Here is a 116,912-nt window from a genome sequence, read left to right on the forward strand (position 1 = left end):
ATCTCACGCAAGTGTTTGGTGTCTTGTCCATGCTGTTGACCAAGAACAAGTCGTCTTAACAGAGCTGAACTATTAGAGAATGGAGAGCCAGAGAGACCAAAATGGATGATGTTCTGAATAAATTATGAGAACATCTTGTCCTGTCAGATGCATGGGATGTATGTGGTCCGTTTTATAAGAAGATGACCTATGGTGATTGAGTAGGAGCCCACTTTCTCAATGTATAAAACAAACAAATGCTGAGATAGCCTTCAGTTGCTATCTGTAGACTAACTCTAGTGTTTTTTCCTAAAGATTGTATTGCACCATCTTGGTCTCCATGAAAATACCTTGATTTGTAAAATTGGCACCCAAGAAGCCTACAGCAGTTAGTTAGTTAGTTAGTTAGTTAGCAGTTAGCACTGCGAGTGGTCACTACTGTATGTCACCTACCTTTTAGAATTCAATATTTTGTGTAGATGTGCGGTTTAATTGATAGGGTGGGACTAGGTCGTAGGCTTTTTGTTCCTCCTTGTCCTAAGTGTGGCCATTCAAAACAAGCTATAAACACCTTTGCTTTTAGATATGGTCAAATAGTTATTCATAAAACGACCAACTTCTTTACACGGCATTATAATGTGTTAAAATGATGTGCCAGCATCAAGGAAACCCTTAAGGTTCAGGTAACAAATCTAATGTTAGGAAAAGATTATTGTTTAGGTTAAAATAAGTACGTAACCCAAGTATAGAATATTTCTTTATTTTAATAATATTTCTTCATGTAATGCATAAACTAATTTAATATATATGTCGACAACTGGTGGTCCTGGGGTCCATGCAGCCAAGTTATTCTGAGAAATAGTGAAAACAACAGTTTTTGACATATATATCAAAATAGTGATTAATACAATAGCTGACAAGTAATTGATTAATCGGTTCATTTTTGCAACTCTAGCTGTGTTGAACCATCCATGTGTCCACCACAACAAAGGATCCTAATTAACCTATCATTGGCATTGTTTCTGTGGTGCTGGCACATGTGGTGGTTTTATTTGTTTGTTTTAGATAATTATTCTTTTGGCACATGCTGTGCAGGTCCTGGTCATTTCACATATTCCAGTGAGATCAGACTGGATCCTCTCCAATCAACTTAAGTTCCATATTTTTAGGTTGTGAAAACAAAGTAAGACCATGTAGTCCCCACACGGGAGAATACACATGTGTGAACTGTATGAAAGTTATCCACATAGTCCTAACGTCATCTTTCTTGTTGGAATGAAAACAGAACACAGTATTAAAACAATCTGTATTTTAAGAGAGGAACATCAAATTCAACTTCTTTGAACTCCAATTGCAAATGAAGCTTAAACAAAAGCAACTTGATGTCACGTTACAGCCTGAACCCAATGCAGAGATTTAATAATGTTGTTGTTCTATTTACTACTACTACGCCTGGCTCTGGGATGAGACAATTTAAAGCATTGTGTAACAAACCGTGGCAAATCAACACCACAATGTAGACCTAATCACGGCTCAATGAGGCGGATATGAACCAAAGGAAAACGGCTACACAAGTGAAGTCAACGTACTATTTGTCCAACGCTTAATTATGTGACAAAGGTTTGTTCATTTTTCATTTCCTATGAACACACAGCTTCTAAAGCAATATATTATGCTAAACTATTTTTTTCTCTATTTTTATTCATTTATTCTGAGGATCAAAAGGACAACTACTGTAAGCATAACTGACTATATGGTGAGTCATTAAAATCCAAATTGAAAGTCATTAAATTCATGCAATAAAGGATGAGGAGTTTGAATTTGTCTTTGTAATTCGTGTACGGCAACTAAAGAGAATATCTGAAAGCGAGAACTAAAAGCACAAGAAGAAATGGAGAAACTTCACAGGAAAATGAAAATGATTTCCCCACGGATGTCCTTAATTGCAATATCAGAGTGAAATGAGAAGAGAAAGATAGAAATATAACAACATATAACATGGTACATACATTTGTTTCATTTATGGATGACATCTTTCTTTTCCTGTGTGGAAAGAAGCCCATGTAATGTGTTGTTTTGGTGATTTTAAGTTGCGTTTCCATGCTGCTCCAGAGCTCTGCATTAAACAGAAGATAAAATTAATAAATATCAAAATCACTAAGTTTAATTTGCAGTTACGCCGCAAGCTAATACTATGACAACTCAAGGTTGCCAATTGTCATAGTAACACAAAACACTTTCTTTTGAGGAGCTTAGCAGTCCAAAAAATAGACGTCTGGATCGAGGGAAGTGCATTCCCAGGATAAAGCCTGATGTCAAGCTTTGCCCCTCCACTTCCAGGCCTTCTCGGTTCTTTTGGAGAATGATTGTAAAGATTTACAAAGAATCCGTATACGCCATTACCTCTCTAACTGGGCTGTTTTGGGACCAATTGGTGGGGATTGCTGTGGATGAAGTGCACACGGCGATAGACTGCTAACGTGGTTCTGTTTCACCATGTATCCGATTCAAATAGCTCACGTTGCTGGTACTCTTTCACCCAAACAAGTTCCTTCCCGAGACTATTTTATTCACTTTTTTTGGTTTGTTTGTCCTAGTACATCTTGAATATGAGCTAATCAAAACGTTGAAGGAAGTTAAAGAAATAAATATTGGCATATTTAATTGTATTCTTTAAATACGTGATTGTATATATGCTACCGGTTAGCTTTTGTTCTAAATGATCAAGAATGGGCCTATATTAATAACTTATAGAATAAAATAGAATAGAATAGAAAGCCTTTATTGTCATTGTACACAGGTGCAGTACCTGAAGCAACCCCTTTCCAGTTTCAACACAAAATATAAAAATATTAAAAATATAAAATGTAAGTAGTGCAGAAGAAGAAGAAAAAAAAAGAGAGGGGGGAACATGGTGCACAGTTCCTTAGAGCAACTATATACATATATAAAATAATAAGAAAGATAAAGGTTTGTATACACATTATGCAAAAATATAGTTTTGTGTATCAAATGTCCTGAGTATTAAATATTGCACAGTAATGAGATTAAGTGATTAAGTCATAAATATTGCACTGTGATGAAATTTAATGATTAAGTATTCATGAGAAATAAATATTGCACTGTAATAATGAAATGAAATGGTTAAATATTAAATATTGCACTGTAATAAAATTTGCACAGAATTCCAGTGTTTTTTTTAAGTATTATATATTATATTATATTTATTTTGTATTGTACATAAGTATAAACATAACATAGTATCCTATATTAAATATGATACAGTATAGTTGAAAACATATTTTGTATTAGTGGTTGGGGGCTCGGTTGGATGTTGGATAGAAGCAAAAAAGGTTTTTGACTCGGTTAGGACGTTGATGGTCGACCGCCTGCTGTTTTTTGCTGAATCAGACCAGTGTCCCCCCTACCTGATCAAAAAGTAACACGCCCGTGGCCAATGACTCTTTTCACATCTTCTGGAAAAAAAGAAGCTTTTAAGATTCAATTACACGTTTCTAAAGCCATGCTGTCTTAACAAGCTGAGGCACTTCTTGTTTTATTTAACACGGGCATCTGGATCCACAATCCAGATAACACAGGCTGTTAGTCTAGCAACAGGCCAGCGATGCTTTACTCACTGCGTGAAGACTGTATGGACCTGAGGCGATGGAGCTGATGTAGGGAAGCTGGGCACATCATCCCAACAAATTAAGATCGGCACCCCCTAGCCATCCTTTGAGATTGCTCATCTATTGTGAGGCCAATCATTTTGAAACAGGAGAGGGGGGGGGGGGTCAGGGAGCTGCACCTCTATAGCTGACAGGAGCAGTTTATTGAGCATGACACTGCACCCCGGGGTGGCTTCAACGAGCACTGAGAGAATGTATTTCAGAGAATGTAAGTTATAAAGAGTTCATTTTGCTGCAATGTGTGCCTTTTCCGCATCATTATGGTGCAAATGGCTTTATTTATGTAAAATAAAAATGTTTTTTGGAGGGTTGCACTTGTGATTATCGGGGGGGGGGGGGGTTGTAAGTTAACCCTCCATCCCCCCTTTAAATTACACCAAAGGTAACAAAATCCATCCACCAGCATTTCATATTTTGTATATCAGTTGTTTAAATGATAAGTTGCAGATTTATGGAGAGGGGTGCACATCATGGAAAACAAACAACAAAGCAGCATGTCTTTGTACTCCTTTCCTAATGTTGTAAGCCCTAACATCTGTACGTGTCTCCAATATTATGACAGTAAATCACTGGAAAACAAATACAAGCAAGGCTCTGACACAAAAGCAATTTTTCTAATTTAATAACCCAGGCCACTAATGCAACACTTAACCTATTAGGTGTGATTTTCAATGAAAGATTGCTTTAATTTCCAAGAGTTTACATCCCTGTCATCCTCATTAGGCAGGGTGAGTGCAGCACACAAAGTCATGTCCTTGCCTTTCATCGTCAACACAAAAGGCTTCTGCCTGAGACCTATGACCCCCACCGCCCAAGTGCTTGAGTTTATCATGCTGAATCCGGCTCTCCGACCAAACAGTCAATTATACAGTCAATAGATGTAGCTGCGTCTTTTAAGAAATACTTCCAAGGTGATTCTTCAGAAATAGTACGTGAAAAAATGTGTACTTTTGAACTTTATTCTTTCACCACCAGTTGCTCATGCAAATTTAATCAACATGCCTCTTTGCATACCTTCAACCCATGCATCACCAAAACATCTGCCCTTTGTAAAAAAGGGCCTGAAGCGGAAGTCTATTTTGGGACACAGAGATCTTGAATGACACTGAGCTATCACCTGACCTGCTCCTAGATCAGCCTGAGTGGTCTCCCACAGCGCGCCTTTTTGTCAGTGACAGTCTGTGCTCAAAAATATAAGGACAATTAAGTTTCTCGCCTGCAGACGCGGCGCAGCAATCAGCAGAGAGAAAAGGACTTCACAATCTAGAATGACATAAAACATCTCTCTCCAACTGCAATAATCACGGAAGGAGGACCTTTCACAACGTAATCACATCCGTAAAGTGTCGGAGGGGCAGAGACGGAGAGCACCTTTTAGATTCTGAGTCACAGGAAATGATGATGTTGTGGACCAGATGGGATTTGTCTCATGAAAGAGATGCGTTTTTATTGATTCCTTTCACAATGTCCACAATGAAAAATGGCTAAAACATCATGGCCTGGTTTCTACAGTATGAATTACAAATGGGCTAAATGGGTTGATCCAAGCAAACAAGCCTTTCTTTAACCCAAAAGCCCCTTTATCTACTTATCGTAAAAGCATTAAAAGCTTAACAAATGGACTTGGACTATTCACTCGTTGAGTTTGCACCTGTATAATTACAGGTTATACTTAAATACAGAGTTATTGGGTGATGTACTTTTGCAGAACACACTGGACACCAGGTGCAAATCCCATTTTTTGGGGATCAATAAATATCTATCTATCTATTCCAGTAAGGGGCCTAGCGCTATTCTGGCGAGTCCACACAGCATTACCGAGATGGGAGAAAGACCTGCTCTGGTTTATTGGCATTTCTTTAAACCAATCACAATCATTTTGGGAGGTGCTAAGCGCAGAGCGCAAAATAGCCCCAGGAAGGAACTTGTTTTTGTGGAAAATGCGTACGTTCAAAGGTTGTCTTAGTCGTGCAACAGGAAACTCAGATTGGACAGATAGTCTAGCTAGCTGTCTGGATTTACCCTGCAGAGATCTGAGGACCAGGTAACCATAGTCCTTAGATTGGACAGATAGTCTAGCTAGCTGTCTGGATTTACCCTGCAGAGATCTGAGGACCAGGTAACCATTGTCCTCAGATTGGACAGATAGTCTAGCTAGCTGTCTGGATTTACCCTGCAGAGATCTGAGGACCAGGTAACCATAGTCCTCAGATTGGACAGATAGTCTAGCTAGCTGTCTGGATTTACCCTGCAGAGATCTGAGGACCAGGTAACCATAGTCCTCAGATTGGACAGATAGTCTAGCTAGCTGTCTGGATTTACCCTGCAGAGATCTGAGGACCAGGTAACCATAGTCCACAGATTGGACAGATAGTCTAGCTAGCTGTCTGGATTTACCCTGCAGAGATCTGAGGACCAGGTAACCATAGTCCTCAGATTGGACAGATAGTCTAGCTAGCTGTCTGGATTTACCCTGCAGTGATCTGAGGACCAGGTAACCGTAGTCCTCAGAAATCCACCGGAGGTTAGAAAGCCAACACAGAGACAGAGGAAGGTAACGGACATCCGGCCAAAAACAGTAACATCCGGTGTAATTTCATGCAAATGGAGCAATCCCGGAGGTGGAACGTCATGGATCTAGACTAGTGTGGCACTGACCCACCGCTGGACCACCCAGCCAAGTTTGATCTTATTACACATGGTAACTAGAAGGGCGCTCAGTGAGTGCAGAGCTCCGCCAAGGCATGCCCTATTTCACAAAGTTAATGCAGTCAATTCTCCAGTCGGGAATACATTTCTCCAATTATTCTGACACCACAGAAAGGCAGCACAAACATCTCGCAATGTTAACAAAAGTGAAAAATAGTTTGTGTATCCGCCCCCCGAATCAGATCCGCTCCAAAATGTAATGGGTTATTCCTTGGCTCCATGCTAAAAGAAAATTGGGCCAGTTGTTCTTCGTCCTGCTGACAGGCAAACAAAGTAACAAACACTACAACAAACAGAGAACTGAGCTGAAAGCAAAACTTTCTTGGCAGAGGTAATTATAAAACCAAACACTACACAGGTAAATATTAAAAGAAAAAACTAGGACAACACTCCAATTTGACTTTTTGCCACACAAACTTTTCAGAGACCACGCCCTCCTTCAGGACGTCTCTCCTGAACGTCCGTGTGGTAATATTACAAAGTCAAATTGGAGTTCTGTCCCAGTCTCTCTTTTATTTATTATCTACAGTAAAGATCTCAGTGGTCAAGGTCTAATCGTGAGGTAAGCGCAAGGACAAACATATAAACTTGATTTATTGCTGACTTCTCAGGTTGTGAGAAACGTCCTGGAATGTATTCCATTGATTAAATAATAATACTTGCCTCCAGAACGACGGTGACACTCTCCAATAGAAAATGAAGCGTGCGCTTAGAGACTGAAAGTCACTGTCAATCAGTTGAAAGGGCTGGATTTAAATCAAAGTGTGAGACGGGGAAGGGAGATAATGGGCTGAAGAATTGCCGAAAGGGAAAGGATCTATGTGATGGTAAGCCAAAAAGCGGAGCGTCTGAATGTTTGTGTGGAAAAGCACAGTTATTAGGACAAAGAGTTTAGAGATCACAGCCGAACACGAAACAAAAGAACAACCGACGCATGCAAACACATGGAGGATGTGGCAGTGGCACATCTTTTTTCTTTTTTCTCTTCTTTTCTCTATTTTACACTCTCATTATGTCACAAAAACATGAGAATTGCAGCAGTGGCTTTCGATGTTGTGCAGCAGCATTGTTCTGTGCTTTGTTGTGTTCCCCATTAGCTCACTTTTAGCTACAGAGCAGGAGCACTAATGATGGGAATGTAGTGTTTGCTTGCGTGGCAAACCTGATGCACATTATGTTGAAAACAACCTAGATTCAGAACAGACTGCCCAGAATGTAAGGGCACACCGGCGTGGGCTTTGGTATGACAATTTATATATATATAGAGAGCGATATACAGTATACTGTATATCTCTATATATCTGGAAGCAACAGGTGATACTCTAGGTGAATCACATCAAGGTGGGGACAACAATCACAGAGGCTGGAAACACAAAGAAGGTAGTACAACTAGAGACAAGACAGCACAGGAAACCAGACTATCAAAATAAAACATACAGACACACACAAGAGAACACTAGACAGAAACACAAGACTGGGGAGGAAGCTAAGACACAAACACGAGGAAACAAGACAGAGCCAAAGGAAAACAGAGGAGAAGGAACAGAAAAAGCAATATACCAAAATCATATATATGTATATAGGAGATGTCTATGAGAAGCATGTTAGCCATTTCAAAAGCCTCTCACTGCTGAATCCAATTATCCATGTATTCATCTGTCTCTGCCTGTGTTTGGCAAGTTACTTGGGAAGTGCAATATGTTAACTTATTACTCCTTAAAAAAAGGTGATAGTACCTTAACTTATTACTTAGTATCCAAAGTAATTAGTTATGACACTTGCTACAGAGGGACTCTGCTCTGCTCACCTCACATTAATGTGTTGCATGTTATCGATGTTCCCACTCGGATCAAAGCCACAATCACAATACTTCCAGCTGTTAAAAGTATTCTTTTCATCATCCTACATCCTTTTTGGCTAGTAGCCGTGAAAATCTACCTGGGATTAAAAAAATTAAAATGAATCCTATTTAGAAATTGTAATTCCTTACACTACTTGTTACTGGGGAATGTAATATTACTGTAATACATTACTTATAAACTAGTACATCAACAGGTCAATAGCTTTTTTTCCCAGCCACATGTTTTTTATCCAAATTAAGTGATATCAAATGAAAAATGCCTTATGGAAACAGTAAAATTCAATGGAATTACATGAATGTCGACTCAAAGGAAATACGTTCGGTCTCATCAGATTTTATCTTAATTGATATTTGGCTTATGTGATAAACGCTGATGGAAACGTTATTTGCCGAATGAATAATGAATTGCGATTAAGTTTTAGGTCATTTTATGGTTGCATCCCGCCACAAAACGAAGAAGTTGTAGTTCATTTCCGCCCAGTGTTTCCTGTCTGCACACATGGCGGGTGTCAACAAAGACAGATGGAAATGGACGGACGAGAAGACAAGAGACTTTTTGAATTTAACTTATTAGGAAATCGCGAAGAAAATGGACGACCAAGGTTAGGACAAGCCGTGGGACGTCCTGCGGAGTCAATGGAAGACGCTCAGACAGCGAGACATGGCTCAAAAAAGAGTCTCGCAACGGTGCCGGGGGGACAATAACAGACAAGTTGCATCTGCACTGTCATGGCGATGTGTTGATAGCGTCGTTGTTTTCTTATTATAGCTCGATATGTTGCTATCAGCTGGCACATAAACACTATTACAATTTGTCCAATATTGATCGTTTGCTAGAAAAACTTTGTTCGTAACTGTTAGTTGAATGTAGTGCGATTCAGTGGGAAAATGAATGGAAACACCTTAAAATGTCTCAAATCAATTTGATGGTTTTTATTTTATAGGTTTTTATTGGCTTTAAAGCCGTTGAATGGAAACACGCTTTCACCAGCTTTATTCACATGAGTTTTTTTTTTTACCAAACTTCAGATAATTTGACTGACAAGTGGATGGAATCTTAGCTATTGGTCACGGCACAGGAGGGGGTAGACACATACATATACTGTGTATATATGTACAATCCATTCAAGAAAGGAAGGAGGTGTCTCTGAGAAGCATGATAGCTCTTATGAAAAGCCTATCAATTTTAAGGTGCAGCTCCTTTACTCAAACACTGAATCCTGTGTATCCACTGACAATGCTCCAGGAAGGTGTGTTTTGACTGAGTGCCACAGCTATCCCACAGATTTGATCAAATTTAAAAGTAGAGCGCCTTGGGAATCACAAGCCTACATGTGAGGATCACAGGAGCTCATCCATTATGCCAGGAGCCGTCCCTGAATGAAAGGGAGCAGCCTTTAGTCCTCCCGTAGGAACAGTGTAATAATATAACAGATGGAGATACATTGAGTACCACAAGGCACTTCTGGAAGTCCCTTCAGGAACATGAAAGCATTATTATATTAATGAAAACAAATATGAGGACATTATGAAAGCATTCAATGAGAATCATTAGCCCCTTTACTACCCTCTAATGGGACACAAGTCGGACATTACAAAGACATGGAAGAAGTTTGTTACGTGTATTAAAATAGCCTGCTTCCATTATATACTGCATCTATAAAAGACTTGATTGGTCTAAATGTTTTATGGCGCTTAAACGCATATGACGATTGAGAACTATATGCGTCCATTTTATTAAAACAGCAATGTGATAGAATCCTTGTTGCCAGACTTACCCAGTGTGTTGTTGGACTCGTGTCCACCTGTTTCAGCTGGCTCGCGCGTTCGCAATTCTCGATGTGCGGCATGCCTTTAAGTTTTCCACGCAGATGGTCCGGGACATGGTAGTCAAGTTAACGTTGGGCTCAATTTGCGGAGTTCTTTTTTCTTAAAGTCGTCGTTTAAACGTTCAAAAAATGTAAAGCGCACGGCTCCATAAGAAGGATTTGGTCCTTAGGAGACGCCGAACCCGTTACTCCACATCCACCAAGACTCCGTCAGCCTGTTCCGCTCTCCATCAGAGACGACGTGGCAGACGTTGCAGAGCGCGACATGTGCGTGTGCGTGTGCGTGTGTGTATGTGTGTCTGTGTGTGTGTGTGTGTCGCGCTCAGACAGCACGTGAAAGACTTGTTTCCAGCTCCCTGATGGTCACAGCGCGCTGACCGTTCAGGTGCGTCCGGAGCTGCGCGCCGCGCTCCGCCAAAGCCGCGTCTCCGGCAAACCACGACTGCTCCTGTCCAATTCCACAGCGTCAGGGGGGAGTGTTTGTCATGCAATGCTTCTGTTTACTGTCATGACATAGCCATGGACTCTTAATTTTTTTTTTTTTTCTCTTTCCTTGTGAATAAATGAGACCGCGTTATCCTCATTATATTACAAATATGGCAAAGAAATCTGCTGATTAAAAGGATTTCCGGTTTGTAAAGTTCATCAGTAACATGTGATAGTTCATTTTAGCTCAGCTGCATGCTCATGTAGAGTATTATTGTGGGGTCTTTTTATTAGATATTGACTACACATTCATTTCTGGAATACTTTGCTCATCATCTTTGCTCTTTAACCCCCGTCTTAAATTTGTACAAGAACAACAATGGAAAATCAACGGCTTTAACTTATTTTCTGTGAGAAACATGTATTCCTGACTCAATTCAGAAAATTATTCCGGATATGACCACTTATCTTTTTTCCATAGTGGATTTTTAACATGGATAATAACCTTATGACAAAAAACGAATCAAACTTCCATTTCTAATTGTGTTCTAGTAGAGACTGATTGCATTCCCCAAACATATATGTTATCTCAATTGTTTGAAACTGAGATAAAGACAACATTTGTTAATAGATTATGAAGTAAAATTTTATTTCAGATTTGTTTTTAAAACCCCAAATAAGTCACGGGTCAATTTGACCCCAGGGGTACAAGAGGATCCCGAAAGTGAAGACAATACAAGGGTTAAGATGTATTCCTAAAGAGAAAAAGACAACTAAAAGTACTGTCTAATAGATTGGGACAGTTAGTGTTAAAATGGACATAAAGTCAGGGGGCTGATACAGTAGGTGTGGCTTTGCCTGACCATGCTGAAAGCCTGTCTGCACTGGCTGGAGCTTCTCTATCATTTCAGGCCGGTCTGTAAACACGACGTAAGCTCCACAGAGAGTATTCAAAATGAGAAACAGCAGAGAGCCAATAATTGCAGGAGTCAGATTGATGCCAGAGCAAACAGTGGTGATGGCACTAATAGCATCCATTTGCAGGATCTCTGCTTTGCTAAATGCCTGCTAACAGCTCATGGTGAAAGCTGCAAATGTGCTGACATAAAAAAAAAAGACTATATAGGAACAGTTTTCACAGACTAAAAATAGAATCGAGGACAGGTGGTTGTTTTTAGGGACTGCTGCGCGTCAACAACATGACATGCCGTTAAATTCCCATTCATCGTGCTCTGATGTCCTTTTAGCAAAAACTTGCTGCTCTGTGTCTTTGACTTTCACCTCTGACCCAAGTGTGAAAAGGTAAAAAAGAAAGGATTTCCCATGTGGAGTAAAAAAAAAAGGGATAAAACTAACTTACTAACTTTTGACTTAACAGCTATAGGACAAGTGCATCTTATAAAATTCATGATAAAGTAGTACTCTCAGTGATTGTGAACTGACGTGTATGTGTTAATTTGGTGGAATTCCCCTTTGAATCCACAAAACTCCCAACCTGGCCTCCATCTGAGCACATTTACCAAAATCCAGGGGTGTAGCAACAAATTCTAGGCCCCTGTAGAAGGGCCCTTCCCAGCACCCACAGCTATTCATTCTGGCATCTTTTTGGGCCCTCCTCACATAAGGGCCCTGGGTACTCAGTCCCAGTTACCACCAAAATGACAGGTGGCAGTGGCGGGAAACATGCTGGGTTGAGAGAAGAAGAGGATAAAAGGTAGAGAACATTGAGGTCCATTTCCCTCAGGAGTCGGAGCTGGGAATGACGTCACACCCGAGTTGACCGCGTTCCATTAAAACCAGTTGCTCCCTCTGGGTTAGCCACTGTTAGCATGACCAGTTGATAACGCAGTACGCTGTTTTATGTGCATACATACAGGTAAGCCACATGTTCACAGATAAAAGTTGGACAGGACTGTGTTTTAGACAAATTTAATGAGACGTAAATAAGACAGAAGTGATAATAAACTGTACATTATTATAGCTTTCATTACTGTTGAAGCATGGAGCAGCCATGTTGGATTTCAAAGTCGGCTTGCTCGGGGTGCTGTGAGTTTCTCCGACCTCCCAACGGGGGACAAGTCCAGTATGTGGAGACGGCATTATCTGGTGCTGGAGTGAACACATGATGGAAAAGGTGATTGTGGATGATTGGCTCCAGTTGTGCCTGGTTGCAGCTGGTAACTCATGAGGGTAAGCCAGCCACGCCTCCTCTCTTTCTCACTCACTCACACACACACACACACACACACACACACACACACACACACACACAAACACACACACACACACACGGGAAAACCCAGAAGGGAGGGCGAGAAGAGAGAGAAAGAGAAAAACACACAGGAAAAACCAGAACATATAGACACAATGTTGTGGTCACTTAAGTCAGCATCTTCAGCAACCTATGTAGGGTGTAACTCGGGTAGTAACTACTTATCATATTAGTTTCCCTTCATCATCCTTGAGAAGCATTTACTTTAAAGTAGGCCTAACGGGTACAGGGTTACGGTATCATATATACATATCGTGCTACACTGTGCTACTATATCAAGATTTAGTGGAAATCTTGCAGCCAATGAAAGCCAACCAAAGTGAAATAAAGAATAAGCTGCATTCCAAACAGATTATTTTGTACATAAATAGTCCGATTGATTGGACTGTTTTAGTGTTTTGTTGTCTGAAAGCCAGGAGGAAGAAGCTGTTGTTGAACCTTGCGGTCCTTGCTCTCAGACTGCAGTACCTCCTGCCAGGGGGGGGCGGGGGGTGGGCAAACAGTCTGTGACCAGGGTGGGTGGGGTCCTTGATGATGCTCTTTGCGATTGACAGGCATCTTTTCTGGGCCAGCTCCTGAATGGTGGACAGAGCAGTCCCCAATAGTCCCCTTAGAATAAAGTATTCACTCAGACTGTAGTATAACAGCTATGAATTCTAACTTTCATTTGTTATATTAAGAATGTGTTATGTCTAATTTTAAAGTCACATATTCTTGCCTTAAATGTACAGTAAATGGGAGAGAACAAGAATCCCCAGTCCCACTGTCAATGTGCTGTTGAGAAATTGATCCCCTTCTAACGCAGAAGGCAGCTCAGGTTCTGTCATCTCACATCTAGACTTCTGCAACCCCCTCCGGGCTGGCCTGCCAGCATGGGCCATCAGGCCCCTGCAGCTCATTCAGAACCCCCCCCACACACCACACCGCACCTCTGCTCGCTTCGCTGGTCACCAGTTGCTGCCCGCATCCGCTTCGAGACACTAGTCCTTGCATACAGTGCCGCGAACGGATCAGGCCCAGCTTACATTTGGGCCTAGGTCAAACCCAACACCCAAGCCCACCCACTCCACTTGGCATCAGCCAACCTGCTACCCCCTCACAGCGAGGGACAATTAATCACTCAATCCCGACTGGTGGTCCTGTTCTGGCTCCTAAATGATGAAATGAGCTCCCCATTGACATCAGGACAGCTGAAAGCCAACACATCTTTCACTGCAGGCTCAAAACACATCTCCTCCAACTGCACCTTGGATAAAACAAATACAGTTTATACTATATATAGTAGATCTACAGTGGCTTAAGAAAGTTTACCCCCCCAGGCTAAAGTTGATTAAAAAGAGGAATACAAACCATCTTTAGGAAATTGATCTTAATACCTTAATTTAAAAAAATTAGGAAATTCCAACCTTTAAGGACACCAATTTTATTTGTAAATGAATAATGTGTTGTACAAAAATAATATTCTTCCTTAAAATAGAGGGGGCACCCCCCTATGTTAAACCCCTATAGACGCAGGCAGATTTTTATTTTTAAAGGCCAGTTATTTCATGGATTCAGGAGACTATGCATCCTGATAAAGTTCCCTTGGCCTTTGGGATTACCCCCCCCCCCCCCCCCCCCCCACACACACCAATCATCACATATCTTTCACCATACATAGAGATTGGCATAGGGAACTTTCCAGAAGATCATCTCTCATGCAAATCAAACCAGCTATTAATCTAACTGAAATGACACCATGCCAATATATTGCATATTTTATATGTATATTTTATATAAATTGTAGATGGAGTATATAAATATAACAGCTACACTTTCTATGGCTCTTTGTATTTTGGCTTATTTCAAGCCAATGTACGGAGTTTGTACCTTCAAGGTTGAAAGCACTCAATTGGAAGTCATTGGAAGTCACTTTGAATAAAAGCGTCAGCTAAATTACACAAAACATGTAAATGTATTTTGTTCATCTACTTTTCTTTGACATGCCACTCGTGCCCGGGCTTTGGAGAGGAGCTGCAGAAAATATCAATTCTAGGCCTTAAAGGCATGCAGAAAGAAGGATGTTGAATCCTGCACAAGGTAATCCTGAGTGGAAAATGTCCTTACTCAGCATAAAAATAACCCAATGACATGACTTCAGGGAGAATAAAAGACTATAACAATTTAATAGGAAGGGACTCTTTAAATTTGGGGAAAGTTAATTGGACTTTTTAACGGAGTTGGGAAACTCACTTAGTCAGCCAAAAAATGAATCCTTTAGACGTCCCCCCTAGGAGTTGTGAAGTCTGCAAATCCATTCCCCTCAATGTTTGTGTCTCTGACTTTAGTGGCTTTGTTTCCACAGTTAATTCTAGCTCACATCAAGGTAAGAGATCCTCCCGGGCCCCCTTTTGTCTGCTGGCAGACATTAACTACCTGGCATCCGTTCTCTTTCACTCATCTCTCTCTTACCGCCAGACTCCAGACTTTCCCAGTCCCAGCGTGTGTGTTATTCCATGCGTTTTTTAGTTCATCACTTGAAATAAAAATGGACTTCTGTTGTGTAAAATCATTTCTAATTAAACCATTCTGAGTCAGGAAGCTATTTTAGGTTTTTCATCCATTACATTACCAAAAAATCCTCAGCCCAATGAGTTTACATGTACAGTGTGATAGATAATAACTATAAGTTACACTGATACACCTATAAGCTGCTCTCCTCAAGCGCCTGACATTGATGAATTACCATGGGCCGGATATGCTGCATCAGCCATGTGGGTACACAATAAACTTTGACTTCATCATCTCGGCTCCCCCCCCTCCCTCTGCTGTGCGATGAAGTGACTGGGCCGTGAGTAACGAGCTGCTAAACCTGCAATTATGGTCAAAACATGTTTCCAGCGTGGTGTCCTCTCAAGCCTGAAACTGTACTGGAGCCAGAAAAAAAAAGAAAAATAAGGGCTTGTTTTCTGTGGACAAAGCAGGACTAAGGACCGTTTGCTGTCAGATGCTTACACCCACAAATGTGCACAAACACAGACCACTTTCCTTGGTCTTTAAGGATAATAAGCCATGTTTTTATTTTCAGTTTCAGAATGCCATTTTCACACAGACTTGTCAGTGTTTGGATTGGTTTGGTCAATTTTGCATTTGTACTACATTTGCATTTGTAGTACTTTGTATTATCACTTGGACTGGCAGAAGCTGGACTTCCAATCATGTTTCTATTATTTTCAGCTAACTATTTTCATCCATTTATCTGTTACTTTTAGCTGTTTGCGGTCTATTTTTTTAAGCCTTTACCGATTATGTTAGCTAACTTCATCAACCACTTAGACTATCTGTTACTGTTAGTCATCAATTTTAACAATGTATACATTATTCTTTGCCAAATATATAAACTGTTGGCTTTCTATTTCAATGACATACTGTTATAATTAGGCTTTCAACAGTATCTAAGCTAGCAACTTCAATTTGTCTGTCTCTTTCAGCCGTCTATTTCAAATGTGTATTCATTATTATTATTAACCTATTTTAACCATTTTTTTTGGTTTGGTCTACAACCCCGGTCCCCTAATAATAATAATAGTACTACTGGGACATGAACACCAGTTTTCTGAGTGAAAGCCTCGTTTCTGGGTGCTGAAGCAAGAGGTTTTGAGCATCAATGACTTCATTTCCTGTATTCGGATACACTTTAATGCACCGATTTACAGTGAAAATACCTTTATTTAACCTATTTGAAGAAGAAAAACACAGATGATAATTCAAAATAACAAGAAAATTATGGAAAGTATGTTGTTGTGTGTCATTGGGCATTTTCAGTGGGTATACTGTATAAAAACCCTAGAGCTTTCTCAGTGGGCATACTGCGCATTCCTGTGTATCCCGTAGACTACACCGCTATTCTCCCGTGATACGAAAGCCCCATGTGTTTCAGAACCCGCCTATCCACCCGACCTCCTCCCTGGCCAGACCTTCACAGTCTTATACAGCAACAGTCAATCTGGTGCATAGAGTGATAAATATATGAATATATCCAAATTAAAGTGCTTCATGAGAACAGCCTGCTCTGCCACACAGCACCCTAAATGCCACTAATTAAAACCCATGACCTTTGTGGTTTCTGGGTTTTATCTGACTTGTGGAAAGCAGGTTAAAGGTTATTGAAATGTTCAGCATTAATGCTTTCCCTGCAGGCTTGACTATCTCTTTCTTTGTAAAGGTTTTTATTTACACCTGCTGGGGATATTGATCCATTTCCTCTACACAGTAGGTTGATTTTACAAGGACATTGGAGCTTTACCCGACGGAACACGTGCAGCCTCCTTGCACGCTGTAATTATGGATCATCTAATACCAGGTTTGGCTTCGTGATTGTGACCTGCTGTTGTAATGATGCTCGCCGTGTGGAAGATCTCGTCGTGATCCGAGGCCAACAGAGAGGGCTTCAATATTCATGACACAAGCTGTCGATGGCTTTTTGTGAATCCGCCAGGGCTTTGCTCACAGCTTGTTGATATCAGGCAGAGCAAAGACCTTCTGCTGAAAGAATGAGCTCAAAGTGTGAAGAAGGACATGTCCTTGTGTATTGTCAGTAAAGTTAATGTTGTCGAAGTAGATCTGATTGAAAGTGCCCAACCGGCCAGTTTGGTTTTCTTTCAAACAGGGTCTTTCATTTCGATCCTTTCCATCTTGTCTAGATGACAGATTATTTAAATTCTGTCCAATTATGAAGGTTCTTACTGATACATCTTTGCTTGCATTATTGTTATACTCCGAATGTTCAATTACATTCCTGAACACACTTCTTCTAATGTCTTTGTTGCTGTCTCCAAAGACGTTTCTTCAAATAGAGATATTTGATGCTACATTTACAGATGTTGTAAAAGAAAAGGATTTGAGATGCACCAGGTTCCAACAGCTAGGATTCATTTAAAATCTCGAAATGTAGTTTTCTTTATGATTCGGTTGCACCAGTGTTACAAAGCAATACATTTAAACTCTTCAGGTTAAATTACCATTTCATTACTCTACAGAGTAATGACAATCAGAGCAATGAACACATTTGGACATTAGTAGACAGCACAGCGGAGGCACAACATGCCCATATAGTTTGTCAACTTAATGGAATAGAGCTGTTCCATTATTTTTCATGGCGTGAAAAGTGGTCATTCGGGAAACTAATAGGGATGGAGCTGAAATAAAGTTGTAAAATAAATGCTTATACAGAGAGGAAACGGAGCCAAATATCACCTCTGAATGGCATTTATTTCCACATCAGCCTAGCAGCTCTTTACCTTTATATATATATATATAAAGGTAATAATATATATACAGATATACATATATTCCTCCTTCTGCAGAAGATGGAAAGGTCTAGCTCTCCAACATCATTATTAGAGAATGAGTCATTATGGTCAAATCAATTTAGAAAAAAGGCACTTTAAAATTGAATAAATTACATAAATGCATTTCAGTGTGAGACCTTTCCACCAATTTATAGAAATTTCCTTAAATGTCATATAACTTTGAACAGGAGGTGGGTTCAGGAAGTATTAATCACGGCCAGAACTCATAGCTGTAAGGCAGCGCAGAGAGCAAGGTGCTTAATCCTGCTCTGTAGTCAACGTTGTGCATGGTGATCAATATGCTCTTATTTATCCTTTTGTAGTCTCGTATTGTCAGACTAGTCCACACAGCATTCTGGGATGGGAGAAAGACATGATTTGGGGCGCCCAGATAGCTCCGATGGTAGAGCGGCGCCCGTATAGGTTTACTCCCGCGGCCTTTTCCTGCATGTCATTCCCTTTGCTTTATTGTCATGTCATTAAAACAATCACATTTGTCATGGGTGGTGCTAAGCGCCGGACAGAGCAACGGTGCCTCTGCAAAATAACCTGTTGTGTAAGTTCAAAACAGGTTGACAAGTGCTCTGCTGCATTTGAGGAGGAAGAGAGGTAAGAAATTCCCACACAAAACGCCATCCTACAATACTTAGAATTTTTTTTTATATCACCATCATGTCTTCCTCATTTACAAAGCCTGGAACTGAAGTGAAAGATGGTTAAGCAATGAATGTGCAATGGCCCACATGTTGTAAACACGCATTAGCATGTGTGTAATTTGAATTACATTTGAGCATGATTTCACTTCATTTTGAGAGAGACTACAGGAAAGGAAAATGACAATGTTAACCAGGAAACACAGCAACTCAGGCATCTAAAAAAAAAGGAAACACGGCACTTACGGCACAGTTTACATCAGCTGTTCACCCTCACAGTTCTTAAGCTTGCAACAGTCCCACAAGTCAGAGATGAATAAGGAACTGCTTTCAGAATCCGACATTCCTTGTCAAACAGTGGAGACAAAGAAGAGAGCAGCTGGATCCCTGCATGGACCTCTGACAACCTGCACTGCTTTGCTTCACACACATGCTGGCACACAGCCTGAAGACTTTAATAAGAAAAGATGTATACACTGCTTAACAATTCTTTTTCAAGCTTTTAAGATTTATTTTTCATGAAACCAAGATGGGTTCCCAGTGGGATTATACCTCTTGCTGCCGTTCAGTTGTACAAGGAATTATGTAGGAATTATTAGGTAGTTGGAGGTATCAAAATACCATCGGGTGTGAGGCTTCCACCCCTGAGGAGCTACATGGACGACGTGACAAGCATCCTTCAAACGGCTCCTTGCACCACCAGGCTCCTCAGGCTTTCAAAAGAACTTCTCACATGTGCACGGATAAAGGTCAGGGTGAAAAAATCCAGAAGCCTGTTGATGTGGAGAGGCATAGCCCAAGTCAGGACATCTTTGTCGCGGGAGGGGCGTCCATTCCACTGCTGGATGAGAAACCATTGCATAGCCTGGGGAGGCAGTACACGTCAGACTTCTCAGACAGGCAGATGGGAAAGCTGACTAAACATCCACTTGCCGATGTTCTGGCAAAAATTGAGCAGAGTCAACTGCTCGGGAAGCGCAAGGTGTGGTGCTACCAGCACATCCTGTACAAATGTATATGTGGCCCCTAAAGGTCTGCAAAATTATTTAATCAGAAGTCAGCAGAATGGATAGCCTTGCCAACAACTACATCCGTAAGTGGTAGGCTTGCCCCGATGCTTTACAGACGCAGGTCTCTTCGGCCGAAGCATGCTGGAGCTCCCCATCAAATCCATCTGCCTAAGGCAGGGGTGGGCAATCAATTTTTACCGAGGGCCGCATGAGCAACCCGAGCACTGCTGGAGGGCCACATCGACAATATTTCAATTAAATTTTGCTCAGTATTATTTTTGATATACCGTAAGATAAATGGTAATAATTTCATTTAACCTAACTTAACTTTTTACAAAAGCAGATTGCTTTTGATGGTTTTATTTAAACTCTTAATCCTTAAATAATTATTAGGCTAAATTAAAATAGGAAAAAAAACAATCATTGAATTGCTGATTGAAACTGCATCTCTGGGGGTGTGAAGTTTGGTAAAAAGTCCTGGTTGGGTGTGCAGTTTTACCATCAACCATCAGCCTCCCTGGAGCGTCATCAGACAGATTCCCGTATTTATCCTCGCGCTTCGTCGTGTAGCGGCGATTCAAATTATAATCTTTAAACACAGCAACCTGTGCACCACAGATTAAGCACACGGCTTTACCTTTAACTTCTGTAAAGGAATACTTGGCAGTCCATGTTTTGTTGAAAACACGCATTCGTCATCAACTTTTCTTTTTTTAGCGTGAGCGGACATCTCGGGGGGGGTAACCGGGCATCTCGGGGGGGTAACCGGGCATCTCGGGGGGGGTAACCGGGCATCACTCGTCGCTATGCACCTTCACTCACAGGTTACGCACGGTCATACGTCTATAAATAACACTTTTCAAAAGAAAAGCAGCACAGTTGTATTGCACGCACGACATAGATGTTTTTCAAAATTTATTTTGTAATTTGTGATTGCCGCTGTTCACCTTCACTCACAATCACGCACGCGCATACGTCCACACGGAAGTAATACAAATAAAGCTGTTCAAAACAAAAGCAGCACCGTTGTATTGCACACTCGACATAGATATATTTTAAAAATATTTTGTAATTTATGATTGGCAACATGCGGGCCGGACTGGGACGCACAAAGGGCCGGATGTGGCCCGCGGGCCGGAAGATGCCCAGGTCTGGCCTAAGGTATAAGCAGGAAAAGGCTCGCCTTGTACTGGAACTGAAGAACTCAACAGAACTGCTCATAAGGTGTGCAAATGTCCCCTGCAGCAGGAGCGCTTCCACTTGAAGGCAATATCCCAGGGCACGCAAGGAGGGTCTGGGCAGACATCTGGAGGATGCCTCAATCCAGGCTCAGCTTCCTGTTGAGGGCAACCTATGATACCCTTCCACACCCTAGGAATCTCACACTGTGGTATGGTGATGAAGTGGGCTGTCATCTATGCAGAAGCGGGAGGATGCAGGGTGGCACTGATCCAGGGATGCTTCAGGTGGCGCCATGATCAAATCCTGACAAAACTGGCCAAGATCCTGGAGGGCTGTAGGGTGACAGCAAACCATTCACCGGCAACAGAAGAGCGTGCCCGGGCCTCGCGGTACACACCAACCTCCTGCTCAGAAGAAGAGCAGCATGCTCGCTCCTGGCAAATAGTGTCAGATGTTGGCAGTCCTTAGAAAGCAGCTGGTCTTTCCAAGAGAGATCATGACCACCACTCTCCAGCCAGACACAGTCATGTGGTCCACAGTGGCGGAGTGGGTCTTCTGCATCGAACTAACCATGCCCTGGGAGGAGAATATGGCTGGATAGCAATAGTTCACCCTGTGGAGATCGGCTGTCTGGGTTTTTTGGGCAAAGCAGCGGTCCAGCTGCTACACGGAGAGGGCGTAACAGGCACAAGGCGGAGTAAAGCAACAACGGCGCTGGGAGAGGAAGTGGAAAAAGGGAGCCGATGGCTTTGGTTGATGAGAAGGACATGGGATGGGAATCAACACCCTAGTGAAGGTAGCTGCTGGGGGTGGCAGGGAGATGTCCTCAGTATGCCACCTGCCAACCGCCTGAAGATGTTCTGGTCTTGGAGGCGAAACATCTGTGAACGACAGCGTCCAGCTGATGACCCTGCAGCTGACCTAATGGCACCGGCGGAGGTGCAACAGGTTGAAAAGCCGAAGCAGGAAATACCACCTCACAGCAACGAAATGTAGTGTTACATGGATAATCTAACCTGGGCTTGTTTATTTGGATTGGTCTCCTCTGCCTGGGTGTTGCATTTAATGTGAGAAGGAGACCAAGCTGGCCTAGATGAGTGTACTGAAAAGACTCACCCAGCCGCTGTTTCAGTTGGTGTCTGAAGATGGCAGCTGGAATCGGTCTCTTCTGCAGGAGGCAGCTGCTTTAACAAAGATTAGTTACAAAAGCTATGTATTTGCATTAACTCTGCTAACACAGTGGGAAAAGCAATATTTTTGTGGTTTAAGGAAATTCAACAACACGTCTGGGACAAAATCACTTATTTATCCCTCATGTTGTCCTCGGGTCAAATCGACCAATTTTTCCTATATCAATGTTCTTTTTAACTACCCAAAATAACACGATTGATTCCATACAATGCTCTTTGGCAAGTACAAATCTATACTTTCATTAATTTTCTTATGTGATTTTATAGTATTTGAAAAACAAATTGAAGTGGTTTTGAAATAGTATTGAGTAAAAGTTGACATATTTTAGTCTGGGAGTATCCATCAACACCCATTCCTTTAATTTTAGTCTTGATTTAAGTTCTGGAAATCTCAGTCACATGGTGGGACAGGTTTTTTTCCGTCCGAGCCTATCACGTCAATTTTGTTTCGATGCCCTTAATCCTCAGCATGGCTCCGCTGCCACACACGATCAGCACCCAGCCACAGTGAGGCGTGTGGGGTGGATCATGGGAAGGCACTGCCTGCTACATGGGTTACTCCTGTCACCAGCTGCAGAAGACATCTCGTTAATGGGGTGGACTGTGGGTGTAAGAAGACGTCTGTCTTGTCACACAGCAATATTCAGGTCTGCTTATGGCTACACTGCCTCCCACCCTCACCACCACCTACACCCACCTTCCCTCCCCATCTGTCTCCGTCTGCTCATTCTTACTCTATGACATTGAAAGATGGTCAGAGCTGCACAGAATACAGTGCGGGGATTTGCCATCTCTGACAGCTTTGAAAAGCTAAACCAATTTAAAATCCATCTTGTTGAATAATCATATTTACATATCTATTCTGTTAATCAAACAAAGAATGTTAGAATGTTCCTTTCTGCAAAGTTGAAGATTTGATTCACTTTCATTTGCCATGACAATTTGAATCATTCAATCATTTGGAAATGAGAAATGCTTTTTGACATTGCAGACATTAAAGGTGTTCTAAGCGATGTTGGGTGACGTTCAAAGTATTTTCAAACAAAACGAGACTAGCTCGCCCCTCCCTCCTCCCCAGCCCCGCGCACTAACCCCCCCCAACCCCGAATCCTTCTTGTCAGTTATTGGAAAACTGTTTGCGTATGCTTCGTGGTGCAGGTAGACCCTGGGCTGTCTAACGCATTTTTTTACAGTGTGTTCTGGAGACAGGCAGCTAGCAGATAGTAAGGAGATGTTTTTTACAGTGTATTCAGGGGACAGGCAGCTAGCAGATAGTGAGGAGATGTTTTTTACAGTGTGTTCAGGGGACAGGCAGCTAGCAGATAGTGAGGAGATGTTTTTTACAGTGTGTTCAGGGGACAGGCAGCTAGCAGACAGTGAGGACTTGTTTTTTACAGTGTATTCAGGGGACAGGCAGCTAGCAGATAGTGAGGAGATGTTTTTACAGTGTGTTCAGGGGACAGACAGCTAGCAGATAGTGAGGAGATGTTTTTTACAGTGTGTTCAGGGGACAGGCAGCTAGCAGATAGTGAGGAGATGCTTTTACAGTGTATTCAGGGGACAGGCAGCTAGCAGATAGTGAGGAGATGTTTTTTACAGTGTGTTCAGGGGACAGACAGCTAGCAGATAGTGAGGAGATGTTTTTACAGTGTGTTCAGGGGACAGACAGCTAGCAGATAGTGAGGAGATGTTTTTACAGTGTATTCAGGGGACAGGCAGCTAGCAGATAGTGAGGAGATGTTTTTTACAGTGTGTTCTGGGGACAGGCAGCTAGCAGATAGTGAGGAGATGTTTTTACAGTGTGTTCAGGGGACAGGCAGCTAGCAGATAGTGAGGATATGTTTTTTACAGTGTGTTAACCCTGTTCTGAATGCTTATCTATTCATGGCTAAGACAAAATGAGAAAGGTGCCACATGGCTAATGCCTGGGACCACTGCCTTTTTTATGAAGACCGTAAATTAAAGTGTCACAGCTATGTTATTTTTGACTAAGTGACAAAGTTTTTTTTTTTAATTTGAAAATTGTGGGGACGAATTCTTCTGGTAGTTTGCCTGCTGCTGTTTTTGGTGAGAATACAAGGAATAAAATACCACCTTACTCTATCACTAAGGATGATGATATAACTCCTCTCATTATCAAGGCTGGCATGCCAGCTGTTGTGTGAAATCATGATTAGCAAACTATATTACATCCAATATGATTATCTAATTAAATTTCAGCTATCTAATCAAATCATAATGGTGTTTATATTATCAAGGGTGTGCGGTTAACACATAAAATGTAAAAGGAAACTCTCCTGATACCAAAAAGGGCATGAAAACTGGTGAAATAGATCTGGTGAAAATTATATATTAAAAAAAAAAAGATCATTTTCAACTCCCTTAATTGTCAAACTGCTTGTTAACAGGATCATATACCGTGTGTTTTTCAAAGACAGGGATGGGAATAGGAAAGTAAAATGGTATCATGGGGTTAGACATGCTTGGAATATGTATGACCCATGGTATTGCTGATCTCCCTGATACAGATCCTGGATCTAAAGGTAATACAGGAGCCGTTTGTATAAAAAAAAAAGCCAAGAGTAAACAATCCTGGGCTGAGCCTCGTATCCCGACAGAGAGGGACAAAAGATACAATTGGCTCATCATAAAGCTGTCAAGCGACCCACTGATCCACATCGGTGGACACAGACACCATTAATAAAACCAGCATTGTGTGAAGGAAATACTGTTGCCAGGGACCAGCTTTTCTTTTTGCTTTGAGACAGTGGCAATAATGTTTTCTCTGGAAACAAGTCTGATTGTGTCTTTCAACAGAAGGCTTTCTTTGAATAGATGATAAGAAGGATGTACTTGCTGGTTGGCATTGTCTTTTGTCTCGCCGCTCCTTCAAATCTGTTTATTTGGGCATTAAACATCATGTTCGGCTCTATCTGCTAAAGGAATGCAATCTTTGGAGAAATGTTGGATTTCAGTCAAGTCACACAAATGAAAAAGAGCTTCGTCAGTTGGATTAAATGATTGCAGCAGTTCTCAGTGCAACTTCACCCGTTCTGCAAATACTGACATGCAGCGACACCCTGTTTAGCTTCATATAGATAAAGAAGAAAAATGTTGATTTGCATTTTACACAGTTGATTTAATCCGCCCAATTATGTCTTTCCCAATGATCACCCAATGGCCACCCTATTTTAAGACTCATTACCTGACAAATCGACGTGTTAATATGGATATTTTTTGCTCTATAGGAACCTTAGACATGCTTTGTTCCTTTGCAAAGCTCCAGTGGGGTTTTCAAAATCCCTGTTACATAAACAGAGCACACCGAGCCGTGACGAAATCCGCCAGAACAATATATAATCCATACAAGTCTTTGATGCTTTCATAAACGAAGCTGGAAAAATCAACTGCAGTACATGGCAATAGACAAAAATACCCTGGGTATTAGTGAGCGCTGTATTTCTGGAGGAACGGAAATTAGCTGAGGTGTGGGATTTTGATTAATATTCTCAGTCACTAATGGTGAGGACCAGAGAGCTGCTGGCTGATAGGAGCAGATAACCCTGTGAGAGGACACATGGAGACATGTTCAGTCATTAGGATTTGCTGCAATCTAGCAGGGTCTTCCCTTTTTATCCCACTAATGTTTCTACACGGTAAAAGAATTAAAGAAGACATTTTGGGGTGAATAACTCATTTGCTTTCTTAAAATAGGTAAAGAGTTGATAACATTCTCATGTCTGTACACTAAATATGAAACTAGATGTTTTTTTGATCATGCACAACAACAACGCCCACTTTTTCTGCCTTAAAAATCACTTAAAATCTCAAAGGTTAAACCAACAAGTTGTGGTTTTACGAGGAGTTTCATTCAAAACAACTTTTTGGGTTCAACACCCAGGAGTTTTGCCAATGTGACGTTGCCAAGCAACAAGTGTAGACGCCAAGATCTTGTACTCCTTTGTTTATTTATTCATAAAGCATTTTTTCTACTCTTTTTTTCTGTTTTTAGGTTATGCTAGAGCTAATCATCTATTGGCTCTGGCTTCATATTTAATGTACAAGAGAGTGTAATTCCAAATGTCCTTGTGTTGTCCTGTTGACTATTTACTTATCTGGGTCAAACTTTTGTTGGAATGTTTTTGTCACTTTTGTCATCTGATGTTTTTGTCAGTTTTTTCAAAGGTTTTGTTGTCTGCACTTTTTTTTTTTTTTTTTTACATTTGTTATTTTCTTTGCCAAAGTTTTGGAAGCTTTTTTCTGTCATTTTTGTCACTTTTTTCAAAGATCTTTTCGCATTTTTTTTTTTTTTAAATGCCAAAACATTAAATAAAAACACCCATATTCAGTAAGAGTAGTGAACTGAAGAATGTTTTTTTTTACATTTTGGTTGAAAGAAACCCAATTTTCTGATATAGAAACGTTTTGAAAATGGGTCAAATTTGACCCAAAAGGGTCAGACGCTAAACAAAAGGGCTAAATTTAAGCTTACCACTGGAAAAAGAACAATCGGCCATGGTGTCCAGTAGGATGTGGTTAGCATTATAATGGAAGTTGCCACTCAATGTCGACATGCACAGTTAACACATTTTATTAAATCAATGTCCATTATTTATTTCTGGAACCTATTCAAAACTATGTCAGTAACTATAAAACCTTGTTTTAAAAGTGGGCCTAGCGCTGCCTTGACTTGAAGTTACTTGGGTATTCTGAACATGGCCTGGAGCGTTCATCTCACCCGTCGGACTTGATTTATCATGTTTCATTATGCGGCTTTGAGCCAGCGCTCATATCTATCTTGCTAACTTACAGTAAGGGTGACTGATCGCCATGCCTGTGGACCTTGTGGAAGGACTTTCCAGTAAAACCATTTTAAAGAGTTTGAAGGATTGCGTGGTTGGGAATTTATGCATCATGCAGGGTATGTACAGTACGGTGTTAGTCATGACACCGACGGGTGCTTCAGTGTGTTTCCTGCAACCAGTAACAACCTAAAACCGGGATGTACTGTTCAGATAAAAGGAATGATGCTCTCATCCCCGAGTGTATGACAAAGTGGAAGTCAATAATGGTCATGATACGTCACGCTTATTTAACAGATGGAAGCAATCACTCTGGATGCTGGCTCCTGTAACGGCTGGCTGAAGTCGGAGTAATCAGTCTCTTTTATTCACTTATTAATGGAAGCTCTCACCGAAACCACAGCCACCTCCACCTCCACCTCCCTCGGCTGCCCTACTTATTGGACTCCAACAGCTGCTTCATGCCTGCATCACTCTGCTAATCAAAGGTGTGAAAGGTTGGGACAACCTTTGATCTGAGCCCTGTTATTTCTCTTCCCCTTGTTTCTCCTTTAAGATGCATGGAAATCTTATAAAACCCATTCATGTTTCACTGTGTGATAAATAGATGCATTGAGCAAAGTGTTTGATTCTCCATGTACAGACCACATGGAGTCAAACGGCATTAAATATGGATTTAGAGAGTCACCACTACGGGGAAAAGAAGCAACATTTAGCAGGAAAAACATGAGCGATCAAAAAACAAATGCTTCATGTAAAGTGTGTTCTTCACAGCGTTAGTCATTATGATTTGGAGATAAACACCAGTCACGTTAGTAATTAGAGTGGATAAATGGAAGGTTTTGCGCTACGCCGGTGTTGTAACATGGATGTGTTTCCTACTGTTGCCAAGCAACTTGCTTTCGTTAAATTCCAGTGTCATCTTCTCTACTACTTCTAGCTCAGTCACAGAATATTTTGTCTGATATGTCTACGATATTATCATGCTACTCATGTTATGCTATGATATCACAATACTTATGTTAAGCTATGATATTATCGCAATGCTTATGTTACGCTACGGTATTATCACGATACTTATGCTAATATTTACTATGACTGTTCTCTTCATGGTAGCTGCTGGTATAGACTAATGTTACATGCAACATTCTATACCAGTCGCCTCAGCAGTATGTTTAGCCAGACAACCCGGGTATTTTATTGAGAAATGTTGTTTATCAATACATTGTCTACAACTTCATATTGCAGTTTTATAAAAGCAATACTGTAGGTCACTTCAGGGCCGTGATATGTTGTGATAATATCACAGCCAAGCAGCAAAATAACACAGCCTGTCTTGAGCTGCTGCTTAAATATTCTACACAGAAACACAAAAATGATTCTGGTTTTATCTATACTGTTTTAATAACTACTCAAATGTCCAGACTGACTTTTGTTTGGTGTTGTTCTTGCTGTGTCTTCCCGTGTGCCCTCAGTTACTTCCTTGGCAAAAAGTCCTTTTCCGATTCAGTTCTCAAGACCATAAACGCATCACCACACCACACAGCCAACGGTAGCTGACACCTCTGTTAAAGAAATATTCAGTAGTACAAGATCACGTAAATGGCTGACAGAACCTGCGGGTTCCATCATATTTCCTGTGCCAAAGGAAGACATTTATCACAACTGGCAGTCACCTTTAGGTTTGTGTCTCCAGACGGACTCAGTGTGCGTGCCCTGAGCAGAAAGACTCCGCAGCTACAACAGAGATCTGACCTCAAGTGCCAATCCGACCAAAGCGTTCCGTTGGCTTCATGGCTTGTCAATCCCACTCACACTGTGGAGATATTACTAGTGCAAAAGCATCCGGCGCAGGGTGGATGTCAGCTTCAGTGGGGGACAGTGAACACATGGGCCTGCTTTTACAGCCTAAGAGCCCAGGGTAAGTCTAACCAGCTGAAGAAAACCCCCTTTTTTGGCATTTTAGGCCTTATTCGATATTAGACAAAAAAGGGGAGAGAGAGAGGGGAGGACATGCAAGAAAGGGCTGCCATCAGAATTGGACCTACAGCTGCTTCATGGAGGACTGAGCCTCTGTACATGGGGCCGCATGCTCTACCAGGTGAGCAACCCAGGTGCCAAATTACATGTTTTATGTTAAATAACCACATTTTTGTGTCTTAAAGTCCTCTTTCCCTGGAAAAAGCCCAGTCTGCTCTGATTTTGAGTCTTCCGCACCGTCATCGCAGACAGGGAATTACTGTCACAGCACTGTTGCAACACTTTCTACGGGACACTGATGAAAGAAATATGTGTGTGTGTGTGTGTGTGTGTGTGTGTGTGTGGGGGGGGGGGGGGGGGGGTACTTGCCAACAGGCATCAGCCTGGTCTGGAATATTGGAATACCTGTAGTTTGTTTGTGGTCTTGTGTGTCTTTTTTTAGTTTTACACATTTGAGTGCCTTTTTATGTGTGTGACGTGTAAGTTATGGTTCTACTAGAAGATAAGGTTTCTGTAATATAATATGTTATGTGATGTTTTTGCCTGTTATGTTTAATTTATTGGCCAGTGAAGACAGATTTTTGTTTGTTTTTCTGAACATCAATGACATTCAAAACGGTGATAACTGAAACAAATACACAACACACCGTGTGTGTACACATATGTACTGTAAACAGACCTATACAGTACTACACAGATAAAAACCTCTGCACCACCAAAGCGAACATAAACTAACTATAAAACATATAAATGCTTATGAAACTGTTGTCAAAACCCACGCAATCGACATAGACACACTTGCAGACGGCATCTTGGGAGTTTGTGATCAATACTGTATGGTGATGTCACCAAGTGGTGTCCCATTTCATAGGGGTAGTTTTCACCCCTAGCCCTTACCCCTTGGTTTCAAGGGCAAAGGGCAAAAGGACTAGGGGTAAAGGTTAGGGATAAGATAGAGAAATGGGATTCAGCCTTACTATAGTTGTGACATCACAACCGTACAGAAGTCCTGAGGGCTTGTTTAAAAGGCAGTTTCTGAGTACGGGCTGTGCACGTTTAATTGAGCGTTTTAATACGCAGAACTCATATGTAACCGAGGAAAGAAAATTGTAGAATTGTTTGCATTGTGCTCAGCCACTGAGCACTAACCTGCCTACACTCGTGTTTGTTCACCTATAAAAATCCAATAATGTAACAAATTTTGGGTTTGTAAGGTTGTAAATCAGTTTTGTAAATGGCTTCGCTTCCTGTACGTAGCAGGTTTAACTACGCCCTTGTCTACGTTGAATCACTTTTGTAGATCATAAACCAAACACAGCTGCACATTGGCAATAATTCACATTTAAATGTGGACTCAAACTTCTTCTGATCACTGTGGCTCTGCAAATGTGGGAAAAATACATCCTGGAGGAAAACGCTTGCCTTCATTACGGGATAAAAAGCTCTTTGTTTATTGCTGTTTGCTTTGGCTTTTAAGGCAGCAGATTATCAGGCGTTCTGGGAAAGAAGCGCACGGAGCCCCATAAACCGATCTGGCACAGGCGTGCTTTTAATAGACTTTATGGCTGTGATTCACCTCGCGGTTTCATGTAACATCACACCTGAAGACCAATAACTGACTGAATCCCAACATGATAAAGTTGGGTGTATTTGCTTCAGGTTGAACTTAATTTTGAAAACAGAATCCCATCGTATTTGATTGTTGAGAATGAAATGCCACGCTTTCACCCAGCAGAAATGATCCTGTCTTTTCCCTCCTGCGCCTGATATGATAGTGCTGTCTGTACACTCCAATAATGAGGCTGCTTTTCTTTGCAAGTTGCAAAACAAGCGGCAAGATGGAACGAGGCCTAATGCTTCTGGTATGGTTTTCGTGACAGAGCCCATTAACTGAGTAATAGGTCCTGGTGGTAGGCCCTTAGTGCCATACTCATTACGATCCTAATGTTTAAAACCGAGCTAAGAAGAGGCAGCAAAAGGCTAATGGACTTTGTTTGGCGTACGATGTAATGATCATGTTCAGGAACACTGGATTTATTTCATGCTCGATATCCCCAAAAAGAAAAACACTAAATCCAGCTGCGTTACTTTTTTTACAAACATTTTTATTTGAAGAAAGTATCTTTTCTTTCCGGGTCAAGTAGGAAATAGACTTTACAAATACTTTAAATTGTTTGATTGGAACCAACGTTAAAAGCACCAGGAACACAAAAACCAAACAAAACGGCATGACTGTCACTGTAAAAGGAAAATCTTGATGTGTAGTCGATGAAGATACAGACTCCTACAGACAGCTGCTCTTCTGCCTGAGGACGGGAATTACAACTGGAGAAAGGATCTTTGACTGTTTACAACTCTTGAACGAGACGAGAACAGACTCAGTGCTGTAGATTGGACTATACATAGATGCCACACGTTGAATGCAAGCAACCTTGGTGCAACATTATATGCTTCGCTAGTTGCCCTGGGCCACTTTGACAGTGAGATGGAAGCATTTGAACACACAGAAATCCTGTAGTGGGTAACGTTGGCCAGGTGCACACAGCGTGGTTACATTTACCAACCAGGCCCCAAAGAGTGGGAAGAGAGGAGCTTTGAGGTTATCGCCCTTTGGATCAACAAATCTCATTGTCATTTGGGAGAAAAAATATAACTTGGGCTAATTCCCTACATTTTTATACTGTATATGCCAAAGGGGTGTTCACCCAATTTACCAAAAAACACATTTTCTCACTTACCTCTAGTGTTATTTACTGTGCCAATCAGATGTTTTGGTCTCCGGTTTCTGCCGCCAACCCAAATACAATGGAGATGAATGGGTTTTTGATTTTGGTGGATCACTCATTAGACAAAGATACTCAAAAATTCAAGAGTCACACCTCTCTCCAGAGTCAATGTACCTATTACTCGGCGTAATTCTTGGAAGTCGCTGTCGAACGCATTCACTGGAACTACTTTCTACTTAAGAATTAGTTCCTGTAACAGCTGACTAATAGTGACAGTAAAACTCTGGAGACAGATGTTGAACTCAAATCTTTTCAATCATTTAAAGTATAATGATGTGAGCACCATAAATGGAACTGTAAGAATGGCCCAGGAGTTCATATGGTAGAAAATGATTTACCGCAGAGGGCCCTGTCAAAAAAGTTGAACCCGGCGGAAACATTCCTGCTAGATTACATATGAAATATGAATACTGCATTTCCATTTACCTCGTAATAACTGCTGCAAAACAAAGACTTATTTCACTGGGCTAAATTTCCAGAGGAAACTCCATGCAACTCCTTGCATTTTTTTTCTTCATTTCTTTATAAACAGGGATGTTTTTGGTCTAAACCTCCCACTACAATTTCTGGAATATGTACATTCCAACACCTAGAAAATATGTTTTCTTTACAACTAATTTGTTAAGGCAAATATGTCATTTTTTTTGTCCATTAACAAAATGACCATTTGGCTGTATTTATATATCCAATCTTGCAGTATAATATCTGTTTGTTGGGACTTCCACGTTTTTTTAAAAGGACTTTGGTTAAGGTTAGGGAAAGATCTTAGTTTAACACAGAAAAACTCTGAAGTTTGAAGCTGGGAACACAAGACGCAGTGTGTTCATTAACATTAAAACTAAACCACAACATTTCCGGAACCTTAAGCAAAGCGTGGACACGTCTCTGAAGCATCCATTAATTTAAGTGTTTCTACCATAACAAACCCCGGGTTACTCTGTACCATTGCACTGGAGTGGAGGGAGAAGCCGAAGAGCTGCAGACCAGAAAAACTTGGGCAGAAAAATAACCCAAAACTATCTGCATTTCCATAACACTAAAGGGAGGTGAAAAAAGATGCCTGCCACTTACCCTCTGAGGCAACGAGCTCCAGTGTACACACAGTAAGCAACGGCTTAGTCCTTCTGAACTGGACCAATAGAGACGGGTTGTCCAAGGGAAAGGTGAGCTTATAAAACACATGAAAATGGACACAGCTTGGGAGTTGAGAAGACTCTGTTCACGGTTCACAACGACTGAGAAGCTTACCTTACCATTATGTTATCAAATGTACAAACACCACGAATAGGAAGAAATGACTCAGTAAAAACACATTCAAACGTCTAGATCCGCTGGTTGCATTTATGACCCCAACAACGTGTCGAGGAGGCCAAAAGAAAAAGTAAAACTGGAAGTCCAGAGTAAAATATTTAGCTGCACGCCCTTGGCAAACCTATTCCAAAACTCTTTGGCATGTAAGACCAGGAAAATCTAAGCTTTAGAATTTCATTTATCTTTTTCTCATCAATATAAAAATTGAAATAGAAAAAAAGGAAAAGGAAAACAAAAAGTATCAAATGTCACGTCTCCTACGGTTTATCTTACAATAAAATGTTAACATGAAATGGTTTGTTGACAAAAAGGCCATATATCAATGCTACAAAAACAAAAAATCTAAGCCTTTTATTTACACAGCAACACGTTATTTCTGTACAGGACATTCATTTTTATTACAGCACACATTCATTGCTCATACATCCTAAGTACACACAGATTCCAAAGCAGAAAAATAGGATTTTTAGTTACCACTTCAGAGGCGGCGGGGGGGGATTTTTTGTTGTCCTTTCCCTGTGACTGAGTCCCTTCGTTTTCCACGTCACATAAAGTCATTGAGCTCCAACTCCAAGGCGGCGGCCATCTCGTCCGCCTCGGAGCTGCTTCCTCCTCCTTCCTCGTTGGAGTCTTTGGAAGACTCGTCGGCAGACTCCTCCGCCTCCTCCGCCTCCTCCTTAGCTTCATCGTGCTTACGTTTGTGGCCTCTGCACAAATAACAAAAGATGATTTAGAAAGAGAACTGTGAAGCTGTAACCCCTGCTGCCTAAAACAGGATTTATGTCATATATACGATAAAATATAACTGATGCCAAAATACTGAATGACTTGTTTGTCTTCTTCTTTTTTACAAGATACAATGAAACCAGAGAAAGAGCTGAGTCAAATTTAAAATAACAAATCCCAAAGGCCAAGGGAACTTTATCAGGATGCATAGTATAGTGAACACTGGGGATCAATAAACAGTATACATTTTTAAAATGTAAATGACAGAGAAAGAGGGGACCACTAAGGTTTATATAAAAGAGACTTCAGATACAGTATAAGGGACCACTAAGGTTTATAAAAAAGAGACTTCAGATACAGTATTAGGGACCACTAAGGTCTATATAAAAGAGACTTCAGATACAGTATTAGGGACCACTAAGGTCTATATAAAAGAGACTTCAGATACAGTATTAGGGACCACTAAGGTCTATATAAAAGAGACTTCAGATACAGTATTAGGGACCACTAAGGTTTATATAATAGAGACTTCAGATACAGTATTAGGGGACCACTAAGGTCTATATAAAAGAGACTTCAGATACAGTATTAGGGGCGACTAAGGTCTATATAAAAGAGACTTCAGATACAGTATTAGGGCCACTAAGGTCTATATAAAAGAGACTTCAGATACAGTATTAGGGACCACTAAGGTCTATATAAAAGAGACTTCAGATACAGTATTAGGGACCACTAAGGTTTATATAATAGAGACTTCAGATACAGTATTAGGGGACCACTAAGGTCTATATAAAAGAGACTTCAGATACAGTATTAGGGGACCACTAAGGTCTATATAAAAGAGACTTCAGATACAGTATTAGGGGACCACTAAGGTCTATATAAAAGAGACTTCAGATACAGTATTGGGGGACCACTAAGGTCTATAAAAGAGACTTCAGATACAGTATTAGGGACCACTAAGGTCTATATAAAAGAGACTCCAGATACAGTATTAGGGACCACTAAGGTCTATATAAAAGAGACTTCAGATACAGTATTGGGGGACCACTAAGGTCTATATAAAAGAGACTTCAGATACAGTATTAGGGACCACTAAGGTTTATATAAAAGAGACTTCAGATACAGTATTAGGGGACCACTAAGGTCTATATAAAAGAGACTTCAGATACAGTATTAGGGACCACTAAGGTCTATATAAAAGAGACTTCAGATACAGTATTAGGGACCACTAAGGTTTATAAAAAAGAGACTTCAGATACAGTATTAGGGACCACTAAGGTTTATATAAAAGAGACTTCAGATACAGTATTAGGGACCACTAAGGTCTATATAAAAGAGACTTCAGATACAGTATTAGGGACCACTAAGGTCTATATAAAAGAGACTTCAGATACAGTATTAGGGACCACTAAGGTTTATATAATAGAGACTTCAGATACAGTATTAGGGGACCACTAAGGTCTATATAAAAGAGACTTCAGATACAGTATTAGGGGCGACTAAGGTCTATATAAAAGAGACTTCAGATACAGTATTAGGGCCACTAAGGTCTATATAAAAGAGACTTCAGATACAGTATTAGGGACCACTAAGGTCTATATAAAAGAGACTTCAGATACAGTATTAGGGACCACTAAGGTTTATATAATAGAGACTTCAGATACAGTATTAGGGGACCACTAAGGTCTATATAAAAGAGACTTCAGATACAGTATTAGGGGACCACTAAGGTCTATATAAAAGAGACTTCAGATACAGTATTAGGGGACCACTAAGGTCTATATAAAAGAGACTTCAGATACAGTATTGGGGGACCACTAAGGTCTATATAAAAGAGACTTCAGATACAGTATTAGGGACCACTAAGGTCTATATAAAAGAGACTCCAGATACAGTATTAGGGACCACTAAGGTCTATATAAAAGAGACTTCAGATACAGTATTGGGGGACCACTAAGGTCTATATAAAAGAGACTTCAGATACAGTATTAGGGACCACTAAGGTTTATATAAAAGAGACTTCAGATACAGTATTAGGGGACCACTAAGGTCTATATAAAAGAGACTTCAGATACAGTATTAGGGACCACTAAGGTCTATATAAAAGAGACTTCAGATACAGTATTAGGGACCACTAAGGTCTATATAAAAGAGACTTCAGATACAGTATTAGGGACCACTAAGGTCTATATAAAGAGACTTCAGATACAGTATTAGGGACCACTAAGGTCTATATAAAAGAGACTTCAGATACAGTATTAGGGACCACTAAGGTCTATATAAAAGAGACTTCAGATACAGTATTAGGGACCACTAAAGTCTATATAAAAGCACCCAAAGAGCACCATGTCATGGGACCTCTCCGACCTCCTCACCCGCCACACTCCCGCCCGCCTCATCGGGTCCATCAGGACTAAGCTCCGGACCTGGGGCGACAGAGCCTTCTCAGCTGCTGCACCCACCCTCTGGAACGCCCCCCTAGTGCCTGTCCGTCATCCAAGTTTGCTTAAAATGTTTTGAAGAGTATTTTTGAGCATGAGTAGGTCTTTATTGACAGGACAACTGAAGACATGAAAGGGGAGAGAGTGGGGGGGGAATGACATGCAGCAAAGAGCCGCAGGTTGGAGTCGAACCTGGGCCCGCTGGGTCAAGGAGTAAACCCTTATATATGGGCGCACGCTCTCCCAACTGAGTAATCCGGACACCTGCTTGCTTTAAATCAAACATATATATATTTTTTTTTTTTGGTCGGTTTAGTCCGCTTTTTCATTGAATCAAGAGAAACACTGAAAAAAGGATAATGTTACAGTCTCCTTGCTACACTAATGATAGTATTAAGGCTTTTCCTCTGTGTACACATGTCCTCTACAAGTATAATTGTGTCTGTATTATTTGTGTCCCCTTCTAAAATTTTGTTTATTGTCCCCCCCAACTGTTACATGAGATTTACGCCCATGCTCTTCACACCCAAATGGATTCAAGATGAAACCAAGAGTCTAGATTCCTAAGTCACTAAAGAATTCTTTGATGTGGCTGTCAACATGCCATCCCTCTCTCCACTCCAGCTTCTCCACCACATCCTCAGCAGAGAGGCTTATTAGCATAATTATAATGAGGTGAGTAGGGGACTCCTATGCTTACTGTGGAGGGCCCCCCCCATTAGACAACGCTGCTGTCAGACAGCCTCGCTAACCTCCCACAGCAGCGCGGCTCTGGCTGTGTGTTCATTTAAAAGGTCAGATGTCGACTAATGTCATCGCGGCGGCTCGGTAACATGACCGTAAAAGCGGACCCCTGCGGACTGTGTCCTCTGTGTGTGGGAGGGACAGGGCTGGGTTTTTTGTTACATCAGTGCAGCTCTGACACTCCAAACTGACAAGAAGTCTAATTTTCAGAGCTGCGTGAGCGAGGCGCTCGTGAGTGGGTTATTTGAGGCTGGGAGAGATAAGATGAGCGATTAATGATTATTTACTTGGCAACAGTGTAAGAAAATGAGGCAATGTACCAATATCAGTGATACTGCAACTGCTACATGGGCTGGTTGGTGACACTGTGTGAGTCACTGCATGTACATGGAGAGGATGAGTAAAAACTCCAGCACCCCTCTCCCATTTCCAAATCTCAACAGATGAGACAGCAGGGGTTGGTGGGGGTGGTTCCTGCATTGCTTTCTGCCTGGCATCATTACATCCACTCTAAATCCTGATCCATGACTCCAAACACCCCCACGATGCACACCCATCCACCAGGTTCACTCATGTCAGCTCCAAAACGGGCTTCAGTTGTAATTAGAGCCAGACCGATTTTTAATAGATTTTTAAGGCCGATATGATACAAATATTTGGTAACTTAAAAATCCGATATTCCGATATATCGGCCAATATATTTTTTAACAAATTAAAATCCAAAAACACATAAAAAAAGGTTTTCCCTAACATTAGTAATTCATGAGTTCTCACCAAAATAATATGATAATAATTTGTTTTATTGTCACAACAGAACATCAAAATATATTAAAGTTCTGCTAAATAAAATGTATAAAAACACAACCTTAAGATATGAAACTTAAGTCTTTCGAACAAAAGGACATTAACAAAAAAAGACAACAGACGTTGTAGAGCGTCCTCTGGTGGACATACTATGCTACACCATCACTAACAGGGACATTGTAGAGAGTCCCCTGGTGGACAGACTACGCAACGCCATCACTAACAGGGACGTTGTAGAGCGTCCTCTGGTGGACAGACTATGTAACGCCATCACTAACAGGGACGTTGTAGAGCGTCCTCTGGTGGACAGACAATGCCATCACTAACAGGGACGTTGTGGGGCGTCCTCTTTATTTTTTTAAATATTCATTTATCAGAATCATTTATTTGTCATAAATTATTCTGATGAACTAAAAATGATCGGCCATTATAAATGCCGATACCAATAGTTCGGGAAACGCCTAATATCGGCCGATAATATCGGGCTCTAGTTGTAATCCACTTTTATCAGATATGTTTGCTGGTTCAACATGACTAACCTAGACTACTAATCACCTTTAACGAATGGTCTTGTTTGGACTTAATTTGGAATTTAAAAAAGTACTCTTTCATTTTTAAACATTAACAGTTCAGGCTTTTTGTATAAACTGCAAAGCAACAATGTAAGAAAAATGGTTTCCAAACGGTTTGTTGCAGGAGGGAACAGCAGTGCTGGAAGTTTCCACACCAGAAGAGCTTTTATTTGATTCTTTCTGGTAAGAAGTTGGGACGCACCGACCCAAACTGCTGAAGTGGTTTTAGGACTGATACTATCCTCATGAATCAGATCAGGTATTGGCCAAACGTGACCATCCACACCGAATACAGTTTCCCGTCGATGTCATTAGAAAAATGTATTATTCCACTATCAGTCACAGCGGCACTCCGCACAGCAATCTCAGGCCCTTACCTTACATGAAAATGATCCCAATGTGCACCTACTCTGGAAATTTGCAGCTTATCTGACATAAATGTATATTTTTTGGCTTTAATAAGAATTCCGGGTTCTGTGGAATGCCTTTTGATTTGCACGAGTTTCATATTCTTTAACAAGACTAAGAGTCCACAGCTACACTAAAGACTGTACACTAATGCCAATTCTAAATAAAACATAAAAATATCTCCATTGCACAGTAATCCCCCAACAACTGTTGACACATTTAACTCTGAACTAAAGACGTCATTCTGGTAGCGCCTGAAAAAAAAAGTCTGGAAAATCAAGATTCATCCACCAGGCACCTTGAATCTCTACTGTATATCAAATTTCGTGGCAATCCCCCCATTCACCGTTCCAAAGGGCCAAAGTTTTTGATGAATTTGCTCTCAAGGCTCTCAGATTAGGCCGATAATCCACTTCCTCTAAAAGGAATGCAGTCCTCTAGTTTTCAGTGGCCCCCATGGAAAAGTCAAAGGCTACGCCAAATACCAAAGGGCCGGGGGGTTCACAAAACCAATTCTGGTAAGATCAAAGTGCAGAGGTTCACCGGCGTTTCTTTTCATATGAGTGTGTGCGTGCTGGGACAATATGATCTTATAAAACACTTAGTTCCTTCTTACTGGCGAGTAGAGTCACAGACGTGGCTGAAGGACAATCAGCCATCCCGAATACAGCAGAACGCTGCGAGTGTGAGGGAGAAACTTGGTTCTATTTTTCAGAGGGAGCGTTTATATAGTACAGAAACACTGACTTGTCCTTGCTAGTTGTATAACGTTGACAGCTGAATGAATTGACCTGAGAGCGAGGCTGGCCCTAAGCCTTGAGAGAGCACTTTAAATCAAACTGCTGTCAATGACACAAAAGGCAAGGCAGACTCGACTTGGCAGGTAATCATCAGGTGGAGTTCTAGTTAATTATTTATGCATCTATTAAAACCTCAATTTGAGTGAAAACTGCGACCATATATCTACTGACTTATTGGTGAAATCTCACATTTCAAGCTCCTTCCAGATGGTTTTTGGAATTTAACTCAATTTTGTTCCTTAGAAAATGCCACAAATCAATTTGTCAGTGAGGGTGCAAACGGTAGAAATGTGTGTTATTATAGACATAGAGGAGATGTTATTATGTACTATGGGAGTGTGATTGCATTAGGGGTGTCAAGAGGACATGCTACAGAGCGCCTGCTGGTGAACAAACAGCTCGAAGCTACAGCCGCCTCAACACATCATTAGAGATACATAAGTGATATAAAATGACTAATATAAGTCAGGAAAACAGCATCTGCCCCTCATCACAATAAAATATGATGGGAATTTGTGTTTAAGTCTGGCACTAAGGTGGCACTAATGCCACTCGGGAGCATTCGGAAGGGATACGTTGGGGAAAGACTTCAGAGATCAGGCGAGATTTTAATCTTGTGATCGAGAATCTCTGCTGGTAAAATAGTTAGCTCTTACTTCAGGCTAATTCCAAGGCTGCGAACTCTACCCAAGGCCTCTCAGTCTAGGGCTGATGAGAAAGGAGGCAGAGAAAAATGAGGAGAGGAAGAAGCCCTGTGAAAAGCAGCGACTTCAAACACTTCTGACAACTCCGCTTACAGCAAGAAGGAAGGAGGGGTGGAGGGAAAGACTAAAAAGGCAAATGGAGGAAATAAAGTATGAAAGAGGAGGAAACAGCACGGACGAGAGAGGTAGTGAACTAAATAATGAAGTCAACTTTAAGACTTAAGTCTTCTCGGTTTCTCGCAAAGTTTCCCCCAGAGACGCAGGCTCGACATCCACAGGTCTCACCCCGAGAGATCAATTCAGAATTCTTCCACACTCCTCTTAACTTTTTCAATCCACATGGGTCAATTAATTACACTAATTAGCTAACTCGACACACGTAGTGGGCCCAATCTCTACTGTTAGAGAGTAGTCCTCCAAAGGCGATCAGGATACAACTCAGCAATGCACGTCACCTCCTTCTCATATTGCTTCTTTTCTCCCATAATCCCACATCATTTACATCCGATGTGTCAGATGCAGATGTGGTTATACACCCCCGTCCCTCATGCTTTTAACAGCTCCATATGCAGTGAGCTGATTGCATTGCAGTTCTTTTTTTTTTCTTTCTTTTCAGACACCGTCTTTCCCTGCCTGTTATTACATTATGTTTCAATGAAAACGGGCAAACCGGAGGATAAAAGGATAGGAGCTGTTGTGGGGGGTTTTATGAGGGACGTGTCAGTTTTGCAAGCAAATGGGAAACGAAAATGCATGACAGTGCAACAACAAGGACTTGTTTGTGCACGATGACTAGTTTTTAAAGGCAACGTGCTTTTAGAGCCAACTTGTAAAAAATACATGTTACACAAAAGGTTTGTGGCAGGATGCTGAGAGGGAGAGATTCAACGTGCTGGGGAGCAGCACTGTACAGAGCTACACCCAGGAGCCACCACCTGCTCTCAGCGGGGATGAAGTACATCTATGTCTAGCTACCTAAATGATAAGTTCATGTGTTTCAAGTCTGTCTTTTACGGAAGAGGATTAGGGCCACTGGTGAAAAATGTATGTGAGTTCTGAATTTATTCTCAGAATTCTGACTTTTTTCCTGAGAATTCGGAGAATAAAGTCAAAATTCTGAGATTAAAGTCAGAATTCTGACTTTAATCTCAGAATTCTGTGAATGGGTATTCTGACTTTATTCTCAGAATTCTGAGATTAAAGTCAGAATTTTGACTTTAATCTCAGAACTAAAAAAAAGAGAAAAAATTCAAAATTCAGAGAATGAAATCAGAACTCATATACATTTTTCACTAGTGGCCCTAATCCTCTTCCGTAGTCTTTTGAATTATATGTTAAAATAGACTTTTTCCACTAGGGCCGGGTAAGGTATGGAGATTTTCTAGTACGTTATACCGCAACCCGCCGCTAGCTGCTAGGCTAACGACAATAGCAGACACTGCAGCGGTAATGTTACTGGGTCCACGAGAGACATGTCTTTGCCTTTCCAACCGTGCATGTTAATACTGTTTAAATACTGGAGGCATTGTGAATTAACGATATACTGAACATATATTTATTTTTTGGAGCCGCCACAACAACAAGCTTAAATGTTCTTAATTTAATGTTAACAGCATGATTGAAATGTTCAAGACATGCTGCTGGAAAACAAGGAAATACTCTTGGTTCCTCTATCATACATCAAACTGCATTATTTGCAGCCCCTTGGCCTCTAACTGCTATTTCATATCGGCTGCATCATGTGTCTCATAAAAGTAGTAATAGGGAAGTCTGTCTGGTGCAACTTTAATGGCCATGGCTAGTTTTCATATGTGAGGCTTTAACTACTGTGGCTTGTATTTCATTTAATGGTGGAAAGGTTATAGACTTGAAATGACTTTCTGTTTTTTATATCTCAGCGTGCGTGTTATGGTCGTTATTGGGGTTGTCATACAGACTAAAACGAGGCATTGTGTGTAGGTACCTAGAGACTTGGTTTTTGCCTCCGTTGGGGCCTAGACATTATTACTGGAAACAGTACATGTAAACTTGATTCATAACACTTGGTTGGATACATATTGCAGAAAAACAGGTAGCAGTTTTGATATTTACACGCAACTTTAAGAAAAAAGGTAAATTAGGGTCATTTTAGTCCGTAAATTACACAAAACGTGATTCAGCGTGTCAACTGTATTTCACTGTCAGCATCATTTATATCTCCCCAGTCACCCATGTCTGCATCAAACCCCCCCCCCATCTCTGATTCAGCCACAGGCAGCCAAATCAGATTAAAGCCCCCCAGGTGTCCTTTCATATACAGTTAGATACTTCTTGTCTCTTACTGCACTAGTTGCTTGCTCTTGGGGGAATTACTAGAATTGTTGGGTCATTATAAATTATAGATTGTGTTCTAGACCTACTCTCTCTGTAAAGTGTCTTGAGATAACTTGTGTTATGAATTGATACTATAAATAAAATTGAATTGAATTACTGGCAGCAGCAGTTTTTACAAGGCTGCCTCTTTTCACAGGAGCTTAAGACAGCTTAGGACTCAAACCTTGGACTCAAGCTTCAAAGATTTCAGGAAACAAAAGTATCCCATAAAATGTAACTGCAACCATATAATGTCCAACTGTCTTTGACAAAGGACAGAAAGCTCTCAAAAGACAAAGCGCTTGGATTTGAATGCTCATGAGTGGGATAGCTGTGACCCTTTTAAAAACATTTTTTTTAAAAGAGGTTCTATTAGGGCCACTTCCAAAGCTGCTTGACTCATTTATGAGCTCAGTGTCTCAGCTCATAAAATATTTGAGATGGATTTTTGCATTGTGGTTTTCCATCTCTGCACTTTACCAGAGCTACGCAAACAATCCACCTTCTGTCTGCTTTATCCTTCACATCTCGCAAATATTGAAGAGTGCTCAAGTGGGCAGACAATGACAGATGGCTGAGGAGTGAGATATATATATATATAATAATAATAATAGAGTGAAAAATATAACGACTTTATCTGACAGCTCTCAGGTTTGAGTGCCCTAAGTGGTGACAGAAGATGTAACCCTTGCCATTTCAATGTTACACAAAATTACCAATAACCCACTTCACTTAATTCATACGTTTATTCTTACATCAGAGAGTGACTGGGTGTTCAGTCCAGTCCCATGAAATAGAGCAAATTTAATAGTTAATCTATGTACAGTAAAAGGGAGACATACAAACAATAAGTAGAACTTAATATATCCTGACAATGAATCCTATACCTATCATATTTCTGAATGAGTGTGTGAATATATCCACTGTATAGTCAAATACCAATCTAATATTCTACATTGGAATGCAAGTATTGTCCATGATAGGTTGGTATTTACGCATGCAGGTATTCAAATGTATGTAACTATGCTCGTAGCTTCCATGGCGGGGTCAGCGTGAAAGGGACACTAGTTCGCAGGAACAGATCGGAATGTGTAAAACTATTAGAAGTGTCTCACAAATAACGAGTCCTTTTGAAGGTAACACTGGCTCACAGAAAGAGATAAACTGGCATGTGAAGGACAAGAAGACAATGTCAACGCAGTAATTCTGATGTTCAAGGGGACTTGTATAGACATCCGTGTGTGTACAGAGGCGGATCTCTCTGTCATGAAAGTGTGTTCACGGTTTGAATAAAGCTGCAAATGATCTGGAATCTTTGGACTCGCCATCTTTGAAGTCTCCATCAACATTTTCTGATTTCAATCCCGATATAAGGCCATGCAAGTACACTACTTTCTGCCAATAATCACACAATGTAATGTGACTCATTTTATGAAAGATGAGAAAATGACTGTTAGACTACACCTGGCATCGATGGCGCAACATGACCAATGTTAAATACCTAATATATAGAAGTGAATAAGTGATTTTGTACACAGCTCTAGTTAGATGGGAGGACACCACTCTCTTGTCTGTACGCTAATTATATATGAAGCTGGAGCCAGCAGGTGGTTGGGTTAGCTTAGCTTAGCTTAGCTTAGCACAAAGACTGGAAACGGGAGGAAACAGCCAGCCTGGCTCTGTCCAAAGGTGCCATTGCCAAAATCCACTTACCGGCACCACTAAAACTTACTAATTAACCAAATCAATCTAACTTCTTTTTTTAATCTGTACAAAAACTGAAGGGTAAAAACTAATATTTGGGGTTTATGGGTTATGTGCTAAACTATTTCTTGATCACGTGCTGGAAATTTGTCACGTTTGGATAGAACCAAGTTAGCAGTTTCCCCGTTTTTTTCCAGCTTACCGTACAGATGTAAGAGAAGACGGGATCATGTCATCTAACACTCGGCAAGAAAAGAAAAATAACTCAATTTCCAAAGTTATTATGGTGGTGTTGCATGTAGGACAAAAAAATAAATAACTTCCCTCGAGTTTATACAGTCCAAGGTAATAATGATGTTGATTTCAAACTTTAATACGAAGATCTGCTGCACTCTGTCTGAAGCAGGAAACCTGCTAAGGCATTAGGCTCGGATGGATGTTCTTTGATTGGATATGAAACAGAATTTTAAACCTCTCCTCTAAGAGTAAGCAAGGAAGTAGTTAGAAAAGCACTGGTATCAAGATGCCAACGGGAAGGATATGACGTATATCCTGCATCATGGACACTTAGATGTCAGCGGCCAAATAGAATCAACAGATGAAATCATGGTTGAAGGAAAAATGCATTTTGAACGTTAACATGACGGTTTTCAACAAAGCTGCAGAACAGCCATACAGCCATAAAACCATGACTACCTTGACATCCCACCTTCACCCACGTTGTCCTCGTCAGTCAATGCAGTGAGTGGACAGCGCTAAGCAGTGAATGGGCTCAAAGAATTTTCTTCCCGGTTGATAATTGCCCCACTATGACAAGATGGCTCCTAATGAGGTACTCTCTTTTTTACACCTCCATTAAACGCAGCCGAACGTAATAGTCATCAACTTCTCAATACTGAGCTGTATGCAGAGCCCACGCTCAGGGTTTCAATCATTGGTGGAAGCCTATTGTGTAAAAAAAAAAAAAAAAAAAGGAGGTTTAGATTTGAATATTTTAATTTTAACTAACTGATGATCTGCGTACCCAAGCAGTGTTTTTGAATATCTCTGACTACTAATGAGGAGAACAGTGTGCAGGAGTCTTTTGTTCTGGAATGACGACCAACGCACCTGTCGATCTACAAGTGTGCAAAAGGTCTATTCTTTAAAGCTTCAGTGCATAACATTTTGATATTAATGAACGTCCATTACATTCAAGCCATTGCCAAATGAGTTGCTACACAGCTAATTAAGAATCTCAGCTCCACACAGCTCTCTGTGTCTCTTAGTAAGACTGTGTTCAGGAGATTGAGGTGTCCGGCGACTTTCCAGCGCAGGAACTCAAGTGAAGATAATTACCTCTTCTGAAGAGTCCTTCATGCTTAATTAATCCTCCATGTCTTCCTTGCATATTAGAAACTGTGTTGAGGAGGGGTGAGGGTGCGTGCACAATCACTGAAGGCTTGTACCATGTGGATGCGCCGACACTGTTGTAGTCATTACTTAGAACTCCTCACAGAGGAGACAGAAACTACGCACTGTAGCTTTAAAATTGGAATTTTTAAAATTCAACATGAGACTTTTTTTGGTTTGTTAAATTAGGTATTTTTGGCTTGACCTCACGTAATAAACATATTTAAAAAAGGGCCAAAATAGGACTCTTCACTTCACTCACACACGGCTCCCCAGCAACACGGAGAGACACATTTTACTTTAATCTGTATTGATAAAAGCTTGTGAAAAGTGTCTGCTGACTTAAAACTGAACATTTTAAGTCAGTTTAATTGGGCTAAAGGAGTTTGGAGGATTGGATGCTGGACTGTGGCAAGCTGGTTTAGCCAAGGCCAAAAGGGAAGAAGACCAAATTGATAACCACAAACCACAATGATAGGGTTGGCGGGTGTAGTTTGGTAGAAAGAAAATAGCTCCTACATGAAACTGTGTGTGGATTATCTTAAGTACCCGGATCATGATTTCTGGAAAGGGACAATGCTGTTGAGTTTTTCAAATGTATTTCTTATTTTAAGCAACACAAGCCGAGTGCCATCGAGTTCCGTTATACTAAAAAAAGGAAGACATAATTAAGGCCGATATCTCCAACTCTGGGCAACTCGCACTACAACAACCTAGATGGATAAACAGCACTGCTGGTAAGAGGAAACGTGTCAATCATAATTTAAAGTAAAAAGATTTGAGGCAGGTTGATGGAAAGCGTAAACACAACAAAAATCCATTCAACGTTTTCTCAAAAATTAACCCTGTATGCACTGCATAACATAAAATGGAGAAATCGAACAGTGCAAGAGATATGGAGTGGCAAGAGAATGAAGGTCCTCACAAGCATAGGAAAAGCTACGTTTCCACCGTAAAACTGTATACACTTTTCTGTGTGAGGGACAAACCCCACTTATGGATGGGTTTAATGACAGCGATAAACAATGGCTGTTAACAAGCCAGCCCCCCCCTGAGATGCATGTCTTTGCTTCATATTGAGATCAATCCAAACCGAGAGCACAAATAGAAAAACTGCCTGCGTCACCAGCCTGGAGCCAGGAGGACGAAAACTGGGTCAGATTACTTGCAGATTCAGTTATTCCTACTTTAGGAGTCCTCCTCTTTTCATATGTGTGAAAAGCCTGAGTAAGCATTCCTATTCCACACAGCTTGCTGCCTCTCTCGCATTACTGAGCTTTTTTTTTTTTTTTTTTAACCAGGGCCAGGGAGCATGGGGAGCTTTGTGCCCTTGCACCATGCTGCTCCTCTGAGAAACACATGCTGTTGGAATCAGCGTGCTCACAGGGGGAAACCGAGCAAGGCCGCCTGCTGTCATGCCTTTTGAACCCATGTTACATCCATAATCCTTCTTTCCTCAAAGTGATATCTTTTAAAGCACCTTTGGGATTCAGGTGGGTGTCACCAGACAAAACGGCCCGTGGGCCAGAGTAGGCAGGCACGATTAATCGTTACAAAATCGCAATCTTGACTCACCCTGTTCAAAATTTAATATTTAAATAACTCGTAAAAAAAAAAAAAAGGATTTGATTTGATTCTCATTTAATTTTACAAACCGACTGCATCACAAATGCTACTAATTTCTTCTGTGAGTTTTAAACAGACTGTATGAAATGTGGATTTTTGGCCTTTATTTTTGAGAGGACAGCTGAAGACATTGAAGGGGGGAGACGGGGGAATGACGTGCAGCAAAGGGCAGCAGGTTGGAGTTGAACCCGGGCACCTGCTCTACCAACTGAGCTATCTGGGCGCCCATAAAATAGGTGTTAATGCTCTCCCTTCTCTTCATTGGAGCCTCTATAGGGATATGGTGATGAGCAATGTGCTATAGCTGCCAAAATAAATCTATGTTTGGTACTGCCAATGTTTCGTCGTGACTAAAAGAAATCGTGGCAGAGAATCGTAATATCAATTCTAATCCAAAATGATTGATATTTGAGGATTCATATTTGTCCCAGAATCGTGCAGGCCTAGGCCAGATGGATTGGCTGATGGACTCCATGAGGCGAGACAATGCTATCAAGCTCTCCACCCACACATCTACACAGTTTACCTACATCTTGACCGCTTTTACTTTGGTGCATCATGCCACAAAGTAAATGAGTAAAGATGACCAGTGTTGTCAAATACTGATATAATGAGTATGAAATTAAGCTGCGATGTGGTCCGCTGTTAATGGGCCGTCACTTACTGTTGTGCTTTACGCGACACGTTTCACGTGAAATTTAAGACATTTATCATAACAAGTACACAAAAATGCAGAGTCACCAAAGTACTTGCAAAGTAAATAAAAGTATTCAAATAGAATAAAAGCGATACAAAGTGTATACGGTGTATTGTATTTGGATGAGCAAAATAAAAAGTACACCACTACAGTATAAAAAAAAACTACATTTCAGTGATCATTAGAAGTAGCGTTAAATTGAAGTAGGGAAAGTGCCCATGTTCTGCCCATCTTCAGGTTCATAAATGTATTTTGAGGTTGTACCAGAATAGATTTACATGGTTTGATTTTCAAAAACACCATATTTGTGTTGTACTGAGCATTACTGCAGATCCAGTTTTAGGTCTCTGTTTTAGCTCCAGAGTGAGACAAGATCCCATCAGCTAGATATCTTTTTCCCCAGCTTTGGTCAGTCCAAGGCAGGATTAGCTGGGAGACTTCTTCTAGACCAGGGGTTCCCAAAACTTTCAGCCCGCGACCCCCAAAGTAACGGTGCAAGTGACTCGCGACCCCCCCCCCCCACACTATAAACATTGCGCGCAATCGCGCACGCACTACAGGCGTATCCAAACATGAGCATATTGACGACACAAAATAACACAACAGCCATGACATTATTCTACAGTAATTTACTCATTACTTTAATTTGAACTTAATCTCACCTAATGAGGTGGATGTGTAATATGTTTGGAGCACAGCAAGTTAAAAAGCTCTATATTTTAATTTAAAATAGTTTTTATATACATTACACACTAGGACAAAAAAAAAAAAAATCCCTTTTACCTATTTCGGCCATACAGTATTCGGTATTTCGTGGTGTTGGTTTTAATCTTTCGCACGGTTGAAGATGCAAATTGGTTGCTTAGTTACCATCAGCGTCTCTGTCAGAGAAACGTCATAAGCGGTCTGGAGTAACAAGGGTGGGCATCAGCGATGGGCCGAAGGTAAAGCCAGAGTAGGTAACGCTGCTACCACCATGAGTACGGCGTGGATGGACTCCGTTCTTTACCAGAAGGCAGCGCCGGGCGCTCGCTCTGTGGAAGGAGCGGGACACGGAGCTAGATGGCCGGGGGCTGCCTACGTGTTTATACAACTTTATACATCCTCAAACTGGCTGGAATCACACACATCCTCTCCAAGGAGGGCACCAGCAGGGACATTGTCTGGAGGAAGTTCAGGCAGCAACTGGCAGAGGAGCTGAGACACGAGTTTAGAGGAGGAAAGGGAGCGGGTGCGCGGTCCGAGCACCGGGGTGGGGGGGACGCGGTCCGAGGAGCGGGGGGGGGGGGGGGGGGGGGACGCGGTCCGAGGAGCAATGCGCACCACAGCAGACACCAACACGGAGGCAGTGACAGGTTACGTTAGGTTATAAATGTTCAAAGAAAATACTTTTAGGTGTTATTTGCATGTTTACATACCATATTTTTCAGATGTGAATGGAATAATTACATTTTACTATGCCATGATATGAGTTATTGAAGCACCTGGGCAACTCAAGTGTATAATTAAACACGTTAAATTTTACATTTTGGTGTTATTTAGTTTTTCTAAAGATATCCTAACACAGTACCTGCATTAAAATTGCAATTAGGTATTTATCATGACAGATTATAGAGTTTAGATGGTTCCAGTACTTTTGGAATCCCGGCAGTTGTAGTGTTAATGTTGGAGACACTACTCGGAAAGAAAGAAAATCAAAACAGCTGTTCCCTTTTTATTTAGTTGCTTGGTTTTATTTTAAATTTAGCCACTAGTTTTATCTTGTGTTAAAATCATAGCTAACTCTATGCTATTTCTAATCGTTTTTAAATTTTTATTTTATTTTTAGGAAATCAGCTCGCGACCCCCCCTCTCTGGCTCGCGACCCCCCTGGGGGTCCCGACCCCCACTTTGGGAATCACTGTTCTACACCAGGGCCACTTGTGGAATACCTGCACAACAGGGACAGGAAGTAGTTCTTTTGGAGATTATGGTCAACTAGTGGCTGTTGGAGCAGTGTTTTCCATTGAGAACGAGCTAGCATGCTACGGTTAGCCACCTCATCTCGGCTAGTGACGTAGAAAGCCGTGCCGATTTTAAATATCTCACCCGGAGACTGAAGACAGAGGACATTCAGAAACCGGATCTCACTCAGAAGACCTTGTAGGGTTTTTTTTCAAATGTGTATGTGTGTGGAAGCACCAGAGACACTAAAGAACACCACAAATCCCAGAAAAAATATTTTTCATAATATGGGCACTTTAAGACCAGTTTAAAATGATTTAAGACCTAAAACACAACACTTCAGCATCCAACACTCGTGTTCAGTCCTTCTGTAAAAATAAATGTCACACCACTTACCACCTCAAGCAATCTGACAACTGGCTTTAAAACGACTCCAACAAACTCTAACTCACCTTTCCAGCAGCAACACAAACTCTGGACAGCATGGCAGGGGGAAATGGAGTCTTTGCTCCTTGCAACAACACTGCTGGCTACAGCTGCTGATGAGTTTACACCTGACAAATCCCAATCCCCTGACTGCATGTCACCAACAAAATTAATAAATAAGGAAATCAATGCAGCCAGCCAGCTGTGTTTACATATGAATCAGGTGATGAGGAAAACCAGTTTCAAGACACAAGCAAAAATTCAATTAGACCGTTTGCTTTACTCTCACCCTGAATGTCAGAGACCTGCATGCATGGTAGGCATTTAATTAATACTCTGCATGGAGTTAGATACCGAAGCTCTGCCTTCACAGAGGGGAAAAAAGCAGCTGGTAGCACAACAACAAAACCACGGCTATCTTCGAGTTGGAAACAACAGCTTTCATGAAGATCATTTGAGCACGTACCGGAGCAATGCAGTGTCATTAGAGCAGTGTTCAGGGTTTTAGCAGATTCTTAAAAACAATTACCCACAAACAGGCCCCTAGGGTACAGACGTTCTAATTGGAAAGCTCGTGGAGTCTAACTGACAACACACCAGTCGAGATAACAGTCTTACTTTCTTGATTTGGCCCAACATCTTCTCCATTTCTCATCTTGCGGGTACAAGAAGTAAATGTGGAAAATGTTTACTGCACGGCAATGTTACCATGGAGAACAATTAGGCAAAAAACAACAACTTGATTGATACTTTGGGAAAACCTCAGTTCAGTCAAAACTCTAAGACGCGTCGTGACTGAAATGTCCCATTATCTTTTAGACATGAAGCGGAGGGACACAATTAAGTTAGCAAAAGCACTTTCGAACTTCCGTTTTGAAAAGTACTACATGGGGGGAAAAAATGATTATGTTGGTTACTTTATTATATAATATAACGTGATTTACATTCAGGCGTAACCAAGCAACAGATACAAAATCAGCTTTATAATCTATGAAAAATAATTATGAATATATCAAAATGGAATAAATGCTGGTTTTACCAATTAATGTTCTTAGTGCAGATCTTTTAGGTCCCACAATAAAGATACTTGATAAAGAAAATCAAACCGTCTTACAAAAACATGCATGTAAAAAAACTACTTAAAATCCCATTTGGTTCCATGATACAGATACTGGATACTGGACTTAAAAAGGTACCACATGGAGTAAATTGTTTTAACCCCCAAAACATGCAGAGAGGGTGAAAGTAGGGCTGCACGAATCAGGAAATGTAACGATTCGATATCGATATTTAGGCTCAAGATTTGATTCAAAAGTTGATTTTTGAAAAAACTATTCTTAATAAAAAAAAAGTTCACAGTTTGTAAATGTAGTAAACTTTCCAATGTGATAGTATACACGCCTTACAAAAAAATGAAAAACAAGTCAATTTTTTGAATTATATGAGTAGATTTTGAATCTGTAGAGCTTGAATTGGGATATGAACGTGAATGGATTTTTTTTTTTTGCACACCACTAGCTGAAAGTACCTTTTCCAACCCCGAGTAGTAGCCCAACAACTTCCATTAAGAACATAGTGCAGCTTGTATTTACCCTAAGAGGTAGAGCTGGGCAATATATTGATATTATATCAATATAGACTGAGACTGAACTAGCTATTGTCTTAGATTTTGGATATCGTAATATGGCAAAAGTGGTGTCTTTTCCTGGTTTTAAAGGCTGCCTTACAGTAAAGTGCTGTTATTTCCTGAATTTATCAGACTGTTGTAACTGTTCTATTATTTAAATTTACACACTTATTCATTATATCCACATTACTGATGATTATTTATCAAAACTCCCATTGTGTAATATTTTGTGAATGCACCAATGGTCAACACTACAATATCGTTGCAGTATAAATATTGAGGTATTTGGTTAAAAACGTCATGATTTTCTCCATATCGCCCAGTCCCACTAAGAGGCCAAACAAGCTAGGGTTTTGAAAACTACATGAGAGGAAATTGGGAATTAAGACATTTGGTCTCTTTGTTGTTGGGCTGGCTTTTTAACTAATGATCAGTGTGTGTTGCGTAGAGGCCAAAACACATTCGGGCACAGAGGATAACAGTCCCAGAAGGCACTGAACGATGCTATCTGCTGTGTAGCTCAGCCAACGTGCTGTCAGCTCCAATGTTAACTGGCAGACGTGCTCACTGTTTTTCTGCATGTATGGCTTGTTTAAATTGAGCAGTCACTCAACAAGAAAGTGTTGCGGGCCTTTTGAAAATTGGCCCTCTTACTCATTTGACTACTGTAGCTGTGTAGGGTTTTGCACATTTTGCTTTTCCAATAGAGTACAAAAAAGCACCTTGCAAAGAAAGCCAATTATTAGAATATTTAGGGAATCAGAATGCTTCATACTGCAGATAGATGATTGTGGTTACACTGCTTAAAAGTATAATTCTCACAAATAACCTGAGCAAGACAGGAATAACAAAGACTTGCAGTAATTACATAACCGGCTCCGCGAAGTAATTTGAGATTTCACACTGAATGAATAAAAGCAGTAGAATAAGGACAGACATTTTATGAGAACATGTAGTTTGTATAGAAGGCTTTCTGTTAATCCCGAGGATAGGGAAGGGTGCCAGACTACAGCGGATAGCCAGCTTCACACAGAACTATAGCCTCGAGAAGAAGAATAAAAAAGGTACAGGGGTGGGAGAATAAAAAAACACAAGGCATCGAGTGAGAGGAAGAAAGCGAGTGTGCCAAGACGGGCTATATTTCTATTTTTTTACCCTTTCATCTCGGTCAAAGCACACACTGAACAAAAGGCGGCAAATGCTGATGAGCCCGACCAGCCTGACCATGTTGTCTCCGCGCTGCTGTTGGAAGAGGAGGAAGATAAGCAGCTGGATTTAAATAATCCGGTTTTTCAGTGCTTCTACAGTACGTACACAACAGCAAAGCGTTTTAAGATCCAGATTAAGTTTATTTTCCAATTCTTAATTAAGTTGATTAGATAAGAAACATGCAGACGCAAATCTTGAATACTTACTGACGCATGGGGGGGGGGGGGGGGGGGAATCAAAATACTGCACTTTGTGTTATGTAATTAGCCATTACCAAGCGAGGCTGAGGTCTGAGGTGTTTTCCACAAGGCAGAGCAAATGTAAACACCATAATTGCATCACCAGCAATCACGGTGTGTGTGTGTTTATGTGTTTGAGAATTCACTTGAAAACCAAGTTTGCTAGACAAGTGACACAAACTACTAATCTTGCACCGAACGTGGACAGCTCATTTATTCTTATGTACAACCAAATCTGCAGAAGTCATGTAGGCTGGGCCGTGAGGGGGCCGCTGCATTGCAATTTGATGAGGCGATGAATGTCAAGTATGGTAATTTACTGTTAATTGAGAAACGTTTGACACCGGAACACATCCCAGGTGGGAAAGCATCCACTATTTAATTTGAGATATTTGAAATCGGGTGGGTGGCTGTAATCTTTCTGGCACCACTGGCAGAAAGATTACAGACAGCAAGATGTCAGTGAGATACAGAGAGTGGGTTTCAGGACAGGACATCAAAAAGTTTTTTTTTTTTAGTTTGGTAAATGTTATAGAATCTAGATACCTAAGTAACCCCGTCTGTCTAAATACAGTTCTCTCAGCTGCAGTGAAACAGGATAAGACTAACTTAAAGTAAAGCATCATGTCCAATGTCCCAAATTGACTTTGCATTAACATTTAGTCCCGGTTTGAATAATTCCATTGAATTGCAATAAAAGAACCGCAGACAAAACAAACTGACACCACTACTGTAACAGCTTGGTGTCATTGTTATAGTTTTAAAAAAGGCTTTGAAGTCGCCATTCTAACACAGCCCATTATACCACAGGCCATTATACCACTGATTATGCCTCGGTGAATATATTTTGGCCCTGCTTGATTGACAAAAAAATAAGAAAGAATCAACTGCCTTCGCAAAATTCTATTGTGCAGTCTGTTTCACCTACGCCTCTCATTAAATCATTCATTATATATTATTGACTGTGTCAAATATCTAGGAGCAGATGCTGTGGTTCTCTTTCGAACGCGTCTAATTATGGCGAACGCGCTCTCTCAGTGACCCTGGAAACCTCTACATTATATATTCACTCATGCCGAACCCCCAACTGCTCTGGGTGCCTTTCTATGGGCAGCCCCCCCCACTCTGACATCTCTCCATTAGTGCATGTATAGGTACTGAGCCTGTGTGTGTAGTTCAGGCCTGTGTGTAATGTGTGCAATAACAACAGAGGGTAAATTGTAATTTCCTCATGTGGGATCAAGTATACATTATAATATACATTATTATTATAAGCCAGCATTGATAGGCAGACCTGACCCTCATGTCCCCTCCCGTCTGCCTTCAAAACTGCCGACAACCAATTCAAACCCATCCAATCTGGTTTTCGCACCCACCACAGCACTGAAACCACTCCCCTCAACGACCTCCTCACCACTGCTAACGCCGTTTCCCTCAACATCTTTATCCTCCTCGACCTGAGTGCAGCCTACAATACTTGAAGCTTGAAGTGAGCCATAACATCCTGCTCACCAGACTCAAAGACCTCGGTATCAAAAGTGCTGCACTCAGCTGGCTCCGCTCATCTCTCTCCATAACCACACCTCTTCCACAACCGCAGTCACTCAAAGTGTTCCCCAAGGCTCCGTACTCTGTCCCCTACTCATCTACATCCTCCACCTTGGGCAGATACTCTGTCACTACAAATTGGACTTCCACTGTTACGCCAATGACACCCATATCTACCTCAGCACCAAATCCCCTCTCCCACATCAACTCCTGTCTGTCAGCTATTGAAACCTGGATGCTAGGGCTGCTTGATTATGGAAAAAATAATAATCAGGATTATTTTGGTCAATATTGAAATTAAAATTATTTAACACATTACTTATTAATCTTTGGCTAGTAGATAATGTCCAGGGTATAATCCTTTAGTGTTCTTTATCTCACAGAAAGAGTCTTTGGATCAGAATAAAATCTGTTACACTACTGTGTGTCAGTTCAGCTTTACAGATATCACACATAACTTTACACAACTAATTAACAATTCCAGATACATAACACACTATTGCATCACAATTTCACTCACTATGACCACCACTAGCATCCTGTCATTACTAAACATTGTGCTAAAATATGAACAATAATGTTGCCCTCAGTGGGCTTATTTACTAGCTACAGTGGCTTGCATAAGTTTACCCCCCCGTGCTAAAGTTGATTAAAAAGAGGAATTAAAAAAACATCTTTTGGAAATTGATCTAATGCCTCAATTCCAAATATTTAGGGAAATCCAACCTTTTAAAGGACACCAATTTTCTTTGTGAATGAATAATGCATTGTGAATAAATTGTTCTTCCTTAAAATACAGCGGGCATAAGTATACACCCCCCTATGTTAAATTCCCATAGAGGCAAGCAGATTTTTATTTTTGAAGGCCAGTTATTACATGGATCAGGATACTATGCATCCTGATAAAGTTCCCGATATTACGCATTACCCGAACTATTGGTATCGGTATTCATAATGGCCGAATTATCATATTATTTTAGTGAGAACTCAAATAACTACAAATAACTAATGTTAGGGAAATCTGTATAGGTTTTATACGTGTTTTTTTGTTTTGTTTTTTAAAACTATGTATCGACTGATCCATCAGATTTTTTTTATTAACCAGTTATCGGTCTTAAAAATCCTTTATCAGTCAGGCTCTAATAAAGTTTAGCCAAACCTTTCGGTCTAACTCACTTAAGTTAGCTAAGCCGAGCTACCTTACCGTGGCAGACAACAAATCCCTAAAAAAACTCTGGTTACAACATCTCTTGTTATGGACACTTACAGTGCGTGTTATGTGTCACAAATGGCATTATGTGCACTGCTTTACCACCCAGACAGGCTAGCCTGTCGTACTAGCTTAGCAATCACAGGAACAGGGGAACAGGGGTTACAGTATAGTAAGCGTAGCTGGTGAAGCAGACAGATAGAGCAGCCAATATTTTTGACAAAGCTGCATAAGGCAAAGTTTCCATCTAAGAACATCCCTCTTATTTTTGGCCTAAATTACAATTCTCACATGCCAATTTCTCCCTACCTGAGATCTTAGATTTTACTTATTTGTCCAAAAATCACATGAAGAAAATAAAAATCCCAAGAGGGAAATACAAACTGTCTCCTAAAGAGAAAACAAGGAAGTTTGCTGTCCAGTTAGACTGTTAGATTTTGTGCCTCTGTTCTCCCTGTGGCTCTTTTGCATTAAGCATCACAGACTGGAGGGTTGGCAGACATGAGCAGGCTGTGCCGTCGTCACATTGGATGATTCAGGAAACTAGGTTGAACTTCTTCCAGAGTTCCTAGTGCTGCCTGGAGATGTCAGTTTAAACTCTGCAAATCGATTTTGTGGGCCCTGTACCGAAATGACAATGGTGCAATCAGCCAGAATAGTTTCACAAAGTCCAAAAAGCTTCGCCACGGTGGAGGTGTGGAGTCTGAATATTCAGAAGGTGTCAAGAGAATATAGAGGTAAAACTTTTTTCCCCCTGAAAGACAATTTGTACTTTATTGAAGAAAGAACAAAATAGTGGTGCCAAGTATTGTTTACGGAACGATTTGAAACAAGGGACATCTAAAGGCAGAGCTACAGTGGGGGATGAGGTGGATTTGATTCTAAATTAGTTCTGTAGATGGGAAAGCAATGGGCCTTCTGTTTGTTTTGGGGGCTTTGATATGACTGCTTTGCTTTTAGCTCATAGCCATGGGAAAGAGAGAAGCCCCAACATCAGGTGTCGTCCTCCAAGAAAACAACAGATTCATGAACCATATCATACCTCTGCTTTAATGAGCAACAGTAGCTTCTATGTAATACAAGTGTGATTTTCTTGATGCCCTGACAAATTGTCCGATGTTACAACAATTTTACTCTAATAAACTCAGTGTGCCAAGAACAACGGCCCGTACTTGCTGCTGGAAACGCACCCTTCCTGTAGTAATGATGCCAGCATGAGAGAGCTGCCAAATCCTGGGACACAGGACTGGTGGGAGAGAACGGCTATTCTAGTTTACAGATACAAAATATTACTTTCACACCATGGGCCCCATTCATCAAGGTGTGCTGTATTTCACAGCCTGTAACATATTCTAGCCATACCTTGTAAGCACCATTGTACCAACTGCAATGACACTCTTATTATGCAACTTAGAGAGCTGTAGTATTAAGTGTGACCAACAATTTACATTAGAAGCGGAGCCAAATATAGTGAAATTTACATGGCTGGGTATGAGTGGCAAGGTATTTACATAAGGTAGGCAGCCTTTCTTCAGCCTCCCCCATGCTGGTGGAATAGACAACAACTGCGTCCAGACCCACATTAGCCAAAACACACAGCCCTCTTCAAGGTTTCTGCAGTCAAGATTTTTTCAATACCACAATAAATACAGTTCAATATCGTTTTTCTCCAGCCAAACTGAACAAAGTATGACAGAAAACCAGCAGGGACAATAAGATACTAATACAATTTCCGCTGTTGTGCATTGCTTGGAGACCAGTTCAATTACACAAGTATTATTACCATATTATTTTGGATACTGATATCTGACAGCTAATCTACTCTGTACACAGAGGGAGAATAGAGGATCCACATAAGACATTGGACATAAAATTAAAATGCAAGCAGGTAAGTGCAAACTGTAGAATAAAAAAAATACCACAGTGCCCTAGAGAGCATGACATGCCACATGAACTCTCATGAGTACTTATGAATGCACAAGGTAATGTTATGTGGAAACATTGATGTGAAAGCATTGATCCATCTACACCTACTGCTCAATCAGCGCAATATAAAAACATACAGTGGCACGGCTCAAACTTTGTTAAGATGCCAGAGGCAGAATACATCTCATGCTGTGCTGTTTTCCCTTTAGTTTAACAACAGTGGCCTATTTGGTTGAACCCATTTCCAAAATGTGCCCCAGGTGTATTGCAGCACACATCCATTGAGAAAAAGTGGACATGCACCATTATGTGAAACATTTCCCAGAGTGGCCGTTACGCACAAGCATTAGGTTACTTAAAAACAGCCTCCACGTCTACTTGCAGAGGGACACGCTGACAAAGCACCTACTGGCTGGTACACTTCTGTAAGGTCCCTCAGAACTGTGGTCTCCGCAGAAAAACCTCCTCTTACCTAGCTTTATTTTATGAGATATTAATATTGATGGGCGTCGAACAACAACCATTCAATTACAATCCACCGAGGGGAGAACAAGGGTAGTGAAACAACATGCAAGCAGGGCAGTTATCATCCATGTCAAAGTAGTGTTTAAATTATCAATGAATATCCATTCCATACTAGGGCTGTATGTGCAACTTTCAATTGTAATGCTAATTATGATATATCACCACATCTTATTGAAAAGTGGAACTTTGAGGAATTTTCGCAGTTAGTTATAATTCTGTGCATTTGAACACAACAAAAAAACCTCTCTGAATAACAGCGTGTATTATTTTCACTCTGCCCAACAATAATTTAAAGATTTTATCAAAAATGTAATTAAGTCATCTTTGACAATCAAATGTAAACATAGTATAATTTTGTAAATAAATATGTTGTTTTGTAATCTGATTACGTAATCCCGATTACACGTAATAAATTGCTACCCAACACTAAATATAAGCGTTCACACCTGGGAATATTTTATGCCAGATTTACTTTATTAATCCCTAGATGACTCTGGGGCATTGCAGGAGCTTGAGATGGAGCATGAGGAAGATGTTGCAACATTACTCCGTGTCATCTCGCTTCATTATCAGAAGCCTTCAACAGGCTTCTAACAGCCTGCAGGTCTGTAACTGTGCTGTTAATGGTCTCAACATCTGGCTAGAGCTATCCAGACCCTCGGTCCCACTGGGACTACTGGCAAACCGCCCCCTGAGGCTTAACCAAAAACTTTGAACTTTACATGAGGAGAATGGTAAAAGGCAAGGGGATGGAGAGCAGCGATCAGGACTATTCCTTTTTTAAATGTAGCTTTTATCCTTCACTGGAGTCAAAAATCAATTCAAAGGTTTATACTAACAGTCCAGCTGGCCACAGGAAACATGGCCGATGAGTGACTAGGCTGGGGAAGTAACGCTGGGAGAGGAAACTAGTGTGAGCTTTTTGTAGACCCGGGGCGTTTTGCTGCTTGGTGTTTCATTCATGTTTAATCCGCTCTTGGAGCGTGGCACCTATTTGATATCAAAAGGTGGGGGAGCATGCAAAAAGAAGAAGAAACTGCATGCTCTACTGCCCCGCTGTACATCCATCCTTTGATTAATGACAGGGCAGAAATGAATCACTAGCTTCTTTTGAGGAACTTTTAAAAGAGCACTTCTTAAAATTAGCTGAGGGACTTCTGTCTGCACTCACCTACCTGAACGGTGTCGGTTGAATATCTCTCACGAGTTGTTTCAGAAACGAGCATTGCATAAGGTATAGGGTTGGACATGGTTTTGATTTGAACAATTCTGATTCCAATTCTTCCTTTCAATCCCGGTTTATTCGATTACGTTTCTTTGAGGGGTGGAGTTGAAACGGGTCACATGCTTATTTCATAGATAAGAGGATCATTTTATTTTTATTCAATGGTGATTTACAGTTTTACAGGGCTTTTTCAACGTAAAATAAAGCCACACTTTAGAGCGCCGCTTTACTGAGCTACATGGCTGCAACACAACAAGCGCTTGGAAGTACGGTGGGTTAGGGTTAGAGACCCTTTACATTTCAGGCTGGGCGGCCCAGGAGTTATCTGCTAGCATCAAATGTGCAAGCACAATCAAGCTCCATTGTTAAAACAACAATTTTTGGTATAAGTATGGATGTACAGAACTGAGGGTTTGATAAAAGGCACTGTTTCTGAATATGGGATGTGTATTTCCCTGAAGATTAAGCTTATTGATACATCCACAGTATTTATAAAGCACTTCCGCATGCTTTATGATCAAAGACATGGAAATCTCACTTTTTACAATATGGGACCTTTAATAGTTTTAGGACCCCACGGCTACTCTAACAAAGGTTTGTCTATCCACATCTATGTATGGCTTGGATGAAGTACTTAACAGACTTTTACGTACTATGTTGTTCAAGCAGCGTCACATAACACAAGAAACGCATGCGAGACCATGCATGAAGTGCAAGAAACGGGAAAATAACCAACCTCAGGTTCGAAAAAGACAACAAGAAGGGTCACAGAAGACGACACGCACTCTGAATTTCACACTTTGCTGTCTGACAACCTGAATGGTTAACTACACAATCCTATTGCTTCCTCCATCAACTCCGCTCTGGCATGGTTACAATAGCATGCTCACTCAAGCTGACAAGTTTCACACTTTCATTTTCACTCTGAAATAGATACGCTCCAGAGATACACAGCTCGGTAAGGAGTGATGGAGCATCTGAATGAATGTGCATTGCCGAGAGACAGGAAATTAAAAGTGAGAACTGATAACGCGAGATGTGTTTGAGCAGCGAAGGGGTCTAATTGCTGTAGAAGTCATGACGGAAGGTGTGGGGGGGGGGGGGGGGGGTTACACGTCTAGCAATGAAGATATTGGACGGAATAAGTAAATAGAAAGTGATGTAGTAAATCCCTGAGCCATGCATCACCTGGTACCAAAAATTCCTCTCGCTAATCCTCAACTGGAAGCCTCCTTTTGTTGTTTGGCTTGAGCACTATAATCAGGCTGCAGTATTCAGTCTCAGAACTTCCTTCCAATAAACTGACAATGGTGCTATTCAATCCATAAAAAAGTAAAACTACTAAACCCAGAAACCAATGGAATGCTCACATAAATGGAATCACTGCACAGACAATGCAACAAGTTGTCAGGGCTCAACCCTGAATCTTAAGTCAAGACATTTCAAACTGTTTATCATAAGACTTTTATGAAACATCATGAGGAGTAATCATGGCAGGACTGTCTGGGAGGGGGCCAAATGGGCCCATTAGTACCATATTTTTGTGGGACTGCACATTGCTGCAGCTCTTCTTTTCACCCTGTATGTCGAGCTCTCTGTTTTAGCTACAGAGTGAGACATCTCACTTCTGTTCCATCATGTGAGCCGCACATGCGCAGTACCTAGGTAAGGACTACTAGCCAGTCAGAAGCAGAGTATGAGGGCCCTGACAGTACCTAGGTAAGGACTACTAGCCAGTCAGAAGCAGAGTATGAGGGCCCTGACAGTACCTAGGTAAGGACTACTAGCCAGTCAGAAGCAGAGTATGAGGGCCCTGACGGTACCTAGGTAATTATTACTAGCCAGTCAGAAGCAGAGTATGAGGGCCCTGACAGTACCTAGGTAAGGACTACTAGCCAGTCAGAAGCAGAGTATGAGGGCCCTGACGGTACCTAGGTAAGGATTACTAGCCAGTCAGAAGCAGAGTATGAGGGCCCTGACAGTACCTAGGTAAGGACTACTAGCCAGTCAGAAGCAGAGTATGAGGGCCCTGACAGGACCTAGGTAAGGACTACTAGCCAGTCAGGAGCTAGCAGCTAGGCGAGCATTATAACGTGCGTTACAAAGTAAAGCATGTATCTCAATAGTGTTTTCTGTAGGAGATGGTAACTCCATTTAGGGGGGGACTTCGGGCTATTTCACTTTGTAAACCTATGACACACAAAAAAAGATACATAACACAATAAAGGAAAGGGGAAAAGTCCTTTAAAGTCTGAATATGACTGATCCTTATCACAATGTGCAGGGGAATACAACTTTGTTGAAGCCAATTAGGTTTGATTTGTGTCAAACACTGGTCCTTGGGACTCAAGCCACTGCTTAATTGTTTCTTGCTTTAACCTGGCACGGTGGGTGTAAATCCCTCCATGCTCAGTAGGCTGGGTTTCAACTGTGAAGAAAAAATAATAATAATAAAAGAACATACAAAATTAAGCAAGAAATTATTATTTTTGCATTCCATTAGTTGCCTAACGGAGCAGAACAGAAATAAGAGCAACGTTGTTTTTCTACAAAGAGAAAGGCAGGAGCAGATACTGAATGATGATGGGAACAAAACAGAGACATTCACATCACTACAGTATCTTAGCAACAGATGTACGTCTAGTTGCTGCCAAATATGAGAAAGTGGTGAAGCCAGGGATGGAGACCGACAGAATGGCAGCTGCTAGGCCAGCTCCCGGAGGAGTGAAGGTCCCACAGACTAAATCAGGAAGCTTTCTTCTGTAAAATCTTAAATTGCCTTTAATGGCCGACCAGGAAACAATACAGTCAAATTCTTTTCTCTGGCAGACAGGAGAATTGCATTAACACACTCTGGCAGAGTGTTGGAGGTAGATGTCGGACTGTTTTTTTATTTTACCAGAGAACAGGGCTTATAACCTTTTTTGATCCTCATAGAATATATTATACTGGCCACTGTAAGAACACTTAAGGAAGGGTTTCACTAGACTCACATTTACAGTATTACACTTCTGTGACTGTGTTTGCATGTTAAAGTGTTTTATCTGGTACTGTAGTGAAGATGATTGGAAATCTACTGAACGTGCAAATATCCTATAGATATCACAGATATCTGGGACATACAGTATTTGCACTTCTGGTTTTTATGCCATTTCAATATTATTTGGCTGTTGTTAAAGGGACACACACAATAGGTTAGTCACAAGCAACACTACTTTAACTGTAGCTTGGGCTAGAGAGGTGTGGGGTTTGAAGGAAGTGGGCATATGGGAGACACGTCTGGGGTATAAAGAAAGCTGCCATTTAGCGGCATTATGGGAAATCCAGTGTTTCTGGAGCTTAACCCATGCTGGAGACGAAAGTCTGTTATCTTGGCTTCTGTTGCTTTGACCTTTTGTTTTTTTATTTCGTCTCTGCGAGTCTTATAATTTTATGGAAGTGCATAGTTAATCCCTGCTTTCATATGCTCTATACTTGCCTTGAAAAAATGTAGTGCACATGAGTTTGTCATTCATTTCAGGCTACAAGGGATGCATTCAGTAATTATGAAGGAAATGACTATTAGTTTGAGAAAGCTATTCGTTAAACTTTGTGGTTCAAAATAGATTGCCAAGTTGTACAACATCGCTTGCAACCATGTTTTTCCTGCTTGAACATTTGAAATGCTCATGTTGCTCTCATAGCATGTAAGGACTTCAGTTTGTTGGCGGTTTCTCCAGGGGTCCTACAGAAATGGATACGTTAGAGTCAAGGAGTCAAGGCAGGGGATGACAGTGGCCAGTTGCAAATTAGGGGCCGTAGTACCAAGACTGATGTTTGAGCATTGATTTAAATCGGTTCCTGATTTAGAAGAAAAACAAAAACACAACCAAAAGCAATTTCTTGGTTGTCATAAGAGATAAAATAAAAAGAGAGAGGGTAGCACAAGCTAGCCAGCCAAGGTTGATGCAGTGGAGGTCATTCAAAACTGTTAAATACAACTGTAACTTTCCAAAGAATAATCCTGTGAGTTGGGGTTACAAATAATTATTTTCATTGTCGATTAATCTGTAGATTATTTTCTCGGTTAATCAATTACAAGTTGAATGTAAAATGTCAGAAAATGGTGAAAGATGTTGATCAGTGTTTTCCAAAACTAAGAGGATGTACATATTAATACTTTTGAATACTTTTGTATTCTTTTATACTACTTTTAATGTTAACTGAAATTAATAGTAGTGTTTAATTTTGTCTAAAGTGATATATTTGGCTTGAAGCAATAAACCAAATTGCTGGGATGTTTTTGATTTTCATAATTTCATCAATACATTTAATGCAAAAATCAAGTGGAAAAAAAAAATACAGATAACTCAGAATATGGGTTGTATTTTTGTAACCCATTTTTGGTTGTTTTAACCCAACAACATGGTCATTTTAACCAATTGTTGGGTAGAAAATATAACCCAACATGCCGGGTCAGAGCCATAACCCACCCCTGCTGGGTCAGAACCACCCAGCAATGGTTCGGTCCATATTTGACCCAGCATTGGGTTACCAATGTGACCCAAGTTGGGTTATTTTTAACCCAGCAGTTTTAAGAGTGTATGTAGCCTTCAAGCTTCAAAAAGCTGGTCTTTTGCTCTTTTTGATATTCTTTTTCTTTTTCTGGGTGAAGGTGAAGAAGACTCCTGTTCCTGAAATTTGAATTTTGAATACGTGTGGTCGTCCATGTTTCCTTGGGCGAGACCCATTAGCAGATTAGCAGCACCTGTGAGTTGATCATGTGACCGTGAACACGTGAAAGGCGGAGCAGTACGTCCTGTATGTCCCTCACCGGCTAACGGAGTTCAAGATGGAGCATGAACATGGACATCTACCCCAGTTTATGTGAATGGAAATGTTAAATTTTAAGCAATAAGGAATTCTTGGAATTGATGGTGGTGGTAAATATTCCTAAAAAAGGACAAGTTTGTGAAAGGGCCATGTCGATTTTGATAATAAACAAATAAACACGTTACACACTGGACCGTTAAATGTCTCGATTATTCAGAAACATATTCAGTCTACTGTCATAGAGACCTCAAGAAATTAAAAACATTGTGATCTAAGCTGGAATCAGACTTTTTAGTTTTGTCATTTAAAAACATGACATAAAACAGTTGGCCATTAATTTAATAGTTGACAACTAATTGATTAGTCTTTGCTGGACTTCCAGGCATTTTCAACAACAATTAAGCGACACAGCCAACAGTGTATTTCAAGCTTGACTCTGAATATTCTGCAATATATTGCAATATACAACCTTTTTTCCAACTTCTAATGTTTCCCAATTTCAAATGACGTCCCCAAAAGGAAATTGTCAACATCTGTTTCATCTAAAAAGAAACGTTTCTCTGTTTGTTCATATCACTTTAATGTTATTGCTGCAAAATGAGATTGACAAGCAGACAAACTGCCCAACACATATATAATAAAATATCCATACTTGGTGCCTGTGTATTGATACAGTATTGCCACTGAAAATATTGTGCTACTATGCCGTATTGATGTTCCCCCCCCACCACAGCAATTTATTGCTGCCTTTAGAGTTAATGATTGAGTGTGTATTTCATAGGGACACGTCAATAAGTGAACGAGTTATTTGAACCAATCTTCAGAATGTGACAAGAGTTTTCTGATGCCGAGCAGGCCAAGATTCAGGGGGGGGGGGGGGGGGGGGGGGGGGGGGGCAAAAATGTATTCAAAGAGCAATATGACAGATAAAGCACAAGATCGACTGGGAAGGAAAGAAAAAACTGGATATCCCTAATATAAAGAATTGTGAATGAGACATGTCACCTATTCAGCTTTACATTTTTAATGAGCCCATATCATTGTACTTATTAAGACATAAGAGGGGGACCTTTTTCCATATAACCAACCCCCTCTGTATTGCACTCCTCCTCAGAAAGTAACACAAATGCATGACCTTCCTATCCAGACAACACAACAAAGAGACCACTGATAAAGATCTGTCCTCTATAAAGCCACCACAGGTGTTACGTGGCTCAGATGTTGTAAACATGGCAACAGCAAACAGGACTCCAACCATGCTAAAAACGCAAATTATCTAAGTATGGATCTTAGAGATTATACAGTTACACACAACGCTGCAGTGATACTAAAACCAGTAGCTGTAGAAATGCACACGCTGTGTGTCAGAGGATTAAGTGAGCTCAACGTAGCCAGTGACAGCTGTGACCTTTTGGGCTGGACTCTGACGTTTTGGGGTTTATTGCATGCTATTTACTATGTTGACGTTTTAAACATGGACAGATTTGTTACTGAACTTTGAAACAAAACCGCACACATTATGTTTTTTCTTTTCAAATGAACGCACGGTGAAAAATCTCTCCTGCTAAAGACGTAAAAAGACAACAAATTAAGCATCAGGAGAAGGTGAACCCTGGCTCAACTCAGCAATAAGGGACTAATGTGTTCAGCACCCTCCGACTGCCTGCTGTCTGTTTGGAGTTTGTCGCCATGGCAACGGACCAGACTGCCTGGCTTGCGGCATAGCCGCGCTGATGAAGTGGCGTGTTGAGGTAATAGTCGTTGGAGAAGTAAGCCTCGACAATCTACAGTACATTCACAAGGGTTCTTCACGGATTTCGATTCTTGCCAACTGCAATTTTAGTTAAGCATCCTTCGCACCCGGAGGTGTTTGTGCAAGATGCAGAGGTGAGGGACGAGAGTGCCAACAGGGATGACACCGAGGAACCCATTAAGGAAATGTGTAACAGTAAATATTTGAGCTGAAGAGAGACAGAGAAAAAGAGGGCAAGAGAGAGCTATGTGATAGCCATGTAGCACATATGACTCAAATACCTGGTAAAGCAATATCTGGGATTTCTTTCTGAACACATTAGACATGTTAGAAAATACTTAAAATGTGAAAAGACTAAAGTTAGACCGTTAAAGTGTTTTTAACCATTCCTGTGTCCAGGCTTTTTTTGAAGGGGGTCTGAAATCATGGCTCGATGACTGGAGTTTGAGTGCCCAACATGGAGAAACTCAAATATATTTTTGACAAAAACGTAGATATTAATACTGCAACAATATTGTAGTGTTGACTGTTGGTGCTTTCACACAATATTTACACAATGAGATTTTAGATACATAATCATCAGCAATGTGGATATAATGACTCAGTTACACCAGTCTGGTAAGTTCAGAAAATGACATCACTTTACTGTAATGCTGCCTTTAAAACCACTTATGCCATATTACGAAATCCAAAATCCAAGACGATTTCTAGTCTCATATCACAATATCGATGTGACATTGATATATTACCCAGCTCTAACCGGAGTCATCTTTAACACAACCCTTCTCCTGCTACTGTTACTACTAACGTTAGAGCGCATAGCATCAGAGTTGTTTTGTTCACCCCTTGTGAGAGGTAAGTGTGCTCCGTTCCACAAGCTCCTTTAGCTCCTTTAGTCTAATAAATACATGAAAAACCACTCTGTTAAATTTAGTGCTGGGTACCGAATTCGATTTTTTAGGCACAGACTGAATTGCCTCTATTGTATTGATGAAATGCCTCGTCATTCAATATCCAATTTCAAGACCTAAGGAGTGTTTTTCACCACTGTCAGTGAGCCAATGAGCACGCAGCATGCTTCTACCAAGATGTCATAATGTTTGCGATTGGCTGTCTAAAGTTACACATCGCAGAGACACACAGGAAAAACTCGACGTTACAGAGACGGGGCTAATGTACTAGGAGCTGAGAAAGAGAAAACAAAAAAGATATTTGTGCCGTAATGTTGCAATTTATTTTTGTCAAAATGGATTTCAAAATATTACTATGGGGAATACAATACACAGCTCAAGTGAAATGCCACAATCATAAAAACGCCAGCAAAACTAGCCGCCACTAACTCACCGTTGAGATTGAATCGGCTGCTGTAATGCTAATGTTAGCAGCTGAACTACCGTCTGTTCTCTGCTCCCGTGGGGGGGGGGGGGGGGGGGGGGGGTATGTGTGCTGTGCCACCATAGACTCTAGAGGGTCTGCCAATGTGCAGTGGCTCATTCTTCATCTCAGCGCCCTCAGCCGACAACGGCTGCTGCTCTGACCATTCTGCTCCGTTGATTTGAATGGAAAACGCCTTTCTATTCGTTTTATTTCTATGGTTGTGACCAACTCAGAAGGGTTTCTGGATGAGTAATAGTCCCCAGAAGGAGTGACTGTACCAGACAGAACGCTGGGTTTCACAAAGACGTTGTGTGTCTCACCTTGGCACACTAGCCGGCCCACTGGCCTCCCTGGATGGGGTCTGGGTGGTCTCTTCCGAGCTCACGGCCTGAGGACCGAGCCTTCCTTCTGCTATCTGTCCATCTCCCGGCTGCTGCCGCCGCCGCTGCTGCTGCTGCTGCTCCTCCTCTTCGTCCTCCGCCTCCTCATTCCCTGGCTTCTCCTTGCCCCGGCCCTCACTTTCGTTGTCGCTCTCCTCGCCTAACATGTCATCCACCTGTTTGTTGTTTTAAAAAGAGGAGCTTTTGTGAGATAATTTTTGAAAACTTTGGACAGGGCCAGGTCACGGGACATAATGTGTCACCCCAATGGTTGCTTTCTCTCTCTACTTTCAGTTTGTATGTCAAAATTTGCATGTATACATTTCTAACATAACTACCAGAAATCACACATTGTGTCTGGACAACTCTCAAGTGCAGATAAGAGAAATTCCCTTCTCTCCTTCTATTAAATACCAATGTGTTTTGACCTTTCATTATTTTCTATTAGACGTCCACCAAATCTGAGCCAAAATAAAACATCGCTAACCTTGGAGGAATTACATGACTTAACTTTTAATTAAATAGAACCAATGACATTTTCGATTTAATGATTAAAGTCTGCCTAAAGTATCATGAAGAGGAATTGGGTTTATTTGCCCATTCCCTTGATGCACTGCAGATTCCAATTAAGCATCTACTTATATCTGGAAAGTGGTTTTCCTTCTCTAAATAATTGGGTTACGTACTGTACAGTAATCTTGGAATGTGATTAAACTTGGGGGCAACAGTTAACAGTAGTTATATGTCAACTAGAAACTGACCAATGCAATGTTGTGAAGAAATCATCCAACCTTATTACAGCCAATACCTGTGCTTACATAAACATGTTTGATAAGGTTCTCTTGAAGAAATAGTTTGACATATTCTCTTTCTTCATGAGTCTTTTTCATGCATTGAATAAACAAGATATAACGTGTTCATTGGGGCACTTTCCAAGTGCTGGTAGGCAGATTGTGTAACCTTTCGACAAAGCCAAGCTAGCCGTTTCCCTGTTTCAGCTAAGCTAAGCTAGCCTGCTGCTCGCTGTAGTCTCGTATTTAGTAGAGTGGTAAGAATCTTCTCACACAACTCTTGGCAAGAAAGCCAATAAGCATATTGGTAAATTTGTCTAACTATTTCTTTCAAATTGGTTATGAAAGATATGTCACTGTAGGGACACAGATAGTGGATTTTGGAGGCAGACATTGCTAATTGGGTTTGAAAAAAACAAAACATTTATTGGCAGATACTCTTTCTTTTACATAAAAACAACTCTGTTGGACACACTATGTACTGGTATAACTTTCTCAAACATCTCTTTGGCATTCTGTACACAGTCTTGTTACGTATGAGTTGATGCCAAAACTAATGCCGGGCGAGTCGATTTAACAGACAAGCTCTGAGAGGAACTTGTGGGTTGTTTGACATTAATGCCAAAATGCAGGATGTGGACACTGCGAAACAACCGGTCCGATAGTATTCTGTCCAATGCAAAGAACCACAAAGTACAGGCTCAGGATCACCACAGAGCTCCATCAACAACTCTCAGATACTCTGGAAGTCTGAACTAAAGCCAATAATGTTGAGGTATGGTAATGAAGTCATTGCATCAAATTTCTACCAACAATCAGAAACAATCCATGTCTCTTTTATGATATTGTGCCAGCTGTTGAAAGCAAAATGGTCCCCTCCACCAGCTCATCAAGTTTGTATTTTCTTGAGCTGTTCATAACTTATACAGCCCCAAGGTTACAGACCCTTAAGATCAGGTTAACCAATGTGCATACAATCAGATCAATGGAAATGTCAGCTGAATATTGCCACAGAGAATATGCAGCCTCCTGTCCATTGACTCATTAGTAGCATGTAGCAGGGGGGCTAGAGCCAGATTATCCGTGGAATCCAACCAGGCTAATTAATGCGGAGTTCTTGGTTATGCGGACAGCCACAGAGCGCCTTGGTGGAAGGTGGAAGGTAAGTGTGCCTGAGGCAAGTCTGACCTGGAAATAAAATTTAAAAAACAGACCGGCTCTGAACACGTTGGGTTAGCGTTTCCATTTGTTGAATAAAATTTGAATGAGAATGACCCTGCAGGATACCAACAAATTAAAGAGTAAGATTTTTTTTTTTTATGTTCCCTGTCAGCAACACATTATATAAAATTTTACCTCCACGCAAATTGCTTTTCTTTCCACTCCAATGTTTCTCTTGTCATGGCATATTCCCCATCACTATCTACTAACTATTATGTTTTTCTTTCAGTACAGGGAAAATATGAAGAGAGGTGGACATAGTCAAACAAAAGAGGGACTTGGCTTTCAGACAGCAGATGAGCAGGGGCCTACAGAAAAAAGTGCACATTCAAAGCCCATGTAACAATGTTCAGATATTAGCAGGTTTAACCCAACAACAAATGGACAAACTGTAGGTGGGTGGTATGATCCAAACATTTGTATTAGTGCTGTAAGTTATTAACAGCATCATTAACGCTCTTAACGCAAAGCCACTTTAACAACGTACATTTTTATTATTATCTTTTTGAACTAGCAAACTTTGAAGGTTTTAGTACTAGTAAAACTACAACACCCACCGGATCTAGCTAGACCGGAAACAAGACAACAGGCACGCCACACGCACCGTTTGGGCTTGTGAGCCGGCCAAAGAGTAGTAACGTTACGTTTTGGGGGTCTTGAACACTACAGTCGGCTATATGCAAATATTGTTTTCAATAATAATAAAAAAAAAAAGAAATATGCACAAAGCGAGCCGATCCACTTTTTATTTAGAATAGATACAAATGTGTGATTAATTGCGATTAATTAGTTAAACTATGAAATTAATGCGATTAATCATGATTAAATATTTTTGTCGTTTAACAGCACCAATTTGTATTAATAAAATGTCCTTTTTGGTTCCGACCAACACTGAAGCTCCTGTAATGTCATTAATGCAGATGTTGACTGTAATAAACAGACTGTAGAATGTAGAGTTACACATACATTAATATTAAATAACCAGCACTATGTGGGCGTGGTGATTAAGGAGGAAACGCCTAGTATCTGTGTTTTACGGGGATATGAAGTAAAATTGGTCAATTTCTGAGCACAATTACATAAATATATAGGGGCCAGACACCTGTGTTCTGTGCATCAGAGCAGTTCCTGTCTACTATTAACAAATACCACTGAGGCACTGCATGGAAAATGGCCAAAGAATGTCTGCTTCTGATCACGACCCTTTTAAAACTAATCTGTGGTTCACTATGTCAGGAGGGGTCAACCTCAGCAGAAATGGAAACATTAACGACCTTCCCACAGCACCCTTTCCCTGGCTGTAACCAAAGGCCAAGCAAAGAGCACAACACAAAGCGCAGCACAAGACCCCCTCAATGCTCGTTTTCAGCTTATTGGTCTCATCACTGCAAATAGAGTTTAGTACGAGTGAGATTCCAGGGCAGAGAATTTATTTTTGGCCAAACGCTTGAGTTGCATTCGGACACCGTTTGCAGCTACCATGTGTTCTACTGTGATGAACAATCTATTTGAAAGAAGGACAGTTAGAGGATAAAAGAGCAGACATAAAAAGGAGGAAGTATTTTTTGTGGAGTCAAAAGGCTGCTGATAATCGTTTGATTATACACCTATTATCCACAAAAAGAAGAATATAATGGGGCTCACATTAAGTGCTAGAACAAACCGTACAGCGATCAGCGATGAAAGCAGATTAGACTTCCTGTCCAGCAAAGCTGTTAAGATTTCACTTCTAAAGTCTGGACATAAATACATTAAATTCAGACTCAAACCTGGCCTTAGGCCTTAATAAAAGATTAATCTGCTGCAAAAAGCAGCCGACTGTCATCGGTTTTAAATGAAAGCTAGCAATTAGGAGTGGCTGTTACTGTGGGAGCAGTGAACTGCTGAGGCCCAGAGCAATGAGTTTTAGGTAGGGCTCAGGGCAACTTAAAGACAATTTGCAGCCATTGTGAGGGGCTTTGATTACCTTCCTGGAGAGAAACAATAGTATACCTGCCAGGGAAAATCAGCAGCAGAACAGGTGAGGTAGGAACCCGCAGTGAGAGCCCAACACATTGGCAGGCAGTCACTCAATCAGCGCTTATTGTCTGGACCAATTTCCATTTTAGCTTTGTTATTGTACAAAGAGCTTGCTTTTCTCCCCACTCCCCCCCCTCGCCAAAGGCTTCATTCCCTGCCAAAATGACCGACTCCATCTACAAAGGGTAGTCATAGGGCAGCAAGTTGATGGGTAAATGGAGTAAGAGCTTTAACGGGTTATTTATTGTGGGCTCAGAGGATGATAAAGGATTCGCATGGATAGAGGAAAGTTCACCTAAGGATCAAGGGGGGGGGGAATGTCATGTCTGCAAATGTGAGGAGAGGTAGACGTGACGACAAAGTGCAATAAATCAGCCGGCAAAAGAGAAGTTTAAAAGTCATGAAGTGAGGCGATGAATCAGGAGCACAATAACCTCCAGTGGTACTCTGCAAACACACCTATATCCACCTGAGCTGTTCATCAGAGGCCAAATTCCATACGACGATTGAGTCCCGTTCTGACGGGAACAAAAGCAATTCACATCTTCACCTCTGCCGACTCCTTACATTAAGGAAGAACTCGTAGAGAAAGCAACAATCCTTTGAGGACAAGAATTCTGAAGCGGCTCTGCAAACAGAAAGCTATTGGCTTCTTTTCACCATCATCTCTGAAAGACGAGCTCCACTGCAGCGGAGGTAAGTCAAGGGTAGTTACATAACGCTGGAGTCAAAACATTACTTGGAAAGGAACAGCCTCAAACACGAAATACTTCAGAGAGTTCATTCGGAGACTTACGGAAGTTTTTATACCAATGACGTACTTTTCTGAATCTATGTGGCTCAGAAAAAGTTCCAGACCAAATTACTCCTGATAGACTAGATGGTAATTTTTAGAGCGAGGGCCACAAACGGGACTTCTTGCCAACGTCAGATGACTAAAGACATTTCAGTCCGGCTGCCAACGACTGTGTGCAGATGGAAACCAGAGCAGAGGGAATATTCACAGCGCTCCAGTTTTAGGGACAAACGATAGCGTCTGGTGTGTGTGATGGAAGTGTAGTGGTTCCAAACATACTGATGGAAAATAATAATGATATGATTTGATCAGGCACAAAACGGTGACGTGGTCACAACATAACCCAGGTTATGTATCTGCTCTGCAAGGACTATAAAAAGTATGTTTATCTCCGTGGGCTGTACGCCAAACAAATGCAATTATCACCCTTTAAGTACAACCGGACGAAATGGGACTCCAAGGAGGATAGATGATGGATGGATGGATGGATGGATGGATGCATCCATTATTCTAAAATCCATATCCCTAGTCTTTAATCAGAGCTGTGAATGACAAGGTGATCAGCCGCACTCACATCAGAAGTCTAAGGAAGCTTGGGCCTTTATTGCAAAGAGGCTAAATTAATGTGTAGCTTTTAGTAAAATCCAACAGAAACCTCTTTATTAGCCGAGTCAAATCTTTTGGACCACGTGTTATTTCACATCTGTAGGAGCTCAGCTGGGACCGCTGGGATTCTTCACACTGAAGCTGTAATCACAGTTCTATTGCCACAAAGCAATAAAAAGGCTTTCAGTAATTATTGTGCCTGCTTGCATGGGCACACAAAAAAAAAAAAAATTGCCTGAGATACTATATTTTCTTTCTTGAGAATAGAGCTGCAAAGATGAATCGATTAGTTGTCTACTACTAAATTAATTCTGTTTTTATTCCTTTCTAAGAGTAAGCTTGTCCTTTGGACAATAGACATTTTTCACACCCTTTTCTGACAGTTTATAGCCCAAGTAATTGATTAATCAAGAAAATAATCAACAGAGTAATAGACAATAAAATTGTTAGGTGCAGCCCTACAGAATGTTGAAAAGTCCCTCTAATGTGCCTCTATCAAGCAGTAGCTTTTCCTCCCCAGTAACTTCAAAGATTATATCTCGCCAGAGATGTAGGAGATCAATATTTAAAGGCAGAGGGAGACCTGAGATCAACTTGACTGATGAATGCTCAATATCTCCTATGGACCCTGACTTAATCAGCCTCGCTCCCAGAGCCCCTCTAGCATCACAGGTGTCACACCAACACTGACCTTTGTCTAAATCTTCACCTCAACTCCATTAATCATGTATCCTAAACTCACCAGGATCTCATTTCATTTTCAGCCAGAGCAGGTGTGGAGAAAGCTACAAAATGTCACTAAGGGCTCTATTAATATGGTGACTTGCGTTACAAAATGGGTTTAAAACCTCTTAACAAACACTTGAAAATCCATGCTTTTCTCGCCTAAATTTTTACCCCAAAAAAAGTGATGCAGTTCCCACATACTTCTGCCCTCTGGGATGACCCTAAGGTCGTTGGGAAGTTAACATTCTCAATTTGTTGTTTCTAGTGGCAGTGTGACAGTAGGCCTTACTGACACAGAGCTACACAGGTTAGAACACAGAATTTCTATTTCCGTCCAAGTAAATCATCTGTAAAATTATTAAAAAACACTACTGTAAGCATATTACATGGGCTATATACTAAAATAGTACCCTGGCCACATGTCTCAACTTAGAACAGAAAAACTCCAGAAACAAAATGACTTATAAAATGGATTTTATATGAATTTATTTCTACAAATATGTCTGTGCGTTTTTCTTATTTCTTATTTCTAAAAAAAGCCCAAAAAGTGCAAAATACAAAACTTCTTAAACACAAAAATACATCCAGATCACTCACACATATACCTGAATTAACTACATACATAAATTAATAGAAATAAGTAATTATTATTTGATGAAATGGTGAAATGCCATAAGAAGGCCATATGTTTTGCTTTGATGGAATCATGAGACTTTAAGCTTTCAAATGATGTGCTAAATGAGCGTGTTTATGAAGATTTAAGGGTTGCGATTTATGACTGAAGAAAACATTGTCTCAAACTTCCCGTTGCCGGGAACTATAGTCTGAACAGGTTAAAAGTGAAACGGGGAAAGGAGCTCAATTTTGGGATTGCGGTGTACAAAACCCATAGTATAATCTTAGTTATTAACATATCATTACATATTGAATCATGTAGCCTACAGGCAGGGAATAAGTAATGGAGAGCGAAGACAATCCATATCTCTGACTGAGCTAATGGAACTAAACCATCATTTATAAAATGTGAATCACATTTGCTCTTCTTCCTATGGTGAGTCAAAATGTCTGCCATAAAAAGGTCTGTTGTTCCTTTCTTCAGAACGACTATGTTTTTACTTTTTAATAGATTGTTCATTGGTGGAGTTATGACAGCAAATCAAGAGTCAGTACTTGCTGAAATCATACTGTTCTTTATGTTGCGCTTGTATAGTCGGATGCCCTGATGTAATAATGCTGCCCTTGGCAATGTTATTATGACATAATGGGTCAAATGACTAACATGAAAGGAGCCGCTTGCACAAATACAACATACAGAAGGATCACATACTGTACGTAGTCTCGCATAGCCGGACCTTCCTCTACAGCGCTGCGGAGGAGGGTCTGGGGAGTCCACATAGCATTCTGGGATTGTTAGTGTTTTTGTTCAAAATGACTTTAAGCTTTATAGCTTAAGTTTGTATTTTTTATACATTTTATTTATCAGAACTTTAATACAGTTTAATGTTCCTCTGTTCTGTTGTGACAATAAAACAAATTATTATCATATTATTGTAGTGAGAACTAAATAACTACAAATAATTAATGTTAGGGATTTTTAGCTAACCAAATAATTATCGTTGGGGTCTACCCACCACCCCTACCAAGGTAATGTTGCCTTTTTAGATATGTTTTAGATATGTTATGATTTATTTGGATAGTGACAGAGAGGAAAGGGAGAGAGTGGGGAGAGAGAGGGGAGGCAATTCAGCAAAGGGCCCTGAGCCAGACCGGGACCCAGGCTGCTGCGGTAAGTACTCAGCCTTAATGCTATCTGCTTTGCTACCCGGCACTCCAGGCAATGTTGTCTTTTAAGTAAGGGATAAGACTCATCGCAGATCATCTGAGGTCAAACTGGAGGAGTATCTGTGTGGCCTTTTGATATAACTGGGAAGAGAGGTACAGATGTTAATCTTACAAGGTTCACATCTAAAAGAAGTTTTCATTAAAAGCTTCATATGGTGTTTTTTTTTTTTTGCAAGACTTGCTACAACCCATTGGCCATGGTCTGGAGCCATCTGCTCTTTTGTTGTTTTGGTTTCCTGGGTGTATGGCTGAGTCTCTAGTCTACGTCACAGTGCTTATCCAACTTCTGAATAACTACAGTAAGGTAAGGTTAAGTAGACTGTTTGCATGTAGAGATGGTCCAATATCATATATTTAATTCATGTCATCGATTTTGATACCTGAACTTCGGCCGATACTAAGTACTGATCCGATACCAGTGTAAAATATATTTGTTTATGTTTTAACAGCTGTATACTACTATCTCTGTATGATGATATGATGTCTAACAGCTGTATACTACTATCTCTGTATGATGATATGATGTCTAACAGCTGTATACTACTATCTCTGTATGATGATATGATGTCTAACACCTGTATACTACTTTCTCTGTATGATATGATGTCTAACAGCTGTATACTACTATCTCTGTATGATGATATGTCTAACAGCTGTATACTACTATCTCTGTATGATATGATGTCTAACAGCTGTATACTACTATCCTGTATGATGATATGATGTCTAACAGCTGTATACTACTATCTCTGTATGATGATATGATGTCTAACAGCTGTATACTACTATCTCTGTATGATATGATGTCTAACAGCTGTATACTACTATCTCTGTATGATGATATGATGTCTAACAGCTGTATACTACTATCTCTGTATGATGATATGATGTCTAACAGCTGTAAACTACTATCTCTGTATGATGATATGATGTCTAACAGCTGTATACTACTATCTCTGTATGATGATATGATGTCTAACAGCTGTATACTACTATCTCTGTATGATATGATGTCTAACAGCTGTATACTACTATCTCTGTATGATGATATGATGTCTAACAGCTGTATACTACTATCTCTGTATGATGATATGATGTCTAACAGCTGTATACTACTTTCTCTGTATGATATGTCTAACAGCTGTATACTACTATCTGTATGATGATATGATGTCTAACAGCTGTATACTACTATCTCTGTATGATGATATGATGTCTAACAGCTGTATACTACTATCTCTGTATGATGATATGATGTCTAACAGCTGTATACTACTTTCTCTGTATGATATGATGTCTAACAGCTGTATACTACTATCTCTGTATGATGATATGATGTCTAACAGCTGTATACTACTATCTCTGTATGATGATATGATCTCTAACAGCTGTATACTACTATCTCTGTATGATGATATGATCTCCAACAGCTGTATACTACTATCTCTGTATGGATGTGATATGATTTCTATCTCTGTTGTACGGTCTGTCTCAAGTTAAGGTAGACTTTCTTTAGGGCTTTATTACGTGGTATCGGATTGCTGCATAAACTCCAGTACTTCCCGATACCACTGTTTTAGGCAGTATCGGAGGCAATACCGATACTGGTGTCGGTATCGGAACATCTCTATTTGCATGTCTAATTCAAAGCCATGTTGCCATCTGCAAACTAGGCCATTGTTCTGTTTGTTAACGCTAAATGGAGAAAACTAGCTAGCCGGGCTGACTGTATAATCATAGTCTATATCCACGACGTTCCACTTAAAATTTGTCTCTGATGAATATTTGACAGTCCCAGTGCATACTACTACATGGGGCAACCTCATCGGACTAATAAAATCTTACAAAAGGACTGACAGTCCATGTGGCGGGTTATGGTGAAACTGAAAACAGGAGATAAAAGAGAATGCAGCCAGTCCCTGTCATCACACAGACGACAAGGGAACAGCAATTCCAAAGAAAGGTCATCCAGTTGGTACAGTACCGTGATTCTACGCTGGGCATCTCTGCGCATGTTGCTGCAGGTAAACTGACCAGCACCTAACCACTGGTGACATTTAAATGTAAGGCTGTCTACCTGCCTCAGATGTGTACTTTGCTCCAGCCAATTAAGCCTTGGACGTCCCCTTTGCCTTGAAGATCTAGAGTGTTTAAGAACATCACAGACTGCCCTTTAGCTAAGGCATTCCAATGTGGGTGACATTTGAAATACAGTGCATCTACCCTTTCTTTGAGTCAATTTCTTTGACTTTCTAGAGTACTAAATGTGTTGGAACAAGGATCCAACACTTGTGCTTGCAAGAAGTCAATAGTACTACTTCCACATTAGTCAATTCATTTCAATTTTATTTATAGTATCAATTCATAACAAGGGTTATCTTGAGACACTTTACAAATAGAGTAGGTGTAGACCACACTCCAGAACTTACAAGGACCCAACAGTTCTAGTAGTCTCCTCCAGAGCAAGCAACAGTGCGACAGTGGCGAGGAAAAACTTCCTTTTAGGCAGAAACCTCGGACAGACCCAGGCTCTTTGTAGGCGGTGTCTGACGACCGGTTTGGATTAGAATGAAGAGTGGCAATAACAATGGAGAAAGTTGAAGTAATAGTAATAGTGATAACAAAGTAATAATTCAATCTACACAGCTCTATAAAGAAGGAAATATCTCTCCATTATGGCAGAAAATCCTCACCAAATCCCAAATTGATGAACCATGTTCTATTACACAGGCTTCACTTTAGAATAGGCCCTTAAAGGCTTAGCCACTTGTCTTTATTTATCTATACACTGATGCATAGGCATACAAAAACTAAACCAGCTGCAGTACTTTCACCTGGTTCTGTTTGGTATGCTGGGATTTAACATGAGAATCAAGATTGCGTGATGATTAAGATGACATTATCAAGTAGGTCGGTGTGATCAATTTACCAACAGTAGAGTGTCTAGTAAACATACTATTAGTTTTTGTGTGTTTCAACGCTGTTCTTAAACAATCTGTTACGTGTTTGAGAGAAATGAGTGTCCTACAATGCCCACTCCTGGTAATTTTGTATGTGTTAATGAGTCTGTGTAAATGTATCACCTTTGTTGTTGCCTTGGACACTATTTGCCCATTCATATTTCTTTATAATGATGATATTTTAGAGGCTTTAACCAGAATATGATTGCTATTTTTTGTTGTTGTTGAAAATTAAGTATAAACCCAAGTTAATTGTTAGCTAACATAGTAGCAGTAGCGAAGATTGTTTGCCATGTATCTCAGCATTTCCCATATCTAGCTGTTATGGCTTTACATGGATGTTGGTGTAATGCATTTTAGTTTAAATCTGATGTAGCTTTGCATTTTCAGTGCAGTCTTAGTAAAACTTTACTAAATAATTTAAAAGGGTATTGGAAGACTTAATTTCTTTGAGAAATCCTGATAAAGTTCCCTAGGGCTTTGAATTAAAATACCCCCCCACATCATCACATACCCTTCACCATACCAAGAGATCGGCATGGGGAACTTTCCATAAAATCATCTCTCAATGCAAATCAAACCAGCCATTAAGCTAACTGGAAAAAAAAACGTGTGTGTGTGTGTACACACACACACACACACAATACACACACGTACATACTGTATGTATGTATGTATGTATGTATGTATGTATATACACATACATATATATATATATATATATATACACATACATACATACATACATACATACTATATATACACACTATATATACATATACATATATATATACTATATATACATATACATATATATATACTATATATACATATACATATATATATACTATATATACACATACACATATATATACTATATATACACATATATATACTATATATACACATATATATACATATACACATATATATACATATACACATATATATACATATATATATATATATATATATATATATAATACATATACAATATATAATAAAGTATTTCTGATATATATATATATATATTCTATATACACCCTCTGGTGGACAACATATGCAACGCCATCACCAACAGGGACGTTGTAGAGCGTCCTCTGGTGGACAGACTGTGCAACGCCAACGCTCATGACATGGTTGACAGTCTGTTTTTACTTGTATTTATACCGCTTATCGGTGAACTACAATTGCTTAATACCCAAGCATTCTAAATGTCACATTTGCCCAACACGTGCTGCTGGTGTTTGGGGAACAGTGGCCGGTGTGAGCACCTCATTAACCTGCTACATCTTCAACCATCGTGGTGCGGCATTAGCAAGAGGTTGGGGCTTTAATTAAAATTGAATGCCAAATCCATGCTACCATGGCAATGTCTAAATCCACAAGTAGTACTGATCACCAGAAACGTAAAGCGCCATGCGTTAGCACTAAAAAGGGTCGACCTTTGTGGTCCTGAGATGAGATGAATGAAAATGCAGTAGTTCTGATAATTTCTATACCGAGTGATGAGAGGGCAGATAGATCTTGTTTCCATAATATACACGTCACACATTTAAGTGGGGACACATCCATTTCAGATCCATATCCATTAACATCTGCTCATGATGAAAAACTGAACACATAACCTCTATGCGGTCAACAATGTTGACAACATTTGCATTAATTCAAATAATCATGAGGAATATGCCTTTCAAATACCACGTTCATTTTCAAATACCACCACATGATCAAATAAAGGGGACAGAGAAAAAATTTGTCAGTCCAACCAATCGAACCCTTCCAGCTTGGACACAATCATACAAAGGGCTTCACTCCAACCGCTGACATATTGTACCATTTCCAGATTAATAATAGAATCACAATTTCCAGCTTGCTTCCTGCTGCAGTCACCATAATGGCTAGTAGGCCCAAACACAGACGTGATCTTTGAAAATATGTCCTGCTTTTGCCGTAGCTGCTGTATTTGTAGGACAAATGGAGCAGCACCAGGAACAATTACCTTAAGGATGGACGACTGTTGCGATAAGGGACGATCATGGGGTTCAAATTCCATGCCACCTTTTTGTTGCATTTATCACAAAGAAGTACTCTTATTTATTTTTCATTTTTTAATTTGATTTTCTTTATGTCAGCTATTTGCTGTTACTGAACTAAAACTGTAAGGAAAGGATTGCAAAGGACTGAACGGAGGAAGTGTCAGTCTGCAAAAGCTGGTCGGCCTTGACAAATATTCTCTAATTTATAAGTCAACATGTATGTAAAATCAATATGTAGAAGTAGTATGTCTTAGCTTTATCCTCAAACACCAAAAAGCAATTTTATCCAATAGCATCTTCAGAGTTTTGGGATACTGATACAAAATGAAAAGAGAAAGGAAAGAAAAGAGAAAGGTTATAGAGCGGTTGGATTTTGGCAATATTTTGGCAATATTGTAGGTCGGTAGTGTTTAGAGGATATTGGATGCAGCCATGCATTTCCCTCAAAACACAGACATGTGAGTGTGCGGGGGGGAGTCTATTTACAGTAAGATGTGGCACAGCAGTTCTCCAACTCAGTGTCGCCTGCAGCTCCAAAGTTACTTTTGAATTTAATAGAGTTAACAACTGGGGCAGGCTGTTTGAGTACCGGGAGTTCATTTCTCATTATAGCATGACCAATCACACAAACATCCAGATTGTTCAATTTTGTTTTACGCAAAGTACTGTTTCCTTGCATGAATTATAACATGTGTTCGGTCTAAAGGTTTAGAGCACCAACAACGTGCTTAAAAGGTGCCCTGCCACACAAAACCATTTTTTCTTGCATATTTTGAAATCTCTTCGGTCCGTGTCCGTGTGTCCGTGTGTCCGTGTGTGTGTGTGTGTGTGTGTGTGTGTGTGTGTGTGTGTGTGTGTGTGTGTGTGTGTGTGTTATGTGGTGAATGTGAAGATGAACTGCTACCTCCTCTGTCAGCTCTAGCCAGTGAAAAGAAATAAGAGGAGAAATCAGACCAATCACAACAGCTGGTCAGTCTGACGTCATGTTGCCTGAGCTCATTAATATTCATGAGCTGGATAAAAGCTGCTGATAGCCAGGCTCTCATTGGCTAGCTGTTTGCCAATCAGAGTCACGCAGCCTAGCTCATTGTAGATTATTGAGAACTGGTTCAAAGGGAGCGGAGTCTTCCTGCAGGCTTTCTATACCACGTTAGAATGGCTTGGAACAAGGTAACCACCATTTCTTTTCCATTAAAACTGTTACCGAGTCCGTGGTAGAACTTCAGACATTACCACAAAGTCATGAAATATGTGTGGCAAGGGCACATTTAAGTAAAGCAGTGGGATTCATATTAAATGGACTGTTCTTATATAGAGTTTTTCTAGTCTGACCAACTATTCAAAGCACTTTTAACATAGTACTCAGCATTCACACACATTCACACACTGTGGCCGAGGCTGCCGTACAAGGTGCCACCTGCTCATCAGATAAACACTCACACACATTTACACTCCGATGGGGCAGCATCGGGGGCAACTCAGTGTCAAGGACACTTGGACATGGGACTGCAGGACCAGGGATCGAACAACGATTGGCAGGCGACCGCTCTACCACTGAGCCACAGCCGCCCATTAAGACTGCGGTCTCCCCCCCCCTTCCTGCCTGTCAAGGCATTGGGTGATACAGGTAGACTGGAGAGCCAGAATAAGCAGTTAGGCACTGGAAGTGAGTGAAGAAAGTTCTTTTAAGACACTTTGTGTACTGCTTATGTAACAAGGTTATTAATAATCTACTTGTTCTGAGGACAAATAAGCTGTGCTGCTATCCTTATCCCGGTGCACCAGTCAAATTACACACAGCCATTTCATCCATTGTTATATATTATATTATTATATAGAAACATTGACTTGTGCATCTGCATGATGGCTATAATCATCCAAATCATATACAGTACTTAATATATAGTATGATTTTAAGAAAAAGTCCTATTGCAACTGAGATTTACAATGCAACGATTGCGATGTAATTTGAAGTCTCAACTTAAACATACAAATTAAACAAGCATAAAAAGACATCCATACACAAAAAATGTGAAATACTTTTTTAAATGTCAACAAAAAAATAGACAGCTCTGCAAAACAGTAAAAATGATAATAAACAACACATAAGAAACAAATTCTATTAAAATAATACCAGGTTAACCTCTTTGATAATACACGTTGTTTGACCTTATGAAGAATGACACCAAATATATTTGTAATTTAGTAACTAGGGATTAGGTTACCAAATATACTTTGTACTAGGTACCAACCGATACCAATACAAATATTTAATATTCTGAAAAATCTGCCGAAATGTATTTTTAAAAAATCCAAAAGAAATCCAAAAACGTGTAACAAAACATAAAGAGAATTCCTTAACATATGTATTATGTAATGTATAATGTAACAGAACAGTGGAACATCAAAATATATTAAAGTTCTGATTAATAAAATGTATGAAATTACAAACTTAATATTTGAAACTTAAAGTCCTTTGAACAAAGACACAGCAAACCTTTTTGTTTACTAAAATCGCTCATTTGTTGCGGTTATGTAACGACAGAGTGACATCGCGATGGCCATTAGATTAATCATGCAGCCCTATATCAGATTTAAAATCATATACAGACAGTACTGTATACATAGTTAGTTAATAGTACAGCATATTGCACATAGTGTTAACTTTTTAGATTATGCAGCTTTCCAACGACATATTCCCATGATTATTATTTTTATGAAAAAGAGATTTCTTTCAACACTAACCAATACGTGACTTTACTTTATGTCCCATACACCCCCCCCCCCCCCGAAGCACTAGATGAATTTAGACTCTGTTAAAGAGTATTATCGAGGCAGGAGGTGCACAGCTCTCAGACATCAGTAATCACTTCACTTGCCTCCCAAGGATGGCAAAAAAAAAAAGTATATATATATATATATATTACAAAAGGAGACCGATATTCACAATATTGGAGAGAATGAGGATTTTTGTATCATTACTCTCATTTTCATTTTAAAATATTTCAAGGAGTTAGTGTTACCGGAAGGTCATGTAGTCCCGATGCATGTGTCGCACAGACAGGTAATAATTCCTTTACAATAAGAGAATACGTTCCAGATGCATCGTTCCATTTCCAGTGTTGCCTACGGTAACTCAAGAACTTTGGATGTATCGTGAGCTAAACCGGGTATCTTTGTCATGAGCCAAAGCACTAGGTGTTTGTTGAAGCAACCAACGTATTAATAACAACTTAGATAAATATAGCGCATTATATGAAACCCACAGACGCTCTACACAAATGCACAAACATGGACTATAAGGAATAAAACGTCAGCGCCAATGTCGGCTACTGATGTATAACCATATCTGAAGTTAATTCATGAAGGAAATAGATGTATTACATACCTGAGCACCAGTTTGGGGTTTTGAATCATTTACGTAATTGTCTCCATCTGTTAATAGCCCGGCAGAGTGTGACTCAGGATATGTCCATTGTCTTTCGCTCTCCCGTTTGGCTTTTAGCTTTTTTACTTTGATGGTACTGACCCAGTATCAGCCATAACTAGAGCAGATAACAAATCAAATATAATTTAAAAATAATAATAAAAATTTGAATTTGTTAGGCCTATATCGGAAAATCTCCTGCTACCTTTTACCTGGCTGGATACCCTAACTCAGGCTTTTCCGGTGTTACACCGAAATCTGTTACCGTCAGAATGTGGACTCTGTTGCCTACCAAGAGCCTGGGTCTGACCGAGGTTTCTGCCTAAAAGGAAGTTTTTCCTCGCCACTGTCGCACTGTTGCTTGCTCTGGAGGAAACTACTAGAACTGTTGGGTCCTTGTAAGTTCTGGAGAGTGGTCTATCTGTAAAGTGTCTTGAGATAACTCTTGTTATGAATTGATACTATAAATAAAATTGAATTGAACTGAATTGAATTGTTGCGCCGTCGTTGCGGGGAAAATCGGACCTGGGTGTTAATGAAAACCATATAAAAATAGCGCTCTTTTTACTTATTTATGATCATCAGCTGGAAAATGACACGGTTTAAGAAACATGTTAAAGTTACATGAAGTCACTTTCACAAATATTGAACAGTTTTTAAATAAAGACTTAATTACCGCTCCATCATCAATACAGAAGTAGGATTGGGCATCGAGAACCGGTCCCAACTTGGAACCGTTTTAAAAATTACGATTCCAGTGGAATTGTTTTTTTGGGGCCTGAGAACCTACAGTGCTTGGACCCTACTGAAACTGAAGGAATTCTTTTTTTAATGGAATCTTTTTGAAAATTTGGTAATGAATTCGGTCATCGGTTCCAAATTTAACAGGTTTTTGTTTCCGTAACTGCCCCCGTACTTCCAGGCACTTGTTGTGTTGCAGCCATGGAGCTCAGTAAGCGGCGCTCTGAAGTGTGGATTGATTTTACACTGAAAAAGCCCAGGAAAACTGAAAAAAACTAATACTAATAAAAATTTCTGCTTAAAGAATCGATAAGAAACAGGAATTGAAAGGAATAATTGGAATTGGAATCGTTAAGGTCAAACGTCCAACCCTAATCAGAAGACTCTCAAATGTCCAACCCTAATCAGAAGACTCTCAAATGTCCAACCCTAATCAGAAGACTCTCAAATGTCCAACCCTAATCAGAAGACTCTTGTCAGGTAGAGTTAGGAACAGGAAACGGCGAGGACTCCTCTGAACAGGAGCTTTGAATCTACTCAGTGAAACACAGCAAGACGTCCGCAAAATCAAGATGCGTATGGTGACATCAACAAAGCTTGTTTGATTGTGGGGACTGGCACAGTTTGGCCCTTCAATGCCGCTCAATAATATTGCAGGTGGATGCACTTATGCCCTGCTGTGAGGTCACAATGGAAATGTAACCCTGGGAAAACAACACAGGAGTTACTGATGAGTATTCGAATGCCTTAGTATCCGTATATACAGTCTCTTACAGTTTTTCGTGAAGACCACCTTGTAATCTCTGTCCCTGTGGGCAAAGGCTCTACATCAGGGCTGTCAAACTCATTTTAGTTCATGGGCCACCCATAATTTGATCTCAAGTGGGCCAGACCAGTAAACAACTCCAGAAAGACCAGAAACTATCTGCCACAGAGTTTCTTCTCAGCTTGACGTTGGCAAATGGAAGTTACTTCTGCTACGACGGTGTTCTAAGGCCATTGTAGGAAAAACAAAATAACAATACGGATCTGGGAAAAAAAACTATTTCTAAGAATAGAGTTGTATATTTACAGAAAAAGAACTCGGACATTTGCCAAGATTAACGTGGTAAATTTGGTACTTCTCTGCAATTTTCACACTTTGCATAGTCATCCAGTGGGCCTGATTGGGCCCTTTGGCGGGCCGGTTCAGGCCCACGGGCCGGATGTTTGACCCCCCTTGCTCCACATGTAACATCATTGTTTTCTAAGCCTATTCCCTCTCCCACTCTGTGTGAGCGCTTTCCGTTTTGTGTTGGGCTTACCTCTCTGTCCATGCTGTCCAGGTCCTCCTTGCAGAGCATGTACAGAGGCATACTCTCCGACATGCTCGGCTGCCGCTTCCGACGAGACGGCCCCGGCTGCTCCTCGTCTTGGCTGGACCCCGCTGCGTCGTCTTGCTGACTCTGTGAAGTTCCCCTGTGGCACAAAAGCAACCAAATCAGTGTAAAACACCTAAAAGCCTAATTTTCTTTCCTTCTTTAACAAAAACTTAAGTTGAATAATGAACTTCTAGAGACAATATATCATGAGACGTTCCTATAAAAACTATTTGTTTTCTAAGAAGAATGCACATCACATGTCAGTCAGTAAGTCTGACATTTATGTCATTTGTAAAGTAGTACAGAACATGGATTTACAGCTTTTTCAGCTTTCGTTTTGTTTTGCTAGAAACTGATATGATGCAGTCGCTGTAAGCGGTACAGTATAAAACCGAAAATATTTAGGTGGATAACTGGTAAAACAAAATGTAAACAAAATACTGATTCTAAGGAAAATAATCTGTTTAAAAAATTGTCGCAAAAAACTTGCGACAAGTAGAATTTTCATTTTCTTTCCCCCACTCTTATAAAACTCTTAGGGTTCTATTTTGCACCCGGTGCAGCGTACAGCCTTACGCAAGTGTCTTTGTTAGTTTAAGATCAACGCAGTTTCCCATTTCCCGTCCAGCATCCACGTCGTTTAAATAGCAAATGCACCTGCGCCCATGGGCGTGCTGGTCTTACTGGGAGGTGTGTTCAGGTGCATTCTGGGCGTGCTGGTCTTACTAGGAGGTGTGTTCAGGTGCATTCTGGGCGTGCTGGTCTTACTGGGAGGTGTGTTCAGGTGCATTCTGGGCGTGCTGGTCTTACTGGGAGGTGTGTTCAGGTGCATTCTGGGCGTGCTGGTCTTACTGGGAGGTGTGTTCAGGTGCATTCTGGGCGTGCTGGTCTTACAGGGAGGTGTGTTCAGGTGCATTCTGGGCGTGCTGGTCTTACAGGGAGGTGTGTTCAGGTGCATTCTGGGCGTGCTGGTCTTACAGGGAGGTGTGTTCAGGTGCATTCTGGGTATGCTAGTCTACAGGGAGGTGTGTTCAGGTGCATTCTGGGTATGCTGGTTGTACAGGGAGGTGTGTTCAGGTGCATTCTGGGCGTGCTGGTCTTACAGGGAGGTGTGTTCAGGTGCATTCCGGGCGTGCTGGTCCTACAGCGAGGTGTGTTCAGGTGCATTCTGGGCGTGCTGGTCTTATAGCGAGGTATGTTCAGGTGCATTCTGGGCGTATTGCTATCTTGAGGCAGCAGGAAGTGATTGCGCCATTGACCCCCCCCCAAAAAAAACCTGGTCCAAAATCTGTAGCAGCATTTCATTGTTATTTTAACTGCCTAGGCTCGTGCACAGCGAGCACCCACTATTACACGCACGCCCTAAACGTACCTGCGGCTGGCCTTTCACGCCATGCGCTTAGATCGCTAAAATAGCGCCCTATGAACGTAAACTGCCCCAGTGGAGCTAAATACATGGACTAAGTAGCAAGTCGGCTAAAAGGATAGAATTAAGATATCAGATTTGTTCTTCTGTGAGCTAGGTAACAACATCTATTGTCTCTATATACACTATCAATAGCATTAGTATCATAGATCAAAAGTAGATGAAATTGTATGGGGATGGGGGGGTGCCACTTAATCGATCCAATCAATTAATCAAAAAAAATTGAATAAACTGAAGAATCTATCATCAACTGAGTTAATATACGTGATTGTATCTCTGAAAATCAATATGTATTTACATTGTTCTATAAGGAGGTCTTCCATCTCATTTGTGTGTTCTACTTTTACATGCATTCTTGTGTTATAATAATCTCCACAGGAATTTGCAAAAACGACACAATCAGCACATTCCTTCACAACAGCCAATATGCGGATGTGTGATGGCGGGTGAAAGAGCGAGGGTTAACAATGGGAAGGGGGAAGGCTTTGTCTCTGTAAAGGCTCATTAGATGTAAAAAGGTCCTCTTGGCAGTGCCTAATTGAACACTTCTTTGATGATTACATCTAAGTTTGCAAACTCCAGTGCCTCTAATCCATGAATTATGTGGGCCAATGTTATGCTCGTGACTATTAATTACAAAGAATCTTCACAGATAATATTCACTTCAAAAACATTTTAAGCCACCGTGACTGTCCAGCTCGAGTCACAGCGTCTCGATGGAGGCTGTTAGGGAAATTACATAAAATTATGCACATGTAAACATGTTACCTTCCCATGTAGGGCTGCACGATGTGGGGGAAATATGCGATGTGGGAGGACGTTGACTATTGAAATAACAATATTGATAAATAAACAGATATTAAAGTGCACTCAGTTCTGTATCACTTCTGCTTTCAGTATTCTGCTAAAATACAACAAACTGGGTGTTTGAAAACTTTACCAAAATTCTTTTATTGAACAAATTGAACATTGAATTGAATATAAAAGGCACCACTCAAAAAAGAAAAAGTTATATTTTTAAGTGCAGTTTTCAACAGATATTTTCTTTTGTCTGACACAAAAGAAATCGGAGTGTCTTTTTCAATATGTCGCTACAAACTATAGAAATGTAATTTATACAAGTGTTGTTGTTTTTTTATACTAACCTGTTGAAATTTACACACTACACAAGTGAGAACATAGTGTGCACAACGCACTGCATGTAAGTATCCAAAATGAGACAGACTATGAGTTTTTCCCTAAGTAGTACAGTATTACGCAGGGTGGATTTCCATGTGCTCTTATTTATGACCCAGAGCGCAGATGCAAATTAAAAGTACAACACGAGTTTGAAGGCTCGTTTGGGAGCTACGATAAACACTCCCTGCCATCCAATGCTATAAACTATCCATAAAATTAAAAAGGATAGTTGCATGTCTCCACTGAGAGTAATTCATAATGTAGTGTAGCACTACACCAACAGCTTCCCAGAGGAGGGAGGGGTGGAAATCAGGCCCAACGGACAAACTAATACATGTTAAAGTGCTCATATTATGCTCATTTTCAGATTCATAATTGTATTTAGGTTATATCAGAATAGGTTTTTTATGGTTTCATTTTCAAAAAAAAACATATATTTGTTGTACTGGACGAGCTCTCTGTTTTAGCGACAGAGTGGGACATCTCACCTCTGTTCCATCTTTGTTAGGTGTCGAACATGCTCAGTAGCTAGGTAAGGACTACTAGCCAGTCAGAAGCAGAGTATGAGGGCCCTGACAGTACCTAGGTAAGGACTACTAGCCAGTCAGAAGCAGAGTATGAGGCCCTGACAGTACCTAGGTAAGGACTACTAGCCAGTCAGAAGCAGAGTATGAGGGCCCTGACAGTACCTAGGTAAGGACTACTAGCCAGTCAGAAGCAGAGTATGAGGCCCTGACAGTAACTAGGTAAGGACTACTAGCCAGTCAGAAGCAGAGTATGAGGGTCCTGACAGTACCTAGGTAAGGACTACTAGCCAGTCAGAAGCAGAGTATGAGGGCCCTGACAGTACCTAGGTAAGGACTACTAGCCAGTCAGAAGCAGAGTATGAGGCCCTGACAGTACCTAGGTAAGGACTACTAGCCAGTCAGGAGCAGAGTATGAGGCCCTGACAGTACCTAGGTAAGGACTACTAGCCAGTCAGAAGCAGAGTATGAGGCCCTGACAGTACCTAGGTAAGGACTACTAGCCAGTCAGAAGCAGAGTATGAGGCCCTGACGGTACCTAGGTAAGGACTACTAGCCAGTCAGAAGCAGAGTATGAGGGGCCTGATGGTACCTAGGTAAGCACTACTAGCCAGTCAGAAGCAGAGTATGAGGGTCCTGACAGTACCTAGGTAAGGACTACTAGCCAGTCAGAAGCAGAGTATGAGGGTCCTGACAGTACCTAGGTAAGGACTACTAGCCAGTCAGGAGCAGAGTATGAGGGTCCTGACAGTACCTAGGTAAGGACTACTAGCCAGTCAGTTTCTTTACTTTGTAAACCTATAACGTGCACAAAAAAAAGATATAACATGATAAAGTAAAAGGGGAAAAGCCAAAAATCCTAATATAAGGACTTTAGGAGCTGTTATAAGCCATTATGCAGTCAATACTCACTAATAAGAATCACAAATTGCATAACATTTTTCTTTTACATGCTATCCTCCTGCACTACCCAAGGTTTTTCTAGATGCAGTCTATGAGGATGCCTAAAATTTTTGTTAATATGATAAGTAAGTATTGACAGATAAGATTTTTTTTTTCCCAGGCTGATACGATACCAATCATTAGTAATGAGGGCGGCCGATAACACATATACATTTACAATAAGTACTTCGTCATATCATCAAGAACATCATTAACGCAGATATTATATACCCTTAAATATCGTGATATTTGGTTATTATATTATAATATGTATATTATATATTATTTTATCGCCAACTCCTAATTAACATGTATAAATTTCCTGCTGTTTCGCCAGCTGCAGAAGAAGAAGTTTCCGTCAATATTTCATCATTATATTGCACTGCTCCATATCTGTTCCTACCTGAGACAAGACTGCTCTCTGTGATCAGAGAGCATCATAGACCCCGACGCCTGGAGGTAGGACGGGGCCCGAGGCGCCTGAGGGCCCCTGCGGATCAGCTTCCCTGTGACGGGGTCGTAGGTCCGAACCTCCGGGGCTGCAGGTTGAGGTCTGGGCTGGATGGGAGCTGGGTGGAAAATATGCTTCTGCAGGGGACCCTGAATGTCAGGTAATGCTGCTGGACTGTTACTCCTGCAAAAAGACCAGATAAGAATAAGATTTCAGATTTGGAATTATCTTCAGATTTTTATGTTTTGCGGTTAATATGTTCACAACATCTGTATTTATTTCTAAGTTATCAGTTCACATCTGCTAGGTTTTAGATGGTGGGGGGCTATTTGCCACAACCAGTTGGGTGGGTCAGTGAGGAGAGAGAGAGAGAGAGAGAGAGAGAGAGAGAGAGAGAGAGAGAGAGAGAGAGAGAGAGAGAGAGAGAGAGATACCTTGTGGGGGACATGCATATAATTAGTTTTTTATTTGCAATTATATCATAATTATTCTCGTTTATTGTATTATTTTATCAGATGTATTTACTCCTTCTTGTTGTCTGTGTGTACGTTTGTCATGCCAATAAAGCTAAATGAAGTAAAAAATTTAAACTTAGAGAGGGAGGGAGGGAGGGAGCGAGAGAGAGAGAGAAAAGGCCTGTGTAAAGTGATTTATATAGTTAAGATAATATCATGTTAATGTTCATATGATTTTTTATTCGTGTTATGTCCAAATATTTGGAAAAATTGTATGTTGATGCTTTGGCAACATTGTTATTGAAACTTATATGCCAATAAAGCCCCACTGAATTGAGAGAGAGAGAGAGAGAGAGAGAGAGAGAGAGAGAGAGAGAGAGAGAGAGAGAGAGAGAGAGAGAGAGAGAGAGAGAGAGAGAGAGAGAGAGAGAGAGAGAACGAAATAACCTAACTACAATGACTGTGATTATAGCAGTGGGGACATGGTGTGCAGTGGCAGTTATAGTAACAGTAAAGACAATAGAACTATGACTTTAAATAATGGGAGCAGCAGCAGTGGGCGTCGAGCAGGATCAAGGGAGCAGCTGCAGCCCCGATCCAGGTGCCACCACAATCCCAGTAAAGCTCTCCTTTACCTTGGCGTCTTGGAATAGTCCTCCTTTAGGGGGTACAGCTGCTCCTCCACCCTCTCCCAGCGCTCCAGACAGCTCCACAGCCAGTCTGGGTTGACAACATAGAGGTGCTTGCAGCCTTGGGCCTGACGGACCTTCTCGGTCCCTGGGGGGGGGGCGAGACAACAGGGATGAGAACAGGTTTTCCCCTTACAATCAAAAACTTGTACCAAAAGCAGGGCAGCAGGAGGAAAATATCTAATTGCAATTATTTTGGACTGATACTGTGATTGCGATATGATTCCCAATATTGGAGGGGATGATCATTATTCTCATTTGCGTTGAACAATATTACATTTTTTTAAACGTGGGAGTTTTGCGAGGATTTGTACCAAACAATCAATGTGTAGGCCGGGTCGTCTCTGCAGCACCACACCCCTTCAATCAGAATGGTTTGACACATATTCTGCCTTTTGGATATTGCACTTGTCTATATTGCAATTTTGATCAAATTGAAAAGCAACTTAAGTTTTTTTTCTCTCTCCATAAACTCTTTAATTTAGGATAGAAAACTGCCGATGATGATAACTACACACCGACTATTGGCTTCGTTATTTTTCTTGTCAAACAAAATCCGTTCTCCTTTTACTTCCACGAGCAAAAAGTAATAATAAATACGCGGTGATGTCATCGCCGCGTATTTATTATTACTAGTGACCGCTGTATTGCAGTAATGCAATAACTGCCCCAGTCCTAACTGTAAACAAAGGTCAGATATTATATAGCATAAAAGTCCAATCCAAAAAATTAATAAATGTCAAAATAGACAATCAAATTGAACCGTGACCTTAGAATCGAAAATGTAATCGAATCAAGGATTTGGAGAATCGTGACTCCCCTATTAATTATCAGCATTAAAAAAATGAGCTACAATTATACTCATTTAAGATTTTCATCAAATCAAATTGCATTTGGTTCTGCAATATTTATGCAATTATGTATTTACATTCTGTAATTATATCTCAATAAAAAGGAGCGTGGTGGAGTCTGCTATTCCTGGCTAGCTCCTCACAGGGGCTGCTAATACAAACACACCTGCCGATGCTGCTTTGCCAGGACCTGAACCAGGACCTCACCTCAATAGTGGTACGCCCGTACACCCTGTACTTAGACAGCATGTTAACCAGAGCCCTTCACAATGGAATGGCCGACTTTGAGATGCATTCATCGCGATGCAGTGGATTCAATCTCAATTATCTCGGACACACAAATCGGCCAATATGCCAGTACGCCCGGCCGGCATTTGAACAAGCCTTGCATGACCTCTCTTGAATTCTAGCCCAATTAGTAAAGCATGAATGGCACCAATTAAGGAAGGTTCGAGCACATGGCTATAAAAAAAAAAAAAATACCTCAACTATATTCAGTAAAATGAACAAAAATGACAACATGCATGTCAGAAAAGATAGGTAGTTTTTTTTAAATCATTTATTTGAGAGGAAAGCTTCGACATGAAAGCGGGGGGGGGAGTGGGATGACATGCAGCAAAGGCCGGCAGGTCAGAATCAAAACCGCGGTCGCTATGGCAAGGACAGAGCCTCTGTACATGGGGGGCACGCTCTCCAAAGTGATCTACCCAGGCACCCCCCAAAAAAGTACTTAAAGTAGTTTTGAGGTAATTCTAAATATATAAATCCTCCAAATTCAGTACCATCCTGGCTCTAATAAAAGGACTTGTGTTTAATACTACATTTTTTGTTGGAAAATTATACAGTGAGAAGTTTGGAAAGATCAATTAATTGTCAAATTTGCCACAGATAATGCTAATATTGTATGCTTGTTGAACAGCATCTACACATTTCTACATACCAGTTCTAGCTGCGATGAGATGCGTTGTCCGACTGGGATCTTGGGAGCTAAGAACCAGGTTCTTGCTAATCTTGGCCCCCAGTGCTTTGGCATGGTAGAACTCACGGGTTCTCTCCATGGGGTAGTTGGTCGGGTACAGGCCACTGAACACTATCGTCGTGCCCTCCAGCGTCTTGCTTTTCAGCTCCGGGGCAATCTTGCGAATGTCCGGTGTTTCCGAGGTCTCCTTCCTCAGATAGGCCGCGTATCGTGCGTAGTACTCGGCGTGGATCCTTTCCAGAACTTCCTCCAGGTAGATCAGGTGATCGTCCTGGTCGATATCAGCTTCTTCTTCCTCTTCCTCGTCCTCCTCGTCCTCCATGCTCTGGTCCAGCAGCTCCTCGCCCATGGTCACCCCAGACTGTTCACTGTTCTGGGACTCAGTTTCTGGCTCTCTCCTATCTGAACAGCCATTTCCCAGCTCGGGGTCTGGGAGAAGAACTCCTGAAGGTTCTGCTGGGTCTAAACTGGTTTCTGCTTCACTCCCGCCTTTACTGTCCCCTTCCCTTGCCCCGTCCCCAGGCTCTTGCGTGACTCCTTCCTGCCCGGAGTTCTTTGCCTGGCAAGACTTGGCCTCGCTATCACTCACTGATGAGGGGGGCTTTTCTGTGATGGAGTCATTGTCACTGTCACTGGAAAGGTCAAAGTCCAAGTTATTGGACCCATGGCTTGGCGCCGATGAGTTGGCACTGTCCTGCGCCTCATGTGTCACCAGTGTCCTGTTGCTATCATCTTCCTTAGCATTTGTTCTATCTCCCACCTGAGCTTCGGACTTTCCTTTGCCTCGTCCCGACTCATCCTCCACAACCCCTGTGGGATGTGTCCGTTCATTTGTCGGTACTTCCTGAGACGACTGAGATGTTGTGGTCTCTTCGATTCCAGAAGGGTTCTGGTCTTTGGGCCTTTTACTGAGCCCGTTATTTTGCTCATCGGCGCAGAGTGTTCCTCCCGGTTCGGTGCTCTCCGCTGGCCGACTGGACGGGCCTCCTGCTGGACGAAGACAAAGCAATTACGCTGCATTCAGGGACACACGCATCAGAATCAATAGGTGACAGTAAGAACAGTTCTAAAGATGAAAGGATGCTGGCGAGTTTCCCATCCTGACATCCAAGGAGCTCCAAAGTGTTCAATATTGGATAAATAACTATGAAATAATTAATCACATGAAAAACAATTTGTGAAGAAACAAAAGAAATTATTAACCCAACTCATTATAAGATGTTATTTTATCCTTTTCATTTTCATACTAAGAGTTTTATATGACTTCTATTAAGTTCACAATGTCTTTTTTTCAAAAGTATGCTTTTATTTCATAATGGATTTTTGCAGTTATAGTTATGGCCCTTTTCACCCTGTACTTAGCATGTATATATTCTGGAAGGTCGGGGATCCTGTGATTATAAACCACTTAGTAATAACCTTCCTTACATTTCACACAAGTGCAATCTAGTCTAATCATCTAATCTCCAGGGGGCAGCCCAGTCTGGGAGGGGCTGCCCGCATTGGCATCAACTCTTGGTGTAGAATCCTCCTCTATGGGAAATCCAAGTCCTCTGGGTCATTCCAGTGAAAGTGACTATTTGCGCGTGAAAATAAAATTCTCAAGTGCTAACCTGTCAACAACACAGAGTAATGTCTAATGATACTGAGAAAGTCAATCTTGACAAATAAGAAGAAGAATTCTGTTTTTTTGGAGGAAAAGTATCCACTCCTCTTTTGTATGACAAGGAAGATGTACTGTAAACTCTGCCCAACTTCCATCAGTGATATTAAGTGGAGTGTACTGTGTCACTTGGAACCAGTGAGCTGGATGCAAAGGAGAGGGCAGCTAAATAGTCTGAGAAGCAGTGCACGGAGAGCCGGCACGGGCCAGTGGACACCGGCCTTCAGAATGTACGAGGGCAACAAATCAGATCCGCGCAAAACTTTGACTTTGTGTTTAATACATCCTCAAAAACAAAGAACTTTAGACTTCCATTGTTTGCCGCATCTGAATATTAAGAGTGGCTGACAGTCTACAGGACAGTCATTGATACAGTGTGTGTGTGATATCATATTTCACATCTCATAATGCACCAGATGGCGTCAGTTGAGGATGATAACAAGCCAAATGTATTCACGGTGTATGTCAATATTGTGCTACAGTCTCTTGTGCTGCACCACTGTGCCCACAAAATGAAAAAAAATCAATAATGCCGTTTTAGAATGTGCCTACCTAATATGTTGTTGAATGATGCGTCACCTGCCGACAACAGAAATCATTTTATTTCAAAATGTATATGTTTTGTATTACTTTTAGAACTCCATGTCATTAATATTGAACCGGTATCTTTATTTCATAGTGCAAAAATACAAGTGCAACTCTAAATAGTATTTAGGGTTGTATTTGCATTGGACCAAATCTGCTTTGGGCAAACTCTCTGGTCTTTCCTCAATGTAGCAACAATAAAAAGGCCCATTACTGAGCCTGGCAGCTGTTGTAACATGGGCTCAGTACAACCACGAGTTATCACTAATTGATGTGACAGCTCGAGAGTGGGTGTAAATGAGGGGGTCCGACAAAAGTCCCCAAGGAGACACGCTGGCTGGCTCCAAACAGCTTGTTTCCTGCTATGATAATGATGAAAATAACACTTTGTCTTTGAGAGGATTCCCTATAGGAGTTCATCGCAGAGGGACATGTCTGTATTGTGGTGAAAATGTTAGACCCCTGTAGGACAGTTTATCATTATTTATTGACAGGTACCTTTGACTAATGATGGTTGGTCCATAGAGGGGTCTAGGCTCAGGACGCTGGCTGAACATGAATGCAGTTGATGAGTATTTACTGTTTGGGTCCGGGCTGAGTGACACTCTATAATAAAGTATATGACCATGGAACCTAAGTAGTTATCATTTGAATAAAATACACAAACTAGCAGTTAGCTCCGCTCCGCTAAGCGTAGGGGCTCTGGATACGTCACACTGTGTGTTGTTGTGATTGGTGGTAGAGTTATCCGATTGCGTGCAGTGAGGTTTTCAAATGCACGCTTGGTGCCGCCCCTCGATATGGGGGACTTTCATTACTCGATGCCAGACCCTTAATCCTCTCGGATTTGGGTCTGGATTTCCCCGCTAGTACATAAAATGGATTTTCTGCTGGTCTGGTTTGCTACAAATGGATGTGATGTAGTCGTTGTCAGCGGCATAGTGTATAAAAAAAAAGTGATGCATAGCCAAATAAATTACATTGACTTTTTACATTTTGCACCAGAATTGGTTCTATTGCTATTCGCCTGGTTTTAAAGCTCAGTGTCAGTGAGACAGTGCAGAGAACGCTGTGCCTCTATGTCCAACTATGTACTGGACTGTGTAACATTCATCATTAGCACTAAGATCCCAGAAGAGCAGCCAGAGATCAGTGAAGCCACTGGACGGACTTGCTTGCCAACAGCTAATAGTGCCTCTCACAGGGGAACGTGCACAGCACTGGAAACCATTCACTGGACCGGGCATTTTTGTCCATTTGACCCTCAGTGTTACATAAACTGCCAGCTATTTTTTTTCATTGCAGGGTCTTTCAACAAATGTGTCATGTTATCAAAGGGTAACTTTGTTTTTGTTTGTTTTTTTACAACCTTGGATCCTATTTTACCACATTCTTGTGTCCAAGTGACTGATGGGAACGACAATCTTGGAAATTGGTCGTGTATAAAGCAAGAGCGCTGCCGGTTACAGCGGTCGCGCTCAACACTGGACCAATTACAAAGACTTTTGTTCACATTAGTCACTTACGACACTGACACATGGGGAAATAGGGTCCTGGTTGAAAGATGCCAAAATGCCCCGGGTGGGCACTGTACCTTTCTTTGCCATCTGAGCTTCCCGTGATCCAGGGGGCGCGTTGATGTCCCCTGTGCCCTGGAAGTAGATGTATTTCTTCACAGTGATGAGATTGGGTGCAAACTTCCACACATCCTCTCTGTCGTCAATTATGGAGACCATGGAGTCACCGCAGGGGAAAAGATTCCTGTCAGGAAAACCACAAGACACTAGCAAAACTTTTTGACACATGTCCAAAGTGTTTTTCCCCCCCAGATAAAGACTGTGAGGCTGGTATGTGTCTCTTTTGACTATAGTAATTGTCTAGTGACTGATTGTGTTTTGCAGTAAGTCCATGTTTGGGTTGGGTATCGTTTGGTTTTTTTCTGGTACCGGCGCTAAAACGGTGCCTGAACCAAAATATATAACGTATGTGTAATTAGGACTGGGCAATATAGAAAAAATCAAATACCACAATATTCTTACCTCGATGCGGATATTGCGACGATATTGCATGGTTTACTGTTGGTGCCTTAGCAAAATGTTATTTACACAATGAGATTGATGATAAATATTCTCCAGAAATTATTTAAATAATAGAACAGCTAGAACAGTCTGGTAAGTTCAGAAAATGATATCACTATGTATGCAGCCTGTAAAACCAGGTAAGACAACACTTTTGCCATATTGCCATATTTCCGAAATATAAGACAATATCTAGTCTCATATCGCGATATTGATACAACATCGATATATTGCCCAGCCCTATTTGTAATGTATAGAATATAAATTATAAAAAAGGAGCACAAAACGACAGACGACTTTAAAGAACGTCTTGTTTATTGCTATGGCCATATGGTCAAAATGAAATGATTAATAATGTAATAACAATAACTTATAACAATGACTTATTTCACCAGTAAATTGCTGGTAAACGACAAAAACAAGCACCAGGTGGGAAAAGGGTAATTTACAATAACTTAAAATGCAGCACAGGGCTGGCGAGTTTCCAGTAAACGCACCATCTCTGTGTAGGCAGCGGCAGACTGTTACGTCCCGGTTCCACTGCTTAGTTAGCGGTCAGCATTTTAACCATGTGTGTTTAATCCAGCTACTAGTTAACGCTAATGTAGCGCCCCGTGCAGCGATGCCAGGCACCGAAAGTTTCGCTCTTTTTCGGACTCGTTACTACCGTTTACGTCAGAACCGGTGCCCTATTGGGACCGCGTTTCAGTGCGCAACCCTAGTCCATACCCATACACGCACACACACACACACATATAATATACATACATACACACACACACACGTTTTTTGCAACATGTCATCGACAACCGTTCATTACTAACACAGAGAGAGAATAATTGATCTTTACTTATTGTGCTCGTCTACAGTCACTGACAATATGGACATATAGACAGACTGTTCATGATATAAATGGTTGCAGAAGCTAAGAAACAATCAACAATCAATACCTTGTAAAAAAACAAAACAAATGAGACATACCTAGGTTTTATCAATACAAAAAGTCTAGTTTTGCTTTAAAACAAAGCAGAGCTAAATAATGTCTAGGGAGTGGATGGGCGCAGGGTAGCAGGAGGCAATTCTTACCTAAGATTCCCCGTCTTGGAGAAAGGGTCGATGCATTCATCTCTGGAAAGGATCCGGTGAGAGAAAAGCTTCTTTTCAGGATCCAGAAAGCCTTTAAAAAAAAGATGGAGATATGAAGAAAAGAAAAAAATGCCAATTAAGCGGTATCTGAAGAATGAAAACAGAAACTCCTTCTCCGAGGTCGCAGTAGGCAGTTCACTTGTATTGAAAAGACACGTAATGCTACAGCTCTTGCAACAAAGTATGTAATTTCATTTTCACACCATTTCTAGGAAACATTAACAAAACTATTCTCTTACAAAGAAAATAGCCCCTTCTCACTACCTTTTTCCCCAGTAGCAAAACTTTCTCACACTTTCTTACTATGCACAGATTGATATTAGAGAGGTTCTAATACTAGTATCAGTATCGCCTCCGACACTGCCTACAACGCTGGTATAGGGAAGTACTGGAGTTTATGCACCGATCCCCATAAACAATAAAGCCTTGGATAAACGTTAAAGTAGTTAATTTATGTTCTTTTTCCATTATTACTGACTGTCAAACTGGATGATAAAAGAACGTTCTGTGGCAATCATTGTTTGAGAAACATGAACAAACTCAAAGAGTTTAACCTGAGACAGGCCGTGCAACAAAAATAGAAATCATATCACGGGCGCCCGGATTGGTCCGTTGGTAGAGCGGGCGCCCATATATAAAAAGGTATACTCCTCAACCCATTAGGTTCTGGTTTGACTCCGACCTGCGGCCCTTTGCTGCAGGTCATTCATCCCTCTCTCCCCCCCCCCCCCCCTCTTTCTTCAGCTGTCCTGTCAAATACAGGCCTAAAAATGCCCCAAAAATAATCTTAAAAACAAAAAATAAAACAAGATATATCACATCCATACAGGGATAGTAGTATACCTAGGTTTGAGTTACTTTGAGTCGTTTCAAAAATTACAATTCCAGTAGAATCGTTACTTTATTGCAATCGTTTAGAGGATTTTGATTTCAACTCCGATCATCGCTTCCAAATTTAAAACGTGCAAATTTTGTTTTACCTAAGCAGCCAGGCGCTTGTTGTGTACCAGCTGTGGAGCGCAGTAAGCAGAGCTCGCGGGTGAGTTTATTTTACATTGAAAAAGCCCTGACAACTGCAAACCACTACTGAATCATTAAAAAAAAAACTTCCTCTTATTTGTGAAATAAGCATGTGACTCGTTTCCACTCCAACCCGCAAAACTCTTAATCGATAAGAACCAGAATTGGAGTCAGAATTGTTAAAATCAAAATGATGCCCAACCCTAAGTATACCACTGTTAACACACAAAAAGATGTCTGACACACTGGTATCAGATCAGTACTCGGTATCGGCCGATACGCAGGTTCAGGTATCGGGATGCAAAATAGGGTATTGGACCATCTCTAATTGGTTTAAACCTTGGCTAGGGTTACTTTGACCTACCCTGGCTGCACAAGACGGCACAGAGTCTCCCTTTAAGCACACAACAGAACAGAAGCTGTCAATAGCTGGAGCACTGCTCAGAAACATGCAGACCTCCCTGCATCAGGACCAGTAGTACAATCCAATTCAAAACGCATTAAACCTTCATCAGAATAATACTGTACCAAGGCTGCCTCTATTATATACAGTATAATGAAAGATTGAACCCTGAATAGCAAAATACAGCATATAAACAAAGTACCTACACTTCAATATAACCCGGCATTAAATGATTAACGGCAATATTTTCCCCTACAAAGGAAACCAACACCAGACAGCTACCTGCCAAAACTAGGCAAAAACTGGAGGGGCTGTCTAGTGTACCTGCAGATTTAGCGAGTGCCCACCCAAAGTCGTCACGCAGCACTTTAACTGGCTTAACTTGCACTTGAAAATGTAGCACCCCTACTGCTTGCAAATTGCACACAGAGATCCAGCAAAACAGCATCTGGAACACAAAACATGAGCAGACACCTCCCTCTTATGGACACAACCTGGCAGTACAAGTAGAAGCATTCTATTTTGATATCAATGAAACCATGTGGATTCATGTACTGTAACCAGCAATTATAATGTGGGAAAAAGCACTGTACAATGTTGGGAAGTGAGTCCCTTACCAGCGATGGTGTGCGCGTAAAGGCGGCTCCCGAAGGTGAAGACATGCAACTCATAGAGTTTGGCGATTTTCTCCAGGAAAGCCTTGCAGTGTGGGCGCAGTCGTGTGTGGAGCATAGGCTCTCCTCGCCCGAGCTGGAAGTGGAAAATGCCCTGGTGGAAATTACAAACAGTCTTAACTCTGACACAGTGAGGTAAATGCACAGATTTAGGTCTCAGCATCTGTTCAAAGGAGGATTTTGACTGATGATAAAAGGCAGAAAACTGTCAATGCAAAGTACCTTCATGAAATGAAACCGGGAGTGACCTTTACCCAAAATTGTGCAAATTACAGCACGTACTAAAAACAGTCATTTGTAATGAGGCGTTGACATCATTGCACTGGCAGACAGCCCTTTGATCTAGCTTCTGAAAAACCATTCATGTCCTCCCTATTATGTTAGAGCGGAAACCAAAGTATTTATAGTTGTCCCCAATGGCCACTCGAAAGCGGAGTGAAAAGTCGGCTGGCATAGAGAGAGAAGCAGCATGACATATGTTTAAATATGCGGAAAACACAAGACTTTCACAGGGTCTCTGTTGGGGGTTTTTGAACTTTACTAATGTGTGAGCTGGGGTCTGTTTCACAAGAAAAAGTCTTATTAAAGGCTTAAAGTGATATATATACAGTGGGGAGAACAAGTATTAGATACAATGCTGATTTTGCAGGTTTTCCTACTTCCAAAGCATGTAGAGCTCTGTACTTTTTATCATAGATACACTTCAACTGTGAGAGACGGAATCTAAAACAAAAATCCAGAATAACACATTGTATGATTTTTAAATAATTAGTTTGCATTTTATTGCATGACATAAGTATTTGATACATCAGAAAAGCAGAACTTGGTACAATTTGGTACAGAAACCTTTGTTTGCAGTTCCAGAGATCATGCGTTTCCTGTAGTTCTTGACCAGGTTTGCACACACTGCAGCAGGGAATTTTGGCCCACTCCTCCATACAGACCTTCTCCAGATGCTTCATGTTTTGGGTCTGTTGCTGGGCAATACGGACTTTCAGCTCCCTCCAAAGATTTACTATTGGGTTCGTGTTTGGAGACTGGTTAGGCCACTCCAGGACCTTGATTTGGTTCTTACAGAGCCACTCCTTAGTTGCTCTGGCTGTTTGTTTCAGGTCATTGTCATGTTGGAAGACCCAGACCAGAACCATCTTCAGTGCTCTTACTGAGGGAAGGAGGTTGTTGGCCAAGATCCCACAATACATGGCCCTCACATTCCGTCTCTGGATCAACCAGATGGACATTGGCAGCCTTCAGACGGGCCTGGACATGCGCTGGCTTGAGCAGGGGGACCTTTTAATCCATGACGGCGTAGTGTGTTGTTACTAATGGTTTTCTTTGTGACTGTGGTCCCAGCTCTCTTCAGGTCATTGACCAGGTCTTGCTGTGTAGTTCTGGGCTGATCCCTCACCTTCCTCATGATCATTGGTGCCCCACCAGGTGAGATCTGGCACGGAGCTCCATACCGAGGGAGATTGACCATCATCTTGAACTTCTTCTATTTTCTAATAATTGCGCCAACAGTTGCTTCCTTCTCACAAAGCTGCTTGGCTATTGTCCTGTAGCCCCCCCCCCCCCAGCCTTGTGCAGGTCTACAGTTTTATCCCTGATGTTCTTAAAAGGCTCTCTGGTCTTGGCCATTGTGGAGAGGTTGGAGTCTGTTTGAGTGAGTGTGCAGACAGGTGTCTTTATCCAGGTAACGAGTTCAAACAATTGCAGTTAATACAGGTAATGAGTGGGGGAACAGGAGGGCTTCTTACAAGGAAAACTAACAGGTTTCTTACTGGTTGGTAAGTGATCAAATACTTGTCATGCAATAAAATGCAAATTAATTATTTAAAAATCATACAATGATATTTTGAGATTCCGTCTCTCACAGTTGAAGTGTACCAAAAAATGACAGAGGTCTACATGCTTTGAAAGTAGGAAAACCTGCAAAAGTTATCTGTAAGTTAACAGGACAACTGTCCAGTTTATATTTAGCTACACAAAAGTGCTCGTTTTGCCGCTGACAGACTCAGATTAATATTCTAAGTGTCTGACAACATTGTGGAAAGGATTTCAAAGGAGGTCGACCAAGACCCTTTTTGTAAACATAAACATGTAAAAAACATCCACGAAATTGCATTCGCTAAACCCACCAGACTCCATGTTAATAAACAGTAATTTTAGCATCGTAAAATACACTTCAAAGTTGACAGAAACTAAATAAAACTATAAAAAAGGTTTTAGGTTGTCTTTCCACTTTTCCAACAATCACAACTCTAATTTTGGTTGAAATTAACACACAATTTCCCAATTTACATGTGAAAATACGTCGGATCTAGACACACTAAAAGTATCGCTTTTTTAAATGGAGTCTGGTGGGTTTAGCGCTAGCGACTTCAGAGCTGTTTCTGGTTAAACAGAAAGGTCACAAAGAGGTTCTGAAGGTCTATCCCTGAAGGGATGCTTTCCATATTGTTGTCAGACACTCGGAATATTAATCTGGGTCTGTCAGTTGCAAAACGAGCACTTTTGTGAAGCTAAATACAAGCTGGAGAATTGAGATGTTAACATACATTGTAGTTTGTTTCTCCTCTGCTGACTGCAGCGATCTTGCTTAATACTGGACTAATTTCACAGATCGTTGTTCCCATCAGTCACTTAGACACAAAAACATAGGAACATAGTGTCAATAGTGTCATAGTATCAACTAACAATAGTAGTTACCCTTTAAGACATTAGCTAATGTTAGCAATTCATTGTGGTTTACCAAAGCAACCACGATTATTTAAAGGAATTGACAATTAGACAATTCTGTAATAATTGTTCCAGGCCTAGATATGATGGTATGATACCTTATTGGACATACGCTGGCAGTGCTGTTCAGTGGTGTGGATCAGCGTTTGGTCCAGGTCCACCATCAGGACCAGCTTTCTGTTCCTGTGGAGTCTCTGCTGGTCTTCTCTGCCCAGCTGTTCTGCTTGCTGTTGGGGGGGAATATAATATATAATTAACTCACATGTTGTCCTCGGGTCAAATTTTAACCGTTTTCAGTTTTTTTTTTTAATCACAAAAAAATGCGCCATCAAAATGAGCGCTTAAAATGTCAGCATTAGAAATATCAAATAACTTTGGGAAAAACATTTAAAAAAATTTAAAAAGCACACACACAACATTGAAAAAGTTAAAAAAAAATGTCAGTAAAAGCAATAAGGGTGTTGAAAACCCCCTTTTTTCATGGTTGATGGGAAGACAACACAAGGGTTAATGGAATATCCTGAGCCGCCACCACTTGATGTTTTTGGAATGAATAATTGTGTAAATAAGTGTGTATTACCATATTTTTGCATGTGGTTTTGAGCTAACATGTTAAGATTCTTTTAAGCTTTTGTTGTTTTTGAGCTGAATGTATGCCCCAACAGTGTATGATTACATATTCATTGCAGTTTAAACTGGTTGTCTATGGAAACCTAGACCTGAACATTATTATTCATGACTATGGAATTATCATTTGTTTCCGCGGAGGGTTGTGTGTCTTCAAAAATAGTTTAACAAGATTTTCCACCCCGAAATTCTTGACATTCCTCAGGAAATGTTGAACATTTGTTTAATATGAAGATATAAAATGTGCCAAGGATGGGGGCCCCAGTGCTTCCCATAGGAGTTCACACACAGCCATCTTATAATAGCATGAATATGAAGTAGATCTCGCTCAGCATTCCCTGCATCTCCATCATAGGACTCACCTCGGAGCTGACCATCAGCTCAGGGACACTGTGCACCATGGAGACGGTTGCTGTGGAGATAGGAATTTGCTGGTTCCCATTCGTGCTCTGCAGCCTGAGAAAAGGGGGGGGGGGGAGACATATTTGTGACTAGGGATGTAGCGGTATGAAAATGTAACCTCATTGGTATAGCAACAAAAAATATCAGTATTATTTCATTTTATTTTAAAACTAATTTCAGTATTACCGCGGCATTTTTAATTTAAATTTCAAATGTTTAACTTTTTTCCTGAAAGTTCTGCAGACAGGATACCTCTTCAAGCAACGGTCCTTTCGGCATTCTTATAATAACCAAAATATGCAAACGCTTCAGACTCATTTGGTGCAGATCCGTCTGGCCGTGCGATCGCGCTCCACTTTGTTCCTAGGTGACGCCCGCAAAGCATCCGAAGAACCGGGCCCATGTCCATCTTTATGGAAATGAATCCATCGAACGCAACACGACGATCCAACAGAAGCAGACAAAAATCTTCCAATGCAATCTGCCATGGACAGGGTTCATACTCATTTTAACCACTATTCCGTGACTTTTTTGGCAAATTTCCAAGACTATAGTATGTATTCCTAAAAAAATCTCAGTCGACATTATACAATCAGAATAAAACGCCGTGTTACAGTTTATCCTCAAAAGGTTTAACACTTAAATGAATGGCAATGTATGTGCTTTATAGTGGAATTCGTAATATCACGCCCAGAATAGAATGTGAAGGTTAAGACGACGTGAAATACATTTTTTATTATATGATTTGTTTTATTAATCACGTATTATTATGCTTTGTTTTTTTTTTTTTTAAATCCATAACTTTCAAAAACTTTCTGGGTCTTTTTATTTTTTCAAAACCTTTCCAGGCCTGGAATTTGCATTTTCAAACTCCATAACCTTTCCACATTTTTTTCAAAACGTATGAACCCTGCATGGACGTATGACATCACGCTTCGGTCGTGTCGCAAAAATGGATCTGCACCCATAGAGGGTGGATGAATGTCCTGAGCGCTGTCATCGCGTCCTTCCAACATGAGTCCAACTTCAAGAAATCCCGTTGTAGGCTATGCCGTGCTTGCTTCAGGAGACTCGGATGAAGCTGGGAAGGCTTAAACACAGTTTCCAAGCCGTGGTAATCCACCGGGATAATGATGATATTTCAAACGAACGGTAATTTTTATCGTCAACATTTTTATGGTGGTTTACCGTTCCATCCCTAGGTGTGACTGAGAAGAATGGAAGCTTTCATCAATGACCAAGCAGCAGATGGCACGAACAATACTACAATGAGCAAAATATTTGGTTTGTTGCTGGGCAGTTTTAAGCTCCTATTAGACTGACTTTTTTGTCAATTAATACATAAAATCATGTTATCAAATGGCATGGAAGACTGAGTCTCGGATTCTCACTTACATCTGAACAGTCATTAGTTTATGAACCCATGCTAAAGTGGACTAAAAAGAGCATACAAAATTTTTTGGCAAATTGATCCTAATGCTGTAATTAAAAAAAATCTGAAAAATTCTACCTTTAAGGACACCAATTTTCTTTCTGAATGAATAATGTATTGTAAATAAATAAATGTTCTTTCTTAAAATACAGGGGGCATAAGTATACACCCCCAATGTTAAATTCCCATAGAGGCAGGCAGATTTTTATTTTTAAAGGCCAGTTATTTCATGGATCAGGATACTATGCATCCTGATAAAGTTCCCTGGGCCTTTGGAATTACAATACCCCCAAAAAGCCAAAGGAACTTTATCAGGATACATAGTATCCTGGATCCATGAAATAACTGGCCTTTAATAATAAAAATATTAATTATTATATATCTTAAATATTTAACATAAGGGTGTACTTATGCCCTCTGTATTTTAAGGAAGAACATTTATTTATTTATGAAATTGGTGTCCTTAAAAAGGTACGTTTTTTAATTAAGGCTTAAGATCAGTTTTCAAAAGATGATTTTTTGATTCCTCTTTTTAGTCAACTTTAGCATGGGTTCATAAACATATGAGAACCACTGTACATTTCACATCTTCTCACTGGCTGATCTCTGGTGCCACCTGATGGTTTCAAATAGTACAGAATCCACCTGAAATACATGGGGTCAGATATATATACATTTAGACACAGGGTTTCCCGCAGCACTTTGCATCCGCCGCCTTAGCAACACACGCCTGCTGCCTTAACTAAAGCGTAAACACAGTAACCACAGTAAAGTGGCTGCATGAGGCCGACCATGCACAGAACATTAACAGGGACAAGCCTACAGCTGTCCATGGACCGGAGTGCAGAAAATGTGTCCGAGTCTCCCGGACAGGTGAACTGAGACTCCGTTTCATGCTTGTTAACATTTCATTTTATTGTTATAGCTTTTGGAAAGCTGGCTGCCAAAGGTCCCCAATTACTCGCTAATTAAAAGGTGCTCTAAGCAATGTTGGGTGATGTTACTGTGTGTTCAGGGGACATGCAGCTAGTGAGGAGATGATTTTTACAGTGTGTTCTGGGGACAGGCAGCTAGTGAGGAGATGTTTTTTACAGTGTGTTCTGGGGACAGGCAGATAGTGAGGAGATGTTTTTTACAGTGTGTTCTGGGGACAGGCAGCTAGCAGACAGTGAGGAGATGTTTTTTACAGTGTGTTCAGGGGACAGGCAGCTAGCAGATAGTGAGGAGATGTTTTTTACAGTGTGTTCTGGGGACAGGCAGCTAGCAGATAGTGAGGAGATGTTTTTTACAGTGTGTTCAGGGGACAGGCAGCTAGCAGACAGTGAGGAGATGTTTTTTACAGTGTGTTCAGGGGACAGGCAGCTAGTGAGGAGATGTTTTTTACAGTGTGTTCTGGGGACAGGCAGCTAGCAGATAGTGAGGAGATGTTTGCTGTACGTGACAACAAATGCTGTAGCCTAAAACATGCGTGACATCGCTTGGAGCCCCTTTAATTAGCCTGAGGTAAACGATAGATATCAGTAAACAGAAGTGACGTGGTGGCTGGCGTCTGGTGTGTGCGTCAGTGTTTGTGTGTCAACAGCAAAAAAACAGAAGAAAGTAGCTGCACCTTCGCCAAAATGAAGACTATTTTGGTACAAACGTGTCCTCGGATATAGATAGATATAATTTATTAATTATATATTATTATTGAAATGTAATTGTTAAATGTGGTACAGAGTCTGCAGCCTATCGTGCAAACATCAGTGAATGACCTGTCGTAGTAAGCAGAACAGATCACTGAAAACATACATGTGTAAATATGTATGAAAATGTAACGGTGTGTGTATGTCCTTACTGAGTCAGGTCCTGGCCGCATTCAGCACATAAACCCTTCATTACTATGGGATGGCTGCATTCTTCTACTCGGACAATGACACCTCTGAAATAAAGAAAACAAAAGTTGGTGTTAATAACTTCTCTGTAGACCAGGGTAGAAGAGTGCTTTAGTTCCATCTTCTTGTGAGATTTTCATTTCAACATTTTCTTTGTAGCATGCAAGGCCTCGATAGAGATGAAGTTCATCAGATGTTTTAACACTTGTGTATCACAGATTAGCTGCGAGCCTCAAAACCAGATGTTTAAGTCAGGGATCTTCAACAAGGGGTCCGGGACCCCTAAGGGGTCCTCAGAGTCAATGCAAGGGGCCTCCAAGTTATTGTTCATTTATTTATTTAAAAAGTCTTGACATGAATCCAACATATTAGCAAATAGGAATCCCCACTGCTTCTTGGCCTATAGTCAAGGTAGTCACTAAGTCAATCCACAGACGCGTGCCACATGTATGTTTAACATTCATACAGGATTTATAAAATTATACAAACAATTATTAGGCTATTTGAATAGCTTAGTATGCAGAAAAGGCTCTAGGTTGCCATGCAAGTTAGTGTAGGCCCAGTATAATATGAAACTTCATTTTATAAAATATATTCAATAGGGGGGGGGGGGGGGGTCGCTGATCCACCTTCTTTCTGTTTAGGGCTCCTTGGCTTAAAAACGTTGGAGACGAGGTTTAAGTGTTGGGTTTATAATAGAGAAGTTGTAAATTCAATCAACAACAAATGACTGTATTTATTTACAATAATAAATAACTTGGTACACAGCTGCTTTGTTTTGTATCTAATTAAGACACTTCAGTTGGCAATTTTATATATATATATATATATATATAAAATCGCCAACTGTAGTGAACTGTAGTGCTATTCTGTAAAATCACTTCTTCTGCAGGCTAAATCATTTCTGTCCCATCTCATATCACTGTTTTTAAATTACTTCTTTCTGAGGGCAAATTGCCACAACAAGCAGCATGGATTTTTAAAGTCAGGAGGAGTAGGAGTTTACAAGGAACACTTGAAGGCAACACAACTTCTCTCAGAGGCGTGACAGCAAATAGTTTTAAGTTTTGAATCAGAGGTGTCTAATTGACATCCGAGGAATGTTACCTTTGACAAACACGCGCTAAGCTGAAAAACACAGCTCCTGTATTCTGAAACAATAAGAGAGCAAGCAGAAACAGGCAATAAAACGGCAAGCTGGTTCAAATACAGTGGGACAACAGCCGCCTAGGGGTCATTCTTCTACCTGTCAACCTACACGACATGTACACATTCCATGCACGCGAGAACGAGACAACACTCCACGTGGTTATGCCTTCAAAATAAAAGCGTTGCGGTGTTTTACTTATATATACTCATATCAAACAAACACTTCAGAATCGGTGAAATGTTTGGTACAATTATCCTTACAATTAGGTTGCATCTCCACTTTAATTGCAACTCCTGAAAATGCTCAGAAACCACTCTCTAAAATAATACACCTTTATTTTGAAAGTGCTGGCCAAAAACGCTGCTTGTTTGTTTTGACTGACTTGACGCTGGTACGAGCAAATGCTGCGAGTGGTGTTTCGAGTACGGCTAGCAAACAAGCTAACGGTACTTAGCACTTATAGCCATGTTAACTCGTTAGCTAGCTAACGTTACACCGCAGGTGAAGTCCTTAGCTGGCGAAGCGATACCAAAAGTACAGCTGACAGGCCGCCTGTAACGTTAGCCATTCCAGGCACGGAGCAGGTCAGCAAACATTAGCTAGCAGAGTGACTCACCCGGGAGGTATAACTTGTCCAAGTTGACAGCATAGCTCCTTGACTACTCCAGCACGGTCCGATTTCACCTTTTTCTCTGGTAGCCTGGCAACCTCTGCCCCTTTCTCTTGAGATATGGGAGCGCACAGTGCTAGCACGGAGTCCAAGTTAACAAGAGACCCGGGTTTGACTTTCCACTCTAGAAGCCGTAGAGGGAGAGCCCCGGTCGGCCAGCAGATATCTGCCACCTGCATCGCGGGGCCCTCCGACGCTGCACCTCCGCCTCCACCGCCAGAATCTGCAGGATCCTCCATCTGCCCCGCACTCTATAAAACACTTTAGTTTTCAGCAACGGTCCACTCAAAACGTATCCACCGGATCTCACAATAGCCCGTGTACAATTAAAACCTACACACCATGAGGAAAATTAAAAGAAATGGGCTGCAAATTTAAACACAGTAGCTTCCAGTCAGCTATGTTCGCTCTTCCCGCCCGTAAACAGGAAAACGCAACACTGCAGCGACACGGGTCACTACAGCTTCCGGTAGTAGTTCACGCAGCCAGCTAGATGAAAGAGTTCCATCTATCTTTCAAAATAAAATACCTAATGAAATAGCGCAATACATGGTTTATTGAAACGTTTTAAAAAAAATAGTTTCACAACATACGTTTTTTTTATACCATCGATTATTTTAGTGTTATCTGTTATAGCTATTGCCCCCATATCTGCATAGCATGCAAGCTGCAATTGTTTTTCTCATACTTGATATTCATAATTGATACTTATACTTGATTTTATTTATTTATTTAGTTTTTTTGTCTTATTTTGTTTTTTGTAAATGTTTTTGTTTGTTTATATGTATGTACACGTACAGTATGAATGAATGTATGTGTGTATGTATGAATACATTTGTGTAAGTAACTGTGTATGCGTACGTGCGCATGTATATTTATATGTGTGTATATTTGTACATACTTTATGTATATTTTATTTGCTCATTTTCTCAAAATGTTTATATTATTAACTATAACTGTTTTATTGTTTAATATTTATTGGTTGGAATAGGAAGGATATGGGTGATTTTGGTGTGATGGAGAGCTTTTGTTTTTGTTTGTCAGTATGTGCGTATGTTTGGGGTGTATGTTTTTTTTTTTAATAATTATTATTATTAATTTTTTTATTATGTCCCCTAAAACTGTTTTGTTAATTGTCTTGTCTAAATGTGAATGCACTGTATATTTTCTTTGCCTTTAAGGACCCCCTCGAAAACGAGATGTCACATCTCAAGGGATTATTCCTAATAAAGAATTTCAATATCTGTTTGTTTTTAGTGAGTCATTTTGCTACTTTCTAAATGCCAATCCAAGTTTCCGGTTTCGTTCTGGCTAAATGTACAATGACAACAACGCACAAGCGACATAGACTCAAATAAAAAACGGGTTGCGACATTTGTAAGAAAGTATCACATTATTAACCCAAATCATTACAAAAAGGATAGTGACAAAATGATTGTAATTTTATAGTAAGCAATGCAATGTTTCAGTAAAGTGGCTGCATGTGTCTGTAATGCAGTATTGTTAAAGGGCAATTAATATTAAAGGGCTAGCCCTTTAATATTAATTGTTTTTTTTCTTTGTTAAACTGCGATAAGGACCGTGGAGCCCAGAGACCTAAATGATGTAAGATGATGTAACTGTTAGATAGGCTATACTCATGTGACACTGTCATTATGATGATTGAGGCAGGAAAATATCCCTGCCTCAATAAGAATAATAATTTTGTTCTAATTTATTAATTTGAAAAGAGCTATTATTTTGTTACAGGTTGTTACATATTTTGTTTTATTTTATTACATAAGTTATTTTTTATACCATTGAGGCATATAAAGCAGTTCATTAACCTCTGAGAAGCCTGTCTGAATTTGTGTCTCGAGGCCGGCCGAGTGTCCTCTTTTTTGGAAATCAAAATATGGTCACCCTAACATAAAGAAATATGAAATCATGTTCTAAATATGACCTATTCTGTGTCAGCTTCAAAATCTAGCTTCAACTAAACATCTCTTAAAACCTTTTCAATGTAATAAGATAAGGTTTTTCGGTGTCCATGTGAGCTTTGAGCTCTCCAGCACCTTTATTAGACACTGAAACATATGCGCTAGCTTTGGACACGGTGCACTCCACCCCCCACTTGTCCCGACCGGGACGGTACGTGGAGAGTTTTTTTTGCAGTTCAACCGTGAAACTGCACTTACGCTACGGCCTTTTGTGTTCAGTGCTGCTCTGCTGTCTGATCTGCTCCCTGTATGTGCTCCCTGTCTGATCTGCTCCCTGTATGTGCTCCTTGTCTGATCTGCTCCCTGTATGTGCTCCTTGTCTGATCTGCTCCCTGTCTGATCTGCTCCCTGTCTGACCTGCTTCCTGTATGTGCTCCCTGTCTGATCTGCTCCCTGTATGTGCTCCCTGTCTGATCTGCTCCCTGCATGTGCTCCCTGTCTGATCTGCTCCCTCTATGTGCTCCCTGTATGTGCTCCCGCTCCCTGTATGTGCTCCTTGTCTGATCTGCTCCCTGTATGTGCTCCCTGTCTGATCTGCTCCCTGCATGTGCTCCCCTGTCTGATCTGCTCCCTGTCTGATCTGCTCCCTGTATGTGCTCCTTGTCTGATCTGCTCCCTGTCTGATCTGCTCCCTGTATGTGCTCCCTGTCTGATCTGCTCCCTGCATGTGCTCCCTGTCTGATCTGCTCCCTCTATGTGCTCCCTGTATGTGCTCCCGCTCCCTGTATGTGCTCCTTGTCTGATCTGCTCCCTGTATGTGCTCCCTGTCTGATCTGCTCCCTGTATGTGCTCCCTGTCTGATCTGCTCCCTGTATGTGCTCCCTGTCTGATCTGCTCCCTGTATGTGCTCCCTGTATGTGCTCCCGCTCCCTGTATGTGCTCCTTGTCTGATCTGCTCCCTGTATGTGCTCCCTGTCTGATCTGCTCCCTGCATGTGCTCCCTGTCTGATCTGCTCCCTGTCTGATCTGCTCCCTGTATGTGCTCCTTGTCTGATCTGCTCCCTGTCTGATCTGCTCCCTGTATGTGCTCCCTGTCTGATCTGCTCCCTGCATGTGCTCCCTGTCTGATCTGCTCGCTCTATGTGCTCCCTGTATGTGCTCCCGCTCCCTGTATGTGCTCCTTGTCTGATCTGCTCCCTGTATGTGCTCCCTGTCTGATCTGCTCCCTGTATGTGCTCCCTGTCTGATCTGCTCCCTGTATGTGCTCCCTGTCTGATCTGCTCCCTCTATGTGCTCCCCTGTCTGATCTGCACCCTGTATATGCGTGTCACAAGGCAGCCTCTCTGGAATTATGTCACGCAACAAAGTACTATAGTATTGTGTGCAAAGCGCCAGTCAATTTAGGTACATATGAAAAACCCGTGAAAAACAGTGAAAACCGGATATTTTCATGAATTTATAAAATCTCACTCTGGAAGTAAAAGGTTTATATTCTTTTGTTTTAAACTTATTTTGGGTGATTATTGAATACAGTAATGAGAGCTTATGCCTTTAAGAAAACCTTTTGTATTACAGACCAGTATTAGGCCTATACTACAGATATATTCTCTGAAGTGGGTTATCCTTTTTAATTGTCCTATATGCTTTTATAGTGAATGTTGTAGTAAACCTCTGGCTTTCAGTTGACACCCTACCACTACAAATGTAAAACTCACATTTACAAATATGCAATATTGCAATAACAGTGAAACAAGTACTTGGGTATGTGTTTTCATTCGTTTTTACAATTCAATATCGCACTCGCTGCAGTCGGTCCCACAGAAGGCCATAACAGCGCGGTGTGTGTGCGTTTGTGTGTGTGTGGAAAAACTATGGGAACTGTACATGTTGACATGAACCACGTCAGTCATTTTTTATTTCTTAAAAGGGGACAATACATATTAATGAACATTTTCACAAATGTAAATATGCCAGATTGTAGCCTTAGGCTAATTTCCATCTGCAGACCCCCTGGCAGGTTGATGGTACACAAAAAATAATAAATGCATACAAATACACTATACACAGGCTAAATACAGAGAAACAAGGACAAGAACAGTGATCACATCAGAACAGACAGTAACAAGAAGAATGGAGAACAAAGGACATATAGAGACAAAAAATATAGACCGTTAATATGGTCTCTGGTCTCTGCCCGGCCCGCACGTAACCATAGACTGTATAGATATGCATGGACAGCGCATCCGGTTCAGCAAAGTGAAGCAAATGCAGAAGTAACTTAAACCTGCATTCTATCTAAATTCCTGTAGAGGGCGACACGCTATATGTACAGTCTAAGGTTGCAAATGGTTTCTATAACGTCTATGGCAAAATGACCCACTTCTTACTTGATTTATTACCTCAGTAAACATCTTCATGAAATAAAGCAGCAATAAAGCAGGGGGTGTTTTAGGGCGTGGCTAGTATGTGATTGACAGCTCTCGGCCTGTCAATCATGACAGTGTTAGGAAAGCTTATCCATGGCACGTGAACTTCACTTTGGGGCTTGACTACGCTTTTCAACGTAGCGGCTGTGACACTTGGCTGGCCTAATTCAGCGTTTGGTTACACTCATAGACCGTATATTATTGGTCTATGGTTACACTACAAGACAGTCAAAAGAAACGGCAGTTAAGTTTTCCGGTAAATAACTTTACTTTTTGTTTTAATATTGTTTTCGTACGTAAGCGTCCCAATTAATATCAGTTAGCGAGCTAGCTAGATTGCACCTGCCAACCAAGCTAGCGGGCTAACTAATAATGTTATGCAGACCGTATAAACGTATTGAAATAGCTATGTATTTAAAGTTACAGTCGAATACAGCAGGTATTCACAGCGGTCTCGCAGGTGATTTGTTTATAACCATATGTGATGTTGTTGCTAATTGCTAACGTGTTGGTAATGTTAGCGCATTTGTGTTTTTGTTAAACGGAAAGTTTCCCTATCGTTCTGGGAACGTTAGTTTTTGGTTACAGCGAACGTTCTCCTAACGTTCTCGAAAGGTTGCAACATTGGGGGAACGTTCACCTAACGTTCTCGAAAGGTTGCAACGTTGGGGGAACGTTCACCTAACGTTCTCTGAAGTTTGCAACGTTGGGGGAACGTTCACCTAACGTTATTTGAAGGTTGCAACATTAGGGGAACGTTCAACTAACGTTCTCTGAAGGTTGCAATGTTAGGGGAACGTTCACCTAAAGTTCTCTGAAGGTTGCAACGTTGGGGGAACGTTCTGAGAACTTTCGCTGTAAAAGTATGTTTACTTAATACTGCATGTCCTCAACTGAAGCATAAAATCATGTGCAATCACGAGATTGTACATGAATGTAAGGGTTCTAGCTGTCTCTCGTCTACAATCAACCTCTGCTTTATATACCGGGTGAGTCCTCCACTCTGCATCAGATCATAGACACGGCGACCACAGTTACGCTCGCCCATGACTAACCTTGCTATCTGTTGAGGTATTTGGGTGTCCTGATCCTTTCTTTTGTACCTATGCGTCCATTGGAACCTGACTCCTGCCATCCACTGGACCAGAACCATCACCACTGGACCCCATCACTAGTTGGCTTACGGTCTTCCACTGGTGGACTCACTTCTTCCCGGAAACCACCGGACCTGTTCACCCTGGAAACCTGGATGATCTTTCCACTTTGGAAACCTAGACTTGATACTTGAGTACTTTTAATAAACCTGTTAATTCACCCTCCTGGCTCTGCGTTCTATTCACTATTCACCTATAGTTACTTCAGAAAAACGACAAATGTAGCTGTAGAAAGACATTTATTGCACATTAAAATGGGCATTAACTTAAAAAATTACCTAAATCACAAACACTGTCAACATTTCTAACATTGTGTTGAAAATTGAATTACATAATGGGGTGGGGCGGCAGCAGTGTTGGGTACCGGAGGGTCGCTGGTTCAAGTCCACGTACGGACCAAGGTATGGTGGTGGACCGGTAGCTGGAGAGTTGCCACTTCACCTCCTGGGCACTGCCATGGTGCTCTTGAGCAAGGCACCAAACCCCCAACTGCTCGGGGTGCCTTTCCATGGGCACACACACACACACACACACACACACACACACACACACACACACACACACACACACACTGACATCATTCCATTTAGTGCATGTATGGATACTGAGCATGTGCCTGTAATTCAGGCCTGTGTAATAACAGTGTCAATTGTAATTTCTAAAACTAATAAAAGATACATTACATTAAATTACATAATGTAGTTCACCTTTTACAATCCAGTGTAAATTACACACAAAACAT

The 116,912-nt window shown here is 40.8% G+C and overlaps 2 protein-coding genes across 3 annotated transcripts in view; both read right to left on the reverse strand.

Annotated features, from left to right (window-relative positions):
• Positions 1–10,492, reverse strand: part of kcng2 (potassium voltage-gated channel, subfamily G, member 2) — a 44,253-nt gene extending 33,761 nt beyond the window's left edge. Inside the window, exon 1 of the mRNA XM_032524106.1 lies at positions 10,017–10,492. The gene's annotated coding sequence lies outside the window, so the exon portion shown is untranslated. The remainder of the gene's footprint in view (positions 1–10,016) is intronic.
• A 20,503-nt stretch (positions 10,493–30,995) lies between these two features.
• ctdp1 (CTD (carboxy-terminal domain, RNA polymerase II, polypeptide A) phosphatase, subunit 1) lies at positions 30,996–111,141 on the reverse strand. 2 transcript variants are annotated; one of them, XM_032523057.1, is made up of 13 exons: positions 110,618–111,141; positions 108,815–108,898; positions 105,506–105,599; positions 104,615–104,743; positions 101,721–101,871; positions 99,621–99,711; positions 98,051–98,217; positions 94,170–95,195; positions 92,325–92,466; positions 91,187–91,417; positions 86,656–86,809; positions 68,124–68,359; positions 30,996–33,716 (listed from the first exon to the last, which is right to left on the reverse strand). In XM_032523057.1, exons 1-13 carry the CDS (start codon positions 110,908–110,910, stop codon positions 33,554–33,556), a joined length of 2,961 nt encoding a protein of 986 aa, XP_032378948.1. In that variant the 5' UTR covers positions 110,911–111,141; the 3' UTR covers positions 30,996–33,553. The 2 variants fall into 2 exon arrangements, with proteins under 2 accessions (XP_032378948.1, XP_032378946.1); XM_032523055.1 differs by having other exon boundaries at positions 94,170–95,198.
• Positions 111,142–116,912: the final 5,771 nt, after the last annotated feature.

This window comes from Etheostoma spectabile, chromosome 8 (genome assembly GCF_008692095.1).
Source record: "Etheostoma spectabile isolate EspeVRDwgs_2016 chromosome 8, UIUC_Espe_1.0, whole genome shotgun sequence".
NCBI lineage: Eukaryota > Metazoa > Chordata > Actinopteri > Perciformes > Percidae > Etheostoma > Etheostoma spectabile.

What these genes read in the sequence shown, in the direction of transcription:
- ctdp1 (XM_032523055.1), bottom strand. Translation starts at nt 110,910, where the DNA reads ATGGAGGATCCTGCAGATTCTGGCGGTGGAGGCGGAGGTGCAGCGTCG. An exon ending in TGCGGCCAGGACCTGACTCA is followed by an intron (nt 105,600 to 108,814) that starts GTAAGGACATAC and finishes CCCTTTTCTCAG; the next exon opens with GCTGCAGAGCACGAATGGGA. An exon ending in AGAGAGCAGTCTTGTCTCAG is followed by an intron (nt 86,810 to 91,186) that starts GTAGGAACAGAT and finishes TTTGTGCCACAG; the next exon opens with GGGAACTTCACAGAGTCAGC.